Genomic DNA, 141,532 nt, shown 5'->3' with positions numbered 1-141,532 from the left:
GATGGAACAAATAGAAAACAGCTAGCAAAATGGTAGGCTTACAATAATTACATTAAATATAAGTGATCTAACCATACCAATTAAAAAACAGAGATTCTTCAATTAAATTTTTTAAAAAGCTCCACTATATGCTGACTACAAAATAGCAACTTTGAGTACACAGATAAAGATAGGTTAGAAGAAAAAGGATGGGAAAAGATATAACATGCAAACAGTAATCAGAAGAAATCTGGAGTATTTGTATTCATAGCAAACAAAAGAGACATCACAAGAAGGAATAGTACCAGGGATAAAGAGGGACATTACATAATAAGGGGGCTAATTCACCACGAAGACATAAAAATCCTAATTGTGTTTGCATCCACACAAAGGAACTTCAAAATTCATAAAGCAAATCTGGTAGAACTGAAAGAAGTAAAATATAAATCCAGGATTATAGTCAGAGACTTTAACACTATTCCTTCAGTAATTAAAAAAAAAAAAAAACTAATAGGAAAAAAGCCCAGTAAATATATAGAAGATCAAAACTTTCATCTAAGTGGCATTTACAGAAGACCCCTGTCCAACAAACAGGAGACCCATTCTTTTCAAATACATATGGAACATTCACCAAAAGAGACCATACTGTGGGCCATTAAGCAAGCCTCAGCAAATTCCAGATCAATGAAATTACACAAAATATGTTCTGTAACCACAATGGAATTAAATTAGAATGCCTTAACAGAGAAATATCTGGAAAATCCTCAGGTATATCAAAATTGAACAAAGCACTTATAAATAACCTGTGGGTCAAAGAAGAAATTATAAGAGGAAAATAGAAAATGTCTTTAGTTGAATGAGAATAAAAATACACTTAAACAAGTTATAATTTGTGGAATCAGTTAAAAGAGATCTTAGAAAGAAATTAATCATATTAAGTGCTTGTATTAGAGAAGAAGTCTCAAATCAATGATGTAAGCTTCTACCTGAAGAAACCAGACAACAATGAGCAAATTTACCCCAAGCAGAAGGAAGGAAATAGTAATGATAAGAGCAGAAATCAATGAAACTGAATATAGAAAAACAATAGAGAATAGCAATTAAACTAAAGATCAACTTTAGTTGATCAAACTAAAAAATCAACAACATTGTAAATCTCCAGCCAGACTGATCAAGAAGAAAAATGAATAAACATGAATTACACTGGGAATGAAACGGAACATCACTGCAGGTCCTAGAAATATCTGATGGCTCATAAAGTTTTATTATGCATTACTTTATGGCTATGAATATGACAACTTAGGTAAAAATGGACAAATTCATTGAAACAATATGAAAGCCCATTCAGGAATAACCTGAGTTGTCTTATACCTTAGAGAGTTAGAGTTGTAGTGTAAAACAACTCAGCAAAAAATTCCAGACCCAGATGGCCTCATTGGCTAATTCTTTAAAAAAAAAAAAAAAAAAAAAAAAAAATCAACAAAGGTATGCAAATTTGAGTGCTGGCTAAATCCTCAACAACAGCAGGGGACTATGGAAGGAAGGTATAACTTCTTGCTAACACAGAAGTCCATGCTGCACAAAACTGTCATTTAAGAAAGACAGTGAAATAAAGACTCAAAGGAAGAGAAAATAACAGGTGATGGCATTGAAGTATCTCTAAGGTTCTTGTATAGCTGGGGAGAAGGCTGTAGATATCCATCCCCTTTTCCATGTTATTAAGGACACACGTTAAAAAGGTCTGACCACTATCCAGAGACAGGCTGTTTAACATGGGATGGTAGCAACTCTAAAGATTTTTTTTTTTTTTAATTTGAGAGAGAGACAGTGAGAGAGAGCATGAGCGAGGAGAAGGTCAGACAGAGGGAGAAGCAGACTCCCCATGGAGCTGGGAGTCCGTTGCGGGACTCGATCCCAGGACTCCGGGATCATGACCTGAGCCGAAGGTAGTCGTCCAACCAACTGAGCCACCCAGGCGTCCCCGGATGGTAGCAATTCTAAAACACAGTCTCGAACTATATGAGTCAAAGCACTGGGTGTGGTGCATAAACAGTGAATCCTGGAACACTGAAAAAAATTAAATTTTTAAAAAAGAAAATAAAGTAAAAATTAAATTAAATTTTTTTAATTTAAAAATAAAAAAATTAAATAAATAAAATAAAAAATAAAAGAATTATATTTGAGGACAAAAAAAGAAACAAAGGAAAGTATGTGAAAGTGTTAACATCATACAGGGAATATCAAGAAAGACATAGAAATTATTTTGAAAAAGAAAAAATGGGGGCGCTGGGTGGCTCAGTGGGTTAAGCCGCTGCCTTCGGCTCAGGTCATGATCTCAGGGTCCTGGGATCGAGTCCCGCATCAGGCTCTCTGCTCAGCGAGGAGCCTGCTTCCCTCTCTCTCTCTGCCTGCCTCTCCATCTACTTGTGATTTCTCTCTGTCAAATAAATAAATAAAATCTTTAAAAAAAAAAAAAAGAAAAGAAAAAGAAAAAATGGTCAGAACTATTATATATAATATATATTAGCAAGTATACAATCATGATGGAAAATTTTAACATACCTCTAAGTATTTGATGGCTCAAATGTGAAAATAAATCAGTAAAAATATAAAAGTGAAAACAATTAACAGGCTTATCAAATTGTTTAAGAAGTGAATAACACAGATTCTTTTCCAACACACAGAGAACATTTAAAAAAAGACTATGTGTTTCCCAGGCCATAAAATCAGCCTTAATACATTTCAAATGATAGTTATCATATAGATCAACTTCTCTGACCACAAGGAATACAAGTCAGAAAAAAAAATTTTTTTGACTTGGACAAAACAACACAAAAGCACCAAACACCATCATCTGGAAACTTAGAGCCATAAGTGCCTACATTAGAAAATAAGGAAAGCTTCACATTATGAGGTAAGCATCCTATAAAGCAGAATAGGGGTAGTGCCTGGGTCAGTCAAGTGTCTGCCTTTGGCTCAGGTCATGATCCCAGAGTCCTTTATTTGAGTCCTGCACTGGGCTCCCTGCTCCACAGGGAGTCTGCTTCTCCCTCTGCCTCTGGCCCTTCCCCCCGCCCCACAACTCAGGTTATCTCTCTCTCTCTCTCTCTCTCTCTCTGTCAAATAAATAAATAAAATATATATTTTTTTAAAGCAGACTAGGTCCAAAAGAAGTAGAAGGAGAAAAAAAAATAAGGATAAAAGCAGATATAAATAATACTGAAAAAGATGTACATTAGAGAGATGGCAAGAAATCCAAAAGTTGGATTTTGAAAAATCTACTAAAATGAATAAACCTCTAGCAGAATTAATTGAGAATAAGAGAGAACGCATAAACAAACAAAATTAGGCATGTAAAAGAGGTCATAAATACAACATTTAAAATACTTTCATGCTAAAAAGTTTGCAGTATAGATGACAAATCCTTATCTTTTTTTTTTTTTTTTTTTTTTTTTTGACAAATCCTTATTTGAAAACAATTTACTGAGATGCCTGGGTGGCTAAGTGTCCAACTCGTGATTTCCACTCATCATGATGAAGCCTGCATTGGGCTCCAGGCCCAGCATGGAGCCTACTTAAGGTTCTCTCTCCTTCTCCCTCTGCCCCTCCCCCTCTAAAAACAAACAAACAAACAATCAAACAAAAAACAATTTAGCAAAACTAACTCAAGAAGAAATAGGATAGATTCCTGAAGATTCCCTTTCAAAACATGAACAAGGCAAAGTTTCACAGGATAACCCCTCCTCTTCAACCTTATACAAGAAGTCCCAACCAATATAGTAAGACAAGAAAAACAAACATTGTACAGATTGGAAGAGAACTTTTCAAGCTCATTATTTTCAGACATATGATTGTTATTCCATTATAATAATTTGCATATAAATTAGTAATGATTGAGCTAGATCACTGAATTAAAAGTCAATATTCAAGAATCAATATTCTTTCTGCGCACAGGCAAAAAGCATTTTGATAATACATATTTCTAAAAGATGACATTTACAAAGCACACCTTCCTGCCCCAAATTAATTATCGAGGAATAAATCAACAAAAGATACATCACTCCCTTATACAGAAAATCATAAAACTTTTTGAAAGAAACCTAAATAAGTAGAAAGAGAAGCAAAAAGAAATCCACTCCAAGAACCACTGTGATGAATCTGCAGAGCATCAAAACATAGATCTTAAGTATCTTGAGAGAAAAGACAAATTGGTAAAAAATTGCTAACAAAGAAACAATAATTTGGCTTTTTAGTAAAACATCAACACTAAAAGCTTCAAAGCATCAAAGTTCTGAGGACAAAAACCATCTGCATAGAGTTGTATACCCAGAGAAACATTTATTCCTAACAGTAGGCTGAAGTAGGATTCAGGGAAGGTGTAGAGTAGGAAGTATGAGGAATCTGTTTACTGTCCTGGACAATAGTTGCACTGGCAAAATCTGTCTGATAGAACTATTTTGGAACTCTGGGGTATACTGAAAGCTTGCAACTTCCAGGGGAGACTTGGAAGGTGAACAATGGTCAGTTTCAGCTCTAAGGAGCTGCCACCCATCTGCCACCACCAGCTACATGACAGGCAGCTGTGTGTGTGTTCCTGGAGCAGCCTGCACACAGCTTGCAGGAGCCAGGGTAGGGCAAAAGGGAACCTGTCCTATAAATACCAGGGATCTGTGCTGTGACTGCTGATTGGTGCTTCTGAGCACAGACTTGCTGCCAAAGAGGTGGAAAACCATTGTTCTGCACCTCTCTCTGTTGTTGCAAGCCCCTCCCAAACCAGTTGATATGACTTCCAGGGGAATTTAGAGAGCCAGCATCCTTTTCCCTCACCACTTCTTTTTCCTATTCCTTCCTTTTGGGAGCCAGACATTAAAGACTAAGACATTCATAAACAACTACATATTCAGGGAACATTAGAAAGTGAGCATACAAGCTCAGAGGAAATATTTAGAAAGGATGTGAGAAGACCTTAAGATCACATCTCAGGATGACCCCTGGCAAAATCACAGCCTGCAACAGTCGAAAGAATAAACAAATAAATAACAGCAAACCATGCGATATGGGCAAAACTGGAGAAAGTCAAAGAAAATGTATGAACAAAATGGAAATATTAATAAAGAGAGGGAAAACCTATAAAGAAACCAAAAATAAATTCTGGAGCTGAAAAATACAATAACTCAAATAACAAGTTCATAGAGAGATACAAAGGCAGATTTGAACAGTTAGAAAAAAGAATTAACTAATTTGAAGACAAACCACAGAAATGATCAAGTCTGAGAAACAGAAAGAAAAAAATTGAAAAAAGGTAAACAGAGCCCGAGGGGCCTGTGGAACACCATCAAGAAACCCACATTGTGTGAGTCTTAAAAGAAGTAAGAGAGAAAGAAGCAGAGAGAATATTTGAAGAAATAAAGGTTGTAAATTTCCCAAATTTGATGAAAGACGTGAATATAAACCTCCAGGAAACTCAAGTAACTTCAAGCAAGATGAACTCAGAGAGCTTCACCGAGACACAATAGAACCCAACTTTCAAAAGCCAGAGCCAAAGAGAAAATCTTGAAAGCAGCAAGCGAGAAGGAAATTCTCGTTTACAAGGGTTTCCCCAATAAGATAATCAGTATATTTCTCATCAAAAACTTTAGAGGCTAGGAGGCAGTAGGCCAATATATTCACAATACTAAAAGAAAAGAACTGCCAACTAAGAATCCTGTATCCAGAAAAACTGTCCTTCAAAAGTCAGAGAGAAATTAAGACATTATAGATCAGCAAAAGCTGAGGGAGTTCACTACCACTGAACCCAACCTTCAGTATATGTTCGGAGTCCTCCAAGGCAAAACAAAAGGACACTGGACATACCTTGAAGCTGTGTGGAGAAACAAATATCTCAATAAAGGTAAATTCATGGACAATTACTGAAGCTGGTATTACTGAACAATAGTTTGTAACTGTACTTTTTGTTTTCTACATGATTTAAGAGACTAATATATTTAAATAAAAAAAAAAACTCATGTAAAAGGTAACATTAGTGTAACTTTGGTTTAAAACTCCAAATCTTGTTTTCTGCATAATTTAAGAGACTAATGCATTTTGAAGAATTATTAGCTTATGTCTTAGGGCACCCAATGTATAAAGATGTGATTTTGTGACACTAACAATAGTGATAGAGCTATAAAAGAGCAGAGTTTTTATGTCATTGAAGTTAAGTTGGTGTGAATGCAAATTAGAGTGTGATAACTTTAGGATGTTAAGTGTAATCCCCATGGTACCCACAAATAAAATAGCTATAGAATAGACATAAAAGAAATTAAGAAACTTAAACATTTCATGACATCAAATAGGCTAAACATTAAAAAAGACAGTAATGCAGAAAATGAGGGGCAAAAAAGCTATAAGGCACAGAGAAAACAAAGAACAAATGACAGAAGTCAGTCCCTCCTTATTGGTATTACTTTAAATGTAAATGGATTAAACTTTTTAATGGAAATGGAGATTGGCAAAACACCCTTACACATACACATGATCTGATTATATATTGTCTGTAAGAGACAAACTTAAGATCCTAAGACACAAATAGATTAAAAGTAAAAAGATGTAAAAAGATATTCTATGAAAATAGTAATCAAAAGAGAGTAAGGATGGCTGTACTAACTAATACCAGGCAAAATAGACTTTAAATCAAAAAAGTTTAGACACAAAAAAGGACATTATATATTAATAAAAAGTTCGAGATAGCAAGAAGATAAGTAATTATGTATCTAATAAAAGACCACCAAAATATACATTCTTTTCAACCCACATAGGACATTTTGCAGGATGGATCATATATTAGGCCACAAATTAAGTCTCAATAGATTTTAAAAGACAGATATCATACAAAGTATCTAATCTGATCATAGCAGGACAAAGTAAGAAATCAGTAACAGAAAGAAAACTAGAAAACTTGTGAAAATTAGGCAACACACTTTTTTTTAAAGATTTTATTTATTTATTTATTTGTTAGAGAGAGAGAGAGAGAGCGAGCACAGGCAGACAGAGTGGCAGGCAGAGAGAGGGAGAGAAGCAAGCTCCCTGCCAAGCAAGGAGCCCAATGTGGGACTCAATCCCAGGACGCTGGGATCATGACGTGAGCCGAAGGCAGCCGCTTAACCAACTGAGCCACCCAGGTGACCCAGACAACACACTTTTAAACAACCAAAGATCAAAGAAGAAATCATAGGGAAATTAGAAAATACTTAGAGATGAATGAAAATGAAAACATGCATACCAAAACTTATGGGACATAGTGAAAATGGAGCTAAGGGAGAAATTTATAGCTATTCATGCTTACATTAAAAAGTAAGAAAGATCTAAAGTCAACAGCTTAACTTGATACCTCAGAGCACTAGAAAAAGAACAAATGAAACCCAAAGTAAGCAAAAGGAAGGAAATAACAAAGACTCGAGCAGAGATAAATGAACTAGAGAACAGAAATACAAGAAAATCAATAAAACCAAAAGTTGGTTCTTCAAAAAGATAAAACCAAAAGTTGGTTCTTCAAAAAGATCAACCAAAATGACTAACTTTTAGCTAGATGAACTAAGAAAAAAAGAGAGATAATTTATATTATGCAATCGGAAATGAAAGTGTAGACATTACTACCAATTCTATATAACTGAAAAGGATTATAAGAGAGTACTATGGATAATTTTGTACAAATAATTGGACAACCTAGATGAAACAGACAAATCCCTAGAGAAACAAAACCTACCAGAAGGTAGAAAAAAATTAAAGAGAGAACATTTCCTAACTTAGCCTGAGGCCAGCATTACCCTGATAACAAGGCCAGATAAGGAAACTGTAAGAACAGAACATTACAGACAGAATATTGATGTAAAAATCCTTAACAAAATACTAGCAAACTGAATTCAACAACATTTTTAAAAGATCATACACCATGAACAAGTGGGATTTATTCCGGGAATGCAAAGATGGTTCAACATATGAAAACTGATCTGTGTAATATACCCCATTAACAGCATGAAGGGGGGAAAACACATGAGCATCTCAACTGATACAGAAAAAGCATCTGACAAAAGTTCAACAACCTTTCATGATTAGAGAAAAATACTCAAAATACTAGGAATAGAAGGAAACGTCATTAACATAATAAAAGTCATACATTAAAAAACAGTGAACATGACATTCAGTGGTGAAAGACTGAAAACTTTTCCTCTAAGATCAGGAACAAGGCAAGGATGTCTGCTTTCACCATGTGTACTCAACATAGCACTGAAATTTCTAGCATAGCAGGTAGGCAAGGAAAAGAAATAAAGAGCACCCAAATCAGAAAGGAAGAAGTAAAATCACCTCTGTTTGCAGATGGTACAATCTTTAAAATTCCACAAAAAAAAAAAACTGTTAGAATTAATGAATGAATTCAGAAAAGTAGCAGGACACAAAGTCAACCTACAAAAATCAGATGCATTTCTATATAACTACAGTGAATAATCTAAAAGAAGATTACAAAAACAATTCCATTTTCGATAGCATCAAAAAAATTAAAATACTTAGGAATACACTTAACCAAGGACCTGAAAGACCTGTACAGTAAAAACTAACAATCACTGCAGACAGAAATGAAAGAAGACACAAATCAATGGAAACACATCCCATGGTCACGGATTGAAAGATTTAATGTTATTAAAATGTCAATACTACCCAAAGTGGTCTACAGATTGAATGCAATTCTTACCGAAATCCCAATGATGTCTTTTACCAAAATAGAAAAGCCCATCCTAAAATTCATATGGAATCACAAGAACCCCAAATAGTCAAAACAATTTTGAAAAACAATACTGGAGGACTCACACACATGGATTTCAAAATTTACTACAAAGCAATAGTAATCACAACAGTGTGGTATGAGCATTAAGAAAGACATACAAATGAATGAAATAGAATAGAAAGCCCCCAAATAATCCACAACGTGTATGACAAAATGATTTTTGACAAGGGTGTCAAGAAGATTCAATCAGGAAAGGACAGTCTTTTGAACAAACAGTGCTGGGGAAGCTGGACATCCACATGCAAAACAATGAGGTTGGTGGGACACCTGGGTGGCTCAGTGGGTTAAAGCCTCTGCCTTCGGCTCAGGTCCTGATCCCAGGGTCCTGGGATGGAGCCCCGCATCGGGCTCTCTGCTCCACGGGAAGCCTGCTTCCCCTACCCCCTGCCTGCATCTCTGCCTACTTGTGATCCCTGTCAAATAAATAGATAAAATCTTTAAAAAAAAAGAAAAATAATGAGGTTGGTACCTTACATAATACCATATAAAAAAATTAACAAAAATCAATAAATGATGGAAATATAAGACCTAAAATAAATAAAACTCTTAGAAGAAAACATAGGACTAAAGCTTCATGACATTGGTTTTGCAACGGTTACCTGGATATGACACCAAAGGCACAGGAAACAGGAAAAAAGCAGACACATTGGACTTCATGAAAATTTTTAAATTTCGTGCACCAGAAGACCCTATTCAGAGAGTAAAATCAAGCCACAGAATGGGAGAAAACATCGGCAAGTCATATATCTGATAAAAGATTAAGGATCATATAAGATATATCTTAAGTCATATATCTGATAAAGGATTAACATCCAGAATGTAGGGAAAACCCCTAACACTCAACAAGAAAAACCAAACACCCCAATTCAAAAATGGGCAAAGAGCTTCTTATATCCCCAAAGATATAAAAATGGAGCTAGGTACATGAAAAGATTCTAATCACTAGGGGGATGCAGGTCAAAACTGCCGTGAGATACATGTACCCATTAAGATGACGACTGTCAACAACAAAAACAAGAGGATGTAGAGAAAAGGAGCCTTTGTGGGAGCCTTTGTGGGAGTGCAACCTGGTGCAGCCACTGTGGAAAACAGTATGACAATTCCTCAAAAAGTTAAAAACAGAATTACCCTATGATCCAGCAATTCCACCTTGGGTATACACCCAAACAATTTAAAAGTAGGGTCTCAGGGAGGTATTTGTACATCCATGTTAATAGCAGCCTTATTCACAACAGCTAAAACATGTTATCAAGCCAAGTACCCATCAACAAATGAATGGTGAATAACCAAAATATGATATATACATAACAATGGAATATTACTCAGCTTTTAAAAGAGAGGAAATTATGTAATACCTGTGGTATATATGAATTGCGCTAAGGACAATATTCTGAAGTGAAATAATCAGGTACAAAAAAGACAAATATAGTTTCATGCCAGATGTCTTTGCAATCCTCCCCAAAATGGACTGGTCTTGGAAGTAACTGTATGTGTGGTGATTGGGGTGAAGTAAGGGTTCTTAGATTGTCCCTCCCTTCCAAAGTTTCAGAATAACCCATGGTAGGGGCCAAGGCTGAGAGCTTGACTCTGTGATCTCACAAGTTCCTCCAGACCCAAGACAATGATGCTGTCAGCATCGAAGAGCAAACTCGGCATAAGGAAGGAAAGGGGTAGGTAAGGAAAAACCAGTGAAATACACTCCTACCAGCTAAATCCAGTCTTTGCCTAGCCTTCCCCTCTGGGGACTTCTTGTCTCTCGTGTCCTCTGGCATCACTGATCTGTGGCTGAATGGAGACTGTCCGGTCACCAATGATGTAATATTACCTGAGAGGTCCAAAGGTCTATGGTCGATCCAGACTTCCTCAGGAGGAAGGAACATTTTATCATAGAGCAGAGTCTAGTATTTTTACGGGACTATGTGCTCCGGTCTCCTGTTAAATATTACTAGAGTGGAGTGTATTATGATCATTCCTCCCTGTTCCACCCCACCCTCCAGCTCTAAGTATTTTCCCATCTATGTTAACATAGAGCAAAGCATCAAAGACACAAATTTAAGATTTTTGGCTGCATGGAGCCAAACCCATGGTACTACCAAACTAAACACATGCCTGTACACGCATGTGCACGGTGGATGGGTACTTTTTTAAGATGGAGGTGGGGGAATTGGGTCAGGACTAGATATTCAGGAGAGCACATCAGGAGCAACCTGTAAAAGAAATCTTCATTGATGGTATCGATACCAACGAAAGGTATGAACAAGCAGTGATTCAAGAGAAGCTTTAAATCCACACTAGAAAGTAACTTGATGTGATGCTGGGAGACTCCGCACCTGTGAATGCCAGATATTTTATATGGGGGCACAGGTCACGCTTCCCGCAGCATCACCAGCACGTGGAACTGGTTAGAAATGCAGATTCTCAGGCCCAGCCCCAGACCTATTGACTCAGGAGCTCTGGGAGGGGGTTCCAGCCCTCTGGGTTTTAACAAACCCTCCAGGTGGTTCTACTATACGCTCACATTTGGGAATCGCTGACATAGAGGGCCCAAGTCGAAGATAAAGGCAGTAAGGAGCAGAGTGGATGTAGCAGAACAAGGACTCAAACATGGCCATGAGGAACTCACACACCAAACCAAAGCCGCAGTCAGAATACCGAATGTGGCAAGAGCGCAAACCCTACTGTAGACCCTGGAAATGGAAGGAGGAACACGAAACAGCGTGACTAGGGGACAAGGCAAGAGGGAAAGTCAGCACTTTGGAAATCCCAAGTAGGGAAATAGTTCAAGAACGTTTTCCTGACTAAACTGTAATCTTGGCTTGAGTTGTCCAAGGCTCTTAGAGTTTCCTTCAAGAGCAATCCTCGGAACCCGGGTGGCTCAGTCGGTTAGGCATCTGCCTTCAGCTCAGCTCAGCTCAGCAGGGAGCCTGCTTCTCCCTCTCCCTCTGCCTGCAGCTCCCCTTGCTGGTGCCTCTCCCTCTCTCTCTTACTCTCTTTCTCTTTCTCTCTGTCAAATAAATAATTAAAATTTTTTTAAAAGAGCAGTCCTCAAAGGACCAAAGCACCATTCACCAAGTGGTTTTTGTTTAGTTACTTACTTTGCTTATTTTTTTAACTTATTTATTCTGATGCAACCTCAAACTTAGAATAAAACCACAAAAACAGAAGAGACCTCTTAATACCCTTGACCCAGATTCACCGCCTGTTTACACATTGCCCAAGTGCTTTAACATCCCCATCTCTAACCACAGATACTTACTACACATGTGCCTTTTCTTCTACAGCATTTGAAGGTAAGTTGGAGACGTTATGCCCCTTTACGCCTAAACCCACAGTATATATTTCCTAAGAATACGTTCTCTAGCATAACTTCCTAAAAACACAACACTCTCACGTAATCACAGAACAATTATCAAAATTCAGAAAATTTAATTTTGACACAATATTATTATCTAACACTCCGGCCATAGTCAGATATTGTCCGTTGTCCCCAAAATGCCCTTGCTCACCATTTTCTTCCTAATTCTGGATCTAATCCAGGGCAACATGGGGCATTTCAATGCCATGTCATGTCTCTTTAGTCTCTCTCAGTCTGGAATAGAGCCTCTGCCTTTCCTTATCTTTCTTTTTTCTTTTTCTCTTTCTTTCTTTTTCTTTCTTTCTTGAGAGAGTGAGCCTGCATGCCCGTGAGGGGGGTAGGGGAGGGTCAGAGGGACAGGGAGAGAGAAAATCCCAAGCAGGCTCCACACCCAGCATGGAGCCTGACATGGGGCTTAGTCCTGCAACCCTGAGATCATGACCCAGATGAAATCAAGAGTCAGACACTTGGGGTGTCTGGGTGGCTCAGTCAGTTAAGTGTCTGACTCTTGGTTTCAGCTCAGGTCATGATCTCAGGTCCTGAGATTAAGCCCCAGGTCCAGCTCTATGCTCAGTGAGGAGTCGGCTTATCCCTCTCCCACTGTTCCTCCCCCAACCTTCTCGAACTTCTCTCCTCTTTCCCTCTCCCTCTCTCATAAATCAGTAAAATCTTTAAAAAAAAAAAAAAAAGAGCCAGACATAACTGATGCAGCCACCCAGGCGCCCTGCCTTATCTTTCTTGATCTTGAATACAGGCTGTTTTTCAGAATGTCCCTCAATTTAGGTTCATCTAGTGTTTCCTCATGATTAGATTCCGATTTTGGATCTGGGGGAGAAATACCACAGGTGTGATGTTGTGTCCTCCTCAGTGAATCGTATCAGGAGGCACGTGAGATTAACTTGTCCCAAGATCACTGGTTGTACCACAGGTTAACTGGACACCATGCAGGGAAGGGGATTCAGGAAATGTGTGTCCAGCTTAGCTAAACTGATCTAGTGCAGTCTGCCACCTGTATAAACATCTGTCCCTTATCAACTTCAGTCTGCTCATTCTAGCTTCCATTGTTTCTTCTCTTACTCCGTCATTCCTTCTATATTAATTAGCTTTATACTGTAAGCGAGCTGTAAGGAGAGCTTTCTCTTCTCCCCTGCTTACTTACTTATTCATTTACTTATTTATATTAGTATAGACTTACGGAATTTTGTTTTATTTTGTTCCATAATCTGTTAGTCTCTTTATTTGCTTTGATACTCAAATGGTCCCAGATGTGGCCAGTGAGAGCCAGTTCAGACGTCCCACTATATCCTTCTGATGATGTTGCCATCTTCCTTTGACTATTTCCTTACTTTCCGGTACAACAAGATATTTAGGCTCATCTTTTGATCTTTTAAAAGATCAAAATGCGGGGTCCCTGGGTGGCTCAATCAGTTAAGCGTCTGGCTCTTGATTTAAGCTCAGGTCATGATCTCAGGGCCATGAGATTGAGCCCCAGGTCAGGCTCTATGCTGGGCGTGAGACCTGCTTAAGATTCTCTCTCTCTATCTCCTTTTGCTCCTCCCCATGTGCGGTCTCTCTCTCAGTAAATACAATCTTTAAAAATAAAGAAAGAAATTAAAAAAATATTGGGCACCTGAGTGGCTCAGTTGGTTGGGCAACTAACAGCCTTTGGCTCAGGTCATGATCTTGGAGTCCTGGGATCGAGTCCCTTATTAGGCTCCCTGCTCGGCAGGGAGTCTGCTTCTCCCTCTGACCCTCCCCCCCACATGCTTTCTCTCTCAATCTCTCTCTCTCTCTCTCTCTTAAATAAATAAATAAAATCCTTTTAAAAAAGAAATTTTAAAAGATAAATAATAAAATTATTAAAAATTATTTTAAAAATAAAAGAGTAAAAACTGTTTTCCCCATCCTATCCCTGGAATCAGCCTTTTTTCCAAGTAGTCATGCTTTCTTTCAGCGAAGACCAAGATCTGGGCACCAAGTATGCTCACGGTTAATGTGTCATTGCTTCTAGGTATCATTAGAGGACGGAGGAGCTAGAGCACGCACACAGTCACACACAGACACACACACACACTTGCATGTCACATTGCCACGTACAGACATATGTATACACACACGAACACACACAGATGATCACATACGGATATCTCCGACCCGCTCTCTTCTAGCACCACAGGGTACATTGTACTCATCCTTTCCCGGTTCCATAGTCACAACTTCTTCCTCCGATGGCGAGAAACCTGGACTGAATTCGTCTTTCTCATTGATGACAACTGATTCCTACAGATTATCAAGAAGAAGGGAAGCGTTGACAGTGACTTTGGACCTTTGCCCTCAGATTTAACAGCAGAAATGGACTTCGTTGGAGAATCTGCAGTAGCATTAAGCTTGTCACTGTTTACTGAGTATCTGTCCCAGCTTGCTTTTCCTTCTAAAACAGTGGTTCCTAACTGTGCAGACAGCATGCCTCCTGTGAACCCTTTCCTGTTTGGTGTGTCACCTTCACTGTCACAAACGTGAATACACCTGCAGGGACACAGTGTTTGGCGGGGTGGGGGCGGTGTTGGGCTGAGAGGGATACTATGTGCTGTGAATCTGAGCCGGGGAGTAAGTCACGCTACCACAGAGAAGGCTACAGAGTCACTGGAACGTGCAAGAACTCTGAGTTCTCATGTACTCAGCAGACTGTCCCCCACACACAGCCACAAGCTCCAAAGGACGGCCTCACGAGTCACACATTAGCATGGCTGCCTTCTGTGGTAGCCATGATTCTTTATAACTCTGGCTGACACAGGTGCCGTGTCAGACCTCCTGAGTGACAGGTCACAAGTGTTTTAACTCAAAGTGTGCCACAAATGCTGAAAGCTGAAAACCACCATTCTAAATGGAGGAGAGTGTTTTCAAGACTTAGAAGAGGTAGAAGAATTTGCTGATGAAAATCCCAAATCCAGAAACAACACAGAAAACAGCAGAGACTGGGGGCAGGTGGGGGGGGGGTGTCAGAAAGAGAAGATAAATAGATTCAGAACATTATTTGAAATTAAAATGGAGCTCGAGCACTACCTGGTGAATGAAAATGTTTTGGAAGGGATTCGGGCAAACAGGACACAACCCCAAGACCAGGCCGATGGGAGAGAGAGAGGCAGAGACGGTGAAGGGCGTAAGTCTCAGCAGATCGATTTCTTCTGTCTTCTATTGACTCTGCTTCTAGAAATAGTAAGAAAATAATGCTTCCAGAAAACTGGTAAGTGAGAATGAAGATTCTCTTATGACCTCACTGAAGAGGAAATGTCCGTGTCCGCTCTCGAGGCCACGTGAGTGAGGAGAGAACACTGACTATTAGAACAGCACAGTGGTATACTGTATCGTGCAAAATGGAAGATTCTATGCTGATGGGATTTGAAAAGAAAAAAGTCACTGACTGGATTAAGAACAAAAAAATCAAACAATCCCTTTCCCTTTCTTGAGACCAGGAAGATGAAAGTAAGGCCTGGGCTTTCCTCACCCAAGGGGCTGTCATAGCTCAGTGGGCTCAGGTGAGAGACATGGTGGGACCTCAGCCAGGAGAGCCCACAGGGAGGCCTTCCTGAAGGAGGAGGGGACAGTCTGGCCGCTGACCCGCCGGTGGGCTGGTCATCTCTAGGCTGCCAGGTCCTTCCAGGAGATTGTTCGGACCACATTCTGAATTTGCAGGGGGATCCCTCTGATTCTAGTATCTGAGGAAGCCCACCTGGCCAGGGGGACATTGCATTAGGGGTCCAGGGGGTGAGTATGTGTCCTGGCCAATTCCAGTAGCTGTTCTTGGACATCCAAACCTAAGCCAGCGGCTGGGCCGTGTGACAATCCAGGGGCTGCTCTCCGGAGGAAAAGATGGGCAAGACCTGGGCGGTCAGGGCCCGAGTCCCGAAAGCCAGGGTTTCTAGGCAGAGACAGGCCAACCCACAGGGAGCCGGTAAGAAGGAAGGAGAAAGCTGCCATTTGGGGGCCCATGGCCAGTCAGGGCGGACCCCAGATCCTGCCCAACCCAAAGAAGGCTCAACTTGCTGGAAAGCAGTCACAGGGACGATTTGAGTAAATCAGACAAGAGTGGCTCACTTGGGGAAGACAGAAGGAAACCAGCCCCACTTAGAACACCCAGCTTAAGATCAGAAACATCACATTTGCCAGGACGGGTGGGGATTCATGTTCTGGAAGCCAGAATCCTCACTGGGACATGTGGAGCTGTACAAGTCACGTCTTCCAGAATCCGTCCCCCGGAGACCTAGCACCAAGGTCGAATCCAGGTAGTGACTGAGCTCACCTCAACCACTTGGGGTCCGGACACTATACAGCCCACGCAGGTAGCTCGGTCGTCTGTTCAGACTAGAACTCTCTGCTCCTGGTACATTCCAAAACCCAGACGTGAGGATAGAGAACTTCACCAGGTGTCAAGCCCCCAAGCCACGAGACCAGCTTATCCTGCAGATCTACCGAGCACCTGTCTGAAGAAACGCCACCAAAATGAGATGAATGTGCACGAGCAGGCACGTCCCAGGACGCTGCCTGCAGCCAGGGAGTTTCATAGTGAGGAAAGTCGTGGGGTCTAAATTTGCTCAAATCTTTCAGATTCTAAATATAAGAGGGACATTTTTCACACAGCTGTACAAGTTAGAGAAAATGCGAATCGTTCTAGCTCTGGCTCTTACCTTCCTTTGGTGACATTCGCCTGAGAAAGGGTATCACTTGACATGCACTTTGTCAGGCCCACTGGGAGTGACTGGGGTGGGGGGCGGGGGGGCGGGCTGTCTCCCAAAGCGGTCCAGAATCCTCCCAGATGACCTTGCCTTCAAGGTCTTCTCGCCTCAGTTTTTCCCCAAGCTGCCTTCACTTGCTCAGAGAAAGGCAAAAATTCCTAATTCCAGAATCTCCTGCATTTCTCACATGCATGTAGCAGGCAACGTGGTATGGCCAAGGCACTGAACACCCCCACTCGGCAGGACTTTTCCCTCTCCTGTCCTGGCTCACCCAAGATTTCAGAGTTCCTGTGGCGGCATCCTTTAAAATCTCCCATCCTGGGGCGCCTGGGGGGCTCAGTGGGTTAAAGCCTCTGCCTTCGGCTCAGGTCATGATCTCAGGGTCCTGGGATCGAGTCCCGCATCGGGCTCTCTGCTCAGCAGGGAGCCTGCTTCCCCCTCTCTCTCTGCCTGCCTCTCTGCCTACTTGTGATCTCTGTCTGTCAAATAAATAAAATCTTAAAAAAAAAAAAAATCTCCCATCCCCTGCCTTTCTATGATGCAGTATTTCGTGTATTTAAAAGTGTATAACATACAGGCACAACTAATATTCTGCCAGCCTCCTCCGTGTGATCTTTCATCTGGGGCCAGTGGTCATCCCCCCCCACCCCCGTCCCAATTATCACCCGCAACTGTTCTGACCGGTCAGCATCTGATTGTTAAATAGGAGAGAGAGCACAAGCAGGGAAGGGAGGAGAGGCAGAGGGAGAAGCAGGCTCCCCGCTGAGCCGAGAGCCCAATGTGGGGCTCGATCCCAGGACCCTGGGATCATGACCTGAGCCAAAGGCAGACGTTAACCAACTGAGCCACCCAGGTGCCCTTCGAAAGCATTTTTAACAGGTAAAACCTCTGCACCATGCAAAATTCAGGAAGTACGAAAAGGCCTTCAGTAACAAGTTTTTCGCAGTGTATTCCCAGCTCCCTCATCTCCTGTGTTAACGGTCTCTTGCGTCCTTCCAGAGATGTTATGTATAGACAAACACTGTGTACAGGAACCATTTCTTCTTTCTTCACTGAGTGTACCATGTAAAACCTAGGGTTCTGCCCCTTTTCTTCCTAACTTAAGCACGCATCTTGGAGGTCTTTCCACTCCGGCGCACAGAGAGGTTTCTTCCTCTATGTGAAGAGCTGGTGGTACTTCTTTACAGGGGTAGCTGTATTGTAATTTATGAGTTAGTCTCCACTGACCACGTACAAGGCCATTTACAGGTACTGGCTATTGTGATTGTCCTGGCTATTACTTTGTACTTTCTCCATAAATCCACCAGTGTATCCGTAAGCTAAATTCCTAGAGATGAAATTGCTGAGGCAAAGGGCACATGCAAAACAAGCATCATTGTCTGAACAACTCTTTCTCGAACACCTTCGCTTGCCAGCTATTGTACAAGGCTCAGAGAATCCAGTGTTGGGCGAGACAGATGTGGTCCCCGCCCTCCACCGCTCAAAGGGCCAATGAGGGGACACAGCCACCGCAGCATCTTGTTGTCTTCAAACGCAACCACGAGAGTGGCTGACTGCGCAGGGAGAGAACGCAGAGCTGTGGGACCTGGCTGACTGGGTGGGGAGGGGAGGGGAGGGAAGGCTTTCCTGAGCAAGTCATGTTCACGTTCGGAAGGATGACAGGAGATGGGCTGGGGAGAGCAGTGGGCGTGGTGAGCGGCACGGGTGGCGGGGAGGGGGGCACTGAAGACCAGAGTGACCAGGGGAAGAGCAGCTGGGGGCCGGGGGCAGGTCCAGCAGAGCCTTGAAGACTTCTTGAGCATTTTAGCTTTTATGCTAAGAGCAGCAGGCAACCAGGAAGGAGTGAGTCATCCAGTGCCCATTTCTGAAGATGACTGGCTGTATTAAGGACGTAAATCAAAGGCTTTGGGGAGAACAGGCCCGGAGACCAATTCAAAGGCTACTGCTGCTTTCAGGCAAGAGAGCGCAGAAGCCGGGCTGGAGGGCGCCAAAGAGATAGAGATGGTGAGAGACTGGGGGGGGGGGGGGGTTCCATGGATGGCTGCACAGCCCCTAGCTGTGTTGGATGGTGAGCGCTTAAGATAAGGCTCCTGGAAGGCTTCTAAATGATGAGAGCCCATACTGAACATTTTCTACATGCTTAGAATCTGGGGTGTATCCTAAGGGGCACCTAACAAAGCCAGACCCTGGCTGCAAAGGCACCGAGTGCCACCCAGGTTGCCCTGGAGAGCGCCTTCTGAACGAGCTGAGATGTGCTCATCCCCCGTCTTATCGGCACCCTTGCAGGCGTCACGTGCCCTCCTCCCAAGTCGGTCGAACATGCAGACATCCGGGTCAGGAGTTACAGCCCGAAATCCAGGGAGCGGTACACGTGTAACTCCGGCTTCAAGCGTAAAGCAGGAACATCCAGCCTGACAGAATGCGTGTTAAACGAGACCACGAACATTGCCCACTGGACAATTCCCAATCTCAAGTGCATCAGTAAGTAGCTATCCCTGAAAGTCTCTCCATGCCCCTTCCCAAAGCCACATAGAGCCCAACTGTAGTGTGGGAAGCCCGGTAAGCCCATCTCTGGGGGACAAGATATCTGTGTTAAGGTCTGAAACTAAACAGACCTCTAAACAACTCGAAATACTGTGTAGCCTCTAAACAACATCCCAAGGAGCTGGACATACATAGGCTTTAGGGTCACACCGTTTTGGCTTCCTTGAGCAAGGGTCTTACCATCTTGGATGTCTCTGTCCCTCATCTAGAAAATGAACCCAACATGAACACTGTGTAAAGTGAAACCCGGTCAATATTAAGTCCGGCCATTCCTCATTTTGTTGCATTTTGCTTTATTGTACTTTACAGATAATTGTGTTTTTTATGAATTGAAGGTCGGTGGCAATCCTGCCTCATGCAAGTCTACATACGCCATTTTCCCAATAGTATTTGCTCACTTTGTGTCTCTGTGTCACATTTTAGTAATTCTCACAGCATTTAAAACTTTCTCATATTTGTTGTGGAAGCTGGGATCAGTGACCTTTGATGTTACTGCTGTCATTCCCTTAGGGTACCACAAACCCACATAAGACTGTTAATTGAATCAATGGATGTTTTATGGCTGTCCCCCTGTCTCTCTCTCTCCCTCCTCGGACCTCCCTATCCCCTGAGACAGAACAGTATTGAAATTAGGCTAATTCATAGCCTTACGATGACTTCTAAAGGTTCGTGTGAAAGGAAGAATCCCATCTTCCTCTTCAAATCAAAACTAGGAATGATGAGGTTAGTGAAAAAAAGCATGTCAAGCCAAGATAGGCCAAAAAATGGGCCTCTTATGCCAAGTTATGACTGCAAAGGAAAAGTCCTTGAAGAAAATTGAAGGTGCTACTCTAGAGACAACACAAAAGGTAAGTAAGCAAAACAGACTTGCTGGTGATATGGAGAAAGTTTGAGAGGTCGGATGGAAGATCAAACCAGCCACGACACTCCCACAGGCCAATGCCTCATCCAAAAGCAAGGCCCTCTCCTCAATACCACGAAGGCTGAGAGGAGATGCAGAAGAAGCTCTTGAAGCTCATGGCAGTTGGCTCATGCACTGCAAGGAAAGAAGCCATCTCCATAACATGAGTGCAAAGTGAAATAGTCAGTTGTCCAGAAGATCTGGCTAAGGTAATTGGTAAAAGTTGCTACACTAAACAACAGATCCTCAATGTAGACAAAACAGCCTTAGTGTGGAAGAAGAGCCCATCTAGGACTTTCCCAGATGGAGAAGAGAAGTCAGTGCCTGACTCAGAGGACTCAAAAAAAGGGCTGACTGTCTTGTTAGGGGCTAATGCAGCTGTTGACTTTAAGCTGAAGCCAGGGCTCACTGACCATTCAGAAAATCCCAGGAACCTTAAGAATGATGCCAAGTCTACTCCGCCTGTGCCCTATGAAGGGAGCAACAAAGCCTGGATGACAGCACATCTGTTTACAACATGGTTTACTGAATATTTTAAGGCCATTGTTGAGAACCACTGCTCAGAAAAAAAGGGTTCGTTTCAAAATATGACTGCTCACTGACAATGCACCTGGTCACCCAAGAGCTCTGATGGAGATGAAAACGAAATTAATATTGTTCTCATGCCCGCTAAAAGATTATCCCTTCTGCAGTGGATCAAGGAGTCATTCCAACTTTCAAGTCTTCGTATTTAAGAAATACATCCCATAAGTCTATGGTTGCCAGAGAGAGTGATTCTTCTGATGGATCTGGGCAAAGTAAATTAAGAACCTTCTGGAAAGGAGTCACCATTCCAGATGCCATTAAGAACATTCATGATTCATGGGAAGAGGTCAAAATACACACCTTCACAGGAGTTTTGGAGAAGTTGATTCCAGCCCTCATGGGTGACCTTGAGGGGCTCAAGGCTTCCGTGGAGCAAGTCACTGCAGAGGAGGTGGAAACAGCCAGAGACCCAGAATTAGAAGTGGAGCCGGAGGATGGGACTGAACCGCTGTGATCTCATGATCAAACTCAAGCAGATGAGGAGTTGCTTCTTACGGACAAGCAAAGAAATTGGGTTCTTGAGATGGAGTCTACTCCTGGTTAAGTTAACAACAAAGGATTTAGAATATCACATGAGCTCAGGTGATAAAGCAGAGACAGGGTCTGAGAGGACCGACTCCAGCCCCGAGAGAAGTCCTGCTGTGGGTGAAACGCTATCAAAAAGCACCACCTCCTACAGAGAACTCCTTTGTGAAAGGGATGCAGTCACTGCAACAAACTTCATCAGTGTCTTATTTTTTTTTTCATCAGTGTCTTCTTTTAAGGAATTGTCCCAACCACCCCCAGTTTCAGTGGCCACTCCCCTCATCAGTCAGCGGCCATCAATATCAAGGCAAGACCCTCCACCAGCAAAGATTATGATTCACTGAAAGCTCAAATGATGGTTCGCATTTTTTAGCAGTATTTTTAAATTAAGGTGTATATATATTAATTTTTTTTAGACACTAGGCTATTGCCCACTTCATAGACTACAGTATGGTGCAAACATAACTTTTCTATGCACTGAGAAATAAAAATATTCATTCGACTTGCTTTATTGCCACGTTACTTTATTGTGGTGGTCTAGAACTGAACGCACAATATCTCTGAAGTATGCCTTTAAGATTATAGTAGCAAGAATTTGGCTACAAAGGGTGTGTGCTCACAGCATGCTTGCTTCCCAGAGAGCTTCCCAGTTTCTCCCTAGAAGACTGTACGGAAATTATTAGTGTTCTTTGTTGTTATCTACCCAGGGGTATGGGGGCTACCTAACTTGGTCACCCATGTCTGGTGTCCAGCCAGCCCTCCAGAGCCCATGTGAGGGATGGTTTTCAGAATCTATTTTTTCTTTGAACCATCCACAACTGGATGACTATGTCAGAAGCCAGCAATCTTGGAGTGGAAGTCAATAGTTATTTCCAAGAATACTAAGCCCCTTAGTCTAGTAAAATAAAGATTAACTCATGGTTTATTGTATATTTGGTTCGGTCCAACTGCAAGCTAGATACTTTCTCATATATGTGAAAATTCTCAACTCCTCACTGGGGAAGTGGACGAAAGGGGTTGTTCTAGAGCAAACTCACTCTGCTGTAAGATTCCTCGAAGAGCCAGACTTTCTCATTGATTTTGTGCACCTGTCTCCCGCCCCTGGATGACTTCATGCAGACATCAGAGGCAGGGCAAGGAAGAAGCCTTCTTTTTGTTGCAAAGGAATCGCTCAGCTGGGGAACATCTAGCCACATGACATCAAGTGGGATCGAAGTGATGAGCTAGCCAGGTGAGGACAGGTATGAGCAAGAACACTCTGGCAAAGACACACAGTGGACATCTTATTCTGTCCAGTCTGGACACCCACTGGTACCTGTAATCCAGGGACAAAAATAAGGACTTTCCAGCAGCAGCAAAGTGACTGTTTCTTCAAAGTCCCAATTCCTTTGGGTGAATGAATCCAAAATAAAGAAGAGTTGGGGGCTCTGAACAAGTTGGGTGTGGGGGGGGGGGAGCAAGGGGGAGAGACCTTGGGTCATAGACTTTTAGAACCTAAAGACTGGAGATCTTTAGGTTTTGTGTAGCCCAAAGATTCTTTACCTTCTACCATTTATAACTCCCTCCATTACTTTTCCTAACCTCCTGTGCTTGGAATGCGTTTTTTTCCCCCTTATGAAACAACGGAATGTACTGAGTAATCATTTATTTTCCCATGTAAAAGACAGTATCCTAAAACTGAGTTCATCTCATTGATATCATTCTAACCGAAAATAACAAGACATTTGATATGTGTCTTTTCGACAGTCTTTTCAAAAGGCTAGAAAAAGTTTGCTGCGTGTTTCCATTTGCATGGGAATTGCAGATTGGGAAACACTGTTTCTTACTTCTTGTGCTTCTGACCTATCCTGGGAAGCCAGATAGCTCTGTTTTAAATTTACATATTTTCTTTTTATTTACATATGGCTTTGAGGCACTCCAGGTTCCACGCCCAGGCTCATTTGTGCCATGTGGTTATCCTCTCTCTAGGAGACCCCTCCCTGACTCACCTAAGGCCGTCCTCCACAGAAGTGCCGGCAGGGGTGACCCCAGAGCCAGAGAGCACCTCCCTTTCTGGAAAAGGTAGGGATGTTGGAAACTTTTTAAGGACTCCCATTCCCTGTGATCACACGGGTCCCTCTGAGTCCCTCAGATTCTTGGACCACTGCTGGAGTTCCACGGCCAACTTAAGCAACAGAACCCACTTTTTATTAGCATCAACATTAAATTTTACGTTAGCTTAATTTTCTCTTTTAAATCAAAGTTGCTTGATAGCTAGGTTTCAGTTGCATACAATTAATGATGACTCAAAATCCACTCCAAATATGCCGGATCAGCCTCAGACACACTTCCTCATCAACACTGGGTTGGATCTGTAGATTCGCCTGCCCTGCACGTTAGCCTGCCGACATTCATGGGAGCCAGTGGAAAACAGGGCATTCCTCCTCCAGAGACCAAGGATGTTCTTACTTGCTTGCTTACTGACTTAATCGGCATGTTTGCCTCAATTCCCTCATCTCTGTGCCCCACAGGGGCAATGGGGTAGGTCCCCAAGATGCCCACACATCCAACGGGCTGCTTCATAGCAGAGGAAGGCTGAGTTCAAGGAACTCGTGTCTTTTTCTTTTTAAAGAATTATTTACTTATTTATTTATTTGAGAGAGAAAAGGCTCCTGAGTGGGGGAGAGGCAGTGGGAGAGAGAGAATCTCAAGCAGACTCCATGCTGAGCAAAGAGCCCAGTGATGGGCTCCATCCCAGGTCACCACCTACGCCAAAATCCTGATCCTGAGGTCATCACCTGGGCCAAAAATCAAGAGCCAGACACTTAAACCACCTGAGCCACCCAGCTGCCCCAAGACACTGGAGTCTTTTATAACTAACTGACCACATCTGCCCTTTGCTCCAAGGAGAGGCGCTGTCTCCACGTTCCAAGGCTATAGGAGCATCTTTGAAAAGATAGTCCCAGGAAGGGCTGCCAGTGCCTCTGCTAACAAGGTGTACAGAAGCATGAGAGACCCACACAGAACTGTTCCCCGAAAGGTCCCAACTGTGATCGCTCTGGTACAGAAGCATTGGGCAACGCTGCCAACATTACCCATTTCCAGGGTCTTAGCAAATCTTCAATCCCCACTTCCTCAGCACTGACCTCATGTTAAGAAAATTTGAAATCGTAGATGCTAATATCTTGGGACAGTGTGCCCTACATCCTAGAAAACCCTTACTTCACACTGACCTCCTGATCTTTTGTGTCCCATTATCCAGTGTGGCGCTTCCGCGCCCTGTCTTCCCCTTCCTGTGCGGTCACAGTCACCTTGCAGCCACGGGCTGCACTGCTCCCACTCACCTTCCCTATGGCATGGCTTCCGAACCGTGGACGCACACGGGGATCTCCCTGGAACTCTGGCGATCTGGGGAGCAGTCTGGGAATTAGGGTTCTAGAAGCTCCCCAGTAACTCTTAGGGAGCCAAAGCTGAGAACCAATACTGAAGGGGAGATGGCGAGGCCTGAAGGAGATTTCCTCCTGCTTAGTTCGGTAGTTCGTTGACTACAGACAGGAAGATGTGGTCAAGCGCTGGCTACATTTAAGTTTGGGGTAATTCCAAAACCCCTTTGACCCAAGTCACGGCTCGTTCACCAACTGACGAGAAGTTCACCAACTGATGAGAATGACCAAGTGGTCTCTCCAGCCTTGCCTTCGTGCATCGAACACTTGATCAGGTGAAAGGGTGCGGTCAGGATCTCAGGCGTGGGAGTGTCGTCTCCGACATGGGGTGACATGGCCAGGGGCACGTGGGTAGAAATGCTCTGGAGGACCCTTCCTTCAAGTGTGCTAAGATTCGGTCAGGCTGCGCACCTCAGGCTTCCCCTTATTCCAGAAGTCGGGTGCAAACATGCAAAAAAATAAAGAAAATCAGCACCCCGGATGTCTTTGGCAAATAGTTACACTCGGGTTTTGAGAACAGCCTCTCACGGCGCCTCCGGAGCCTTCTCTACAACACAAGCCCAGATCTACTCAAACCCATGGCATCTTTAACTCAGGTGCACCATGATAAACAGCTGTAGAGCCTCTAGCATTCTGGAAAGTCCTGTGGCCATTCCAGGAGGATGAGTAGGTTTTACCCACATAAGGGATTTTTCCCAAAAAGCCACGGAAGAGTGCGCTGGGGGAGGGCTGGCCCATGAAGGACTTCACTAGAGCAAGTATTAAGCCCGCTCTCTTCTGGAGCTGAGCAGAGACACGATTCTAAACATTTATGTTCTCCGTATCTTGCACTTTCCTACAGAGCCCGCTTTCACTTCCAAGTCAGACACCACAGTGGCCACAAAGTCCACTATGGTGCCGGGCTCCAGGCTGACGCCATCAAAGCCTCCTGCTGCAGGAACCACAGGGCCGATCAGTCAGGAGCCCTCCCAAGCCCCACCTCAGACAACAGCAAAGGCCTTGGAGCACACTCCTTCTGCCTCCCCGGAGACGCCAGGTTAGCACTGGCTTTGCGTGCACTAGGAGAAGTCAGCCGGCCACGGGCTGCTTCTGAGAGGCGGGTGGAGACCTGGAGGGCGCGGATTGCATGGCATTATACCATCGGATCCAAAGTCTGGATGACTCCGTTAACCCTCTGCCTGCTGCTCTGCTCTCTAACCTCTGTGCTCTGCCCTGGCTCCGCCCAGCTGGAAAAGAAAGTCCATCTCCCGGATGGGACAAGTCTCACCGTCTTGACCTACATGGCAGAGGCTTTGCCAATCTGAGTAGTACCTGCTTCCTCCCAGTATGGGGGGGGGGGGGGGGGACAGCGGAAGCCTTCTGCAATCTGGAGTCACAATCTGTGGGATGGAGAAGCTCTCGGTAATCCGCATCTTCCCGCAAGGCCTATCGGATTCTTTGTGGCGTGTTTTTCTCTACTGTGATACCACTGATCTGTCGCCCAAGCTGTACCTTTCATCCCCGCGCCTGGATCATTCCGTCCCTGGAAGCCTGCCCCCCCCCCCCCCCCCGTTCTGCCCATCCCCCCACTGCCCGCCCCTCTCGGGCTGTCTCACTTTGTTCTCCGCGTTTCTGGGTCTGTTTCTGCTTTTGTCTGTCCATCGATTTCATATTTTAGATGCCACCTCGAAGTGAAATCATGTGGCATTTGTCTTTCTCTGTCGGACTCATTTCACTCCACATAATACACTCTGTGTCCGTCCATTGTTATCTCAAGGGGCGAGACTTCACTCTTTCTTGTGGCCGAGTAATGCTGTGTGCAGACTCACCGCATCTTTCCCCGTTCACCTCCTGATGTTCACCTGGGCTGCTTCCATGTCTTGCCTACTGTAAATAATGCTGCCGTAAACAGAGAGGGCATGTCTCTGTTCAGATTCGTGTTTTTGTTTTCTTTTGGGTAAGTACCCAGAGGAATGACTGAATCTATAGCTATTTCCATTTTTAGTATATCGAGGAGCCCCCACACTGCTCTCCTCAGCGGCCGCACGAGCGCGCACTCCCACCAATAGCGCACGAGGCTCCCTTTTCTTCACATCCTCCCTAACAATTGTTGTTTCTTGTCTTTTTGATTCTAGACATTCTCACAGGTGTAGGGTAATAAGTATCTCGTTGTGGTTTGACATTTCCCTTCCCCTGATGTTTCGTGTGCCTGTTGGCCATCTGTGTGTCTTCTTTGGAAAAATGTCTCTCTGGTCCTCTGCCCATTTTTCATTGGATTTTTTGCTTGTGTGTGTGTGTGTTGAGCTGTATAAGTTCTTTATACATTTTGGATATTAACCCCTTATCAGATATGTCACTTGCAAATATCTTCTCCCATTTAGTAGGTCGCCTTTGTGTTTTGTTGATGGTTTCCTTCGCTGTGCAAAGAAAGGGCCTATTTGCTTCTTAAGCATGACCCAGCATCTAAATAAATTACCTTTGTTCTCTGCTAAAGGGAATTTGGTTTTGCCAACCACGAATCTCTCAAGGCTTTAGGATGGAAGCCAAACTGCCCAAAATTCTTCCTGCTTAATGAGAAATTAATGCCTTTAGGACTACAGCAATAACTGAGCTGTAATCTCTTTTTTGCAGGTACATATTCATACCATTCTGAAGCTATGACTGGTAAGTATGCTTGTTTGTTTTCTTGTCCTAGCAGTGTTTATGCCCAGAGGACCTCCACTGCAGGGAGTGGGACCATCCTGGTTTATGTGCTGCCCCAGCCCGGCTGCCAGCAGCATCCCCTTCCACTTTAAAGGGTGTCTTGGTTTAGGTAGTAAGTTATAGGATCCCCCTACATACGGGATTCTAACATGACTGCTTATCTCACTGTTGGGAGCTCTTCACGGTCAGGCTGCTGATGTGGGAACCAGACAGCTGGCGCATCACAAAAGGGCCTCCTTCCACAAAGCCGGGCTAGACTTGCATCCCACACTTACCAGAAAGCCACGAGCACATACTGCTGTAATTGCAAGGATGCTGTCATTCTGTCATAAATTGCATTCAGCTTTCACATGGTGTTAGCACGACACGCTTCAAGCAAGACTGTCCAAGCTCTCAGTTGAACATGCTTTTTACAGAAGATGCACACAACACTAAGGCTTGGAGAGAGGGCGAATGACCAGGGAGTGTGAGGAGGATTCGCAAGAATTAGAGAAAGAGAGGAAGAGAGGGGAGGAGAGAGGAAGGAAAGAGAAAGAAGGGGAAGAGAAATGCAATCATAAGAAAGAATCTAAGACTTTGGTCTGATAAGTTTTCAATAAGCAAACAAAACAAAACAGAACAAAAAAACCACCATAACTTTGTACAGACAAAAGTCATTTCTATTGTCTATTTACTAGTTTTCCTATGGGAGAATAACTCATTTTGTGGCTATATTTTATCTGCATCATGTGTCATCTAGGGGCACCTGGGTGGCTCAGTCGGTTAAGCATCCGACTGTTTCAGCTCAAGTCATGATCTCAGGGCCACAGGAAGGAGCCCCGCTTTAGGCTTTGTGCAGAGCATGGAGCCTGCTCAACATTCTCTCCCTCTTCCTCTGCACCGCGCCCTCCCCCCGCATGTGCAGGTTCATGCTCTCACGCACTCTCGCTCTCTCTCTCTCTCTAAAAAAAAAAAAAAAGTCAACCAAGTGGGTTCGGTCATTTCAGCAGCTAGTTGATTAGAATGGTTTTAAAATGATCAAAATGTATATGCAAAGGCAAGACATTTTAAAAAAAAAAGCCCCTCTGGTGAGTATTTTCATGGAGAAACTGTGCGATTTAATGACAAGGACACTGAAACTCTAATATGTTTATCACTTGAGAGGCAACCAGCAAATACGGTAGCTGACCTAATTTTTCTCCTTATGTCGCATATTACATTCAGCTTTCTACAAAGCTTTGCATTTTTTATTCATTTTTTTGAATTGGTAGTATTTGCACAGGGTTTAAAAAATTACAAATTACAAAAAGATACAGAGCGAAAAGCCCCATCTCAGACTGAAAATCGGCTTGCAGGCAGAAAGCAACTTCTGCTACCGGATTTCTGTGTATCCTTTCAGAGAGTCAAGCAGCAAACAGCTCACAGAGGACACATGACGCTAGAGGGATTATGTGTTCACTGTTTTGTACCTTGTTCATTTTCACCTAGTGGTAGCTCTTGGAAATCCTTCCTTATTGATACATTAAAACAACCTCGTTCTTTAAAACAGCTACAAAATATCCTACCAGATGGATTTGCCACAATTTATGTAACCCCCTCTTTGGACATGTGACTCTTTACATTCTGTGTAAACATACAGACATACAGACTATGTTCCAGTGATTAACTGGAAAACCCATCATTTTGCTGTGTGCAAGTATATCTGTAGGATAAAATTCTCCACCTAAAATCTGGAGGGCCACATTTTCTAAATAGATTTATTTTATTTTATTTTTAAAGATTTTATTTATTTATTTGACAAAGAGAGATCACGAGTAGGCAGAGAGGCAGGCAGAGAGAGAGAGGAGGAAGCAGGCTCCTGTCGAGCAGAGAGCCCAATGCGGGGCTCGATCCCAGGACCCCGAAATCATAACCTGAGCCGAAGGCAGCGGCTTAACCCACTGAGCCACCCAGGCGCCCTCTAAATAGATTTAAACAACGACTTTATTACAGGATATCATCTTATCATGTTTCTCCAGTTCATGACTTTCACTAGATTAAAATATCAGAAACTCCTGGGGCACCTGGGTGGCTCAGTGGTTAAGCCTCTGCCTTCGGCTCAGGTCATGATCCCAGGGTCCTGGGATCGAGCCCCGCATCGGGCTCTCTGCTCAGCGGGGAGCCTGCTTCCTCCTCTCTCTCTGCCTGCCTCTCTGCCTACTTGTGGTCTCTGTCTGTCAAATAAATAAATAAAATCTTTTAAAAAAAATATCAGAAACTCCCAAATTCTGAAGTATGATGTCATAAACATTAACTCAACACCTGCAGTAGGCAAAGATAGTTCTGTGCAAGAAACTAGAAATACGAAGATTAAAAAACAGATGAAAAACTTTAAATCTTTCCTGTTACATAAATAAGATTTCCTTCCTCCACGGTGCTTCAAGGTAAACATGTTAGCACCCGCCTTAAAAGACCAATCAAGTCATTATTAGCAAAGAAATAAAAAATAAATCTGAGTTATATTTCATTAGGTGTTATTTTAAGTTTTATCAGCGAGGAAGGTGTAAACTGAAATTAAAATCATGCTCGTTGTCTACAAACACTTAGTGATGGTGTCTGCCAACGATGTCACAACAGTCCTGGCTACCTGAGACCCAAGAGTTTGCCCCTGTTGGGTACAAGCAGCAGAGACACTGGCTGACTCCTCGGCCATCTGCAGGTGCTGCCGTTTCTGCGTAAATAAGCAATCAGCAGACCATGTTTGTAAGCAAATATAGATACTTTACCATAGTGATCACTCAGCAAATGTTAATTAACTTAATATTTTCATCAGCCCATTGATAACTACTGATGTAATTTCTTAAAATGAGTCACATGAATGATTATCGCAACTTCTAAAAGTTGGGGGGTTTTTTTGGTTCAACAGAAAATGGTATATAGTAGATGCTCAATAAATAGTAAACGAGCATGCAAATGAATACATCAATTTGGGGACTTCAACATTTTGATAAAGGTTTAGGAACTGTGATTCATCATTTCGGTGTCTTCAGTATCTACAGGCTCGCTTGGCAGGCTTTTTTTTCTTGAAGATTTTATTTATTTATTTGAGAGAGCGAGAGCGGGAGCGGGGGCGGGGGGGGGGGACAGAGAGGGAGGGAGCGGGAAAGAATCGGAAGCAGACTCCCACAGAGTGCATAGCCCCACACAGGGCTCGAACTCATGACCCTGAGATCATGACCTGAGCCAAAACCAAGAGTCAGATGCCTAACCAACCAAGCCACCCAGTGCCCCTGGCAGCCCCTTTAATCAATAATTTCATTCCGTGATTCCAATATCCACTCTCTGATCTTTGACTAGGCTAGGCTACTCCTGAGGACTCCTGGCTGTAAAGTAAAAGGCCAGAAGGTCACCTATGACAGGGTTTGCACTGCCATGTTCATTTAAGACACTAGGAAAGGAAAGTTGATTCTTCAAACTGTGTTATACTTCCCATCTTTCATATCTGAAATGAATTCGCTGCAGTTGATATGCTCAGTCTTTAATAGGAGCTAGCTCTATGTTCTATCATTCATCTGTTTATTCAATAGATTGAGTTCTCACTGTGGGCCAGGTTGGTTCTAAATTGCAACAAAATGAAAATTTCTCATTGAGAAGCAAACAGCACATCAAATGTACTTTAACTTATGGACTGTGAATGGTTTTGTTCAGTCAGTTAGGTATTTACCAAGTACCTCCTCAGAACCCAGCACTTAAACGATGTGCTTAGTGCTGTAAGAGACGGACGAGAAACACTGCCCGGGAACAGCAATACTCTTACTTCAAAACCGATTTCTTTCTTTTTTTTTTTTTTTTAAAGATTTTATTTATTTATTTGACAGAGAGAGATTACAAGTAGACAGAGAGGCAGGCAGAGAGAGAGGAAGGGAAGCAGGCTCCCTGCTAAGCAGAGAGCCCGATGCGGGACTCGATCCCAGGACCCTGAGATCATGACCTGAGCCGAAGGCAGCGGCTTAACACACTGAGCCACCCAGGCGCCCCAAAACCGATTTCATCAGAGGCAGGCACTCCAGCACTCAGAAACAGCACTCCCTGGCTGACCTAGTTTACAGGTACTGCTAAGAAATGATCACCAACCCCCACCCAACTCCACCCCCGCCGCCATGTTCTCAGAGGTCCTTTTCATCTTTCACACTGAACAGTGGCCACTGGCTGACTTGGCCACTTTCTTTGCTTTAGACCCAACACATACGGCGGGTTGAAGTCAAGGTGGGGAGCTACTGGCCTTTCTCGCCCTCCTGAGCAATAATCCATTTTTTCTCCTTTCTCCGCCCAGACTCGAATCCTCCTCTGTTTTCCTCTGGCTCACCAAACCTCTCTGTCTTCCTCCTTCTCCAACCCACACCTCCCCTGGGAAACACAAAGCGGTGGGGAACTTGCCAGTTGATTTGTTCAGCTGGCATCTTAGTGATTTTGGTTTCAGTGTCTTTAACTCAGTTTGCCTGGAGGTAATGGAGGAAGAGGCCAAGGTGTGAGTTCGTCCCTGGGTTCAAAGTGCTCCGTCACATCATTGGCTCAGGAACCCTCCTCTCTCTGGAGTCCGGAGCCTGCAGGCTTGGTTCTCATTCAGGAGAAACAGGAAGAGGCATTATGAAAGCAAAACTATAGTTGACACGAACCGTCCTTTTCCAATAAATCCCTCCAAGGACAGTAAACGCATGCCAAGCTGATTAGTCAATGGAAGAGACTGTTTACCCAAGGGTACACCATTCCTAGGAAGTGTTTCTGGTTTTTAGTCATAATGATCACTAATGTTAAGTCGGAAAACTCAAAAACTTTCTTCACTAATTTGCCATGCTTCCTTGTTATTTCCTTTGGGACTTTTCTATTCGTGTTTATATTTTCTTAGGCACAGGTAGTTTCGTCTTGCAACTCTACTCTTTCCTCTGGTGACAGGACCACGTCAAAAATATCAGGGCAAAAGCAAACGTTCTAAAAGAGAAAATAAGGATTATCTACAAGCCCACCATTATTTAATACCTTGGTATCTATTCTTCAAGGCTGCCCTGTGCTACAGGCACACGCATGGCTTACTGGAGATTATTTTTTGGTTCATGTTTATCTCAGTCAGTTTTTTTTTTTTCCACTTAAGATATTGGAGACATCTGTCTGTGGTAATATAGATTCATTTTATAATTTTAAAAAGTTGGATGATAGTCCAATGTATGGGCAGACTACAGTTTAATTAATTTTCTATTAATAAGAGATTGAGATTAATATTTTAAGAATTGTTTGAAACAATACTTCCGTGAAAACGCCTGGTGTATTTGCCCATTTCCTTGGAATCAATCCCTAGAAGTTGGGACTAGAGAGTCAATGGGTGTGGCTTCTCGGAAGCGGAGAAAAACTGTACCACAGTCCGACCGGAGCCCCCAGATGTTCAGGGTCCTCATCTCTCCTGTAGAGCAGGTGGCTGTTTATCGGCAAGGAGATTTCACAATAGGGAGGCAAATTGGCCAACTCTGCCGGGAGCTCATTAGGATGCAAATGTTTTCGAAATAGGTTCGCCCTGCCTGCAGGCTAGCCCTCTGGCTTCCACACAGAGCTCGCAGGCTTCCTGTCCTGTCTAATCTCAAATGCCCTGCAGCTGCTGGCCTCCTACATGCAAGTACTCCCTCCAGGCTGTTCCTTTCTTCCTTTTTTTTTTTTAAGATTTTATTTATTTGACACAGAGAGAGAGATCATAAATAGGCAGAGAGAGGGGGAAGCGGCTCCCTGCTGAGCAGAGAGCCGAATGCAGGGCTCCATCCCAGGACCCTGAGAGGATGACCTCAGCTGAAGGCAGAGGCTTAACCCACTGAGCCACCCAGGCACCCCCAGGCTGTTCCTTTCAACTGAACCCAGACAGAATCTTTCCCCTCTCCTACGCCACCCTGCCTTACTCTGATCCCTAACACCTTTTACCTCCTCTCTCTTCTTACCACTCTTCCTCTGCCATAAAAAGTTGCCAGTAAAAAAACCAATCATGATGGGGATGCCTGGGTGGCTCAGTCGGGTTAGGCGTCCTACCCTTGATCTCAGCTAAGGTCTTGATCTCAGAGTCATGAGTTCAAGCCCTGCATATGGGACTCCATGCTGGGCATGAAGCCTACTTAAAAAAAAAAAACAAAAAAACAAAAAAACAAAAAAGATGAAATTGGAAGAAACATGGCACCGAATGCTATTGTTTCTCAATCGAGATTCTGTGAAGTTGAAGGAAACGGGAGAGGCTGACCCACGGACAACTATTTTCTGACTTGGGACTTAGCGGCGGACCTGGTTTCCCATCCACATACTCCCAACCCCAGCCTGTGAACTCCGAGGCCTTTGCTTTCCCCTCCTGTCCGGTCCCCGGGTCACCCTGGCCAGGAAGGATGGATTAGGAGGGGGTGTGTGAAAGGGGACGGTTTGACCTGGCGGGAGCGGTGGGAGAAGAACGAGCTTTCTGCCCAGCAGTAGTGAGTGGGGCTGTGCGGACGTCCAGAAATGTCAGTAACAGTCCGCTGGCTGCGAGGGCCTGCGGATCGCTGGGCAAGACTGTCGGCGGTGAAGAGTTTTCAGACTCTTAGACATTCTCACTCCGGCTGCTGGGACTCTCCACGTGACAGCTCAGTTCTGTTCTCTTGCAGCGGTGATGGGGAGCGTACTCCCTGTGGTCTGTGTGGTGCTGGTGGGAATTCTGGTCTGGTACCGAAAATCGAGGTGAGTAGCGCGAGAAGCACATTGCATGGGAGTCTTCCTTCCTTCCCAGAAAAGAGCATCATCATGATTCCGCTGTCCCATCGAAGCAAGACGCTCTTCCCTGGCTTCTGAGGCTGGCTGTCAGGCTCGCCCACTCCTGTACTGACCAAAGGGAGAGCCGGCCCTGGGAGGCCCTCCAAGGCCACCCCCTGGAGACAGGGCAGCCAGAACCTAACTGGTGACAAGGGGCTGCTCTACTCCAGGAAAGAAAAGAATGAACCAAATTGTCTTTCCTTTTCAGAAGGAAAGAACCTACCCAAATAACCAATCTGATGGATATGCAATTGCTACAGTACAACCATGAATATATTTTCTTGAACGTACTCATTAAAGATAGGGATACTTTATCTTATTTATGCACTCGTTAAATGTCAGCCTGACTTTTGTATTTCTAATCGTGGAAATTCTTCCTTCACCATTGGTGATGAGAAGACCGTTTCCACCACTTGCTAAAATTTCAGTTTTTGTTATTTTTCTAATCTTGAGGCATTTTTATCATTTTCATTAAAGCCTTAAATGACATATTAGCCTTAATTTCATGCTTGTACCAATTAGAAACCAGTAACCAGCATTCTATGTTCATATGGCTGTTCCGGATCCGTTCTCAGCTTCGCACAATGAACAGCAGAAATCCGATTTGCTGAAACAAAACTTTTAGTTGCTAGTTATAAAGAAGTTTTTTCTAAATATACCAGTATAAGGATGATACCCTTCTTCAAGCCTCGCTTTGGCAAAACGAATGTTCCATGAAATGCCACTGTGAAGCTGAAATGAAAGTCATCTAAAAATCACATCCATCTTTGGGAAAGCTGTTAATACCATCCCAACTGAAAGACACGCTATAAACCTCATAGATCATTTAGAAACAAACACACTAAGGTTGATGTGTGACTTGGAAATCTGTCAAAAGGGTCCCCCAAAGGCTAAAATGTTGGCAAAATTTAAAAAATGGCTTTTATAAGAACTTTCAAAGTGTCCTTTTAACTAAATTTCCACATGAGATGTTGTATTTGGAGTTAAGTTCTTAAGAGATTACAGTGACTATATTCATCGATGTTAAAAAAACGCACACCATCTTTCTTAAGCATGAGATGTTAAAAGTAGAATCTTGCAAGACTTTGTAAATTTGGTATGTTTGGCCAATAAATATGATGATAAGATGAAAATAACAATATTCACTGATTATAGTAAAGAAATATTGATAAATATATCTTTTAAGAATTCATACACCTGAAAAGCAGTACTTGGTCATTTCGTGAATCGATTCTTTGCTGTAAACTTCTTTTTTACAGATGGGTTATTAGGTAGGTTGGTCATTCAACAGACTGGCTTTCAGCGAATCATTTTCAGTACACTGGCCTAGAGTCCTGACTATAGCTTAGCTCTCCCTCCACAGAGCTCAACGCGTTTACGTACTTGGTAACTGAAGGGGGCTGACACCAAGGAGCCTATTAGTTTCAGGTGTAAATCCCACTGATTCAGCATTTTCATGCATCACGAAATGATCCCCATGAGAAGGCTAATTACTGCCAGATGCCACACAAAGTTAATACACCATGACCGACTCTATTCCCTGTGCCGTACGTGACAGCCCCGTGACTTAGTTATTTTGCAACCAGAAGTTTGTGCCTCTGAATCCCCTCCCCCATTTCACCTGCCCCCCAGCCCCGCCCCTCTAGCAATCACCAGTTTGTTCTCTGTATGGCTTGTTTTCTTTCCACAAATGAGTGAGATCATATGCTATCTGTCTTTCTCTGTCTGACTTATTTAACTTCGCACTCTACCCTCTAGGTCAATTCATGTTGTTGCAAGTGGCAAGATCGCATTATTTTTTATGGCTGAGTAATATTCTATCTTGTATATATACATCTTTTCTTAATCCATTTCTCTATCGATGGACACTTAGTTTGCTTCCACATCTCGGCTGGGACAAATAACTCTGCACTGAACATGGGGAGCAGCTCTCTCTTCCAACTGGTGTTTTTGTTTTCTTTGGCTTCAAAGTATTTACTTTGAAATGTCTTAAAGAGTTGTCTGTCCTCAAGAGGTAGATGACAAAACCCATGGAAGAAACTGCCGACCCAGATACTTGGGGTCTAAAAGCACGAGTCCTTCAGTGACAGAGAGACACGTGGGATTAAGATGTTCTGCCTTCACCATCTTGGTTGCTCAGGGACTGGTTTCTTTAAACACATACCAGGTACCAAGAACTGTTTAAAAAGCTTTGTGCCCATTGCATCATTTTCAGCAAGATGATCGTGTCTGGCTTTGCCGGGCTCCAGGTTACTCTCTCCTTTTTGTTGCTGCCGTCTGAACTACTGCTTTTTAGCCGAGGACTGGAAAAGAGGGGGTATGCTGCTCCGACAGCACGGGGAATCTCTGACGGATGAGTGGCTTAAAATACCAAAGTCAGATTTCAATGCCAGCCCTGAATGGAGGTGAGCTAGGCTTTCCCCATCTGAGTGTTCAACAGGAACCGTCTGTTCACTCGTGTTGAGGGCGACCCTCTCTTTTCAAAACCTGTGAATGATCTGCTTTACAGGCACACTGCGCAGACACCCGGTGTTGAAATGGAAAGCATGGAAGAGATGCCAATGAACAGGGGAACCAGTGGCAGAGCGGAGGACGCAGAAAACTACCCACACGACCTAGGACACTCCAGGGAGAGACTGAGGGCAGCAGAGGCTCGAGCGAAGGCACCGACCCTGCCCTAGCCGAAGAGGACCTGGAAATGACTCAAGATCTTGGGTGCCAGCAGAGAGCCCATCGGGATGATAAGGCAGACGTCTCGGCGTCATTGTATCGATGGCTCCCAGGTAAGACACCTCCTCTGCTGTCCAGTCTCAGGATGGATGCTCAGGACCCTCCTGGCCCAGCCTCGGGTGCAGGGCTGACTTCCCCAGATCCCAGCAGCTGAAGCTCTCCTGGCACTGGCTGAAAGCCTCGGCTTTCCTTTTATTTCATGTGACATTTATGCAGGATAGCTTAGCAGCCTGACCATTCTGCCCCTCGTCCGGACTTGAAGTTTACAAAGAAAAGAAAAATGCCTGAGACGCTAAGACAGTTAGGTCCCTTCTGCTGGCTTAAGGGATGTCTACAAGGATGACAAGAGCGTTGGCAGCTCCAAATCGCTATCCCCCTATGGAGGCGCGAGCATGAACTGGAAGGAAGCAGGGAGGTATCATGCTGCGTGAATCCGCTCGACGTAAGGATCCAGAAGGAAGGACATGGAACTCGGGGACATTTCTCATGTATATGCGGGGACATTTCCCATGTATATGCGGGGACATTTCTCATGTATATGCGGGGACATTTCCCATGTATATGCGGGGACATTTCTCATGTATATGCATTTCTATTTATACTCCCTATGCATTATATCTACATATTTTATGTAACTGTTATTTTGAAACTCTGCCTTGTATAAACAAAATATCTATTTTCAATACAAAAAAAAAAAAAATCACTGAGAAGAAATGTGCCACAAATAAAAGAGAAGAAAGAGTGGGAATGCAGAGTCTCAAATGGTTGAGTTTGGCTTTTTTTTTTCCTAAAAGAAAAATAATTAAAAAATAAAATAAAATAAAATAAAATAAAATAAAATAAAAACCTTCCCTAAAACTGGATCCGATCACAGGTTTGGAGAATCTCTCAAAAGATTTCCCCGTGAGAAGCAACAAGTGGCAGGGTATGGCCCACGGGTGCCTCGCACACACACTGTCTCTTTCCCTGCACTGTTCTTTCTTTTTTTAATTAACATTTATTTACAAAATCGGGGCCTCATGCCACCTCCTCATTTTATAGATGAGGAAGCTGAGGTCTCTGGAGGTTGACTTGCCCAAGGTCACACGGCTCAGTTAGTGCGGGGCTGGGCAACACTTAGGAAGGGCGATGGGGCAGGAGAGGCGCAGCCCCAGCCAGAACCCAGCCGGGGGCGGCGGCATGGTCAGGCCACCTTCACGGGCCTATGGAAAGTGGGACCCCGGCTCGGCGACCATCCACGGGCCGCCAGCAGGCTCAGCTCGCCAAGGGCCATTCCCTACTAACTTCTTCACATCACCAATCTCTACGGTTTCATCAAAATTGAAGGAAGGGTACGAATTTCACGCGGCCGGTGTTGGGCGTTTAGAACGACGCCCACTTTCCCAGCCTGCAAATTCTTGCCCAACGAGAGGAAACTCATTGCTGACACATGAGCGGAGCCGCTGTATTTGTGGGTTTAATCACTCCGCTATCCTGAACCTGCCTGATGAGCTAAATGTTTTGCTTCTCTCTTCAGCTGTTTGCTCCTACGTTTCTTGAGTTTACCATTAACTGGATCCATTTTGTTCTTTGTACGTTTTAAAAGTTTGACCCTTGTGATTTCCAAAACTAATTTCACAGAAGACACAACTTGGCACACACACACACACACACAAATGCATCCAGTAAAACCAGAAGTTTGCAAGGCTTCTCCTGGGGGTCAAAGTGTTAAGTCATAGGCGTACTTCACGGACTCAGGCTTCTGGTTCACCATCATCTTTGGAAAACTAATATGACGACCTCGGGGAGGGGGGCGGCCCCTTTCGGGGCTGCCTTGACAAGTCCAAGCACTACCTCGCATTCGGTCCCCATTTTACCTGAAAATAGTACTTGCTGATGCCAGAGGGTCTTGTTGGTGGGGGGTGGGGGGGGGACACAGGGACCAGAAGTGAGGAGGAGGGCGCGGAGAGCAGGGACAAGCCCCAGGAGGAAGGTGGGTGTGAGTTCCACGGGCAGCGAGCAGCAGGCAGGGGGGAGGGGGAGGCACCCGGCTCCTGCTGCACCCCGGCCCCTTCCTAGTCCCTCCCGTCTCCCCGCTCTCAGGAGGCTGCACGCCAGAGCTTTCCGAATCACCACCTTCCCCTCTCCTACCTGAAAGCCTCTGATTCTTCAGCCTGGGGCAGGGTCCTGCCGACTGAGCCGGAACGACGCTCCTTGCTCTAGTTACCTGCTGCTGCAGACCCCACCAAAAAGACAGCAAAAAGACAAAGAGCAATCCCCAAAATGGGAGAAGGAGGATGCAAAATGGGGGAAGAAGCTGGAAACCCCACTGTTGAGGGTCTCGGCGGGCCAGCGGGGCTCAGCCAGGCGGCTGTGTCTTATCTGGCAGCAAACAGGCGCTGGGCTGAGCCGGAAGGTCTGAGGTTTCCCCGGCTCTTCCCACGGTTCAGCAGCCTCTGAGCGAGCCGGGGCTTCCCGACAGCATGGCGGCTCGGACGCATCCGAAGAAACTGCCAGGCCCCTTGAAGGCTAGGGGAGGGACCGCCACATGTCACTTCTGTTGCATTTGCTTGGTCAGCGCAAGTCCCCAGGCAGCCAGATAAGGGGAGGGGGAGCAACAAAAGGCATCAGTGGAATCTATCTTTGGAGACTCTCTCCCGCAATACTTTCTGGGGCCATCAGAGACACGGAATCTGGGTTCCGATCTTTGGCACTCGGTACATGCCAATAAAGTCCCGACAGCTGAATGATCCAGGGGTGCCTGCGGGGGGGACTGGGTCCATCTTTTTATTTTTTTGGTGGAAGAGGATTTGAAAGTTCTTCAACGGACACACCTTTAGCCCGCATCTGTCAACTGGCTGAGAGCGCCGTAATTCAGTTTTCTCCACTTTCGTTTCCCGCCGTCCGCAACATCTGCCACAGAGAAAACGGATCGCTCTCTGTCTTTTTGGTCTGCTTTTTTCCTTGCCTCATAAGTAACAATTATCGTCTTCTTTTTCAATCTTTCGGACATTAGGAAAGGAGCAGACACCAAAGAGACGCATTTAAGGGTCTCTCCGTGTTTCTAACCATCCAATCCATTTTCGTCCTCAAGGAAGGACCTTTTACTATTAGCCTCAGCATGTCGAGAATGTAACAGAGAATCCCGAGTTTGTTTTCCCACAAACCTATGCTCCTTGAAGACCAGGCCAGATTCAAACCGTACAGGAATTCAACGGGCAGCTCTTTTCCTAGAATTTATAAAGTTACAACACTCCCTTTATAGGGAATTCTGGCTCCTTTCTCCCCCGAGAGCCGGTCTGTAAATCCAGCCATTCTGCTCGCTCGTACTGTGGCGCTGGATTGCCTCAGTGCCCCCTCACCTAGAAAGGCAGATATCCCCTCTCCTGCTCCCAGCCGAGTCTGGGGCCCTGACCGGGGCCCGTCGGATACCCTCACCCAGTTAGAACTCAGAAGCTATGCGGACCTGCTACGGCGGCAGCCAGCAATGCTTCAAGACCATCAGAAGCTCGCCGTACTGTTTCTTGGCTCTGGTTTGTCTCCGTCATCCACACCGAATCCTCCAACTTCCCACGATTCTGTGAGCTCCCAACATTCTTTCAGAATAGTTTCTTTTTTCCTTAGAACAGACCCAGTTTCCATTACTTGTCGCTGAAAAGTTCCCAACTGGCAGGGACTCTGGAAGCGAGAGCATATTGCAATGAGAGAAGGAGAGAAATGGGGACGAGCCGTGACAGGCTGAGGGAGAGGGTAGGAAGCAGTGACAGTCCCCCTAATACTCCGAGATGCGAACCCAGCAGCCCACGGCAGGCAGGGAATTAGTTCCCGAAAGTCACCGGGAACGGCACGCCCACTGTGAGGGCCCAGCTCTGGGGGACAGCACTGCGCCATCCTGAAAGACCACGGGGTCAGGAAAGTCCAGGCCGTAGATGGTGGCTGCTGTTAGCGGCAGGGAACAATTGAGAAAACAGAGTAACAAGCTCAAATCCTGAAGGTCTCCATTCGAGCCACAGATGGAAGCCTAGAGACTTCTAAGCCCAGGCTGGAGCTCATCCTTCGGAGAGCAGAGCCAGGAGGGCTGCAAACCCAGACTGAGAGTCTGCGTCCTCCTGCTGTTGAGTCACGTTAGCGAGTTCACAGCCTGCCAGGTTTCGTAGCTGACGTGGACCGGGCAATATTGGAATGAAGGTCCGGGGGAAGTGTGCAGGGCTCCCAAGGACCCCCTCTCCCGCATTTACCCCACCTGGTCCTCAGAATCAGCCCCCAGTTTTGTCTGGCAACGCAGCTCCTCACTTCGAGGTAATACTATTTCCTGGGCTCAGGAGTAATCTCGCAAGAGGAAGCCTGTTCTCCTGGTGACCCACCTCCGGACTCGGGGTCCGCAAGGGAAGAAAGAGACTCGGCTCCCACAGAGGCCGTCCGGAGCCTCGCTCCGTGCTGCCACCCTCACTGCGCTTGCCTTTGCCTCCCGGGAACTGTCCTGTTGTCTTCTGCGGGCCAGGCACGTTGCTCCTGATCAGCTCATGGTCATTCCTGGGCCATCCTCTCCACACCCAGTCTACTCTCCAAGAGGCAGCCTGGTTTCTACCTTCTCCGGGCGGCCTTCAGTAACTATTCCAAAGTACAAAATCCCCTGGCTCTGAGCTCCCGGAACATTCGCTGTGCGCCCTGGAACTGTGGCATTTGCTTGCGACTACTTTTGTGCAGCGGAAGGAGCGCAGGACTTAGAAGACCTGGGAAAGCTTAGAAGCTTTCCTTCTGGCCTCGTCAGCTTGGAAGAATCCCTGAAGTCACACACCCTGGTATTCCGTCTTTAAAGAGGAAGTGACAGATGGACGGTCCCTCCCACCGAGGTGAGGAACAAGAGGGATACTTGAAAGTGCTCCGTGACTGGCATGTGTCTCTCCTCTCTCTCTAGGCACTGGAGATGCGGAAACTGAAGACCTGCGACTTATCCTTGAGGTGCTTACAGCCCGGCCAAAAAAAGAACCTTCAAAACAAAGAGCTCTTAAGACCAGTCTAGTCAATACCAATGCCACCGGCGTCATGAACAAAGGAATGTCGCAGAAGTGCGGGAAAGGAGGAAAGAAACCGCTAAACGGCCCAGATACGTGGGGAGTCCTTTCTGATGTGGTGGGACTTATGAAGAAGCATGGCTGAGATCGAAGCAAACAGAAACAGGCAGGGGGGGGTTCTCCAAGGGCCAATGATAGAGGTGGGGACACAGAGAGAAGAGTAAGGCAGATGGCACCTGTGAACCGGGGCCCCAGCATGACTGCTGGGTAACCGCATGTCGAACAGATCAAAATGAGCGAGACTTCAAGAGCAAAGGTCTCACAGGAACTGGTCCTAGGGTCTTCCCTGGCTCCAACCAACAGCCCGGTAGATGCCATCACCACGAACCGAGATGGTCACCTTTCCAGGGCTCTTTCTTCAGTCCTTGGGCAGAGGACCAAAAGCACGAAGTACAAAAGAAGCATGTCATTCTTCAAAATCCCCTTTGAGAGAAAGGGGATCTAGAAGGCACGCAAGTGGCTCTGCACCCAGTGGTCCGGGGCCGCCTGGCTGTACGTGGCGGTCCATGTTGCCAGCGTGTTGCGAGAAGCCTTCGCTCCCAGAAGCGCCTTGGGTGCTATCCAGGGTGGGGAGCTGAGAAGGATCTCTAGTTGCTGCCCTGAGTCCTGACTAATTAGAGCTGCCTCGCTCTTGTATTAGGAGTCATGTCTGAAGAATGTCATGGCTAAGAACATCTGAAAGCCTTGTATGCACTCAGTTCCTAAAAAATGCTGTTGTTTTTTGTTTATTTGCAGAGTCGTTGTTCCAAGGGTTTCCATGGGGGCAGTGCAAATACCGTGGGTTTGGAGATGGCATGGGAGGTGGAGTCCGAGCTCTGATCTATGTGCTGCTGAGCACAGTGGCCTGGGCCCACCACTCTAGAGCCTTCTACTACCTGCTTTTCCAGCTTTGTTGGGGGAACCACATGGAGTAAGGGACATGAAGTCCTAAGTGTGTCTACTGTGTAGGAGGATTTTCCAAAATGAGATCTGTTTATATGCTGGAGAATCAGCCACCGGCGGCTACCTAACCCTCCCCTTCCTTCTCAAACAAGTCCCAACATTTGGGTGTTTCTTCTCTTCCACACAGCCATGCACATCAGAGAAGTGGACAACCCAAGCTCCAGGAAAGGAGACCCTGAGTAACTGAACCCATGCCCTCACCAGCGCCTGGCTTAGGAATGGACAGACGACCATCACCAGGAGATGACATCTCATCTCATGACCATAGATGATGACAGATGATTGTCACCATGGAGGTGGGGAAGCTTCTAGGAAAGTGTCCTGGCCACAGAAGACGGGCTTCTCACTGCCACTGCGCGTCTGGATGCCCTGCCCCAAACCTCTGCAAACAGCCTGTACCAGGGAAGTCAGCCCAGGCAAACGGCAGAGGCAAAAGAACCCAGCTTCTCCACAGCTGAGCGGCTTCTGTCACGGCCCTACACTCTGTCCCCCTCTGCACTCCTAGGGGAAATCATAGCGTTTATCGTTCAATGCCCTTTGGAGTTTTTGTTTTGGGTTATGGCCAAAAAAGTGATACAAAATCTGATGCTGAATTTGTTAAGAGAAAATGGGAGACATCCTAACAGACCCTAAAATGGGGAACTGGCTGCACAGAGGCAGTAGAACAGAGGGCAGGGCAAGGTCCCTACTACTTTTGGCTAAGAAGCCAGGGCCCCTCTATTATGTGGTCATAAAGCAACGGATTAAAATGTCACCTGTTTTACTGGGGGCCCAGATTAGGAAAACATACTGTGAGGAAAGTGATGACTTAAAAAGATCCAGAACCGCTGAGCTGGACATTTAGGAAGGGAACCACGAAACTGGGGTGCTGATATTGTGTTGGGTACTTCTCGGGCCTTCAGTGAGGCCCTTAAAACATGAGCTTCAGTTGAAGGTAGACCAGACGTCTCTTCTGCCCGAGGTGCAAGTTTGAAAGAAGCCCCGGGGGGTTTTAAGCAGGAGGCTGACGAAACTTCACCTTCATTGCAAGAAGACCCGGTGTGCTTCCTTCGTGGACAGCAGAAGATGAATCGGCAAAAGCACAGAGCGGCCACAGGCCGGGCCCGACGGGAGCACCGGTTCAAGAGCGCAGGTGATGGAGAGAAATGCAGGGACTTGAGATTCATGGGAGGTCAGGTCAAAAGGATTTGCGCGTTGGTTCTTTCCTGACGTGGGGAAGGGCCCAGGGAGGAGCCAGCCGGGCGGGGGAGGAAATCAAGAGCTGCCTTTGGATGTTTGAGACAGAACCAAACCGTCCCATGGAGTCCGCAGGCCGAGGCAGTTAGGGTTGAAACTCCTCTCTCCACCTCTCAGTCCAAACCGCTAGGAACGGGAAACACATGGAATCACGGGTGGTGGGGAATGTGGGGCCAACACCACCGGGCTCACTCGGAGAATCTGCAATTAAGCAGCCCAGGGAGGAAGGCAGCTCCCTCCAGAGGCTCCGAAGGCCCTCGCAGCCTAAGGGGAAGGCCTTTATGGAAAGACCTCAGGTGAGGTCTTCATCTGTCGGGGGCAGGGTCTGGAGGGACTCCAGCCACCTCATTTGGGGTTGGTTCTACCGCACCCATTCGCTGGCAATGCAAAGCAGTCGGCTCGCAGCCCCCTCCCCTCAGTGTACCCCGCATTCCTCAAGCCCAGCGGGGCAGGGGGGTTGGGAAGAATGGGTGGCAAAGACCCGGCTGGAGGAAAAGCATCAGACAGCAAGGGGTCTCGAGGGCCGTCCAAGCCCCTTCCCATGCAGGCGGCCGGCCCAGAGGCAGACTGGTCCCACCACAGGACAGCAGGGCCGGCCACACAGGCTGCGGACGGGGCTTTCGCACAGGGGGAGCCCGCCCACCCCCACCACCCCCACCACCCCCGCCCCAGGCCCTGGTACTGGTGTGTTCAGGGCCTAGTAACTGCGTGTGGGCCTAACCCTTGGCCTTCTCTGCGGTCGCGCGGGCAGCTGGGGAAGGGTACGCAGCCACTAGAAGCGTGGTGTTGAGGTCGAGCCGGGCAGTCCACCTCCGCGTGTCACCCCCACATCAGCCTCCAACCTTCCACACTCTCTGGGGGACCCGCATGGCGACTTCAGGACAAACATGCTAAGATGACTGAGTGACAGCACCTGAAACTTCCTCCTTAGCCATTAGAGGGGCTTTCCTGTCTCCCTCCAACCCCGCCCTCGCCGCCCCCCCAGCCGCCCCCCGCCGGGGTCCTCCGTCCACCGGCCCCTCTGCGATCTCCCACCCAACACGGAGGCGCGCTCACGAGTTTCGCACTTTCGAGACGACCTGCCCTGATGCCACGTCACCCTCATCCACCGTCCTCCGGTTCCCAGCCTCCCTGGAGCCCCGTCTATGTGCACAGGGACGCCCTACTCTAACGGTCGGTCATACGGGCAGAGTCCACGCCAATCGCGACATGAGAGACCTTTCGGGAAAGGCACCCCCCGCGGGGAGGACGCTGTTTGAGAATCTCTGAGCTGATGTCTGCTGTGTGTCCTGCATCTCTAGATAAGCCCTGAGTGACATCTACTTCCATTTCTCGGTTCCAGGCACGGCAGCCAACGTCCTACAGCGGAAGCTGAAGGTCAAACACACCCCCCTCTGAACCCCGGCTCCCCACCTTGGACCCCCGCAGAGGCGAAGCAGCCTATGCAAACACACCCGTGTGCTAGTGCGCCAGGCAGTGAACGACCTGCCTTCCTTATTCCCGTCTACACAGCCTGCTGCTTTAATTATTAGAGTTAATCGTGTCCTTGTTCCTCTGCCCCACAGGCTTAGTTTTCTGTCCCTTTCTGTGAAGTACTTCCCAAGGTTCCAGAACAGGAGGGGTGCCCTCCGCTCCCTTTCGCCTCCGATGGCTTGTTTCCTGGAGGGGAGCCCTCCTCCTGCTTGGTTTGCTCTTGACGTTGTACAATTCAATCTTCTAGAAGCTTCTTGGTAGACAAAATGTCTGTGCCAACGTGCCTCTATGCTGCTGCTCATTTGGCTCGGTTCAGAATTCTGTGCTGGAAATGGTTTCTCCTCAGTTGTGCGGGGTGAGCTCCGTGTGCTGCTGGCCGTGCAATCGGAAGACATTGGATTTGCAGATGACTTTTTTCTTTCTGGGAGCTTGGAGGATCTTTGCCTCTGCTGTTCCTAAAATCTCACTATAACAAACTCACTGTAGGTCTGTTTTTCATCCATTTTGGCGACCATTTACTGAGCACGTGAATCTGGAAACTCGTGTATTTGGCTGTGGGCAATTTTGATGATTTTTTTAAAAATTTCCCAACCTCTGTCTCTTTCTTCCTGAAACTTCTATTATTCACACGCTCAACTGCTTCAACTGGTTCTGACTACGTATTTCCTGTTTTTTTCAGTTTGTTTTTGCTCTGCTTTCTGGATATTTTCTCTATCTTTCCAACAATTCTATTGGGGTTTTTTACACTTTCAATGATGTTCAAATATTCACAGATGTCTGTGTATGTGTGTGTGTGTATATATATATATATCTTGAGCCTATTATTTCATGGTTGCACTGTCTTCTTTTATTCTCTAAATACACTTACGAAATTTAGCTGGTTCCTTTTCCCTGCATGGGCTGTTTTCTCCAAGCTGATTCAGCTTGTTGTGATATGAAAGTTGGATATCAAAACAAACTAAATGCAACCTTCACCTTAGAAATTTTCAGATGTTTGGCAAGTCTTGGTTTATTACTATATGAGTGAGACACTAAAAAATGTGTTTGAAGATCTGAGGACTTGGGTGGTTCGAAGACCATATGCTCTTGGCACTGGGTAATCTGGCTGGCCAATGTCCTTAGGGAGCCCTGATGTCACCGTCAGCATCTCTGCTCAAGCGGGTTACACGCCCCAGCGAAGGAACCGGCCCCCTCCCACGGAGCCTAGGTGTGCCCGCACGTGTGTGTGTAAACTTCCTATGTTGAGATTCTAACCCCAAAGGGGATGGTATTAGGAGCTGGGAGGTCATTAGGTCATGATGGCGGGGCCCTCGCGAACGGGGTTAGTATTTATAAGAGACCCCGGAGAGTGCCCTTGCCCCTCCCACCAGATGAGGGCACAGCAAAAAGATGGTCGTCTGTGAACCAAGAAGCAGGAGGTCACCAGACCTGGGATCTGCTGACACCTTGATCTCGGACCTCCAGCCTCCAGAACCCTGAGGAATACGCGTCTGTTCATGAGCCTCCCACGAGGGCCTCCTGCTATCGGAGCCCCAGCACAGTCAGGCAACGGCCTTGTCTTCACTCTGGCCCTGCCCTCAGCTACTCCGAGTCTCTTACGTGACAACTGTCCACCCAGAGGTGAAGCCTCTGCCCTTCTGCTACGGTCGAGCATGAAAAGCTGCCCAGAAATCTGAGGCCCTAAACTATTTTTATTTCTTTTCCTTTTCTTCTTCTTTTTTTAAAAAATGAGGCTCCATTCCCAGAGTAGAGCCCTACACAGGGCTCTAACCTATGACCCTGAGATCAAGACCTGAGCTGAGATCAAGAGTTGGACACTTAACCAACTGAGCCACCCAGGTGCCCCTTAGCTGGCTTTTAGAAATTCTTTTTTAAAAGACTTTTTATTATTTGAGAGACAGCACGAGTGGGGGGAGGAGGAGAAGGAGAGGGAGAAGCAGACTCCGTGCTGAGCAGGGAGCCCCACACAGGGCTCGGTCCCAGGACCCTGGGATCATGATCTGAGCCGAAGGCAGATGCTTAACCGCCTGAGCCACCCAGGTGAACCTAAATAAACTTTCCTACCAGTCTTCCTGGTTTTCGCTCCACCTTTATCCTCTCCTTCCAGAAACACCCAGCGTCATCAGTGCCCATCAGTACCCATCAGTGCCCACAACTTCTGAGAGTTCTTGGGCTTAGGACTCCGTTTACTCGATGAGCTAATAAGTCAGTCACCACTCACTTACCTCTTTCCAACTGCCAAAATTTTATAACTTTTATAAAATGTTATAATTTTACCTCCTTTTTGTTTTCTTTGCCCTTACAGGTTTATGCCTTAAAAAAAATATATATCCTTTTACTGCCACTTTGGTGTGGTTTCAGAAGACATGTCTTGTCCACCCAGTCCCCTGGAGTCCCCCGCACCCCCGACCGCCCGGTGGCTTCTGGCCTCACTGAACCAGCGCACGCTAAGCGGCCGCGGACTTCACTCAACCTTCGCTTGACCTTCACTTGACCGCGCACTGCCGTTTAAGTGCTGTCCTGGCCTCCTCGTGGTAACTCGGTCTCCGGGAACCAGGTGTCACTCGCTTCACGAGTCCTCCCCCTTACCTCACCCCAAGTCTGGGCTTCCGGCGCCATTCTGCTGGAATAAGCACAAGACCCTTAAACTGAACGACCTTCACCGCCACTTACAAACTCGCAACCCTAAGACCTCTATTTCCAGCCCGAAGCGGCGTGCTCAAGTATGGATCCGTTTCCCGAATAGCCTCCGGGACAAATCTACTTGGAATTAAGTGCCCCAAATTCAACACGCCACACTGACACCCCACATTCAACATGCTAAACACTGAGGTCATCCCTGCGTTCACAAGTCTATGAAATCTCCCCTGGTCTGCCTCCGTGGAGGGTGTCCTCACCCACCCTGCAGGAAGCCAGACGACAGAGGCCCCATGCAGACCCTGTAGCCGATAAGCCACACGACCGGGGGTCCCGCTGAGACCCTGCCACTGTCCACCCTCATCTCAGCACTTTCACGGTCCCGTTGGTTCCACCTTCTTAACATCAAGAACAGGAGTTCTCAAAATTTTTGCGTGCCACGGGATCGCTTGTGGGGCTTGTCAAACACCAACGGCTGGGCCTAAATGTCAGTGTGCGACCCAGGCTGAGAATCTGCATTTCTGACAAGTTCCCAGGTGACGTCGGTGCTGCTCATCTGGGGACCACACTCCGAGAACCACTTGTCTAGTCACCAGCGCTCCTAACAGTCCACTGCAGTTTCCCTGGTCCAGCAACACACCCTCTGTGCAGAGCTACACCCCCTGCATAGTTGGAAGGACGTGACTGCCATGCTCTCTTTCCCAAAAGACAATCTGAGGTCTTAAAATCTTCAGTGATTCCTCAGAGTTTTTCCAAATCACATTCAGATCCCTGGCCTGCTGTTCGAGGCCCTAGAAGGCCGGCCTGGCCCCCTGCGAGCCCGCGGCTACTGTGCGCGCACTGGACCCCAGCCACACACCCCAGCCACACACGTCCCACGGCCTCACACCTTCAGTGGGCACATCCAGCTGTTGGTATGATGTGATATTTGAAAACACCTATCAAGAGGTGTTATAGGTTGCCCCAATACCATCACCTCATTATCTTCTTAGAAATTTAAAATCTGATTTATGTCTTGAGAGTAATTACAAGAAGGAACAAATTAACGCCCAGTCTACGATACACTGAGGTATCTCGACACTTACACTGCAAGAATAATTTTTATTTTATTTCAAATACCTTCCACACATGACAGCATTCGTGTTTATATCGGCAACTGCATCAGAATCTCTACACACACACACACACGGTCAACACAGAGAAGGTGGAGATCAATCGGAAGCTTTCTTTGAAATGAAAAGCCAGAGCTGGCTAGCAATAGACTGAAAATTCCTGAAGAACCAAAAAGATCTCCCCGAGTATCAAATAAAAGAAATTAATAAAAAGTAATGAGCCAAAATAAAAATTCAGAACTAGCTTTTAACTATTTTCTTACTCTTCCCCCAGTTATTGTGGGTCAACAATTAAAAAAAAAAAAGACTACCGAAAACCTTGCACAAAAAACCATTCACAACTCAATAAAATCATGAAAGCCTCTTATTTTAAAGACTCACTTTTAAAGAGACTGAATATATTTTCATTTTCATGTGGTGTTTATGTTTTTGAGTAATGCATTTATTTTTCTCATCCAATCGCTCCTATTAAAATGATGATGGATATTTAACTTATTTTTTAAACTTATATTTTTACTGCCATGTAAAAATTCTTTTTCTATTTGAAACACACCAAATATTTAGCTTCACTCCTTTTTAAAAAATTCTTAACACTTGAGAAGCGCCTGGGTGGCACAGTCACTTGAGCGTCTGACTCTTGATTTCGGCTCAGGTCATGATCTCAAGGTCATGAGATCGAGGCCCGTAATGGGGCTCCACACTCAGCAGGCAGCCTGCTTAGGATCCTCTCTCCCCTTCCCACTGCCCCTCCCCACTCCACGCTCAGGCACTCTCTCAAAACAAACAAACAAACAACACTTGAAAAATGAAATCATCAGTATTAATATTCCTAGATTCTGTTATTTTTTGAAACTAGTGCCAAAATGCTAGTCCTGACACAGTGTCCCGGCCGCGCCGTCCGTCTGTCCTTCCTGCTGTCCCTTCCTCCTAGAAAAGCTTCCCAGTCTCGAACAGCCAGCTAGCTGCCTGTCCTGTTGTTAAACGCAGCTCCAGCATCACTCGGGTCGGCAGCCCTCCGACCTGCCCTGTGGCTTGCACGCCGGCCGGTGCAGCCCTCCCCCCGCAGCCGGTTCATCTCCGCTACCATTGCACTTGCGTCTCTGGGAGCGGCGCCACACGCAGCGCGTGCCCCGCCGCCGGCGCTCCGGGACGGTTCGGAGACTTGATGATTCTCCAACAAAGGCACGGCTAACCCTCTGGCAGGCACAACTTCATTTCCAGAAAACACGTGGGTGAACTCTTGCTGACTGTCCCTCCCCCCACGCCCGCTCTGGAAGGACAGTGAAAACTGTGACCGACCCAGATCCACAGTCCTCCCACGCGCTCTCTTACTCTGGGTCACCCGCCGAGCATTACGTAAGGCGAGGCCGGGAATCCGGGCCGAGCGGACGCAACAGCCCCGTCCCACGGCCATTCAAGTCTCCCACGTCTGCCTTCGGATTCCCATTGTGTGAACGCTCCTCACTCCTCGATGTGCGGGCCTGAACTTGGCCTTCGCCCTTGAGAGCACCCCTGGGCCCCCCCGACAGCGCCGCTCTACTCACCGGCCGGCACTGAGCTCCACCAGCTGGAGGCGGCTAAAGGGAGGCTGTGACCATGGCAGCTACGAGGCCCGCTCCAGACGCCGCGTGGTGGGCTCAGGGCCTAGGTGTGCCGAGCTCTTTGGGCAAGGCCGCGCCAACTCCCCCACCTGCCATCTGCGTCCCTGACGTGCCATGTGGCAAAAACGTACAAATACCAGATCCATGTACATCTGGACGATGGCAGTTCTGTCACCAGTTTCTGTAAGAACCGTCTTACTACCTGCGCCCAGCGTCCCCAGGCAGCGAACCAGGTACAAAGCCCCCGTGTCTCCCTAGGCCCCACCCACCCCCACAGGGGCCAGACAGCTCCACTTCTCTGTCAAGCATTTCTGACCCCCAGTTCTACGGCTGGGAAACACAGAAGTCTGGCTCCTGTCACTCTGCACTTGTCATCTCGTGTACTATGCTGCTGTGCTCCCCGTGTAACGAGGAAGGCACACGCTATGTCTCTTCATGTGTGATTCCCCACGGCACAAAACCCCCTTGTGTTTCCAGCCGTCGCTCATGGCCCGGCCGTGAAGTCTCACACTCTGCTTGGTGCGCCACGTGAGCAGGGACCCAGGTGTGGGAGAGTGAGCAGGAAAGACAGAAAGTCGGAGAAGGTTCAAAAACCACAGGGCTGCGGCCAGGGGTCACACAGAGGTACGCCAGTGCTACAGTGCCTGTTTAATTGAAACCTTGTAATAAAAGTTTAAATACATAAAATGTTTTTTTTATCAAAAGAACATCCCCCGTGCCCCAGCCTGATGTGCAGAGAGCAGGGGCAGCAGAAACTGGCTACCTACAGGGAATGGAGAAACGGCACGTCCAGCTCTTGTTGGCTTCGTCCTCCTCTGAAGATGCCCTGTGCGTGAATTCAGAGTCCCGGGTGAGTGACGACCCTACCCTGCACGGGCTTTCTTCAGGCAACTCGAGTCCACACAAGGCATTCGGTACCAGGGAGAAAGCGCCTCTCGGCTGTCAGAAGACCAGGAAGAGCAGGGCTTCGTGTCTGGGAAGCACTATGTTCTCGACGGTGCGTTCCATGGCGTGCACCTGCTCGGGGGAGGCCGTCAGGAAGGCCAAGGGCCCGACGCGCTGCTCCGCACACGAGTGGCAGAGGTAGCCTCCCTTGTTTTCCTTCCTGTTGCTCTGCAGGGGGGAAGAGAAAGAGGTCAGGTGGACGATCAGACAGCGGAACTCTCGAGACCCCAAGAGACGAAGCGTTAGCGTTCTGATGTTTGCAGACATGCAACACGGCCATGCAGGGTCAACTCGACTCTATCAGATTCCCGGGGGGGGGGGGGGGGGGGGCGCGGGACGGGGGGGGGGGGGGGGGGGGGGGGGGGGGGGCAGCAAGCTGAACTGATCGAGGCACGGGGAGGAGGACCGAGGCGAACCGGAGCGGGCCCTCCAGGGAAACTGTGGTCCTGTAAGCGCCGGGCCACAGCCCAACCCGCCAGGCCATGCTCGCGCCTAAGACGCCACCCACGACCAAATGGAACGCGACAGAAAGCCCAGGCTGCCGAGGCCACGTACGTAAGTGATGGGGAGCTTCCTCATGGTGAGCACGGTGTCCACGGGGATGGCGTTGTTGCACTGGCCCACGCAGCAGCGCACCACTCCGGTCTTCAAAACGGCGCTGGTCAGCTCCGCCTGCAGGAAGTACTCCTGCGCACAAACGGAGAGCGGGGGAAGAGGGTCACCGCGGACCCTGCGCTCCGAGGGGGACGAGGGTCCCCGCCACGTCTCCACTGCGCTCAGCTTGGAAACTCCGCCGGTGCCGGAGCAGAAAACGCTCTTTGGACATGGCAGAGTCCTCACGGGAGACAAGCACCGACTGTCCGAGTGCCCTCGGCTCTTTGGCGGCCCCCCGCCAGTCAGGCCGTCAGCAAGACAGGATGCTTAGAGCGGCTCGGCCAGAGTCTTGACAGAATGGGCAGTTTGAAAAAAAGGGCTTAGGGGCGCCTGGGTGGCTCAGTGGGTTAAGCCGCTGCCTTCGGCTCAGGTCATGATCTCAGAGTCCTGGGATCGAGTCCCGCATCGGGCTCTCTGCTCAGCGGGGAGCCTGCTTCCCTCTCTCTCTCTCTCTGCCTGCCTCTCCATCTACTTGTGATTTCTCTCTGTCAAATAAATAAATAAAATCTTTAAAAAAAAAAAAAAAAAAAAAAAAAAAAAAAAAAAAGAAAAAAAGGGCTTAATGGGCAAACAGGAAATAATGATATTTCAGGACTGCGTCTGGATTTTTATCTCACGCCCACCTGTCCCAGAACCATTAAAAATCATCCGCATGCTGCCTTTTCAAGCCAGGTGAGCTGAACCGGCGGCCTTGAAAGATGTGCCCACATGGACCAGCCTGTCCCCTCCTCCCGGGCTTGTGGCTAAGCGAGTGAGCAAACGCTTGGGCTATTCGAGCCTCAGTCTCTTCACCCGTCAGATGCGACAGCAGCGCCTGGTTGGTCTGACTGTTGGGAAGAGGAGACACTGACACACGCTAAGTGCTCAGAGCCCGGCACGCAGGGAACACCAAGCCAAACGCTAACAACCTCCCAGACTAGAAAAGTCAGAGGCACAGGGACCAGTGTCTGGTCTGCTGTGCCCGGAATTTAACACAGCTGTGGCAGACGAGTAAAATCACAAATACCTGCTGACCAAGGAATTATGATTTCCTGTTTTCTGGATCACAACGGGCTATGGATCTAATTGTGGCAAAACCTGTATCTAGTATCTGGACTGATCTGGCTTTCTCTCTTACAGGATCTGTCTGCCTACAGCAGAACAGAACAGAAAATACAAAATACATAAGCACTCGTGTTCCCACCAATAACTGAGGGACAATGAAACCAGGAAATCCTTCCAAAATAGGACGGGGTCTTGCTGCAATCCCCTTCGTCTGTCGTCTCTACTCCCCTCCCCGGGGGAGCCAGTGCACCGTTTCTGATCCGTCCTAAAAGGGCTTTAAGTTTACACATACGACCCAGAAGGCTAGGTATACTTTTACAGGTATTTGTTGGCATAAATGTTGTACTTTGGGCTGCTTCCCATCTAGTTCACGGAAGTGCCACACCGGGTAGGACCGCATTGCTCTTCTCACGTCTGATTCAAGCCGTTCCCTCCAAGCGGACACTCAGGTTGTTTCCAAATTACTGTCCACAAAGCAGCGACAAACCTGCTTGTACACAGCTTCCCACCCACACATGCAAGGGTTTCTGCGTTTACAAACTTTCTGAGCGCAATGCACACCAAGAAACTCACTTCGCGTTACAATTCGAGACGCACGTACGTGCGTACATCAAAGGCTCAAAGAACGGTTTCATAAAACAGTATTTAACCGTAAGTGCAGTGTCGTCTTTCTCTTTCAGATTTTATTTCTACCTTGCTTTTTAACAAAAACTTGTCATAGCCCACTAAATTCGTTTCATTAATCACGAATGGCTTGAGACTGACACTTAGAAAAGCACAGCTCCAAAGCAGCGGTTCTCAAACACGTTGGTCTTGGAACCCCTTGACACTACTAAACATGACAGGTTCCAAAGGAGGTTTGTTTACGTGAGTCTTATCTGTTACTATTTACTACATAAGAAAGGGGCACCTGGGTGGCTCAGTGGGTTAAAACCTCTGCCTTCGGCTCAGGTCATGATCTCAGGGTCATGGGATCGAGTCCCGCATCAGGCTCTCTGTTCAGCGGCGAGCCTGCTTCCTCCTCTCTCTCTGCCTACCTGTGATCTCTGTCAAATAAGTAAATAAAATCTTTTAAAAAAAAAAGAAATTTAAGCCAAGAAATTCTAGAATGCTTCTCTTTTTTTTATTGTCATGTTAGTCAACATACAGTAGCAGACCACTAGTTTCTGATGTAGTGTTCTATGATTCATTGTGTGTATATAACATCCAGTAGTCATTACTACATGTGCCCTACTTAATACCCATTACCAGGTACCTCATCCCCCCTCCCCCTCCCCTCTGAAACCCTCAGATTCTTTCCCGGAGTCCGTAGTCTCTCGTGGTTCATCTCCCCCTCCAATTTCCCCTTCAGTTCTCCCCAACTTCTCCCAGTGTCCTCCGTGCTATTCCTCATGCTCCACATATGACCGAAACCATATAATAATTGCCACTCTCTACTTGACTTCTTTCACTCAGCACAATCCCCTCCAGTTCCATCCATGTTGACGCAAATGGTAGGTATTCATCTTTTCTGATGGTTGCGTAATATTCCATTGTATATATGGACCATATCTTCTTTAGCCATTTGTCTGTTGAAGGGCATCTTAGCTACTTCCAGTTTGGCTACTGGGGACACTGCTGCTCTGAACATTGGGATGCACTTGACCCCTCTTTTCACTACATCTGTATCTTTGGGGTAAATACCCAGCAGTGCAATTATAGGGTCATAGGGAAGCTCTATTTTTAATTTCTTAAGGAATCTCCACACTGTTTTCCAAAGTGGCTGCACCAACTTGGATTCCCACCAACAGTGTGAGAGGGTTCCCTTTCTCCACATCCTCCCTAAACATGTTGTTTACTGTCTTGTTGATTTTGGCCATTCTGCCTGGTGTAAGTTGGTATCTCAATGTGGTTTTGATTTGAATCTTCCTGATGGCTAGTGATGATGAACATATTTTCATGTGTCTGTTAGCCATTTGTATGTGTTCTTTGGAGAAGTGTCTGTTCATATCATCTGCCCATTTTTTGACTTATTTGTTTTTTGGGTGTTGAGTTTGAGAAGTTCTTTACAAATCTTGGGTATCAGCCTTTTATCCATAGTGTCATTTGCAACTATCTTCTCCCTATAAAACAGGTGCATCTTGCTTGGGTCGTGGTTAATACTTTGGCATCTGTACATTCCCTTAACCACCCCTCAATAGATTGACTAAGAGGAAGAACCCCCAACAAAGGGAACAATCCGAGACAAGGCCTCTGACACAGACCTAAGGGGATATGGATATAAGCAGGATGTAAGAGGTAGACTTTAGAATAGCAATTATGAAGCTGATCTCTAGACTTGAGAAAAATATTAGTGACAATAAAGAGTCTCTAAGGGCAGAAATGAGATCAAATCAGGCCGAACTTAAAAATGGTATCAACGAAATGCAGTCTAAACTAGATACTGCCAGGGTAAAGGAGGCAGGAGAACAAATTAGTGAGACAGAAGACAACAGAAAAGAAGGAAACCGAGGAGGCATGGGAAAAACAGCTTACAGCCCAAGAGCTCAGACTGAGAGAGAGAAATGATTCCATGAAATATTCCAATGTCTGAATTATTGGGATCCCTGAGGGGGTGGGGGGCGTCTAGAAGATATAGTTGAGCAATTCATGGCTGAGAACTTCCCTATCTGGGAAAGGAAACGCATTCGTGTCCAAGAGGCAGAGAGGACCCCTCCCAAGATCAATGACAACAGACTGATGCCCTGACATATAATAGGACAACTCAACAAATCTTAGAACTAAAACACTTACTCTTCTTAATAACAATTAAACCTATCACATGTTAATGTTTTTATCAAAAACAACTGTATTTTCAGAAAAAAAAAAAAAAAAAAACTTGGAAGAGTAACATTGCTTTCATGTCTGGCTTAATGGAAGACAACCGATTCTGCGTTCAGTCTGTGGTGAGAACACATGTCCCGTGGCCTCTGGAAAACTCCCCTGTGCGCTTGTCAGAGCACTGAGTGAGAAGGGCGGACGACACCCTGATGTCCTACACAGACAGCGCACGGCAGCCAAGGTCTTACCAGGACTCATAAACACAGCTGCAACTCTTTACCCAGGCTTTTTTCATGTACCCTTCAATTGGTCTGACTCTCCTCCTTCCGGGAGGTGGATCTGAGGCTTGCCCCCAACAAACCCTTTCCTTGTAGCATAAACTTGATCATACTTGATGTCTTGGTCTTCGCTGCGCACTGGGCAGACGAGCTCGGTTCGGCTTCAGATCTGGTGAGCCAGCCAGGGGTTCCTTCCTGAGGGCTTGTCGTCAGTCCCAACCAGCGGCCCCATGAGTCCAAACAGCCGCCTGGGCTCTCTGTCCTAGGGTCTGTCCCTGGAGCCCCTTTCTGCTTGGGTGCGGCCAACCTTCGGGGCTTAATTTTACTCCGGTGGCAGGAAACAGTTTTAGGGTTCGATTGGGGCAGAACGTCTCTTGGGGAGTACCTAGCTGATGGCACAAGAGCTCGTTTCTTCCTCCCATTTGGTTTGGCTCTTAGATTTCTTCCTCCTGTTCAGCTGCCTCTTAGCCTCTTTTCCTGCTTCAGAAAAGGCTGGCAAGGAAGCAGTTTGGTTCAGTCAGTGGGGCTCTGACTTACGGAGGAACTAGAAACAAGGAAGCTGTTTGGTTCAGTCGTGAAGCAACCCCACCCCCACCCCCACAACTCCCCGCCCTGACTTCCAGGGAGGAACCAATGGTCACAGAGTCACTCTTGGCTTAGTTTGGTTTGTCTGTTGTTATAGCTTTTGATATCTTTGAATAAAACCAGACATGTTCTACTTGGAAACTGGGAAATGACACTTTGATTCTCCCACATGCAACCTTCTGGGCCATTCTCCAAACCTGGGCAATCACTTTTGGCAACACGGCTTGGCCACAACAGTCAACAGACTCTGGACAGAAATGACCAACTAACAAATCCATAAATTAGACAATACCATCTTGCAATTGGGTTTTGTAAAAGGGGGAATCTTTGGAAGTTGGGCATTTAAGATTTTGTCTGCATCTTGTTTGTGTGGTATTGCTAAAGTTAATTTATAAAAGAGCTCTAGTTTAAAGGCAAGAACTTGTAAAAACTGGGCATTCTAAAACTCAGAAAGATAGGGTGCCTGGGTGGCTCAGTTGGTTAAGCGTCTTCTTTGGCTCAGGTCATGATCCCAGGGTCCTGGGATCGAGCCCCTCTACCCACCCACCACTTGTGATCTCTCACTCATGCTGTCTCACAAATACATAAAATCTTTTACAAAGGTAAAATTCAGAAAGATAGGAATCCAAATGTTTAAGTTCCTGTGACCTTGGAAAATACTTGGAATTAAAAGCTAATTTAGGCTGTTGGTTTACTAGAAATAAGGGAACCGAGTCTGTAAAGCTGTAGAAGTTTTGTGAGAAGGGAATCTTCAGAAAGGAGTTTTGTGCGTGGTCAGGACTAAGATTACGAAGACATACTATATAAAGAGTCTTACTATATAGAGTGCGCAGGATCAGACACGAGTTGAACAGTGACTCAGTATCAACAGGAACCTCAGCTGGTTCTCTAAGGAGTTCCAAAAGTTGGATTACTCTTCAGGGCATGCATGCTACACGGGGGCAAGAGTCCTGGTTTGGGGCCATGAGCGTCGAGGGCATGCCCCTGGCAAGGCAGCTGTCTTTGGTCAAGGCAATCCCTGATGGTTGCAGGACCATGGGCAGTGCTCCTGCCGCTGGGAGTCCCTCATTCCTGATGAAGACTTTCAACGAAGGCGAAGCGTGCATTCCAACAGATTCTTGCTTGAACCATCCCTGGTTCTCTGTTTGCTCTTCCAGATTTAAGGCTATGACTTAGAGAAATTTGGTAAAATATTCCTTTGGAAACAAATATGGAACACGTACGTACCTTCTTCTCCCAATCTGATCCCTCCAGAATTCAGAAACTCTGACTATTCTTATTTTTATAAAAATGTATGTATTTGTGTAAGTTTGATGAGAATCTGGTCTTCTACAGAACACAACTGGAAACAGTGGTTATGTTACCAAGGCTTCGAGAGGATCAGACACGAGTCTGTCCTATTCGAGGGGCGCGCGTAGGCTCAGATATGACCAGGCCGTTTTAAGGAACTAAGGGTGACTTTATGGATCCGACGAAACCCCTTGCAAAAATCGGTCTGGTCCCTTGCTTGTAGGGTTCCCAGCAGCCTTACCAGAGGAGGAAAGAGGATCACCTCCCAGCACATGCAGGAACCTCAAGATATTTGGGGGACTTCGAAGATAGGAATTCACCGAAATCTATAGTATTGTAGGTAATGTCTGCTGCCAAGTGTTTGGTTTGTCTTCTTAGCCTTAAGAGGCTGTTAGAAGTTGAATGTGAAATTCCTTATGAAAAGTTCCAGCAGAGCAAATTCATCCAAAAAAAGGCAGTGGGGGTGGAGGGGGCAATTACTACTCCTGCCATGCTTATGCGAACAAGTAGGCCAACTTTGTTAAAACTGGCCTTATTTTACAAACAAAGGAGTCTTCATTTGGCTACCTTTGAAAATGATTTTAGAAAAACTGTTCCAGTAACACACCTTCCTGGGTGTTAGATTCTAGTTCTGAATGAACAGTCTTTGAGCGGATCAGTTGCCTGTTCAGCCGGACTGAAGCCGTGCCAGCCGCTCTGCCTCCAGTAAGAGTGGCCCTTGGAGGGGCTCTGCGTAAGGCCCCGTGCTATAACTAGGATCTTTAAGATGCGGACGGATTCCCACTGGGCAAATGAATCATTTCACGGTCTAACAGTTTCTGAAAGCTAAAAACAAACCAACTAACCACACCTTTAAAACCCCAAACATCGTGGGAAAAATAAGTTTTCCTTTACAATTAGCTTGAAGACAATCAGGCACTGTACAGTGAGAGAACAGTGCCCCGGCCATCAAGACGACCAGCCCCCTGGCCCAAGGCACAGTTATACAGCACGTGTCAAAGTGGCAGACTCTCCCCATCCCCAAAACCCTACCGGTGGATCCAAAACTGCCTAACAGCTTCTCCCCTAGACTCTAAATTCCACAAGGCCATGGAGTGTGTTACTTGTCTAGTCACCTGTACTCCCTAGTGCGAACTACAGTGCTAGGCACGGCATAGGGGCTGCCAACGGAGGGAACAGTCAATTAATCAAGCCACCTCCACTCTTCCCTGACATCCTGGGGGTCTGCTAGTGCCGCAGGTGTGAAGACAGGAGCCGCTGGGAAACACCATCGTCCAGGGAACTGCCAAGGGGCTCATGTCATAGTCAAGTGCGAGCAGGAGGACCCGCATAGCCGCAGCAAATGCTATCCAAAGGAAGGAAAACAAAACCTACCCCAAAGCTTCGCTTGAACCCTCAGGCTTCAGGAACCCAAAGGCACCTGATACCACTACCTCTGCATCCCTTCCTTAAATCTTTCCAGGCTGCTTTGGTCCTCACTAGCCATTGGGTCACCAGCTCCTAAGTCCTCACCCACTACCTCCTGGGGGCGATTCTGTCCTCGTCCCCGTTGTAGAGAGGAGGGCACAAGAGTTGAGAAAGGAGGTCACTTATGCAAACGTTGGAGAGATGGGACCACAGGAGATACGGGGCTCCAACCTGGGTCTAAGTCCAGAACCTGTGCTCTCTCACCGCCAAGCAACAGTGAGGCTCCCTCTCTCCCGCGATCTGCAGACACAAAGCTCCAGGACAAGGAGGCACATGACGACAGAGCTTCGCCACCAGAGCTGCTGAATGAATGAGTGCATGCGAGCCAACACCTCCACATCTTCCTCGGATGCCAGTCCCCCTCCCCCATACCTTCCTTCTGGAGCCAAACGTCTCGACGACCAGTAACCTCGAGATCAGTAACCACCTCAGAGGACCCCCAGCCCGCACTCTCCCGAAGCACCGACAGTTACCCCGTCAAGCCACCCGGACCCTTCCCTAACACCCTCCTCTCGGTGCAGGTGCAGCCCTGGGCCAGCTTCACAGATGAGGACACAGGCGCACAGAGTGATGAGTGACCTGTCCACAGACTGTCCGGCCAGGAGAACTGAGCTGAGAATCGGGCCTGGCCCAGCCCCAGGCTGGAACAGGGGCTGCCCTCATCCAGGGACAAACCCCTTCCGAGCGCCCACAGTGTGCCAGGCGCCATGCTGAGGATACACCTGTGCCAAGTGGATTAAGACTCGCGGATTCTGGGAGGCCGAGAAGCTATCTCTGAGAAACCACATGACTTCCCCACGCTGCATTCAACAATGTGGTGATTCTCCTCACTTCCTCAAAACTTAAGGAAACAAAGGAACCAAAGGGCTTCTGGGGATTCGCTAGATGTTCTAAGGGGGTGAGAGAGAAGGAGGCTGCCTGACCTGCTCCTGGTCACAGACACCACGGTGGCTTCTCACTCTGGGTCGCAGGAACAATGGCTTCCTTTTGTTCAAAAGCCTCGCATGCAGGGCTGCCCCGTTCACGTGTTTTCATGTTCTCCACTTCATTATCCTAGTCCCCTGCCCGGAGCCTTCAACACCCCACAGCCTTCCTCTCCGAGCGGAGCGGGGGCTTGGCCACTTCCAAAGAGGATGTCTCCAAACAGAGGCCTCGGCCGTGACAAAAAGCAGAAGTATTTCCTCTCACGCAAGGGCGTTCGGACCCAAACTTCAGCTCACAGGGACGGGCCACGTTTCCGGGGCTCCCTCAGGGCCTTCTGGGAGCAACAGATGTTTTCCAACCCAGCCTCAGCAAGGCGGAAGTATTTCTCTTGATTCCATAACCCTTTCTACATGAGGGAAAATTCACGTTCCCCATAAAATGTAGGTGATCACCAACTGACGAGCTTCCGACTAGCTTTAAAAAGCCTTTCAGACGCTTCTGTGTAACTGGTGGGCTGTGACTCTCAGGTAGACAATCTCTGTGGAAAACCTGGCAGCATCTAGAAAGATCACGCACCCATTTATCCTCTACCTAGGAACTAAGATTCGCACTGGCAAACCAGAAAATGATTTGTGCCTTGTGATGCCTCGTGGCATTACTCCTCAAGGCAAGAGACTGGAGAGAACCCAGTGGCCATCAGCGAGGGGCTACACCAGCCATGATACACAGACCCAGTGACGACTCCACAGCGGTCCCAAGGGATGAGAAAGAGCTGCACGCGAGACTAACAGTGAGTGATCTCCACACACATTTCCCAGCGACAAAGCGAGGTTCAGAACGCTAGCTCGGGGAATGTCACCTTTCACGAAAAAGGAAAATAGGAAAATTTATATGTATCTGCTGATACTTGCAAAAAGAAATACCAAAGGATACACTGAACACAAATTTTTAAAAAATAGTTATCAATGGTGCAGGGAGAGAGTCTGAAGGGGACAATGACAGAATGAGATACAAAGTTCTGATGTTGAGAACATAAATGTCTTATACATTCAAAAAAGATAATTAAGTCACAAAAAAGCAAAGCAATCCCTGTAGAGACAGCAAACAAACAGATCTATCTTCTTGTAATTACACTAACCCCAGAGGAAAAAGAACTGACTTCAAGAGCCCTCAGAACATGGTACTCGTACAACACGGCCGAGTGGAATATGGAGAAACGGGGCTGTCAGGAAATCTCAAATTGCACTCAGTACTCTGCTGACAGGAATACTGGTACTGTTTTGTAACTGCTTCTTCAGTAGGAGAGTGTAAATAAGTGAGCAATAAGCACCGTTAGGAACCGAGATCTACACACCCACGTAAGAAAGCAGATCTAGCGTGGCGCATTCTGTAGCACACTCACTCCACCACGAGCCGCATTCGAGGGAAGGGGGGGGTGTCTTACACTGCTCTCTATTAAGAAACTTACAAGACTTCACAACTCCAAATTCTGTTTGGACCCTGACTTAAACAAAACAACTCAAAAAAGGCATTTTTGAGACAATCACAAAAGTACGAATATGGACTGGGTAGCAGAGGCCACATGGAACTATCATAAATTTTACAATGTAATGGCACTATAACTATGGGGGGGGTCCACTTTTTTTTTAGAGATATATATTCCAACTGTATATAGGTATGATTTGTATATAGTAATTCAATTTATTATTTTCTTGACTTTTAAATATCTCAGAATTTTCCTAAGTTAGAAAAAATCCCCTTGAGCCGGCGTCGTGAAGTGGAATGCTGCTTCGCAATACCCCGGCTACAAGTCACCAACGTGGCAGCTCGGTTCTGTGATGAATCCAGCCTCCAGAGCACCACCAAGTCTCCAGAGCACCACCACACTCCAGCTTCTAAAAAGATATTGGCGGTCCAAGTTTATACAAAACTCATGTAATCTCTACCTAGAGATTGTTCGTATATAAAAATTATAGTTGACCCTCAAATAACTTTGAAATGCACGGGTCTACTTAAACACGGATTTTTTATTTTTTAATAGTGCAATGATGTAAGTGTATTTTCTCTTACTTATGATTTTCCCTTTCTAGCTTACTTTATCATAAGAATACCGTATAGAGTATATCCAACATACGGAACACGTGTTAATCGACTGTTTATGTTATCGGTGAGGCTTCTGGTCAACAGTCAGCTACTACTTAAGTTTTAGGGGAGTCAAGAGCTACCAGCTGTCAATGGTGAGGGGTACGGGTGGAGGGGAGTGTGGTTCTGTGCCCCTCACCCCCTGAAGTTCAACGGTCAACTGTATTTCTACTTCCCCCACCCCGGGGTCCTAGCTCAGAGGTTAAGAACAGATGCTCTTATCTCTAAACCCCGGGGCCAAGTTCAGACCAGCCCCTGCCGCTGTCAGTAATGTTTTATAGGGACACCGCCACACTGACGCATTAACGACTTGCCTGCCGCTGCTGCTCTCGCACTCGTGGGGCAGAGTTAAGCCAATGCACCAGGGGCCATACGGCCTGCAACAGAGACCTGACACATTTACTGTCTGGCCCTTTCAAGAAAAAGTGTGCAAAGCTCTGCTCTAAGTCCTCTCTGGAAACTGCTGGTGACCCAGGTGCCAGTAAGGACACAACCCAAAGAAGGGCTCTGGCTCTGGGATCTGACACACAAGCCATCGCCCACGGTGAGGCCCCAGCAAAGCAAAGAATCCTGGCGAAACATGCAGCTGATTTCAAATTCCAGAAACAATCTATGGCCAGATGGGCCCGTCTAAGAGAAGCACAGAAGAAAAAAGTGCTACCAACACGTAAGGGAGTCAGTCTCATGCAAGAAGCTTTTGCTTTGGGACGGGTCCTGGAGTACTGGTCTGCAAAGCTTCCTCCTGGGAGGCTCTCACACCATCTTCCTCAAACACGGGAAGAGAAATCCTGTGTGTTGTCTTGGTCATTGTCCAGCTCTGTGCCTGGAATGCAGGCTGGGGGAGGGCAGGTGTTCTCTGGCCACCAGGTCACCTCTGGGGCCTAGGAACAGGCGCTGTTCTGTTCTGAGCATCAGGGTTCTGTGTCACCACCACTGACAACGCTAGGACTTCCAGACCATGTACGAAAAACCGATTACTGCCCCACACCACCGGCCCGCCCCGAGGTGCAAGGCTGTTGGCGTTCACGGCTCAGACTCCACAGCTCCCAATAGTCCCAGCTCCTTGAGAGAGCATGAAATATGGCGCTTCGGCTGCACAGTCTTTTCTGTGCTCGAGACAACAAAGAAAGTAAGAGTATTTACAGTAACTTTTCCACTGACGTTTTTGGTTTTTGGCTTAAGTATTTTTGGTTCAGGGAAAGATGGACCAAGTAGCCACTGTGAGCTCAGACTTCTGTTCTCGTTTTCAACAAAACTGAAAAGACTAACCGGCTTACACCCCGACCTGTGAAGGGGGGAGCAGGTTGGTTTGTAGGGGATGAAGCGTGAGCACCGACACTTCCCTATATCTTAGCTCTTGACCAGAGGCCTGGTGCCTGAATATTCCTTCTCCCCTCCCCAAGGACATTTTCCTTGGAAGAAGTCTGTTGGCGGTAGCAGCAGCTGCCGGTTCAAATGACCTGGGGAAAGGGAGGGAGGAAAGCAGACGCAGGACACATTCCGGCTGGTGTCTCCCCCAGACTGCTCAGCACAAAGTGAGCAATTAAGAAACACATCAACAGTGGAGATTTCTAAAAGAACTTATAAAACTGAATCAGGAAAGAATTAAGAGAACCCGCATTTTTGTCTCTCTGATTACAGCACTTCTTGCAGCAGCCATAAGCCCCAAAAGAAGCCCTTCTCTGCCAGCCGGGGATCCTGAACCAAAGGCCTTCCCAGGTCGCAGACTGATCCCTTACTCAAACCCAGCAAACTCTGAATGTTGCTGAAGTAACTTGTGCTACTGATTCCTCTTACCCCAGCTAAAGTCAGAATGTTCTCCAAGGATTTGGTCATGATGAGACGCTTCTTGGCACGGGTTACTGCAACATACAGTAAATTCCATTCATCCTCAGAAAACGACTCTAAAGAAAGTGAAGGGAAGAAAGGTGTCAGCTCAGAGCCTGCTGATGACATGTGTGTTCGCCTCTACACGCTCACTACCCCTCCCGCCCCCCCTCCCCCACCAAGACCTGCTGGCTGCACACACAAACTCTTCCTCCAAACACCAACTCCAAAAACATATGAAACCCAACAGACTAGTGGCATGAAATACTGAGTTTTAACCTTTGCTGTGACTGGTACATCCCGGAAGCCCGTTCACAGGTTGTCTGACACCTGGGAGGGTCTCGTTCATCCCCCAGACCTCCTCATGACAGCTGTGGGGGACTGACAGGGACACTGAGGCTCACAGAGGCCAAGTCACAAGGACACATGGGCCGAGGCTGAGCAAGGGTCTGTGAGCAGAAGCCAAGGCTACTTGCCTCCAAAGCCACGTTCTTCCCTTTCCCTGACACTGTCTCTGTCTCTCTCTCTGGAAATGTCTTGGGCTGTCATATGACAAGCAGAGAAAACAAACACGTCCCTCTACTGTGTCCTGGAAGCCTGGCCCCGACAGTCACCACACCCAGCATGGCCGGGAGAACATGGCCCTGAGCCACTCATCGGTGACCACGGTAAAAGCCACCAGACTGTGCACTTTAAATGGACAGATTTTATGGTATGTGAATCAGACCCTGATAAAACGGTTATAAAACAAAATATAAAAATATGTAAACATGCAATGGCGAGCAAGGAAAAAAAAAGGGTAGTAATATATTAAATAAACCTTTCTTCTCCAATATGGAGCCGCTGTTGCCTTGGGCCACTCCGCTGCCCCACTCGGCTCTAACCTACCTTCAGCACCACGTCTCTCTCTGTTAGGAATACATTCATCAGAGACCAGGAGTTTGTACCATTTCTACTCACAGCCTGCCAATGTAGGCTACACCCCAAATTCTGAGTCCATAGTCAGCAGAATGTTTGTTTGTTTGCAGAAAAACTTTACATGGTTTAATTCTAAGATTCAAAACCAAAATGACTACACAGATGCTCAGAACATAACAACTTGCCTTGAGTATAAACTTACATAAAAGCAAACAAATGACACAAAGTGCTTACTTTTTTATGAATTTCTGGCCTCTTTAAGTAAAAAGGAGATTTAATTTTAAAAAACTACACTTTGAGGGGGGCACCTGGGCGGCTCAGTGGGTTAAAGCCTCTGCCTTCGGCTCAGGTCATGATCTCAGGGTCCTGAGATCGAGCCTCGCACCGGGCTCTCTGCTCAGCGGGGGGCCTGCTTCCCCGCCGCCCCCCCCCCCCAGTTATGATCTCTGTCAAATAAATAAAATCTTTTAAAAATTAATTAATTAATTTAAAACTACACTTTGGGGATGCCTGGGTAGCTCAGTCGGTTAAACGTCTGATTCTTAATTTCAGTTCAGGTCACAATCTCAGGGTCCTGGGGTCGAGTCCCGAGTCAGGGGCTGTGCTCAGCGGGGAGTCTGCTCGAGCTTCTGTCCCTGCACTCCTACCCGTCCCCACATGTGCCGGCACACTCCCTATCTGTCTCTCTCTCAGATAAATAAAGTCTGAACAGCAACACCTGTGGGGAGCAGGTGAATTGTTTCAAAGCTCCGTGAGGCTGGGCAGCCAGCATCTGTGGTGAAAAACCCGAAGCTGAAACAGGACCGCCGCACCCGCACCCTGGGAGCTAGGAGGTGTCTTTGCTTTCCTTCTAGAAGGGTCATGCCAAGAGGCCTCCACACCCAGCAGAAAGCAGACGACAAGGGAGCCCCGCGGGCAGGCAGCGCACGGACGTGTCTCACCGACTCGGAAGTGGGGCAGCTGCGCGAGGTTGTGCCTGGCACACGGCACTTTCACAAAATCATCCAACACGTGCACGGTGTCAAACTCCAAGCCTTTGGCCTTGTGCACAGTGCCCAAAATGTACTCTGGGTTCAAAAGAGAGCGCATGGTTAGGTGGGGGCGTGGCAGGGGAGGGAAGGAGAGGGGGAGCTCCTAAAAGCAACGGTGCTGCCAGGACCCTTCCTTGCCCACGTGTTGCTCAGGGGACAGCGGTGGGGGTAGGGAGACAGGAAACGACAGGAGACCAGAAAAAGAGAGGGAGAGGAACATGAAAAGACGGGGAAGGAGCAACTTGGGCGTAGACAGGCCACTACCTGGGAATCATGTTCCAGAGCTGGCGGGGACTGGCCCAGCCCTGCAGTCTGCAGGCAAAGGGACAGAGCCACGGGAGCCCTGAGCCACTTGCCCGCAGTCCCACCCGGAGCAGACCCCACGACAGAACGGAAGGCGCGTAAGGAAGAGCACCAGCTCTGCTCCCCGTCCCCCAGGCTCTGAGGCGGGGGTGCCACAGAGCCCCGCTGGGCCCCCCGGAGACCCAGGAAGAGGACCGTCGGACCGCCCTCCCGCCGGGAGGTGAGGAACCCCTGTCCTCCTCACCTGCGAAGTCCAGGTCTTCTATGTGGCACCTCTCGATCCTTCGCACGAGGTCTGGGATCCTGGTGTTGTATTTCTCCACGACCGCAATCTTGGCCTCCAGCTCCTTGTCCTCGGCCGCCGTCACATACCTCTTGAAACCACTAAAGCCTTCTTTGTGCACCCATCTTCTAATGAATCTGTCCTTAATAACGAGGTTCTCTGAGGAGAACACACACTCGGGTTAACACAACAGGCCACACTAGGCTACGCGGCAGCAGCTCCACATTCCTAGCCAACAGCAGCACAAACCCGGGGGGGATCCAGGTTCTAGTCCCGACTGCATCACTAACCTGCTGTGTGACCCTGGGCAAGTCAGAAAGGACCTGTGCTTTAGCCTCTCCGTCTCCAAACAGGATCGAGGGCCCAATACTCGACAGCCTCCCCTACTTCACAGGGATGTGAAACAGCGCAGTGCGGAAAAGAACTATGCTACAGGATGTTAGGAATGACCGTCTGAGCCCATGCGGAGGTTTCGGCGGGTAAAGGTGCCCAGGCAGACAGAAAGATGGTGAGGGAAGACAGCCTAAGGGACCGACAATAGGAAGAAGCGCAGACTCCTGAGAGAAGCGTCTGGAAAGTGCTCTCAGGATCTCTGTGAGAGGCAGCCTCGGGCATCCCACTCTTGATGGGAAGAGAGCCGCCCTGGCCCCCTCCTCCAGAAGGAAAGTAAGATCGCTGACGCAGGGCGAGCCCGAGCCTTCTCCCGTCCCTGTCACCAGCGCTTCTGCCCACTGCATTGGCCAGGAGGCTACTCACGTTTCTTCCGCTCTTCCTCCGGCTGAAGAAGGATCCAGATATCAATGATTCTGTCCAATCCAAATGATTTAATCCCCTGAAAAAGTTTTTTGGTGGGATTTTTGTTTTTTTTTTTTTGTTTTTTGTTTTCCATTTTGTTTTGTTACTGTTGTTTTAACAAAACAAAGTAAAGCAAGCGTAGAGATGGAATTCTGAAATGAGGTGTTTTCGTGGAAACGGACCTCAATCGCACCCAAAGCACACAGCGGGCGACCTCCTCGAGCACGAAAGCACTAGCCACCACGTGGCCTGAGCACTCAGGAACCTCAGACGCTAAGTCTTGGCTGCTACCTCAAACTCTTCTTCCATTTAAACGTTTCTTTTCTTTTCTTTTTAATTTATTTGACACACAGAGAGCACAAATGGGCAGAGAGACAGGCAGAGAGAGGGGGGAAGCAGGTTCCCCACTGAGCAGAGAGCCCAATGTGGGGCTCGATCCCAGAACCCTGAGATCATGACCTGAGCCGAACGCAGAGGTTTAACCCACTGAGCCACCCACGCACCCCCTTCCTCTATTTAAAAGAAAGGGGAGGGCAAGAACCCGCTGCACGCTGCTTTCTTGCCCGAAAGGGGCAACTGAAACCACCCACCTTCCAGAGACAGAAAGATGGCCACGATGGAGGCCATGGGGACACCTGAACACAACATGCGGCACGTGACACTTACCGCTGTGTCCCTGGAGGAAAGGACTGCGCTAGAAAATGTCTACAGGTCCAGACTGTTGTCTGTTCTGGAAGGTTAACTCCTGCAGGAGGGGGCCCGCCTGGGTCACAGTGTAGCCCTTTCTACCCAGAAGCACACGTGAACACGGCCCGGGGCCACGGTGCCACACTCCAAGGATTTGTCCTCATTTGGGCAAGAGACACGTAAACCGTTAACATGAAACAGAGACCAAAATGAGCCCACACGTGTTAGTGCTGGAAAGCAGAAGTGATCCTGAGTGTGGACACATGCTTCAGATGACACGTGGGCGTGACGGAGGGACAACTGCCTACTGTGCCATGCCTGGCGCAGGCCATACCCAAGAGTGCTATCTTCTTACAATGACAAAGGTCCCCGCATTACACTACGGTCACTACATGAAATACTGCAGTCATTAATGCAGCGAAAGGGAAGACGCTTACATGTTGAGTAAAAATTGCACAAGTGTGTGTGTGCCCTGTTACTGCGATGATGCAGAAATGTGTGTCTGTAAGAACACAGATATAAATAGCAAAAGGGAAAATTATTATCTGAAATCCTGAGATTAAGGGTGATTTTTTTTTCCTTTTAATTTCCAGAACTTCGGGAACTCGGCTGTAGAATCTCTATCGGTAAGAAAAAGAAAACCCCGACTGCCTTCTGATTCCAGTTCACTGGCTGTGCTCACTGGGTGCCCACACAGAGTGAGCCCCCAGAGCCCACTGTTTTTCATAAAAGGAGTGATTGTCTTTTGGTCGTGTCGCTTTGCTCTGAAGAGTTAGAAGTGTCATACACATGTCACTTCCTCCTAACTTCCCCGTGAACCAGGTAAAGGAAAGGCATTATTTTTGTCTTAGAGATGGAGAGAATGAGGCACACGGAAGCTGTGACTTGCCGCAAGCCACACAAAGTTAGTGACAGAACCAGATCTAGAACCCAGGTGTGCACACCCTGCATGCGAGCAGCTCCCTCGTCCCTACACTAACGAGCACCGCACACCACCACACTCGCAGGCAGCCAGCCGGCAGCCTCGCGGGGAGAGCCAAAGAGGAGAAGGGCGCTAGTGCTTTTGAAGAGTGGAAGAAGATCCTCAGTCCTCGCTGGGTCTTTGTAGGGACGTTGGGCTAACGTCAACAGAACGGCCGGGACAATGCCTTCAGCCACGGAGCAGATGGCGCCCAAGACCCCAAACGCTTGCTTGCGTCACAACCCGAATGCAGCCGACTATGGTCACCGGCTAGGTCTGTGTCTGTGCGGGAAGCAGCCGACAGAAATGTGCTCTTACCCCGATCAGATGGATCCTCGCTGGGACTTCCCCTTCCGTCACCCGCACAGCCTCATCAAACACGTTGGCATTGGTCCGGGACAACAGGGCCACCTGACCCTTGGCATCACCTCTAATGCCACCTTTTGGGAGAGAGCGCACACTCTGAGGCCAATCCCAATAAACAGGAGAACTAATTTTGGAACAAATAAATGAAGAGGAACCGAAAGCCTTACTCTGATGGTTTCCTCCAACCAAAGTCTTTTTCCTCACTCGCTTACAGACATCCAAGATGGTAGCTCCCACGTACGCTATTTCCACGCCAAATCGGAAACTCTGTGGGAAAACGACAAAACAAATGGAGTCAGCAACCCCTCCCTGAAGCAGGTTAGCACGTTTCTGCCCCCACGAGGTCCCAGCCTTGCCAAACCCCACTGCTGATCCCTGACTCACCCTACCTGGAGAGGGGGTTTGCAAAGTCCCCACTGTAAACCTGCTCACAATCCAATGACCACTGGCTTGACTCCTAAGCTTTCGAAACTGCAGCTGCCTTCCCGGAACCTTCGGGATACCTACCTTTACCCCTTACCCCAGATCCCAACCTGGGCAATTCTCCCACCGCGGGACCTAGACTGGTTTTCTCACCGCTGCTACCAGCCCAGCTCAGCAACCCGAACTCCACGCCTCACCCACTCAGTCTCCCCCTCCCACTGCCAGATGCGTCTCTGCGCCTCTGTCCGACTCTTTCCCACAAAACTTTCATGGGGCCGCACCCTTGCTACAAGACAGGAAGAGCAGCACAGGGGAAAAAGGTGACACATGCCCTCCAAACAGGCCTCACAGCCCGGACAGCTTTGTTTCCTCTCCTGCCCCAAGACCAACGGAAGACTTCTGTTTTAAGCAAAGCTACCCTTCCTTCTCAATCAAACCTAATGAAAAAGTGTAAATTATACAAGGGGGAGGCGCGCCTGGGGTTTTCTCCCCTCACCTCAGAGACCTCCCTCAACATTAATTTAAAACCGCTGCCCACACGGCCAGCCCCAAGCATCCTTCCTGAACATTCCCCGCCCTCCCCTGCCTCGGCACACGGCCAGTCTCCTACCCTTCACAGCATGGCCCCACACCCTACTTCTTTGATCAGTGCAGCTGGAAAGACACCATTTGTCTCCAAACTCATGGTACTTACTGCCCTTTCCATGCATTTACGACTTAAAGTAATAAACTACCATGTGCTTTGGTGAACATCAATAAAACTCAGGAAAACACAAGACTTTGGATGAACAGTACTGTGAGGTTATAGCATCACTCCGAGTGAGCCGTAACCCAAACATAAAATAAAATATCCATGAGTCCACACTGACATAAACAAATGGTTGAGTAAGTAAGTAAGTGGGAGAGAAGATACAAATCTTCTTTGCAGAGGATTTCTCCATAATTTATGCAGCTACCCCGGCAGCCTCCCACAGACAGGTACTGGGAAAGGGAGGACCGTGACAGCTTTCTCAGACAGCCGAGGACGCCCCGAGCTGTCACGCTCCTAGTGGCAGACACAAGTTTTCCAAATTCTCGTTTCACTTGAAAGCAAGAATTTTATCTTTGGCAACAAACATTTGTCGGTTGTTTTCCTTGAAGTCACAGCTCACTCCCTTCATTTTTGAGAAAATGCCAAAGACCGGAGCCTGTCAGCTGTTCCTTCACGTACCAACAGGAATGACACACAAGCGCAGCGGGCTGAGCTCCCAGCTCAAACCCAAGAGCGCCCGGGGTCCGGGAGCCCACACGCTTCCATGCGCAGCCGGGTTCCGCCACTCTGGCCGCTTGCTCACAAGGATCCCAGAGACGCACCCAAGGGCCAGCAGTCCATGCTGTCCGAATGCTGTCACCGCAGGACGTCCCGGAGCGAACCGCCCTTGTCTGTCTATCTGACCCCGCGTGGGTCGCAGGAAGAGCACGATGACGGCCACACCACGTGGTGCCACGGCCCCCACCCCTGGGAAGGCGTCAGCGGTGCAAAGGCGAGCACAGGGAGGACGGCACACGCAGGCGTGGTGAACACAGAGGTGACTCTGCAGACCCCGAGAACCACAGAGAACCAGTGCTTAGAAGCAAGGATCTGCTCCGCACTGGGCGCCTGGCACAGGGGACCCGCGGGAAAGCGAGGGCGGGGAAGCGCAAAGCTTGCTTCTACGGTTCTGGGGACTCGGAAGCAGAGGGAGCTCTTACCTGTGTGAGATAGAAGACGTGCGTGTGAGGGACTGTAAACAGAGCATTGACTGCACCACGGAAGGTATAGATCTGCTGATGTGGGTCCCCTACAAAGATTTTCCCACATGGCTGAGACAGAACTATGTTCATGATAGCTGCAACCAATAAGAGGGACAGTGAAAGAGCTGAAGGAACGCCGACTCAGAGCACAAAGATCCCATATTTACGACCGAAAAAGATGAAAATGCTTCATGAAACGAAGCCAGGGCACGCTGGACAACGCGCTTGTCCTTCCCTGCGGCATACGCAGGCAACGCAAAGACACAACTGTATAAGGGACAAGAGAAACCACTTGTGAGCCTAGGAATGCAGATCATTTTTAGTCCCAGATAAATGATGGAGTCTTTAAAAAAAAACCACATAAGCAAATAAAAAATGAGGCGAATTGTCTTCTCTAACATTGTAACTCAAAGCTGAAAAGGGACCCCCGAGAGGCACGCTAGTTTCTAACAGCCACTTCGAAAACACGCACACACTGTCCGCTCTAAGTTGACTAGCTTTTCCCACTCAGCCTGAGTCCAGGGCCCAGTCGCCGGATGGACTGTGCTTAGTCAACATTTTAAGAGTAACCGAAGCAAAACACTAACAGAAAAATAAATCTGCTTTGAGTTGAGGGGCGGGGTGAGGACAACTGCTGAAATCCACAGTCGAGTAACAACGGATTTCTGTGTGACTAAATTATCATCTGTGCCTCTTCCTTACGACCAGTAAGAGTCATCAGCTCATGTCACATGTGTGTCCTCTTCCATAATCATGGTGCTGCTTCTACGTGTCTGAGACTACGGATGTCCGGAAGAGTTTATCACCTGGGGTACAGTCTTGGGCCTCGTCCACAAAGATGGCGTCAAAAGAGGCAAGCAGAGGCTTGCTCAGCTGCCAGAGTTTCAAGTAGCCTAAAAGAGGGGAGCGGCAAGTCAGAACTCGCAGGCAGAGCAGCCACACTGAACGGGAGTCAAGCAGGGGCACGGGCATACCATCGTGAGTCATTTGGTAAGCCTCTTCTTTGCATTCCCCCAACTTCCGCATGTTGTCCCAGAGTCGGCTGGCTTCAAGGACACCGTTCTAGAAAGCAAGTGATACGGCAAGTCACAGTTTAAGACCCTGGATAAGACCCCTCCTCAAATCATGTTCATTCTCACATACAGACGTCCGAACAAAGGCACCATCACAACACGGTGAGGCGCAGTCACCTCCCTAACCTTCCTCCGGCTCCACGACAGCCTTAGCACAATGTCAAGTGCAGAGATGAGTAAGAAGCTGGGGCCATACCAAGCCCAGGGACAGACCATCGCTCAAAGAGTACAAGATCTGGGGCGGGGGTGGGGAGGGCGGGGAGGAGAGGGGGGAAAAGCACAAGATATGATGAGCCAGAAAAGCTGGATTAGCTCTCTAGACTTGCGACTGACGACTAAGCCATACAAAGAATGGCCAATGACTGAAAAGACAAGAAAAATCCACAAAGAGATTCCTTATTTTTAGATTCGAACCCAATGACAAGCTCCGATAAGCCTTGGGTAGGAGGAGCCTCATCTGTTGAATTAGGAGGACCAGCGTGCAAATTAAGTAGAAGGTCTCTGAGTCCGCTTCACAGAAAACACGCCAGCTCACAGCCAGCACGACGGGCCTGCGGTCCGGGAGTCCGACGTGCCGGCAGTTTGGAGGAAGGCAAGGCGAGCAGGACAGAGGATCACGCCAGCTCTCCTCCAGCCTCCATCCCTGGCCGTGAGGAGACTTAGATACTCACCAGCTTTTCACTCTGTTCAACCATGACTCTCTGTCCTTGGCTGTTCCTGCACCAGATCGGCACGTGATCGATAGTGAGCTCTTCGTCGGCCGAGGCGAAGAAGTTCTCTAAGGTCTTACAGACGAGCTTGGCCCGTATGAATCCGCCTTTCCCTTCAGCAAGGACAGAATTGACCATGAAGGGGGTCAACTTGAAGAGATTCAGTTTCTTCTTTAATTGGTACCTGTAACACGCAGCCCAAACGAACGGTATTTGACTGTCAGCACGCGGTATTTCGGTCTCCCCTTCCCTACAGTGACACCACCTGGCCACGTTAAATGTCACAACAGGTTAGGGGAAAACAAAAGCCAGACAGGTTGAGCAAGGTCCATGCAGGATGTAAAACGGCTTCATCCGGCTTTCAGGGACTCTCAGACAACAGCCCAGAAGAGGAAGTGGCTCACGGCAGATGCCACTGCTCCACGGTGTGGACTAGACCCCAAGAGGTCCCTGAGGGGACACTCGAGTTCCCTGAAGCCCTCCCATCCCAGGGACCTCCCATCCCAGGCAAGTGCACGACCGCCGAGTCTCCCCCACCTCGTCCCAGGGAAGCCCATCCGTCAGACTGCGGAGAGCCTGTGCGCCAGACCAGTCCTTCGGACTCTCTGCGCCTCAGTTCCGGAGAAATGAGAACGCCCCCTCAGTACGACACTACCATCTGCAAACAGCGCATCTTTACAGTGTGGAAGTGCAAATCACTACGCATCTTTCCGTTCCCTGCCTGTAAGCGGAGCGGGAAGCACTCCACATTCCCAGCGTTGCTGTGTCTGAGTTCCTATGGAATCGTGACGCTCACGACGGGAAAACCAGGAACTGGACAAAGACGGTGGCAGCACAATGCTCACTTCCGCCCGACGTGCCCATAGGCCATGGAATGGAAGGTCTTGCAGATGACGTTGGCGGGAAAGACGAGCTCGGCCTGCTTTGCGATGCTCTTGTTGAACGTCACGTACAGAAACCTGCTCTGGGACCACTTTTCAGCATACTTGACCAGCGTAGAGGTCTTCCCGGTGCCTGGGGAAGCCAAGAGGAAAGGAGGTGACCCTCTGCCCGGGAAAAGCTGTTCCAAAGGATGCCCTAATGAGGTCTTACCCGTGTTTATCTTATCTTCCGCTAGAGACCAGACCAGTGACAGGTTTCTCAATGCTGATAAGGGGCTGTGAAAAGAGCAGGAGATTCTAAGCCCGAATAACCTGGGCTTGGCTCTCGGCTCTAGCCAGCTCCGGCTGAGCAGGGAAGGACGGGCCTCGGGACCTCACTGACCATGGGTGTGCCCCTCAGCCATGCCTGGGTAACGCTGACCTTGCAGGTCTGGCAGGATAAAGCAATCATCGAGGCACCCTGCAGGGGAACTCAGTAAGAGCAGCTGCCGCTGTCCTACGCATCAGTCGCGATCCAAACGCAAGAGCGTGCAGGTGAGATTCAAGAATGCTTCTGGTCCATTCTGAGCTCTCCGGCACGCCCTGCCTCTCCACCGTTCATTTCCTCAGTTACCATTCACTGAACAAATACTCACGAGCACCTACTCCACGCTCAGCTGGATGCTAACTAAGCACTGGGAGTATGCTAAAAACAAACAAAAAAATAAAAACAAAACAAAAAACCCCATAAAGCAAGATTCCTTTACTACAATCTCCTCGGGAATACAATACCAACACAGCTGAAACAATGAGAGCACAACGAGAGTATAATGAAAACGCAGAAAACCAAAAAAAGAATATGAAGTTTGGAAACAAAAAAATCACCTGTAAAAGTAGAAAAATGGTACCTCTTTCCCTCCCTAACAGGGCTACTGTGAAGTCTAATGACACAGTGCGGAAGTGTTTATGAAATGTGTGTGTTGTCTATACTTATTAAATAATCAGATGCCAAAGAGTTTGTATAGACGATCAGTTACAGCGAGAGTTCAGAGGTCATATAGGGCTCTAAGGGCTCAAGAAGCCTCCACTAGGAAAAAGCCACAGCGATGCGAGTCGGGGACAGCATGGCGAGGAGGGGGATGGGGTTGGGGGGCTGCTCTTGGAGAGACAGACCCAGCTGTGAATTCTACCTCCTCCACTTCTCCTCCTCCACTTCTGTGCTTATCTAACCTGGGCAAGTCATCGCAACTTCTCTGAGCGTCAAATCCTTATCCATAAAACAGAGATAACCAACCAACCTTCCAGAATGTCCTTAGGACTCAGCACCGCACCGGTACTGAACAAATCCTTGTTGTTGTTTATAGCAGGATATTTAGGCAGAAAAGAAACAGGAAGGAATTCCAGGTAGGAAAGAGTATGAGCAAAGGCTCAGACAAAAGGATAACCAAGTGCTTTGGGAGGCTCCAAGTGCAATGAGCTGACTGAGGCAGGAGAACTACAGCTGGCCTCATGGAGGAATGTAGGTTAGAACCCAGTGCTGGGAGAGACTCCCAGACTTTACGCAACAGAAATCAGAGAGCTACGGAAACCTGGCCCGCCCCTCTGTAAGCGATCCGTGCCTGAGCATTTACAATGATAAATGACCGGCTGGGTCAGTCCTGGTATCATCCCACAAATAAATGCCTAAGAACCATCTGTCCAACCAGGAACGCCATGTGGATGCTCCCTGGAGTGGCAAAAAACAAACAAGCAAACAAACAAAAAAACAAGCATTCCTTAACTGCTTTTAAAATCATTTAACTGGAATGCCTGGGTAGCTCAGTCGGTTAAGTATCTGCCGCCTTCCGCCCAGGTCATGATCCCAGGTCCAGGGATCACGTCCCGCATGGGGCTCCCTGCTCAGCGGGGATCTGGTTTCCCTCTGCTGCTCCCCCTCCTTGTGCTCTCTCTCTCTGACCAATAAATAAAAATAAAATCTTTAAAAAAAAATAAAAATAAATTATTTAACTGCAGTAGTTGGACAATAGACCAAGGTAAAGAAATTCTGGCAGGGAGCAGGGGAAAGGGAAGCAGGGGTGAGAGGCACGAACCCGGCGCCCCAGTGCAGGAACGGTGAGCTCCCTCACCTGCAAACGCCATGATCTTTACCACCTGGAGAGGTTCCATCTTGTGGCTCAGAATCAGCTGCTGTTCATGTGTAAGCTGGATGGTTTTCTTGCTGTAATCATTATAGAAGAGAAATCAGAAAAAACAAAGGAATTCCAAAGACCAGGTGACGGACTGTCACAAAGCAAACAGGCAGACTGGAGGAAATTAACCCAACAAAAGGCCTCGCCTTGGGGTGATAAACATATTCCAAAGCTAGTTTATGACGTTGGTTGCACACGCAATAAATGTACCAAAAATCACTGGACTGTACAATTAAAATGGGTGAATTTTATGTCATGTAAATTATACCTCAATGAACTGTTAAGACAAAACACCCCTCCTCTGTAAGTATAAGGAGGAACTGAGAATAGAAGACAAAACACACACACACACACACACACACACACACACACAAGTCCCTATACACATACCCTGGCCAAACCGATGGTTCCTCTTTAACTTCTCTGGCCTGAGGACAGGAATTCTCCTGAAGATACAGGCAATAGAAAATGTTGTAGTGAATCCTAATAGGGAAAAAGCAGATTTAGAGATTTTCAAATTAATTAACAATCTCTATCCTGTTTTCTCTCAGATGTATTTGGACTCCTTACCATTTCTAAAAAGAAAATAGCTACCACCATTTTATAGGGGAAAAAGAAAAAAAGAAAGAAAGAAAAGATGTTAAATACACCTAGAGCTGACCAAAGCCCTCTCGGAAAGCCCAGCTCTGGGAAGGTGCCTGGCTCCAGTGTGTAACGGCGAAGGAGAGAGACCAGGACATGCTGTCTGGCGACCAAAGCACTAACTGTAACCCTAAGAGACAAACAATCACAAAAGCAGCAAGACCGGCTGAAAACAACTGCAAATTCTACTCAGAGCAGTGCGATCCTTGTTCGAAATCACCTTAATGTCACCGTGTCTTTCTCAGACTTCTTTGCCCTGCTCTCTGCTTCCTGTAAGGTGATGACTGGAGTAGATGCATGAAGAACGTTCAGTCTTTAAAGGTCCCAAAGGAAGGATGTTACACAGAGAGCAAGATGCGATTACCAAGGACTGGAAACAGAATGGCCTCCAAGCCACCGAGAGGGGCCCATGACGACACGAAGCACTCAGCAGCGGCCCCGGAAATGGGCAAGCAGCCCGCTACATGCCACTTCGAAGCTCTCTGTGTTCACACTGACCCCAAACTCTTCCCCCTCCATCACCAATCACCATCACCCTCCATCACCAACCGCCCAAATTTAGCGCACCGCTTCCCATCCCCAGAGGGAAAGTGATCTCTGAGCACCATCAAATACCTTTAATGACACAACACTTCTGTCTCTGGTCATATTACCTCCCAGGTAAAGCAGGAAGAAATTCATAAACACAATAAAACCCAATAGATCGTGCCCTCCACTCCTCTTCTCTGGATGGAGAGAATCTGCAGGTTCTGAATCTGCACGTAAGAACGTTATTCACCACGTGTGTACTGTGTTGTACCAGTTAATCCTAAATCTCCTTGTCCTGTGCCTCAATGCCACAGTAGGGATACAACGTGACTGGCATTTAATAAACTGAAATGTAACTCAGAAACACAGCAAATACTCTGACATTTCTGGAGCACGTGTGTTCCACCCTTGAACTCCAGCAAGGATGCCTCGGCCACAGCTCATGGGGTCTCCCCAGCCATGCATCCCCCTCCAGGGCTTACGGATTCCAGAGAAAGGAAATCTCCCCGGGACTTCTGCTTCCCAGGACCGGCTGCAGTAGCACACCGCCCATCTCCAGGCGGGGGATTAGGGCGCCCTGACAGCTGCCCTCCACAGCCTGGACTTCATGCTGACCTCTCCCCAAGGTCCACGTCAGCTTTCCTCGTCTGGCCGCTGCCGGCCTCACCTAACTGTGGATCGTCTCCCTCTTCTTCACCAGTCTCGCCACAACAGACCGCTTCTCCTCCTTGGATATATTACATTCATCCCCGTCTTTGGACCCTGAAATTATCTACTCCTTCTGCTAAAATGCTCTCCCCTCAAATCTTAAAATGTCATTTTATTCATCTTTTTAAGATTTTATTTATTTGAGAGAGAGCGACAGACAGCACAAGTGAGCACGAGGGAGGAGCCAAGCAGGGAGCCCGACGTGGGATCACAACCTGAGCCACCCAGGTGCCCTTCCTCCCCCAATCTAACGCCGTGCTCCCCACCTCCCTTGCCCACTTCCCCCTTCTTTCTCTCTGAACCACTTGTCACTCACTACAATGTTCTTTTGAATTTTTTTTTAAGATTTTATTCATTTATTTGACAGAGAAAGATCACAAGTAGACAGAGAGGCAGGCAGAGAGAGAGGAGGAAACAGGCTCCCCGCTGAGCAGAAAGCCCGATGCGGGGCTCAATCCCAGGACCCTGAGATCATAACCTGACCTGAAGGCAGAGGCTTAACCCACTGAGCCACCCAGGCGCCCCACTCACTAGAATGTTCTTATTCAGCGTGCTCACTCTCGCAGTCCCTGTCTGCTCTCTCTGGAACACAGTGCCCGAGGCCTGGACCAGCGGCTGACACGCAGCCTCAGATCTGACCCTCCGCCAGCTGCCCTGTGCACGCGAGTGAAACCACGACGGTCACTCTGAATGAACCACCTCCGTCTTAGAGACGGTGAGGCAGGCGAGACTCAGCCATAGTGCTTAGCTCCCCCCCAAAACAGAAATGGAGGAACCGAATCTTAACGCTTCCCTAGGAAACTGAGGCCACACAGCAAGGCAGAAGGCTCCTTTTAGCCAGGGGACTTCACGTCAGGCTTCAATAGCCTCGAGCGTCCACGGGCCGCAGCGCTATTTCCCAGCGGGGTGGCACTTCGTATCCGCAGAGCATGTCCGACCCTCCCAGCACCTGCCGTTCACCGTGTGGACTTGGGGTGGGGGACCCTGGGAGAGCCACGGCGTGCCCGGGGCTAGAGCTGGGCGGCGCAGACAGCGCGGGCCGTGGCCGCGCCCGGGCCTGGCTCTTCCTCCCCCCGCTTTACCGGTTGCTGATGTTGATCCCCTTCTCCCTCATGGCGTAGAGGAGCACGGCGAGGCAGTACAGCGTCTCCGTGATGTCCGGCACCGTCACGGTGGAGCTGGGTCTCCGGAGGCAGAAGAGCAGCTGCCGGATGTCGTTCACGCTGCTGGACAGGAGGACGATGGCCGCCACCAGAGCCCACACGTTGACACCCTATGGAGGGCGGCAGACCGGGCAGGGAGAAAAGAACACGGTGAATGAAAACCCATCGGACAACCAGCGAGAAAGCCCAGGCTCGGGCGGCCTGGGCCGAGTGCCAACTGCCCGCGCGACCTTCAGAAACGTCAGCCTTTCCCTTCACCCTGGATTCCTTTCTTTCATCGCTTCTGGAGTCCTTTGTGTCTTCAGTTAAAAAATATCAATGAAGGATCTAACAGAGCACCGGCCTAGAGGAACACCTAGCTCCCAACGTTCGTCTCCGAGTCGGGGTGAGCTTTCCTGTCCAAAGCGACTCGACGGGGTCCGAGAAGCTCACTGCGCAACTGTGCCGGCCCGGGAGGCCAACAGAGGGGCGACACAAAAGACGACAGTGGTCTTTCAGGGACAAAACCAAGACTGACAATTCCCTGGCATTAAGACATTAATCTACTACTTACTTCGTGTTATTATTTGTTAATTATGTTTTAATTAATACAAATTCGATGTTTTAACTAACATTATGTAAATGACTGAAAATGTCTTATTATGGATCTGTTTAGCATACTCCGTTTAGCAGTATCTAAGAAAATGTTCAGGAGCACAGAAATAGTCCAATACTGGAAAAGTATCTTTCTCATTCTTCACTTTACTACAAGCATCCCGGTTATAATTTCAGGGTCCTCTCACTCCAACCATCCTGTGAAAGAAATGACTCCCCACCACCACCAGCAATCACGTCACTAAAGGCAGAAAGAGCAGAACACACGGCTGGATTGCCAGCTTTCTGCAGGCTGCAGCCGGGCAGAGGGTGTACGGAGCTTCCGAGACAAAACGGAAGAATCCCTGATCTAGATAAGAAGCCACAAGTCCCAGTGAGGTACAACTGACGAGTCACTGAACCTTACCTCTGAAGCTATTATCACACTGTTTGTTAATTAATTGAATCTAAATAAAATAAAATTTAATTTAAAATAAATAAATAAAACTTTAAAGAATAAAAGGTCATCTGTCATATCAACACCCAAAGATACAGAAATGGTGAGCATTTCAGCATCTTTTCATCCTATTATATATAAGTGGTATATTTTGTAAAAAAAAAAAAAAAAAAAGAGGCTGAGTCAGGAAACTGGAAACTATTTCTAGCTTCCCAATGACTCATGAGTGTCTGCAGGAGAACCTTCATTTCTCTGATTCTTTCCAATAACCCACCTATTGACAATGGAATGGGCTCCCGTATAAAGAAATCCTTATTAATCAAAGCTTTTAGAGACCAGACAACCATTCTCTGTTGAAGATTCCTCCACAGAATGGGAAACTGGATTAAATGCTTTTTAAAATCCCTTGCACACTGAAGAATCTATAACAACATGGCCTGTTATTTCCATAACGGGACCAATGACGAGATTAAGGCTTCAAAGCAGAGATTAAAGGAAGACTTTGAGGAGAGCCTGATGGCACAGTCCGTTAAGCCTCCAGACTTTTGATTTTGGCTCAGGTCGGGACTTCAGGGCGGGGAGATGGAGGCTGGCGTCCAGCTCTCTGCTGGGCATGGAGCCTGGTTAAGATTCTCTCCCTCTCAAAAAAAAGGGAAAGAATTTGAAAATAGATCTAAAATGACCTTCAGCCAGACTTCATCTCCACTAGTCTTTCTGGAAGAGAAAGAGAGTGGCGTTGGCCTGCAGTCACTCACCGTGGCCGCCACGTAGAGATCCGGGAGGTGCTGACGCACGCAGGCCTCTGCCTCAGGAAGGAGGAGGTGATCCCTCAGACTCCACAGGGCCCGTCCAGGGTCCACACTGGGGGAGCATTTACTGGTGGCTGCATAGCTGTACGACAGTCACAGCAGAGTCCGTGAGAAAGCTGACCCCGAGGGCTAACAGGCGGGAAGGGACTGGAAACTCCGTCTTCCGCCCCGGAGAAAAGCCACTCACCGAATGAGGTTCAGCACACACAAGTCGGACTCTTTCTCTATCCCGTAGCTCAGCAGGATGCCGTCCACTTTGCTCACAGCTTGTTCCTCATTCATCAGGTAGCGATGATACAGCTTTTTCCAAGGAATGAACTGAAGGGGTTTAAAAAAAAAAAAACCAGAATAACATGCAGGCAGCGGCTGTGAGAGCAGATTAAGCCACTACTTATGGACGACCTTCTGACACTTGAAACGCACTTACAGCTCACAATTCCAAAGCTGAGCAAGGAGGGTAGAAACATTACACACGTTTTGGCTGGAAATGAGGAGAACTGGGTCTTGGTTTTGGTTCCAACACTAACTTGACACAGAATCTGGGAAAAACTAGTGCGATTTCCCTGGTCAGGACACTGACAGCTCAGCATTTCAATGAAGATCAAATAATAGGAGAACCGTAGCTGGGACACCTGGGGGGCTCAGTCAGTTAATTGTCTGCCTTCGGCTCAGGTCACGATCTTGGGGTCCTGGGATCAAGCCCCACATCAGGCTCTCTGCTCAGCGGGGAGTCTGCTTCTCCCTCTCCCTCTGCCCCTCCCCGCTGGTTTAGGCTCTCTTCTCGCTTTCAAAAAAAAAAAAACAACCCTGTGGCTATACTAGCATCAGACAAAAAAAGGCTCTACTTTGAAAACTATTCCAAGAGAAAGAAGATTATATAATAATAAACGGGCCAACGCACCAAGAAGGTCTAATAATCATAAGTATAAATGTACCAAGTATCAGAGCTCCTCAATGAGGGAAGCAGACACGAAACCAAACAGAGGAACAGACAGAAACATGAAGTCCCAGGAGATTTCAGCGCTCCACTTTGAAGAATGAACAGAGCCGTCAGACAGAAGATCAATAAGGAAGCAGAGGATATAAACAACAGTGGACCAAGCGGACCTAACAGACAGATCCGGAACATTTCACTGCACAGCAGCAGCATATACAGCCTTCTCCAGTAAACATGGAACACCCTCCAGGACAGATAACATGCTAGGCCACAAAAACAAGATGAAATCAGAGGGAGACAAACCGTAAGAGACTCTTGACTCTAGGAAACAAACTGAGGGCGGCTGGAGGGGAAGTCGTTGGGGAGACGGGATAACTGGGGGAGGCGCATGTGCTGGAGTGAGCACTGGCTAGTACGTAAGACTGAGGAGTCACTGACCTCCACCTCTGAGACCAATAATGCATCATATGTCAACTGAATTTAAGTAAAATTTTTTTAAAAGAAAAAAACAAATTTTAAGACATTAAAATTGTAGAAAGTATCCTTTTTGATCACTATCCCACAAGTATGTGGAAATTAAATAATGCTCTTAAAACCAGTGGGTCAAAAACGAAATTAGAAAAGACCATGAAACAAACGAAAACAAAACACACAGCATACCAAGACTTAAGGGGATGAAGTGAAAGCCATGCTCAGAGACAAGTTTATAGTTGTAAACACCTACATTAAAGAAGAAGAAAGACCACAAATCAACAGCCTAACTTTGTGAGGTCCCTAGGTCTTAACTAGGTCCCTAACTAGTTAGGGACTAGAAAAAAAAGCTAGCAGAAGGAAAGAAATAATAAAGACCAGAGCAGAGATAAATGAAATCAAGAAGAGAGAAGCAGAAAGAAAAAACCAAAAAAACAATGAAACTAAGAGTTGGTTTTCTTAAAAGATCAACGAAACTGACAACCCTTTTGGTAGACTAAGAAAAAAACAAGGAGATTCAAATAACTGAAATCAGAAATGAAAGGTGGGACATTACAACTGATATCAGAAATAAAAGGACATGAACCAATTGGACAACCTAGAAGAAAAGACAACCTACCAAGGCTGACTCACGAAGAAACAGAAAATCTGAACACACCAATAATAAGTGACTTGAGTTGGTAACCAAAGGCCTCCCAACCAAGGAAAGTCCAGGACCAGACGGCTTCACTGGAGAATTCCACTGAGCATTAATTCTTTCAGAAGAATGAATATCATTCCTTCTTAAACACTCCAAAAAAAACTGAAGAGGATGGAGGACCTCCAAACTGATTCTAGGAAGCCAGCATAACCTTAGACCAAAGTTCGAGAAAGATACTAGAGCAACCAAAGGGAAAGGAGAGCTACAACAGATCACCGGAAATACGTACGAAGCATCCTTGTTAAGCGACGATGAAAAACAGCCTCAGTCTAACATTTCAGGAGGTAAATATGAGCTGGAAAAACTTGCCCCAGATCTTCTCAAGCAGAATGGAGAAAACTCACTATCCCCATCTGTGACTACTCAGGTCACACAGGATGCATCTCAGTTCGGTGGGTAGAAATACTATGACACAAAACAGAGGTCACACCCAAAGGCAGAAAGGCAGTTCTCAGAAAGTACAAAACAAGACCTCAAGCAAAGAATGAAGCAAGAGTGATATGAAATTTCATCCAAAACCCTTCATTTTTGTAAGAAAAATGTATTGTCTTCATATGTCCATCTTGCCCTCCATCCCTAAATTTTTTTAAAAGATTTTATTTATTTGAGAAAGAAAGAGCATGTAAGAGAGGAGCAGAGCGGGAAGGAGCAAGAGAGAGAAGACTCTGTGCTGAGTGCAGAGCCCAGTGTGCGGCTAGATCCCATGACTTCGAAACCACAATCTGAGCCAGAACCAGGAGTCTCAGACACCCAACCAACCAAGCCACCTAGGCGCCCGTCCATCCCTAAATTTCTAAACTTCACCATATCTGAAGGGAGAGTTTATCTTCATTTCTAGGGTTTATCCCCAGTGGCTAGTTTAAGGGATATCGTAAGCCAAGCAGAACATGCTCCCAGCCCATGGGTTTACCCTTGAGCCCACAGCTGGGAGGGAAGATATGTAATCGAAGACCAGCAGAAGGGCAGGGTGCCAGAGCAGTGAGGGAATGGACTCAGCACCAGGAAGTCTCTCTCTCTCTCTCTCTCTCTTTTTTTTTTTTTGGAAGATTTTGTTTTTTTAATGGACAGAGGGAAAGAAACAGTGAGAGAAGGAACACAAGCAAAGGGAGTGGGAGAAGGAGAAACAGTGCTAAGCAGGGAGCCCAATGCAGGGCTTGATCCCAGGACCCTGAGATCATGACCTGAGCCAAAGACAGATGCTTAATGACTGGGCCACCCAGGCACCCCAGGAAGTCTCTTCCAAGAGCATTGGCTGCCCACTGTATCAACGGCCAAGAGGGACACTTAGGGTGATTCCATGCAAGACTCATTTATGCATCACCTACTGTATATAAAAGATCATGAGGCACAATGGAGAGCTCGAAAACAAATAGGATCGGCAGCCTTCTGTCCATGAGCCAGTAATTTCAAAGGAGAAGGAAGGTGGGCACCTGGATGGCTCAGTCAGCTAAGGGTCCAACTCTCGGTTTCAGCTCAGGTCATGATCTCAGGGCCATGAAATCAAGATCCTGCTCGAGATTCTTTCCTCTTCCCTCCAACACACACTGTCTCCCTTTCTCTCTCTCAAATAAATAAAACCTTTAAAAGGAGGCGGAAGGTTCTCCAAACTGTAATACGGAATGGGATAAGCTTCAAACAGAGGGAGAAATTGCTACAAAAGCACAAGGAAGAGAAAGGGAGAGATTCTACTTCACTGCCCGAGGAACAGAGCGAAGCCTTGAAGACATGAGATGTCAAGAGAGATACGGAGGGCCCGTATGGGGTGGGCCGGGGAGCGGGCTAGGCCAGCCTAGACAAGGGGTATGCGGCCTACGGTCGGGACACAGAAAATCCCTTGTGGTGGGCAGAGTACAGGGATATGCTGGGGAGTGGGCAGTGAGGCTCTCAGCAAATCCTCAGGCAAACACGGAAAGCCGTAAGGGCCTCCAGGGAACTCAGGTATTATTCCCGAGGCGAACGGAAACTACCATTTCTGGAGGAACGTTAAGGCCTGTTGTGAGCAAAGCTAACCTGTGTGCTTTCCGAGAAAGCACCGCGGAGCCACGAGCGGTCTACGTACCAGTGGGTCACTGATGATATCTCTCCAAAGGTGGCACACGAGGCTCACGTTCCAGTAGAGATCCTCCACGGGGAGGAAGGCGAAGATGTGCCGGAGGACCTCATTGGGCAGCCTCCAAATGTGGCTCTGGGCTTCCTGGCCAGGCAAGGTCCCCAGAAGCCCATAGTAAGAGTCAGGAATGGGATCAGGCCCAACGTCCTCCACTTCCTGGCTGGGTTCTCCGGACTCCGCAGAGCGCCATGACAGAGAGTCCTTGGTTTCTTGCCTGGCTTCCCTGGGTCTTGCGCCCGACGGGGACAAACGATGCCGTGCAGTCTTTCTAGAAACCCCGTCCCACTGACTGGCCCCTGTAGCTTGATTCCTGTCGTCCTCAAAGGACCGAGACCGCTTCCTTGCAGGCAGAGCGGACCCCGCCACGCCCAGTCTTGCTTCTCCATCTTCCTCCTGAGGCAGGGCACAGTGGTTCTCTGCAGCAAAGATCATGTCCCCCTCCGAGTCCTTAGAGGTGTCCTGGCCCACAGAACTGCTTTTGGCCATGTCATTGATGCACCGCTGCCGGGCGGCTGGGAAGAACTCAGTGTTGTACCCTTGACATCCTTGGCCTGCACGGAGAACCCAAACACAGTGAACAAGATAGGAAGGACCGCGGACCCACCGCTGAGCCACAGGAGGGACGCTGATTTTAATTATGTACATTAACAGAGAACAGAGACAAGGACATAGCTACCAGTCAACTAATTTCATATACAGATCTTAATCCAAAAAGTATTTATATCTGGCTCTATCACGTACTCAGACACGTGCATGAAGAGACAGACACCAGTCTCCAGATGGCCCGAGGAGCACGGTCTACTTTGCAGTATGTACAAACTGAACACCCGGACGGACAGACAGAAGGTCAACAACTCCTCACACAGACACACCCACTTACAAGAACTCACTTCTCCTGCCTCACTCGTACAACACAAAATCTAAACCCGACAATGCTTCAGGTTCTCAGGATTCAGGAAAACCTACTCTTTGCCTCAGTTAAAACCCTTATGACTTATTTTTATCTCCTCCTGTGAAGCTGACACAGTCACTGATTTTAAAATAAGAAGAAGGGAGTCAGAATTCTCTTCATAGGATGCAGGTGGTACCTAACCTGTCCACACGTTGCTTCAATGGGCCTTCCTTCGGCACCCGGGATTCTGAGACAAACAAAGTGAAACGGCCTGTGCGGTCCCTGATCTCAGACTTCCAAGCACTTAAGGGAGTTCAAGTGGTGATTTCACACAACACCACTGTATTCTTACACCCTATTGTACAATGCCAGTCAAGTGTTTAAGCGCCTTATCAATATATAACAAAAGACACGGCTCCTGCCCGAAGTGGCTACAGCTGGAATTCTTACTGTGGAAAATAAGAGAGGGGAACAAGACTAGGATTAGCCTCTAATAGAATTCATAGGATTCAGGATTTTTTCTATGTTAGAGGGAAAAACTGTAACTGGTTCTAGGGCAATTTGATAGAAGCCCAGGGCTTGGAGGCAGGAGGCGGGGTGAGATCCTGATACTCTCTAACTGTGGCACTCGATGGCCCCGACACCCAGGGAGCCTGCATGTCCTCCGGGCCGGGACTCCACACGGAAACGTGCACACACTGACCAAGTCCTTGTCAACGAACTCACAACACAGAGAAGCTGCCTTCTACACACAGAACAAACAAAACACTACCACGGAGTTTAAAACTGCCTCATACATGGGTTACAGTAGTTCCAAAAAGTGACAAACACATATTACGATAATTACAGATGACTAGGTAAGATCTGAGTTGGATTCTGCAATTAAATATATTGAAGGGAACGAAGGCAATCGGGACTCTCCCGATGGGTATTACTAACAAAAGGAGGAATTCGTTTGGCACCTAAATGGGTAATAAGAAAAACCAAAGTCCCAGAAGTAGAATTTGCATGTAATTAATAATAAATACCACGTGACAGCAAGTCCAAGCTTGCGTCCCTAACGTAACAGGGAAACTTTTCACGGCACGTGCCTGAGTGATGGGTCAGAAAACGGAACTCAAGGATAGTAACGTGACGCTGGATGTTCCAGCTGGTTTGGAAGAAGTCACACCTAAAGGCAAGGAGAAGGGTTCCTGCAACAGGTGGGCACGAGGTGACACAGGGCACAGTCGGCCGTGAAAGCACGGCATGGGGGCATTCTGGAGAAAACTAACGGCACGGAAAACGAATGGGCTCAGTGACAGACCACTGGAGTAGGGGCATCACACAGCTCTAGGGCGGACCATGACACTGGTGCGGGTCTCCCAGCGCACTGTGGTAAAGCCAGCCAATGCAACTCGTTCTGCCACGTTTCCCTGGGGCTTTGGCCAACCGCGATCAGGGATGCCATTTTCACGGAAACTCACACGTCATGAAAAACGTGTCCAACTATGGCAAGAGGACTAAAAATCACAGCAGCAATATTTACAAATACCAGGAGAGAGTCAAAGGTCACACACACTACAGATTCAGAAATGCAAGGTATTTTTGGAAGACATACCCCTAGTCCCTCTTTTTGCTCTGGGTCTAGGATAGAGACCATGGTTCGGGTCTCTGTTGGTCCATCTTTGACAGAAGGGCTGGGTCACAGCCAAGTGACTCCGAGCCAAATGCTGGCAGTCGATGGCTGTAAGGTGCTTCCGCTTAAACCGTCTCACTGTTTGGTACCAACGGGCAGAAGAAATGGGACACTCGTTAGTCATGACCAACTCTCCAAGGGAGCCAACAGCTTATACTTCATTTTCAGGAACCTACTGACCGTGGACCACCCCAGCCTGCCCTTGCCTTCTTCCCTAAATTCCTACCCACTTTTAGTCATTTCCTAGTCTCTTAGCATCTCCTTAGAATTTAAAAATCCTAAAATAAGATTCCAAAATGATTGTTTTTCTTTACTAAACCTCCTAGAAGCCCTGATCATGAATGTTTATTCAAAAAGGGTTACCACTAATGCTTAAGTTGGGATCCAAGATCTTTTCTCTGACTTTATCCAGGCCATTTATGTTCCCACAATAACCGTAAGTATTTCAGGGTTGGCTTAGCTTTGCAAAAATAAACTCATTCATCATCCCCGGTATATACTAGCTTCTCCAGGTCTCAGAAGCACAACGCAGTGACTAATGAACAGTCCCTATAAAATCCCAGAGGGCCCCCCCATGTACGCATCTCAGATCCCAGGGCATCTCTGTACTGGCACTGATGTAAGCGGACAGGACTGATGCCCCCAAGTAGAAGAGAATCAAATCCACTCTCGAGGATCTTCAAGAGGAGGAATTTTCATACCCTCCCTTGGCAACGCATTAGAGCAGCAACTGTACCTAGAATTCTGTCTCAAGAGTACCGACATATGTAGTTTTATATTCATCATTTTCTATCAGGTAATTCCTTTTCATATTTAACCAAGACTTCATGTTTCTGTATCTGGGAACACATGTACGATCTAGCTACCTCCTTATGGCATTAAACAGAACGGTTACACTACATGTTCAACATTCTGAACAGTCACACTTAAAAAAGAAAGCAAAAGTAAAGAAAGGACAAGAACAGCTATAACAGAATCCGAGTCATCCTTTACAGAAGGCGGTCAAGAAAGAATAAAATCCATTCCTGTCAGTACGACGTTTTCGCAAGTCCTAAAAATACCGGAGCCAACGCCAGTGTCAGATGCCGGAATCTCACGCAACATTTCAGCACGAAAATGTCTAAAACCAAGTCATGGATGAGCATAACCAGCACAATTTACTTTTTTTTCTTTTTTAAACCATGAACCCCCTCGGCCCTTAGTTTCTTCAGAAATGCTCCTTCCAAATTTCAGCTCATTCTTTCAAGGTTTAAACAGAAGTTGTAGAGAAAAAAAAAGTCTTCATGATATTTTAAGACTTTAAAATAATGATGCCTACATGCAAAAATAATTGTACAAGCCCCTCTAAAAGAATGCTAGAGACCCTTCTACTACGTGAATTCAGAAACTAGAGGCAGAGACAGAACCGTGCAGGGCCAGAGCTGTTTCTACAAACACGGCCAGAGGGATCAAGGCAGCAAGCGGAGCGAGAGGAAGGGGCCCTGGTGTGAGCCCTTCACCCGCCACACGGCACCTGCTGTACCCACCAGCTCACTCACTTCTCCAAGACTCAGCGGCACTACAACGCTTAAGTGAGAAAATACACCCAACAGTCCCTGAACTATAGAACCCCACCCAAATACACCCCTCTGCTCACTCTGCTTAACAAAGTTTAGATATGACCAGTTTACGGAAAACACTAAAATAACTTTCAAATTATAAAGATGCCACCTAATGGGAAGACATGAAATGCGTCAGCAATCCAATCTCACAGTCACGTCTGTATTCCCGGGAACGTCTTTAAAAAAAAAAAAAAAAAAGTAATATATCTTAATTACTTACTATGAACTGAAAATATCCCCTCCAGTGTAATGGTTGGTAACTGATTTTTCTGTTGCTGTTGAACACATTCCTTGACCCTAAAAACGAAGTCTTATTCACACTTAAAGGGCAAAAAATGAATGTGCACTCTGTCTACACTAGAAAAATAAAATGTATTTGAAATTTTCTACATTGAAGAAAATAAGCTTAAACTCTATATAAAAGACACAACTTTACCACTTCTGCTCCAAACCCCTCGTATTACAAAGTCAACAACCTATTTTGCCTGAATGGGGACCGGCGGTCAGAATGGCAAAAAGTTGTAAGGTAGAGCTACAGTGACCCTTCCAGAATACCGACAAATCCTGGCCCCTAATTCGGGTGCTCCAAGTGCACGCGGTTCAGCTTACAGCAGCAGCTGCAGGATTCCAACCAATAAACCCACTAACACTGTAGATCCCAAATACGTGCCTGGTCTTTGCTTCTATGGCTCTTCAAATATCCGCAACTATTTCAGAACTGGCAAACAGAACATCTAGAATTAGAACAGGAGATAGGAGCAAAAAGCTACTAATAGGCACTTATTTAAGGAAGGTGAAGATCTAGAGACGCCGAGGTGGGACTCAGGTCATGACCCAGGCTCCTGAGATTGAGTTCCTGGTTGGGTTCCCTGCTCAGTGGGGAGCCTACTTCTCCCTCTCCCGCTCCCCCTGCTTATGCTTTCTTTGTCAAATAAATAAATAAACTCTTAAAAAAAGAAAAGAAAAGAAAAGAAAAGAAAAAAGGTGAAGGTCTATTGCCAAACTGGCCTGGAGAGGAAATCCCATCCTGGATAAAAATCACAAAGGAATAGGATTAACATCAAACCACTCAAATTCATACTTTTTGATCCCAGGGCCTTGGGGCCAGGGCAGACCTGCTTAGCTTACTGGGATGAGTCAGGTAACACAAGACGTCTAAAAGGCAACAGAGACATAGAACCAATGGGAACACTGGGGTCAGTCAAGGTTTTAGATGCCCACCCAAATCTACAATATAGCTCTAAGTTTGGCTGTGGCAAACTGTTAAACAGGACAGTGGCTGACAGCAGATGTGTACAAAAGAAGTACTTCTTCATAGAGTTGCCACGCACCCTAGAACTTTTTCTGTGAAAAGTACATAAGAATGGCTTTATCCCACCCAATCCCAGCCCTCCTCAGCCAACCATCCGTCAGGGCGATGCGTAATGCAAACGTGGGCGGCCCTGATAACGACCACCAACTGGGTGGGAATGTCTTGACCCCGCGCCCGGCAGTCAGCCAGCCCATGTCCTCCAAGCAGATAAGGTACTCTTCTGTCTTTCTGACTGGACCCTGTGAACACAGCACAGTACTGGACACACGGCACCTGCGGAGCCAACACTAAGTGGAGAAGAGAGCAGGAGTGTGGCAAGGCTGGGTGGCATGGGACCCCGAGCTCCAGACTGCTAGGAATTTGCTGTAGAACTCCTTTCAAGGGCAGACCACACGAGAGAGAACATCAAAAACACCCAAAGGAATTATTTTTGGAAAAGTAATTATATGGACAAGGTAGACTCTTAACTTACATATTTATTTTGCAAAATACATCAGAATCTTAAATCTCTGTTGAGAAGATGCAACGTTTGCAGAAATCTTACAAAGAAAAAGGCATTACGGGAGTGAGCAGAACTCAGAACTCGGCTTCCAGAGAGTTCGAGTAAATTCCCACGGGTTCTAGCATGCAGCCATCCCGGAAGGAGCTAAGGGTAAGAGCGGAAGGAGGAGGGCCCCCAGGCTGAGCGATCTGGCTTCTGGGTATTGTCGCCTGAAGCGATGTCACCTCAGCCACCTGTGACTGCTGACCTGGGAGGCAAAGTTACCATTTTCAATGGATTTCCATATCAAAAATTACTCTTCCGACTTCAGCAAGAGATCAGAAAAACTAGACTGCATTTTATCTGACTCTCAGACCTGAGAGATGAAGTGCTTCGTTCACTCAACTGGGAGCCAGAGCCCTGTGTCCGTCTGCCTCCGGAGTCACACAAACCACGGAACTGTGGTTCGATTCGTTCTCTGCTCGGCAGGTGTATTCAACCCTTAAAGCCTTGATTCCCTTATCATTAAAGATGGGGACGACCATAACCCTCCACACTGAACTCACAGGACAGCCGAGGCTCAAATGAGACGATACAGAAGAAGATACTCTGTGACATCCGTATCGAGGCTGACAGAATCGCCCAGCTACGCTGTCAGAACGACACGTCCGCCCCACTAGGCTCGGTGTCTCCTTGAAGGCATATGAGTTTTATCTTTTTTTTTTTTTTTAAGATTTTATTTATTTATTTTTCAGAGGGAGAGCAAGCACAGGCAGACAGAGTGGCAGGCAGAGTCAGAGGGAGAAGCAGGCTCCCCGTGGAGCAAGGAGCCCGATGTGGGACTCGATCCCAGGATGCTGGGATCATGACCTGAGCTGAAGGCAGCTGCTTAACCAACTGAGCCACCCAGGCGTCCCATGAGTTTTATCTTAACAGCATGAATGTTCCGGTAAAATTTTTAAAAAATAGTACAGCAAAATGCTAACCACCCTTCTATTCTCATGAACATACTTTTAAACCAACAGTTCAAGTGTAATGTCATCGAAACAAAGATGCACAAATGCGAGGTCCTCCTCCCCAGTCACCCGGACCACGGACCACGCAGCATCCCTCCTTCCCCTAAATGCCAAGTGCACGGAGTCTCACGGGCACATCTGTCGCCGCTGGAAGCTCTCGGGATCCCTTCGGGGACAAAGCGGGCTCCGTGGTCAGCGTGCGGTTAAAGGGACGGCGAGAGAGCAGGGTCCCTCGTGTGCTGAGCCGCGCGAGGCCCGGAGGTGTGGATGTCCTCTGTACCCTCTAAGAGACTGTCCCACGGTGACTAACAGAAATGTGTCATCCCCCTCATGTGTCAGGACTGGAAAAAACTGAGGACACATGAAAGCCATTTGGCCAAGCAGAACTGTGCCCGTTATCACACTGCTTTCCCCGTGCCGGCTTTCTCACAGCAGGATGTCCCTGCGACCCCCGCTCTGCTGGGCCCCCTTTCAAAAACCCATAGCTCGGCAGCCCAGCACAGCCTCGGGTTCCCGCCCTGTCTGACTTCAAATGGTGACCGCCTGCAGTGATCATTACCTGGGACGCATCATCGAGTCTTCCCCTCGAAGACCAGCCGATGAGCGGCCATCCCATGCGGCCCCGCCTCCAGGCCACCCTGCCTTGGCAGGCCCTCGGGCCCAGGACTCCCCTGAGCCACAGCTATTCTCAAGCGCTCCTGGACCAGAAGGCCCTAGAAGGCTGGGAATGTGTCTCACCACATTATCCCCCAAAGCTCTTAAGATAACACTTTGCAAGTCACAGAGCCTGAGGCACCTGTTGAGTGGGAAGCACAGTCAGGATTCCTGGACTCTGTTCTCACCAGTCAGCTTCATTCCAGAATCGTTACTGCAAAACAACTTACAAAACAAGTCACAGAAAGTGAAACGGAGCGCTCTAGGTTTTGTGGCAAAGACACACAGCAGGCCTACATGTCTCTGGCCTGACGAGTTAGGAGGTCACTGACAGAGCTCGAGCCAGCGGCATGCGAACAAACAGACTGCTGCCGCTTGCAGGCCTGGCCCACACGTCCTCTCGGGCTTGTTCCTCCATCCTCTGACCCCCTTCCAGTTAACAGGAACTTGACCCCCCCGGGCATCCTTAGAGGCCCCACATTCAAAAAGGAAGCACCTCCAGCTGCCTGGGTCCTTGGATTACTGCTTCAAAGAGGGTCACTCCCCCCCACCCACACACACACAACCTGGAGCCACCTTAGATTGTCCTGACCTGGAGACATGAACTTTGATGGTCGTTACATGTTTGACTCTATCTGCTACTGTAGCCAAGCCTTCTCCAAGCATTCCAGGATCACTGGAAATTGGTACCAAGTTAATGTCTTTCTTCCCCTCTCATTGCTAATCAGAATTTCTAACGAAACGTCCTCTAAAACTTACAGGTTACAGACCTAAACAGACAGGATGAAGACAGTAAGAACAAACAGTTCCTAGACAGAAAGACTGTTAAGTAACTGCTTAAAAAAAAAAGAAATCGGGGAGCCTGGGGGGCTCAGTCCATTAAGCATCTTCCTTTGGCTCAGGTCATGATCCCAGGGTCCCGGGATGAGCCCCCCAGCAGGTTCCCTGCTCAGCTGGGGGTCTGCCTCTCCCCCCCCCCGCCTGCCATTCCGCCTGCTTGTGCTAGCTCTCTCGCTCTCTCTGTGTCAAATAAATAAATCTTAAAAGGAAAGAAAGCAAGAAGGAAGAAATCAAGGTTAACTGTCTAGGACAAAGTACCTGACCAGACAGACTGCTCCTAATAAGAACCTCAAAAGGCAGTTTTGCTAACTCCCTTCCTGAGTCACCTAACCTCATCTTGTTAGTTCTCCACAAGCCTCCCGCTGTTCTCGGAGGGGCTCTGCGAAGACAGATGGTGGGCACTTTCCCTCTAGGGTTTCCTATGGAGACAGCAGTGCGGGGCAATGTAGTCCAACACCGCAAGGATCCAGGTGCTTCACAGGCCGTAAGACCTAAGGGCCCAGTTTAACCAGTTAATGTGTTATTTCCCAACTTTAGCCCTGCAGAAAGTACTCATCAATCCGGGAAGCCCTCTGCGGTAATAAAACACCCTGCCTGGCTCTGAGATGCTTGTAAACAATTACCTGCAAAACTGTGTATTTAATATGCGTCGTATGCAAATTATATTCCTAGAGTGTATTTTGCTGTTATTATATTATCATCAACTGTCTGTGTGGGTATTCACATGTCTTCCGCTCTGGACTGAAAGCTCTGTCATCCGGCAGGAGTGAAGGACTCACTCAGCCCAGCACCCAACACACCCGGTCACTGGTGTTCAGACGGACAAGCGAGCGCCACACTGCTCCCCTGCTTCCCTCCACAGAAGCTGGGTTCTTCCATGGGTTCTTCAAAACCCTATACAACCTGACAGCTCCTTAGTGCCTCATGGCTCCCGGAGCTCCTGTACACATCTTCCCCGGAACCTACTAGATCCCACGACTGGGCCATGTTAGAACCACGGCTCATCGGAGGTTTGCTTGGGGGTGATGGCACTCAGAGTTTCTGACTCCCCACAGGCAGAGTTCTTTCTCCTGGAACATTCCGCCTTCCATATCCAGAAGCTTTAACGCAGCCTCTGAAAACGTCAGGCTTCATTTCTAGGTCACTTTTTCTCATTGCTGTGAAATGTCATAACCGAAGACTTAATAACAAGCCAGTATTTAGAAACTGTCACCGCAAGGAAAATCATCACTAACTCCAATAAGCTCAAAATGGAAAAACTTCAAAATATCGCGTCCCCATGAGCACTGCAAGAAATAAACGCAGAACAAAGATGCTGTGGTTCCAGCTCCCTTGATGGAGATGCCTCCCACGGCCACATCCTGCTTGTCTAAAAACCCCAAAGGCCTGGCCTCGCAGGCCTGATCTTCCTCAGATCGTCTAACCGCTGCAAACGCCCGCTCCTCCTGAAGACACAGCATTCGCTTAGAGCACACAAGGACGGAGGTGCGGGCTTCTCACAAGGATAAGAATGGTGAAAAGAAAGGAAAAACAAGAAAATGTTACTTACAACCTAGAGTATACTTTTATATATTTGAAAGGCTTGTCCTTCTGTCAATTCCACATTCCACTTTTAAGTTGTTACGATATCGCAGATTCATTATAAACACCATGAGGGCTTCCTCTCTTGGTATCTCTGATGTCATATGCTGAACACTCACTAGCACACCAAACGGCAAAGATTTTGCCTGCCCATGAGGCGGCAAGCAAAACATTCACAAATCACCAAAGATCAGGCAATCTATATGCTACACAGATACGCACAGAAAGTGCTGAGAGTAAACACAACAGATTAGGGACGTTGAAAAAGACTTCATGAGGAGTTTAGCCTCAGAAGACGAGTAGGGTTCAGTAAGGCAAAAGAAACACTTAAGTACAAAATACAGAACTAGCACAGCACTGGTGCACTGGAAAGTCGAATTTCATTAGAACAAGAGGTTCACAGATTGGGGACAAGGCTGGAAAAGGGATCTGAAGGCACAGATTGTAAAGGTCCTTAAACAGAGCAATACAGACACCGTGGGCTTTACCATGTAGGCGACTCGGGGCATCATCTAGCTTACCAGCAGTGCTGACACAGGAGTCAGACTCACTCCGCAGCGGTCTTCCTGGGAGCTGGGTAGGGGATGGGTAGACGCAGAGACCGCGAGGAAAATCAGACAGAAAGTCACTTCCCAGACCAAAACGAGAGTTGGGAAAGGTCTGAGAGCCGCAGCAGCAGCAGAAATAGAGAGAAGGGAACAGGAAGATCAACACATCTTCTTCGACAAGACTGAAAAGGACGATGAAGAACAGTGACAAAGGTAAGTGACATTTCTTGCGGGAACCCAGAGGTCACGTCATTAACCACATGAAGGAGTCAAAGACAGACAGCGTTTTTGTTTTACTTGCTCTTTCCTGGAAGGGGAAAATGAACACTTCCGTGTTTTGAAAGCAGTTGTTTGTTTTGCTTCATTTTAAATTTATCTGTGGGATGCCGAGTTAAGCTCCAAGAAGAACTCTGAAATAGGAGACTGGTCCTCAAAAAGCACATGAGTGACAGGTGAAGCTGTAAGATGCTGGGAGAATAAATTTCTAGGAGTCAGTGATTTCCATGCCAGAAGGGCCAAGACAGACTCCAATTCCGTTTTCAAATAAAATCCACCTATGAAGGGTAGAGGGATATGATAAGCAGAGAAAAGAGGACAGCAGCAAAACTGAACTCACAGTCCTATGACCGATACCAACAGTGTTCACACACTCCCAGACCACAAAACACACCAACAATCAGGACACCGACAACCGTAGCTGAATGCTACAGGAACACAAAATACAGTGTATGAGAAAGGAGAGAACACAGCCACGTAGCAAATCTCAATGCCAATACTGACTACCCGAGCCATGAGACACTAAACGGCAGACCACAAATTCCAAAAGCCTGCAGAAAAGAAAGAGGCAGCCCAACTGGGAAATCAGCAAGACCCAAGCACAGCTCCATCTGTCAGCTCACTGTACAGATTCCTCCCCTCCACACCAAGCTTTTGATCTAGAAAAACCACAAGGGCCGTGGTCAGACGCGTATATGTTACCATCTAGTTATCTCAAAGGGGATACAGAAGCTACGTTCCTAAAGAACTCGGGAGAGGATTTTCACGGAGGGTACCAGGTAAGTAACCAAGCACCTGGATTTGAAGTATCCTTATCGTGCACCCATGTGTCCCCGTTTTCTTTTTAAAAACAGGGAACTTGAGACATAAGGCAAAAAAAAAAAAAAAAAAAAAAAAAAAAAAAAGGCGGGTTCTTTTGTAATTAGGATGGGGCTGGGGGCATGAGCCGTAAAAAAAAAAAAAAGAAAAAAATTACAAGATGCTCAGCTTCCACTGGCACCAAACGAACAGCCACAGTAAGAGCAACGTTGGGCATGTTCTAAAACTCCACACATTTCGAAATACCTTTATGCCTACCCTTCGCTGAAGTGGCAAGATATAATGGAACAGTAACTCGGGCAAAGCTGATACTGGACCCAGTTCGGTCTCCAGTGCCTACCTATATTACTCAGTAAATTGGCCAAATCCAGTCCGCTCATTAGTGAAATGAGCTTGTTTGCATGGGTCCACACCAGAGGCCCCAGCAGGCACACACTGGGTGCCACCGTCCTTTGTTCCAGAGGACTCTATTACCTCTAGCTCCACGGGAAAATCCCTAACTTCTGGAGGCATCCATTTCCCTGCCGGTAATGATGCCTCGCAGGGCTGTTTGCAGATTAATGAACGACTCTGTAAACCGTACGGCGCAACACAAAACGTACAGCCCAACTGCTTCCCGGCCTGGTCAACTGTAGCAACTTCGGGACTGAAACCACCAGGGGGTCGGAACGACTCGCACCCGGTGAGACCCGGCTAAGAATTCAGCCCCTGCCCTGGTCCCTCCCGTCACCCCGTTCAGCTTGCTGAGATCTCAACGTTCTCTGCACAAGCCAAGCTCCAGGCCTTCCCACGTCGCCCTGATTTTCTGAATAGTCCGAGAAGGGGGGACTCCGATGAGGGAGTCGGGAGAGGACACGATCGAATGACTCGCCCAAGGTCAAGACACCGGGGCAGAGAAGGAAATGCCGGCTTGTCAGCCACCGGAGGCCACGTCCCCCGCGCCTCCTTCTGCAACCGACGGGGAACGAGCCGCTCGCCGCTTCCCCGGCCGCAGGACCCCCGTGCGGGGGCGCCCCCCGCCCGCCTCCGTGCACGCCCCGCCGAGCCCCTCCCGCCCGGCCGCCCGCGGCGGACCCGAGCCCCCGCACCGCGGCGCTCGCCCCGGGCCCTCACGCCCCCCGCGGACCTGCTCCCGCCGCGCGAGCCGGACCCCCGCTCAGGCCCCCGAGAGCCTAAGTGTCCACACGGCAGCGCCCCGCCCGCGCGCTCCCTGCCACGTCCGCGGCCTCACGCACTACGGCGCTCCGAACCGGGCCTCCCGCCGCCGCCGCCGCCGTCTCCGCCACCGCCGCCGCCGCCGCAGGGCCCCGGCCGCCCGGCCTCCCAGTCCCAGCGTCCCCAGGGCAGCGCCCGCCCGAGCAGGCCGCGGACTTCCTCCGCCAGCTCCGCCCTCGCCGCAGCCCCGGGAAGAGCCCGCCGCCAGGGCCGACGGACAGCTCGCACGTCCAATCGGAACGGCACGCGCAGGGGGCGTGCTGACGGACTGCCTCAGCGACCAATAGGAGCGCGCGCGCCCAGGGGGCGCGGCTACCGCCCGCGGACCGCGCCCCGCCCGTGCTTCCGCTGGGGCCGAGGGGGCGAGTGGAAACTTTCCCAGAGTTCCTCCGAGCTCCCGCGGACCCGAGGAGGGGTCGCGGCCGGGCGGAGGGGCCGGCGGAGGTTGGGCGGGGGAGGGGCGGGGGGTGGGGACGCGCGGGGCCCCTCCCCCTCCCTGGGAGCCGGCGGCTGCCCGGAGACTTGACCCTCGGGTGCCGCCCGGCGCCGGCTCCCCTCCTCCTCGTCCTCCCCGCGGCGGGCGTCTGTCGGGGCCGGGCGGATCGTGCCGCCGCGCGGAGCGGACGCGGCCCGGGGCAGGCCGGGCGGCAGCACCCCTCCCCCCTGGTGTGGCGCCCGCAGACGCAGCCCGGGCCGGCGGCCGCCTGCGGACGAGCCTGGGGCGCGTGAGCACGGCCCGGCCCGGCCCGCGAGGCGAGTGGTCCGCCGGAGGGCCGCCCCCGCACGGGGCCGCGGGGGTCGGGGCGTCCCGGGGGCCGCGGGGGGCAGGGCTGGCGGCCCGCACGCCCGCGCCCGCGCCCATGGCTGCGCGCGGGGCCCCGCGGCGGCTGCACCGGCTGGCGCAGGAGGGCCGGCTGTGCGCCCTGCGGGAGGAGCTGCGGGGAGCCGGGCGCGCGGGCTGCGCGGGGCCGGCCGGGGACACCCTGCTGCACTGCGCCGCCCGCCACGGGCACCGGGACGTGCTGGCCTATCTGGTCGAGACCTGGGACATGGACGTCGAGGCCGCCGACCGAGACTACAAGCGGCCGCTGCACGAGGCCGCCGCGCAGGGCCACCGGGACTGCGTGCTCTACCTGCTGGGCAGAGGAGCCGCGGTGGACTGCCTCAAGAAAGCCGACTGGTAGGTGGCCGGGTTCCCCAAAGACACCCCCCCCCGTTCCCCGCAGAGTCACGGATCCCCGTGGGCTTTTCCGCCTTGACACCGGAGCGTCTGAACCTGGCCCTGGAGGACAGATCAGCCTCTGCGAACAGCGGGGTACCCTTGGGGGGTTAACTGTTCCCAGACCTGTCCAAACCCTTTCTTTCCCTTTAGGGAACACTCTGGAACGCGATCGCACCGCGAATCGTCTGTGCTGCCTGCAGCAGGGCGACACCGGGCTGGGTCATGACTCTGCCAGTAACGTTGTTCTCACTTGTCTCTGGAGCAGAGCCTCACAGAAGGTCGTGAAGAAATGTTCAGGGAAGCCCCGTGTGCCCCTTCCTCAGTCTCCCCCAAAGTTATGGTCTCACACTGCTGCAGTGCAGTACCAAGACGAAGGAATCGACATCACCACGACCCGTGTATTTTACGCTTCCTGGATGTGTATGGTTTTAGCTCACAGATAGCCTTGCGTGAGCAGGTCCACAGACCAGACGTTCCGCGGTTACCATCACGCACACCAACTGCTCTTTGTTAGACAGACATAGTTTCCAGTACCACTGTGGGGGGCTCCTGGAAGTTGATGACATCCTAAGAGTCGTAACCTAATGAAGTTCCTGCCTGCAGGTGATTTCTGATCTGATGTCACTATGAACCCCAGTGGCTACACGGATAGTTAAGTAATGTGCTGTCTTGCCTGCTGGGAATGGTGGGTCAGCCCGCTTGATTGAGCACAAGACTAGTTTTCTTCTGCTGCTGGCCAACTGGTCTAAAGACCATTCCAACAGATGTAAGACCTCATACATGGCTCAGAACAACTCTGTGGCTAGGGGACTGGCCTCTCTGCAAAAAACCATTAAAGAGGCAACGTTCATTGGAGTATGTATGTGTGAGGTGTAATTGCAGTGAGTTTTTTTTTTTTTTAAGATTTTATTTATTTATTTGACAGATCACAAGTAGGTGGGGGGGGGAGCAGGCTCCCTGCTGAGCAGAGAGCCAGATGTGGGGCTCGATCCCAGGACCCTGAGATCATGACCTGAGCCGAAGGCAGCGGCTTAACCCACTGAGCCACCCCGCGGTGAGATATTTTTGCCCGTTCTCACCTTTCTGGCTTTGCAATACCTTCCCTGCTTTTTTAACCATCCTGCCTTGCTCAGGATTTATTCCCTCTGTGAAGTCCTTCTGGAAGATTCCAGCCTTCATTTATCTGGGTTCCTCCCTCTTAATTTCGTATTCACTCTCCTTACTACATCCTCCTGCCAAAAATATTGGTAATTAGTTAATATCATAGAAATCTTAGAAGACAGATCCTAGATGCAGCCTGTGAGGTATCCTACGTATAGTGAGTTCCTGCTGTGTGCCTGACACAGGTCCTAACCCCAGGAATCAGGAGGTAAATAAGACCTGCCCTTGCTTTCTGGGAGTTATGTCTCCCATGTTTTGCATATGAGAAACCAGAAGCTCATGGTATAGAAATGTCTTACCCAAGATCATTTATGAAAAAAGGAAGGCTAGAGCCACTTTCCTTCTTATTAGTGTAGTTTATTCCCATAATTGTGGACACAAGACAGTTCAGAAACTTATAATCACACTGTTCCATTTGTGTCTCCAAAGTATGCTCCTCGTGGGTAGGCACTGTATCAAATGTTCTTTTTTAGCCTTTTTTCAGCACACTTTAACTAATAAACAATTACTGATTAAAGTGAATGGAGTAAGTGCAGCAGAGTACCTTTAACACAAATATTATTCAAGATGGGGCGCCTGGGGGCTCAGCCGGTGAAGCGTCTGCCTTCCACTCAGGTCATGTTCCCAGGGTCCTTGAATAGAGCCCCACCTCGGGCTCCCTGCTCAGCGGGGAGCCTGCTTCTCCCTCTACCTCTCCTTCTGCTTGTGCCTGCTTTCTCTTTCTCCCAAATAAATAAATAAAATCTTTAAAAAATATATTATTCTATACAAACTGTCCATGGTTTTCATTAACTCAGTTTGTCACTGTCTCAGTTTGGTCCCACAGTTTAAACTGGCCCGGAAGCAGGTTTGCCTCCTCAGTAATCCCCTCCTGCAGGCACACCTACATCCTAATTTCTTTCCCTTTCTATTTCTCCCAGAGCCTCACAGTGGCCAGAAAAGTTGCCGCTCCACACAGATTTGCTGCTTCTCAGACCCCTCTAGGTTTTCCACCTCTGCCAAGGGCGTGTGCCTTTCAGAACACCCAGCCGCGCCCTTGTAATGTCTCAGCTGCCCTTCCGTCTGACAGTTTCTCCTGATTGGCCTTAGGACTCCTTTGATGATGGCCTGCACAAGGAAGAATCTGGAGGTGATCCAGGACCTCGTGGAACATGGCGCCAACCCACTGCTGAAGAACAAAGATGGCTGGAACAGTCTCCACATTGCCAGCCGAGAGGGCGACCCTCTGATCCTCCAGTACCTGCTCTCCGTGTGCCCCACCGCTTGGGAGACGGAGAGCAAAATCGGGAGAACGCCTCTGCACACGGCAGGTATGGCCAGGAGCTCTGCAGGGGCGCAGGCACAGGGGCGCAGGCTGCTCCCCTGAGCCCGCAGAACGCCTTCTAGTTAGGGGCCCCCACAGAGCTACAGGGGTCTGTGAACTCGCGGGCCAGGAATAAGAGCAGCTTTGGGGTATTTCGGCACAGAGTTTGTTCCTGTGGCTGATGGAACGTGGCCCATAACATGCTCTTTCTCGTATTCGTGTGTATCTGTCCTGTCCACCCCAGTTTGTTGGAAAGCTCATTCTGTTCTTCACTGTCTTTGACCTTGGGCAGGGGACTGAGTCTCTGAAGCAAATTTCCTCATCCCCAAAATAATGATGATAATGATGCCCACGTCGCAGGGTTGCTGTAGAGGTTAAGGAACACGATGTATCTAAGTCCCTTGACACACACTGAGCGCAGAACACACAGGCATGGCTATTTTCAGGATTCTGTTTACGTTGTCACTGTTACCCGCAGGAGGAAAAGAGACAGTATTTCCCTATACCTTCATTGATACCTACCACAGTGCTAATCTGTTTAAATAAATCTAGGAACTTGTAATTGAGTGCCTGCCTGAGTGTCTTTGACTTATCTAGTGATGATGTCAATAAAGATGTGGGATACAACTAATTATCCTTAAATCTGAATTATCTAGTCATAGATCATTTTAAATTACTGGAAAGCAGAAAGTGCTGTGATGGAAGACCCCATAGATAAAGACCTCAGGAGTCCAGGTCAAGAAATATAAAAAATGATCTGTAGCCTTCTGGATAGTACGTTGAATTAGAGTACAGGGCCTTGGTTTCTCAAAGCATCACTACCTGTGACATGATATAGTTTAGGAAATATTGTAGCTTCAGGGAGCAGTTAGGGACCAAGGAATTCTTTTTAAATCTTGATGGGTCAGTAGAAGAACTTTTCTCTGCTACGAATTGTTTGACTAGTTCCCCAAGAAACGATCAGCCCCTAGCCATTCACGGAAGAGAGTGGAGAACAGATAGTTGAAATCTTTGTTACTGAGTGTCATTCTCTTTAGTAGGAGAATTACATTCCTCCTTATTTTCTCATGGATCATTATTAATATGTTTTACATTCCCTGGGCAAAAACTGACCGGCCCTAAGGATTTGCAGCACAACACTGGAGGAAAGTTTAGGACTGAGAATTCGCCATGGACGTGCTCACAAAGAGTGAGTGTTGGCTAAGTGCCTGTTAAGTGAAAACATCGTCGTTACCAGTTACCTAGCTAAATTTTTCTTTTTCTAGGATGGTAACAGTGTCCTTGATTTAATTACTGTTTCCCATCAGTCCTAGCTAAAAGGCTGGGGCAGAGAGAGACGGAAGGAGGAGTTTATACCTGCTCTGAACGCTCTGACTCTCCGCTCTCTTCTCCCAGCGATGCATGGCTGTTTAGACGCGGTGAAGGTGCTTCTCCAGAGGTAAGAATAAAACAGCAAGTGGAGGAAAGGATTCACTAATTGTAACAGTTAATGTCGATGCTACAGGAAAAGCTCAGAAAAATAGCTCAGAAAGAAACTCAAGCACCCAAAGAGAGATGAACAAAGGACATAACTCAAAGAATTTACAACAAAAATCGCTGAGTAACATGAGACAAGAAAAAATCACCCGTGTATCTGCTCTTTCGGCCAGTTTTCATAGGCTCAATGCCTCAGCACCCTCTAAGCACTGTGCCAGATGCACGGGCCGCAGGAGAGGCTGGCCGGCACAGGTCCCCTCGTGGAGCTCGCACGCTGGCAGACGGGAGTCCCCGTTCACACCCCGCGAGCCCGAGGAGAACAAGGAGTCACGGGCTCCCTCCAGGAACATATGCCAGGATGACCTAACTGGACTGGGAGGGAGGAATCTTGGCCCCAGGGATAGTCAAGCTATGATCTGAAGGAGGCTGAGAGGGGGAGGCAGGGCCCCTTTCCAGACAGAGGTGACAGTCCCCGTGAATGCTCGGAGCCAAGGGAAAGCCTGGTGCTGTAGCAAACTGAAGGTCCACGTGTGCGGGCGCGTCCGGAGCAATGGGGCGAACAGGGCGCCGTGAGCAAAGGCCGGCGGAGGGCGGACCCGGACGATGCGAGGACTTGAGATTTTGTTGAGAGTACGCCGGGCCACGGAAGGGCTTTAAGCAGAGTGGAGAGCGGACAGTAATAAGTTTGCATTCTTCAGAGATCCTCGCGTTGGAAAAGAGGGAGTGGGTTGGGGGGGAGCGGGAGTGGGTGTCGCGAACGTCGGGAGGCCGCTGCAGTTCCCCGGGAGAGAGAGGGCGGCAGCTGGGCTAAGACACCAACTGCAGGGGTGAAGAGAAGGACGCGGAGGTCCTTAGGAAACGGAATCAGTGGATTCAGGTGAATCATTGATCACGGGAATGAGGGAAGAGACGTCCAGGATGACGGGCTTCTCGTTGAGCCACTAGGGATGCCATTTGCTGGGACAGAGAGCACTGGAGGAGCAGCAGGTTTGCTGGGGGGATGATCATTTCCCTTCTGGATGCGATGAGTTGCGTGTCCCTGCGAGGCACCCACGTAGAGATGTCGAGTGCCCAGCTGCCGACAAGATCCAGAGCCCACGGGAGGGGTATGAGCTGAGAAGCAGATGCGGGCATCATCGACCTAGAAATGACGACTGAACTCACGAGAGCGGAAGAGGTTATCTGAGCAGTTACTGAGTAGTAAGAAGAGAACAGGACTTCACTGTGAGGTAGCAAAGGTCCTACTGTGGGTGGAGAGCAGACAGGCCTCCATGAGGGCATATCAAAGCTGTAATTGAAGTGAAGAAGGGAGAACCAGGGGCGCCTGGGTGGCTCAGTAGGTTAAAGCCTCTACCTTTGGCTGAGGTCATGATCTCTGGGTCCTGGGATGGAGCCCCGCATCGGGCTCTCTGCTCAGTGGAGAGCCTGCTTCCTCCTCTCTCTCTGTCTGCTCTCTGCTTACTTGTGATCTCTCTCTGTGTCCAATATAAAAAAAAAAAAAAGGGAACCAGTGCTCCAAGCAAAGAGGACCAGCACATGCAAAGGCAGCAAAAAGCTGGGAAGCTGGAGGAGATGATAATGAGCAAAAAGAGGGTAGGAGACGTAGGATCATAACAAAGGTAGAACAGGTGGTAAGAGGGGCCCAGAAGGTTTGACGGACAGGACCCTGAAGGAAAGGACAGAAGAAGAGAGGAGAGGTAGGAGAGGCAGAAGATAGGTCAGGTAGGAGGCAGGACCAAGAAGGAAGTCGGACAGATAGGCCCGCAGAGGAGGTCGGAGCGGAAGACAGTAGGTCCACGCGGAGCTGGGACTGAGAGCAGGACCAGGGAGGCGGCCGGAGGCGGCAGGACGGGCGACTGTGCAGAGGGCGGGGACGGAGGGTGGTCCCACGGGAGACTGAAGTAGGAAAAGGACAGGGAGGAACAGGAAGGCCAGGACAGGGGAGCAGTAGGGAAAGAGAAAGGCAGGATGCAGGGGAAGGTGGGCGGTGGGACTGAGAAGGTGGGAAAAGCAGCCCTGGGAAGGCGGTGGGAGCAGGAGGACCGGGAAGGAGGCAGGTGGCCCAGAGGAGCGTGGGGAGACGGGTAGATGCTGCCTTATCCTGACCCCGGGTGGCGAGCGTTTAGATTTTCCTCTGTGATCGGGAGATAAAGGTTTCGGGGAGGACTGGCCATGCCCACGGTGGTCCGGTGGCTGTGAGAAGGGTTAGCAAGGCAGGAGCCACAGCGGGAGAAGGGGACCCAGACCTGAGTTTTGGTGACCGGTCACGAGGGGGAGAGGATGCGCACAAGCAGGGTGAGGAAGTCCGAGGAGGGGCTGAGTTTGGGAGCCGGGGACCGCGCTCCGGTCTCTGTGGCCTGCGTGTGCGGCGGGGACCCGTCTGACCTGCTGCTTTGGGTTCGTGTGGCAGGTGCGCGTACGAAGCCGACCGTGCGGACAGGTGCGGGTGCACACCCTTCATGGACGCGATTCAGTGCGGCCACACGGCCGTGGCCAGGCTGCTGCTCGAACAGCACAAGGTACAGAAACGGTCCTTCCCGTGGGTCTCAGATCAGGGGTCAGTGTCACCGTGGGCGAGGAGGAGGCAGACGTCCTTGTCTGGGGCCCCTGCGAGGGTCCCGTGTCGGGTGTGCGGGGAGCAGTTAGGAGGAGGAGGGCCCAGCACGCTGCTGGTGCGCAGGAGTGACCGCCGGCCGCCCGCCAAGGGTGCCGTGGCCGGAGCGTGGTATCCCCCATGATCGGCCAGAGAGGCCGCGGGGCTCGCTGGAAGGTCCCCGCTCCTCACATACGGCCCCCTCTCTCCGGCCCCCCAGGCTTGCTGGGCCACGCGGGATGCCCTGGGGATGCAGGCCATCCACAGGGCAGCCGTCACCGGGCAGAACGAGGCCCTCCGCTTCCTGGTGTCCGAGCTGGGCGCCGATGTGGATGCCAGGGCCGTACCCAGCCGCCTGACACCGCTGCATTTCGCCGCTAAGGTTTGTCTCTCCAGGAAGACCTTCCCTCCGCGTGACGCGCCAGCTTTAGTTTGCACACGCCCTTGTTCCGTGTTCAGGAATAACGTTGTTTGCAGCCCTACGAATCCCCCCACGTAAAGTCCTGCTGCTCTGTCCTTACAGTAGATTCCAGAAGGGAGCATTGCAGCCGCGGACGCTCGCTGCTTACAGCCCAGCTTGGAGCGTTAGGAGAGTTTGGTGGGTCATCTTCAGCCGCACTGGCTGGCTGCCCCGACTGGCTTTCCCAGCAGCAGGAATAGTTATTTCCCGTGAGTGGCACTCTCCTGTCCCCCAGAAAGGCAGTGGAGAGATGAGGGGACCCACACCTGGCCAAGGCCATTGGGGGGATGGATGGGCCTCGGAGCCGTGATTCCGTGTCTCTCCGGTCCTCGCAGCCTGGCCGGTTGGACGGGAATCCTGTCAGGTGACACGTGCTGGGATGTGTGCTGTGACGGGCGTCCAGGAGGGGTCACGGTCTCCCTGTTTATCTTCGCTTTGAAATTCCAGCAAAGAGCGTGTTTGCTGGGAGAGATTCTAGAGCACGTGTTCGGATGTCTGCTGCCGACTGTGGTCATGTAATTTGGCCTATGGAGTAGATCCTTTGTGTTTTCATAACCAAATGTTCCCAAAATCTAGATTTAACAGTTTACACTGGAACCTGAGAGCCATGCAGGTCTTTCTGTAGTTGTGAAAATTCCATTGTAGCAGCTGAGTATTTTAGAAAAAGTACGTGACCCGCATTAGTTGGTGTTGAAGGGCTCGTCGGGGCCCTCGTCCCAGGATAACAAGTGCACCTCACCCTCAGGAAGGACACGTGAGCACAGTCCAGCAGCTCCTGTCCTTGGGTGCCGACATCAACTCCAGAGACGAAAGGAAGCGATCAGGTACGGCTTCGTGTCCCGTGCGGCTGGGGAGTGACTAGTGGTGGATGTAAATGACGCAGGACCCTGGCTGTGGAACACGCTGGCTTCAGACCATCCCTCCAGCGGCTCGGCAGCCCGTCTTTGAAACAACGCGTTTGCGAAGCTCTGGAAATGTCGCTGTTGCCATGGCAGTGGTGGGGCCTGTGCTGGTCACACCATGACCACGTGTGCGCCTGGAAGCACTGGCTGGTGGATTCAGTGGCCCCCAGTTCAGATTCTCCCGAGGCCATATCTCTTTGGAGTGCGTTTGAAAACTAGAATCACTATAATTTCTTTTCAGGATTTATTTATGTATTTTAGGTGGTGGGAGTGTGCAGAGGGAGAGAGAACCCCGAACAGGTTCCCCACTGAGCAGTGAGCCCAACGGGGGGCTCCATCCCAGGACTCTGAGATCATGACCGGGGCAGAAGGCAGACGCTTAACCAACTCAGCCGCCCAGCTGCCCCCCACAATAACCTTTTTTTTTTTTTTAAAGATTTTATTTATTTACTTGACAGACAGAGATCACAAGTAGGCCAAGAGGCAGGCAGAGAGAGAGGAGGAAGCAGGCTCCCCGCTGAGCAAAGAGCCCAATGCGGGGCTCGATCCCAAGACCCTGGGATCATGACCTGAGCTGAAGGCAGAGGCTTTAACCCACTGAGCCACCCAGGTGCTCCCCACAATAACCTTTTAAACGTGAGGCTCAGAAAGCTTTTCAGAGCTAATTCTTTAGACTCGGGTTAGAATAAGCCTCTGCAAACGTTGGGTGCACCACGGCATCTGGCAAGTGTCTGTGATGCTCAGGAGCCGTGTCCAAGGCTACGAGGACGGTCCCTACGTGCAGGGACACGAGTCTGTCTGCAGGACACAGGATCCTAGGCCTCACAGCGCCAGGAACCTGGAGCCCTGATTCCCGAAGGGAAGCAAGTGTCCGTTTGTTCATCACGTCATTCTCATTCATGGCAGTGTTTTTCCTGACGCAGAGAATTCACAGAACCTTTAAAATGGCTTCTGGGCCATTTAAAGTTGCCTGTTCGTGAACCTGCTTCATTGCTTGAGACAAAAATCTCTTACGTTCTCTCACTGGGTGATTCTTATAAAGCCATTTCCAACCCAGTCAGGTTAAGAAGGAAAATGCTCTGATCCCGAAGAGGCAGGGGCACCGGGAGGAGTCGCAGAAACGTGGGAGAAGGATTGGTTTGGGGATGTAGCCGCTCGCCGGGTGGGCACCGCTGCGGGGTCCTGCTCCAAGTCCGTGTGGCTTCTGTGTCCCCGCAGCCCTGCACCTGGCCTGCGCTGGCCAGCACGCAGCCTGTGTCAGGCTCCTGCTGCAGTCCGGGCTGAGCGACTCTCCGGATGCCTCGGGTGCCCTGGCTCGGCAGCTGGCTCGCCGCGCGGACGTCCTCCAGTGCTTCGAGCGCTGCCCTGAGACCTGACAGTGCTTCTGAGCGAGGACGACAGGCGTGGTGACCACGTCCTGCTGCTGCGGTCGTCAGGATCCCCAGCCAGCGGGCCGTGAGGACGCCGGCTGCGGAGCCCGTGACCCGCACGCAGAGACTTTTCGTGACCCGGATTCGGCTTTTTCTGCCCTTTGAGGGGAGGTAGGGGATGTTCTTGGAGTCGGTGTCTGGAGCCCTCAGGGAAGCAGGTGGCCCGTGTGACTGTAACACAGTATGAGTTCACGTAACTATGTCACGTGTTTTGTGGGTAATGTCGTGGGGGGAGGCCAGGGCGAGGATGTTGACGGTGCGGGGGCCGGAAGCACAGCTGGCCGCTGCTTCCTTCCCGCCTCGCTTCTTGGTTCATTACGGTGGTTTCGCTCTGGTTTGTAGCCTGAAAGGGACGCCTGCCCAGACATATGCAAGGAAATAATGGAAATATTTGTACTTTCTAAGCGCTGCTGGTTAAGCTATGTTTATTGTTTTGTGTTTTTAACGATTTTATTTATTTGACAGAGGTCACAAGGAGGCAGAGGCAGTCAGAGAGGAGGAAGCAGGCTCCCTGCTGAGCAGAGAGTCCAAATGGGGCTCGATCCCAGGACCCTGAGATCATGACCAGAGCCGAAGGCAGAGGCAGAGCCCATGGAGCTATACCCAGGCGCCCCGAGCTATGTTTTAATCTCGAGGTTACTTTTATTTAGTGGTTCTGCGTGGGCTGTCTTCAGATAACAAACACACCTAAAAGACGCAGCTGCGAGAGTCCCACTGGAAGAATGGCCTTTGTTCTGCAAGTGCTGGCCGCACTTCCTATCCGGAGCCCCTGCCCCCTGCAGCCTGGGGGCATTGAGGACACTTGACTCTGTAACCAAAAGTTCTGGAGCAGTTTAAACAGATCGAAGGGAGGCTGCATGCTCAGACCTTCGGATTCTTTTCCTTTTTCCTTTTGGGGGAAAGTGATAAAAATCATCTTCTCTGGGTCACAAAGAATAGTTAATCCAGGTTGGTCTTTGGAAATGACACGTGTCGGGCACAGGCCAGACTCGATCCTCTCTGCTGGTCGCGAGCCGGTCAGGACTGACTGCACGCTGGCCCGGCCTGATTGTCGTGCTGGCGGGGGAAGGAGTGAGACTTTCCAGTTCTCTGTCATCGCAGACAGCACAGGTTGGTTCCCAGTGTGACAGCCAGCATTTGCTGGCGTCATCTGTCTCATGACCTCTGAGTGGCCTCCGGTGCGACCCACGCCAGTCTGAGCTTTGGTTTCTGCTGCTTTGGAGATAACCCATGTCGCTGCCCTTTGGGTCTGAAGATGGTCCTGCTACCCGCAGGGGGATCAGAGGGGCATTGGGGGCGCCGGCCGCCCTCCCCGCTCACACGCACGCAGCTTCCCATCGTGGCGGCTCGAGCGGGGTCCCCACACACCTCCAGCTGTGTGTCTGCCCCACGAACCAGCATGAGGCCGCGTTTTCGCTCCCCACACGTTCCCGACTCCATTCTGTGGTGTAGACCGTGGCTGCTGAAGCTTCTGGAGCACCAGAGACCACAGTGCCGACGCCAGTGGTGTTGATTGTGGCGAAGGGGCCAGGGACGGTCCAGGAACCGCCTGCCCCTCGGGTCACCTCGCCAGGAGTGAGTTGCACCCTCACTTCCGAACCGTGGGAGCTTGAGTCCACCTCCAGGGAGGCCCCACCAGGCCACCCGATCTGAAACCCTGACCCCCCGTCCCCCGTCCCTGCTTGTTTGCTCCTTGTTAGTCCTGACTGGCCACACGTGTGGGTCCTGCTCTTCCGTTCCTCCGTCTCCGTGACGCGACAGGAGCGTGAGCCCCGGGGCAGGACTTTGTCTGCCTTGTTCACTCGCTGTCTACACGGCCCGGACGGTGCCGGACACGGAGCGGGGTTTAAGTTATTATGTGGCCGATGTGTGAGTGGGGGTTCGTACTTCTGGAACACGTGCTGAGTGCCGGACCCACATGCCTGCTCTGTGCCCCCCCACCCCGTTTCGACTCCACCTCGGGCACCCTTTCTCCGCCAGACTTGGGCACCAGCCCCCAACTCACACACACTGCCCCTCCGCGGGGTGACCGGGCCTCGCTACCCGACAGGTGGGTCAGTAGCCCTCGGTCACAGGCCTCTCACTTCAGGGGTCTGAGTCCTTCCTGTCCTCTAGAAGCCCGGCCCCCACCACGGCTGATGACACACGCCTGGGTTTTTCTGGCTTTTCCTGAAGCTGGGGTCCCCCTGCTTGTGTGGCCCCTGGCCGTCTGGTCTGTTCTGGGGCCCACCTCTGCGGGGACACTCCACCCCTGTGACCCCAGCCCGTTCTAGACCTTGCCACACCCAGTTTATCCCAAACCGACTTTTCTCTCTAGGCTGCTTGCACATGAACCCGACTGGCCACCACGTCGATGTCCCTGCAGTTCACTGTCTCTCTGTGACTCCCAGGTTCAAGCCCTCCGGCCATCATGCAGACCGTGGCGGTGTCGGCCTGCTGACGGTGCCCCCTACCCCCTGGGCCCGCCCTCCTCGACCCCATCCCCCACACGACGGTCCCAGAGCTCTCACCAAGGTGATCTGGGCAGCTGACCACTGACGTGTTTTCCCACCCATCTCCTCAAGGGCTGTTGACTGGTCCTGCACGCCCCCCAACCCAGCGTGAGGGTTTGTTCCTAAGACCAATAGGGGCAGAAGCCTCTGGAAGGAGATAGAAATCAGTAAAAATTGTAATCCCTTGAAAATAGCCACAGCCTGACGTATATTACTGTGAAAAAATGTGTAAGAAAATATTCACAAGACAAAATAAAAAGGAGATCTCAAAACAGAAAAGAAAGTACACACGTCAGGCCAAAAATGGAGAAATCCATGCAGGGACCTCAGGTGCCCCCGGCTTGTGATTCCCACTCTGCCCCGCACTGCTGGAGGCCGCCAGCAGGGGGCAGACCTGAGAGCAGGCCGTGGGGTCCCTCCGGCTGGCAAGGCTCCCCAAAGGTTCCAGTGGTGACAGAGAAACAGAGATCACCTATTTCCCACCGCCCAGAAACAACCCTTACTTCCTCCTGCCTGTACTGTATGTTGGAGGTGAGGCTGTGCACAGTCTCCCTTAGCTTTAGGGCTAACCCTGCAAAACTCTGCACACCTTTTATTTTAATCACTAACGCTTCTCGGTGTTGCTGCCGTATCTATTCTGACACTGTCATCTTGTTTTGCTTTGGTAAGAGCGGAACTGGGACATCCGTGCAGCCCTGGGGCTCGGCAGGAGCAGAGACAGGGGTGTCAGAACTGACAATGGCTCAGGTCTGATCCCGGGTCAGGGCCGTGTGGGGCCGGTAGTTGGAGGGGCCGGTGGGGACAGGGGACTGCTGGGTCCAAGCAGGCCTCACTCTTGGAGCTGCTGAGTGGTGACAAGACAGGAAAGGTAGAAAGACCGTTGAACAGCACAGGTTTTCTCAGAAAGGGTGAGACCCCAGTGTTTCAGGCTCAGATAAGGGCTGAGTTCGTTGGGTCCAGGCTCTGCGGGATGTGGGGAAGGAAGGGGAAGAGAGCCTGAAAGCCCCAGGGCTTGGGATGCCAGGGTCAGGGTCAGGGTCAGGATCGGGTGCACACGAGAAAGAAGAGGGATGGCGAGGGGGAAGTTTCCAGGGCAACTGCGTGCGCGGCTCGTGTAGCATCGGTATTGGCGGGTGTGGGGTTGGCGGAGCACGTGTGTCGGTGGGAACTTACAGTCGGGGTATTTATGGACTTTTCAAAACTGCTTCCTGGAGCCAGCAAGGGTGTGGAAGGCGTCACTGCCTGGAGGCGAATGGGGTCCTTACGCAGAGGGGACAAGGTGGAAGTGAGGGCCCAGTGGTGGCGGGAAGGACTTGCTGGGTGTGCGGGATGGAAGCCGGTCACAGCCCGTCCAGAGTCTCGGTTCCAGGGACCGGCCCTGAGAAGAGCCCTGGAGAGAGATCACGTGCCTCTGCTGCTCGCTGGGCCTCTGCCCCATCTCTGAAGGGCCCCGTGGACTCTGGTGTGAGGGGCTCCCGGGCCCCTGAAGCCACATCTGGGGATACATCTGTCCCACCCCGTCCTGCCCCGTTCCGGGCGTTGTCACAGGGCGGGGAGACAGCGGAGCGTGGTTTGCGGGACGGGCCAGAACCAGGCTGCCGGGATTCAGATGCAGTCTGGTACCACCGTGTGACCTTGGGAAACTCATCTGGAATTTTGAGGCCTGCTGTAGCAGGGGAGACAGACTGGACCCTGGCAACTAGTTACGGATGTAAAACGTCAGGGAGTGGGAGTTCTGGGAAGGAAAGTAGAGCAGAGAAGGGCCAGGAAACGGCAGGGGCCGTGCGGGGGTCGCGGGGGGGGGGGGTCGCAGGGGGGGCCCTGAACAAAGTGTGTGGCCCTCTGGGGTGGACGCTCCGGGGGCAGCGAGACCAGCGTGCGAGACCGGCCCCTCCGCGTGCAGGGAGAGCGGGATGCCACCAGCTGTGGCCAACAGGAAGCCGGGCAACCAGGCCATTCGGGGCCATTCTACCGTGGGAGGCCACAGGAGGGTGTGAGCCGCGGAGGGAGGAAACCCGCCTGAGCTGGACCGGGACCGTTCAGAATGCCAGCTGGGGGCAAGAGCCTGGCCAGAGGACATCACGCGAGCTCAGGGGAGGTGCGGCGGTGACAAGCGCCGGCCCACGGCCCTGTGTCCAGGGAGATCAGCAGCACTTACCCGTGACCCGGACGAGGAACGTGAGAGAAACAGGAGAGGTGCAGACCGGGCCTGAGCGAACCGAGAGTGGAATCACCACACATCGGGCCGAGGAAGATGGACAGCGGGCGGGCAGGGGAGGAGTGTGGGAGTGCGCCTGGACGCTTGTTGGGCACGAGCTGCACGGTCCAGCGGGGCGTTAGACGGGAGCCGTGAGGTGTGGGTTTGCACCCCGGACAGGCTGCAGTGCTGGCATGGAGGCTGCCGGTCTGGCCAGCGGCGTGAGAGCCCCCGGCCCGGGAAATGCAGAAGGACATCAGCTAAGGCCCCTCGTCCTGCTCTCTGCAGCCACGTCAGCTGCTCGGCTGCGGGTGCAGAGAAGGCACAACATTGGGTTTTCTCAAGGTGGGCTAAGGGGGGACGCCGGGGGGGGGGCTCATGGGTTAAGTGTCTGCCTTCGGCTCGGGTCATGATCCCAAGGTCCTAGCATCGAGGCCCACATTGGGCTCTGCCCGATGGGGAATCTGCTTCTCCCTCTGCCTCTGCTCCCCCTGCTTGTTCTCCCTCTCTCTCTCTCTGACAAATAAAATCTTTTAAAAGGGGGGGTAGTAAGTAGAGCAAAGGGTGATTCCGCGCAGTATCCAGTTCATGGGGTACACCTCCAGCCTGCCGGTGCCTGCAGCTGCCGGCGTCGGATGCCCCCCGCCCTCAGGGAGAGGCCCCTCCCTGCCCTGCACACAGTGGTGAGGGCCCACGCCCCTGCCATGGCCTTGACCTCACTTCTTAGCTTCTCCAGACTCATTCCTTCTGCAAAATGAAGCAATAACATGCCAACTTCATGGAGTCGTCGGAAACTTTAACCGAGTCTCTGCGTGTAACACTCCGCGCTCGCCAAGCCCAGGACGAACAGGAGACGTCCGAGGTCCTTGAAGGCCAGGGGAGGCCACGGGAGCTCCCAGAGTGATGGGTCCTTCCAGGCTCCGGACTCCCATCTCTCCTCCACGTCTCTGCTGCACACTTGGTAGCTACGATTGCGTGGTTTGCCGCGTGTGGGGCTGCGTGAGCTCTGCTCGGGCCTGCTGAAGTCGACCCTGGTGCCTATCTCACTCCTGCAGCCCAGGAGCACCGTGCCCCGTGCCTGACCCGTGTCACACCTTCAGGGAATTCTTTGTGGATTTGAAATAAGCTTACCCGATGTAACTCTCATGCACCTGATTTAATGAGTTTTTCTGATAAGAGTAATAAGCCTCTTCCTGGTGAAAAAGAATCCAGACAACAAGTAAAAATCCCCCCTCCAGCCTGTTCACTGACCTGAAGGAACCGCTATTGGGGGCTTCCCAACTGGCGGCGGACTGGCGCGTTCTGATTACCTACCAGACCCTGTGCTTACTGCCGTGCCACTTCCGTGACGTACCAGCGCACCCTGGACGGGGCTTCTCACTCGTCCCCGCAGACCTGCCGCCTCTCTCTCCCCCCGTGTCATTCACAGTGCTCCGTAATCTGCCCATAGACATTCAGGAGGCACCCAGGGTTTTTGAGAATCGCCGTTGTCAACAGCAGCACGGTGATCGCGGATCTCTGTGTCCTTCTGTGTAGAAGTGGAGGAGAAATTCCTAGACGCGGGTCAAGGACATGTTGTAAATGTGTGTGGCGGGGTGCAGCAGGCCTGAGAGCAGCACGCGTTCCAGCCGGTGTGAGGAACCAGAGGTTTACTGCACTTGTGGGCTGCTGTGCAGAAACGTAGCAAGGTTCAAAGACAGGTTTTGGTCGAACATGAGGAATGACTTTCCAGAGCCATCCTGCAGACCTGGGCCTCGAGAAGTCCTACCTTCCTCGTCAGGCAAATCCCTGCTGGCTGGGCGGCTGCCCCTCGCCTGCCAGCTGCAGCAGCGTGCCGTCTAGGCTGAAGCGGAAGCGGTCAGGAAGTCTCCTGGAAACAAATCACTGATGACCGTCTGCCCCCAGGAGCGCCGGTTCCTCCCCAAACTCAAGCAGCAGAATCCAGCTCACATCCAGAAGTCCGGCTCTACCGGAGCCTAGGGGCCGTAGTTTATAACTCTCCTGCTTCTGTGATGTATGAGGTCACATGAGAAGGAGGTTGGGGTGCGCCTGGAGTGCCACACACCCACCACGCTGGGTTTTGCCAAAATCCCTTCCAGAATCCCTCCGCACGTGAAGGTGCCTGAGTCTAACATGCCACCAGCAAAGCTGGGTCACCACACCTGATTTCTACTAACCTGGCTTAATAGCTCATTCTTTCAAGTTTGTGTTTAATTATGGGTCAGATCAAAGATTTTTAGATCTGCTTATTGACTTTTTGTGTTTTTTATCTGTATTAGTTAGCTATTACCTGGTAACAAACTACCTCAAGGACCTGACTCTTGATCTCAGCTCAGGTCATCATCTCAGGGTTCTGAGTTCAAGCCCCACATTGGGCTCCGTGGCTTAAAGCAACAGCTGTTAATTATTTCTCAAGAGTCTGTAGGTGGGGTGCCTGGGTGCCTCAGTCAGTTCAGCTTCCCACTCTTGGTTTCTGCGCACGTAGTGATCTCAGGGTCACGAGATCCAGCCCCATGTGGGCTCTGCGCTGCGCTCAGTGGGGGTGTGCTTGGAATTCTCTCTGCCTCCCCTCCCCTCATCTCCAGCTGGCTCACCTGTGTTCTATTTCTCTCTCTCTCTCTAGTACCAAAAAAAAAAAAAAGAAAGAAAGAAAGAAAGAAAACAAACTCCACGGGTCATTGGGTGGTTTTGCTGACTCTGGCGGAACTCCACTGCGAGCTGGGCTCACTCGTGTGTCTCGGGTCAGCGGCCGGGCCGCGCCGGCTGGGACTCGCTGGCCTGATGGTCCTGACAGTGGCAGGGATCCAAGAGAGGAGGGAGGATGACTCAGTGCGTTCCCCGCATCTGCTGTGTGCGTGCAGACACCCCTGCCATGTCAGCCAAAGCTGGCCCCGCGGCCAGGCAGCCAAGGGCAGCCTGAGTGCGTGAGGCCACCAGCCCACGCGCGCGGCAGACCGGCTTTGAGGGGGCCGTTTATGGAAATCAGTCTTTTGCGTTATCTTTTGTCTCTTGTTTCGTGTCTTGCTGATTTGTAAGAGTCTTTTTATGTGCAGTAGCTTCACACAAAACGCAGAGAGTGACGATAAAATGTGGGCTGGGTGTTTGGAAGTCAAGACAAATGATGGGATGTCTAAAACCAACCATTCTCGTGGTGTGGACCCACGGACCCTCGCTGGGTGGTGGCGGAGGGGGCCCAGCTGGGACACGAGGTGTTGTGCTTCCTCAGCCACATGCGGCCGCAGGGGAGCAACGCCCAGAGTTCTAGAGCTTCCCTCTGCGCGGCCCACGGCAGGCCCACGTTTCCCGAAAATCCACACCCAGCTAAGGTTCGGATGGACACCGAAGGCCTTGGTGCCAATTCCAGCCTGGGGGCTGCTCCCTCCTGGGCTCAGAGCCCCGGGCCTCGTGCCCTTCCCTCCCCAGTGACCCTGTGGACGGAAATCTCCCTGCAAGCAGAGAAACACGCTCCACACGCCAAGAAAGCAAGCTCATTTCTCTCCCAGGTAGAGCTTGGGCCAGACCAAGCTCCGACGAGTCAGCTCAGCTCAGACTCTGGGTGTCGGTGACCCGGAGCCCCCTCCTGGGGCTGCTGCCATCCCGAGCACGCGGCCTGTGTGGGGTCCAGGCCGGCTTACCCGCCTATGACGGGGACAAGGACGAAGGGAGGTCACGCCCCTTTTTTAAGGTGGCGCGTGTGTCATTTCCACTCACACCCACAATCTGCCTCCACCCTCAGGAGTCTAAAATCTGAAAGCAGAACGACCCTTGGGGCATCTGGTGGTGCATCTGGGGAACCATCCGACTCTTGATTCGGGTCAGGGCAGGATCTCGGGCTGGTGGGCCCCGAGTCTGGCTCTACATTCAGCTGGGAGCTGGCCTGTGATTCTCTCTCTCTCTCCCTCTGCCCTCTCCCCAGTCACGCTCGGGCGCACTCTCTCTTCCTCTCTCACTCTCAAAATACATAAACAAATCTTTAATTAAAAAAAAAAAAAAGGGGGGGACGCCTGGGTGGCTCAGTTGGTTAAGCAGCTGCCTTCGGCTCAGGTCATGATCCCAGCGTCCTGGGATCGAGTCCCACATCGGGCTCCTTGCTCGGCAGGGAGCCTGCTTCCCCCTCTGACTCTGCCTGCCATTCTGTCTGCCTGTGCTCGGTCTCGCTCGCTCTCTGACAAATAAATAAATAAATCTTAAAAAAAAAAAAAAAAAAGCAAGCCTTGTTAGAAATCTGCATGGCGGGCGCATGGGTGGCAGGGGCCACTCGGGAGCTGTGGGGACAGAGTGCGGGAGGCTGTCTCCAGGAAGCAGCGGCATCCGGGCCGGGACCGGATGTGGGGGTAATGTTGGCTCGTGGAGGTGACGGGAAGGCCTTTCCGAGCAGGGTCCACAGCAAGGGAATGAGATCCGGGGCGCCAGATGCGGTGCAGTACATTGGAATTTCAGGTAAATGAATTACTGTTGCGTGTTAGCGCGTCCCAAGTGTTGCACGGAGCACACTCACTAAAAATGGTATTTGTCGTGTGTTTGAAATTCAGACTGAACTGAGCATCTGCGTTTTCGTGTGCAGGGTTTGGCCACCCTGAATAAAATGCTAATTCATGTATCAACTTGGCCTCTTTCTATAAAGGGGGAAAACAACGTGTCCTTTAATCCGTTTTGTTGAACTTGACTTGTTAGCTGAACACGCAAAAAAAAACCGAGGTGAGCTGAATTTGGAGCCCAGCGTCTCCGCCACTGCTGGACGATCCACCTCAAAATCTCAGAAGCTTGACAGAAGAAAGGTGTGCTTCTCGCTGACAGACCGTCTGTGTGTTCTTGACAGGTGCCCCCCCAACCCCGGGCAGTTTTCGCCGAAGCGGTGGCGCCACCTCCTGGAATCCTTTGTGGTCTCACAAACCGGGAAGGGGCAGCCCAACAAGCCACGTGGCTCCCCCGTGGGTAGGTCTGCAAATGGCACACATCAACGCTGGCATCTTCCCAGTTGCAAAACCAGACGGGTGGCTCCACCCAGATCCAAGCGGGGCCAGGAAACGTCCTCTTCCCGTCGGCCCCGAGCTCGCTGCTGCCAAGACAAGTGCCCATAATGGAAGGGATGTGGTTCTGTTCAAATCACGGCCCTGCCTTTCTGTGTGCACGAGACTCGGGATCAAGTTCCAGAATTTTCTCACTGGTGGAAAGGCCACACAGAACCTCCCTTGCGGCAGTGGTGTCCAGGCCTGAGGCCCGGGTGCAGAAGCTCTGAGGGTAGAGTCGGTATATAGCATCGGCACTTTGTTTGCCCCCTGGTAAGTTATCTGCCCGGCTTGTTGCCGGGTGCTGGTTTCCCGAGAGCAACGCAGAACAGTCGTATCCAAGTGTTTCCTGTCTTAAACTTTTAAATCTGAGAAACCATCCAATCGAGTCAAGCCGAGGTTCAGTCACGTTGGTAACTCGGCCGAGTTCACACCGCCGAGCGTCTCAAACTCCAGCCGGCGCCACGCGCTCTCAGTAACCAGGGCGCGGCGCTCACCCGCGTCCACACGGTCACCTGCGGGCATAACCGTGTGCAGGAGTCCAGCTGCATTCGCTCCTTTCCTCCGGCAGTCGGGAGAGCTGGGTGCCTTCCCTTTCAGGTATCAGAGCTGGGTGCCGGCTGGAACCTGCTGGAAGGCCAGGTCCCTGCTCCGTGCGTCCGCGTTGCCTGTGTGGAATCTGGCGGAGAGCCTGGGAAACGCTCCGACCTCCTCTCGCTGGCTTCAGCCCCGCACCTGACGGCTGTGCGGGCCAGAGTCCCCCTCCGCACGCCGCACCCGCCCAGCCCAGCCCAGCCCAGCCGTTCAGACGTTAGTCTCTGCGGAAAGTGAGTTGCTAATGACAACAGACCATGAAACAGCCCGACCACAGTTCCTCCCGCTTTCCTTTTTGGTTTTCAACCTGGTTTCATTTTGCCAGTGCAAGGGAACGTAGGAGACGGAACTTTCAGTGACCCAGCAGCAGAGCCTGAGATCTGCTCTTCCGAGCGCCACGCCTGGGCCACTTGGGCGGCCCAAAGTTCATCTTTGCTGAAGTTTTCCCAGAGACAAGGCAGCGTGAGCGAGAGAGGATCATGACTGCATGAGTTTCCCAGAAATCCCAGCTCTGTGACCTGTTGCCACGGCCTTGACCTGTTTGCTGGCCTGACCCTTCCATCTGCCAGTGTCCGAAGATGGGACAGCGGCGGAAACCAGACGTTCTCCCAGCTCGCAGGGATGCCCAGTAACTGCCCCCGTGCTCTTAACCCAAAGAGGAGGAGGTTTGCTTCACAGGCCGATCACGTCCTTCAACATGGGTCGCCCACAAAACGTCTCAGACCCGGTCTTCTTCACAGGTTCCCTCCAGCAAGTAGCAAGATCCCCTTCTCTGGTCTGGACATTTTCACAGAGCAGACGCGGTAGGGGTGGTTCCCCTGGAAGACTGGCAAGTAGTACGCTCAAGGCTATGTGATGAATGAAATGCCTCGTTTCATAGAAAGGCTCAAAAAACACCTTTGACCCAAAAGTACGATGAGGTTTATGATTCAGAGCAAATATTTGACCGGGTGCTCCCTGAGAAATGACCAGCGCATCCTGTGTGCTCTGTCTCCCAGGAGGGAGGAACAGGCCCCCCCAAAGTGCGTGGTACCCTCTGGGGGACCCACCTGGGTCAGACAACTCCCAGGCCTCAAAACTGAGGGTTTCTTAGAGTGACCCGACTCACTATAGTTGACTTTTAATAAATAAACAAATAAATACACATTGAGAGAAGCTCCCGTAATAACTCTTTTTTTTTTTAATTTTTAAAAGATTTTATTTATTTATTTGACAGACAGAGATCACAAGTAGGCAGAGAGGCAGGCAGAGAGAGAGAGAAGAGGAAGCAGGCTCCCCGCTGAGCAGAGACCCCCCCCGATTCGGGGCTCCATCCCAGGACCCTGGGATCAGGACCTGAGCCAAAGGCAGAGGCTTAACCCACTGAGCCACCCAGGCGCCCCTGTGATATCTCTTAATAGGTCAGCAACTAAGTCCAGCCCCCTCATGTGATCGTCCCCTCTGGACAGTATGCATCACTTCCCCCAATAAACAGGAGAAACAGAAGACGGAGGAGGCAGGTTACAGGACGGACGTCGGGAGAGCAGCTGAAAATAGCTGGGTGATTGCACTGGTCACCGAGGGAGGCAGGAGGAGGGTTTGACCGAAGAGTGGCTCTTTGCATCGTGTGAAAGAAGGTCTGGAAAACTAACTGCGGTGCTGGTTTGAAATCGGGTGTGTGCAAGCCTCAGCTTGAGCCCCAGTTGCAAAAATCAGTTACAAAAAAAATTGAGTGCAGCTTCAAGAATGATTCACGAAGTTAATATATGATCAAGTGAAGAAACGCCTAAAAATAGGTTTCAAAGGTTTATTAAAATAGAAATCTATACATGTAAATACGGCAAGTGATATAAAAACATGAACACAGAAGCCAAAGTTCCTGTTAGCCTTCTTCCCAGAAACAACCAGAGTTAATGGCTTAGTGGACAGCTTTCTAGACTTTTATCTGTATGCAAACAAATACATGGGGGGGGGCACTGAAAAAAAAAAAAAGTTGTTCTTTAATACTTTATTTTATGAATTTATTAATACTTTCTCTTTAGCGTTCACTTTCTTTTCCCCCCACAGTATCTGGGACATCCCTCCGAGCCAGTCCTGTATAGACATGCTTTGTACTTTTTAACTGTTTTTTTTTTTTTTTCTTTTTAACTGCTATGGAGAATTCTTGCAGGTGAATATTTTCACCCACTCTTTACTCAACAACATCATAATCCTACCGAAAGGCAGTTTTAGGGGATTCACTCTAATCGTGCTCTCATTCTACAAATTCATGACTTTCACTTTTTCGTGTAGTCTCCCTGCCTGTGCCCATCTGCACACACACTTTTTTTTTTTAATTGCTGAAACTAATTTTTTAAAAAGATTGTATTTATTTATTTGACAGAGAGAGATCACAAGTAGGCAGAGAGGTGGGCAGAGAGAGAGGGAAGCAGGTTCCCAGCTGAGCAGAGAGCCTGATGCGGGGCTCGATCCCAGGACCCTGGGATCATGACCTGAGCCGAAGGCAGAGGCTTTAACCCACTGAGCCACCCTGGCGCCCCGCTGAAACTGATTTTGTTTATTTATTTTTCTAAGTAGGCTCCACGCCCTTTGTGGGGCTCAAACTCACGACCCTGAGATCAAGACAATGTTCTACCGACTGAGCCAGCCAGGCCCTGCACACACGTTTGATCTGTGAATCGGGAACTCTTCTGGGAATTGCTCCTGCCAAGAGCTAGGGCCTGCCAGGTGCTAGGAGCAGGCACGGCTGGTCTTGTGCGAGAATGACAAGATAAGCCAGGGCCAGGCCAAGATGTCCCCTGCGAGCCTCCAGCTGCTTGGTCATCTACCGCTGAATTTGAATAGATGTCTTTGTAGAAGGCGTAAATACCTTGCTAAAACTCAAAAACTCTCATTTTTGTCAGATGCTTTCTTCAAGGGTAGCATCTTTTATGCCCCTCCTGGGTCTGACTTGGTTCACGTGGGTTTAGGGCGGCACTGACCGGTGATCTAACCCCGCTGTTCTCTCCGTTTCTCTGAGGCCAGGCAGGAAGCGAACTGTGACCTACAGACTCTCCGAGCCACTACTGCCGCCACACAAAAGGGGCCCCAAACACGTCCTTCCTCCTTGGCACTGACGCTACAGGTGCAGTTGGGACCTGGGCTGTGATGGGGACAGAGCGGAGGCGTTACATTCCCCGTAGAGGAGAGTACCGTGTGCCTTATGTGAAGAAATTAATAGCATTTAAAAAAAAAAAAACAAAGAAAGAAATTAGGTAGTTTATGCATTTAGAAACCTCGAAAACAGGGCGCCTGGGTGGCTCAGTGGGTTAAGCCTCTGCCTTCGGCTCAGGTCGTGATCTCAGGGTCCTGGGATCGAGTCCCGCATCAGGCTCTCTGCTCAGCGGGGAGCCTGCTTCCTCCTCTCTCTCTGCCTGCCTCTCTGCCTACTTGTGTTCTCTCTCTGTCAAATAAATAAATAAAATCTTAAAAAAAACACAAAACTCGAAAACAGATATGAAATACTATGTTAGTCTGTCAAATAAAATAAATAAAATCTTGAAATACAATGTTAGTATTTATTAAAATGCTTACAAGGAGTTTAAAAATCTGTGTCAGGGGACCCCTGGGTGGCTCAGTTGGTTAAGCAGCTGCCTTCGGCTCAGGTCATGATCCCAGCGTCCTGGGATCGAGTCCCGCATCAGGCTCCTTGCTCAGCAGGGAGCCTGCTTCTCCCTCTGCCTCTGCCTGCCATTCTGTCTGCCTGTGCTCGCTCTCTCCCCCCCCTCTGATAAATAAATAAAACCTTTAAAAAAAAAATCTGTGTCATATTTAAAAAACAAAACTCAAGTCATTAAGTTTAATATGAACCAAGAGGAGCTACAGGAAGGGACACGGTGCCTTCTGGAAACTGAGGAACAGAACAGTTCATGGATAACTCACATGCCGTACGGGGAACGCGTGCAGTTCAGCAGCTTCTAGAATATTCATGGCAACGGGCCGCCACCACCACCACCGTCCATTCCGAAGCATCTTCATCATCGCAGGGGAACCCCGTGCCCCCCTCCGGCTCCCCCGACAGCCCCTGCGGATCCACAGACACCACGGAATCTTTGGGCTTCTGGCACTTGGCACAACATGCTCACGGTTCATCTGTGTGTAGCACGTGTCAGAATTCCATCCCTTCCCGTGGCCAGACGACACCACCACGCGCAGAGGCCACGCTCTGTGCCTGTGTCAGGATAGGCATCTGATGGGGTTGTTTTCGCCTGTGACTCGGCTTCATGCTGCCGTGAACATTCTTTTCCAGCTTTTTGTGCATCGAGTAGTTCCCATTCCTCTCGGGTACGGAACGGGAGTGGAATTTCTGGGGCATAGGGCAAGCCCCTGTGTACGTCTGATTGTTTGAGGAGCTGTTGGAGGGTTTCCCAAAAGGGCCGCTCCATGTCACGCTTCCACCCACGCTGTCTGAGGGCTCGGATCTCTCCCCACGCTTGCCAACACTTGGGACTGTCTGTCTTCAGTTGCGGCCATCCTAGGGGGGTGTGAAGTGGCATCTCATGGTTTGGGTTCGCGTTTCCCAGATGACTCCTGACGCCGGGTGCCCTCTCACGCGCTTGTTGGCCTTCCGTACGTCTTGCTTCGAGCAATGTCTGTTCGAGTCCCTGGACCATCTTCGAACTGGCTTGTCTTTCTACATCGAGTCGTAAAGCTGGAGGCTTGTATTTCTTCCCTCCCTCTTCCTGGTTGTCGCCCTCTCCCTCACTAAAAGGGCAGTAGACCTGACGACTGCTCCCATAGACCCTGCTCGATAGGTCGCCGTCTACGGAGGGAATAGCACAGAAGGGGCAGCTCCTGGGGGGGGGGGTGGGGTCTGGGAGCTTCCGAGGACAGAGACTAGAGGCGAGTGCTGAAGAGCATTGCAGCTGGCCTGTGACCTCCGGAGAGTCTTGCTCTCGCTTCCGTGCCGCAACGTGTACCCCCTCGGGGAAGGAGGCATTGCCCGGTCAGAGTCACCTGTGTGCCAGCTCAAGGTGGGATCCCGCGACTGCACGAGAGTTCAGTGACAGTGATCGACAGCGGCCCTGGGAAATGTAGACAAAGCAGTCACGTGGTGTGGTTTGGGGGTTCCAGAAAGACCCCCCTAAAATATATATCCAACGACCTCCCATCTCGCTACAGATACGCCAGGACTACCTGGAAAACCTTATTTTTAGTCTGTTGAGACATGATGTCACGTGGGAGACAGAATGCCCCCAAGAACTAGTTTATGAGGGAGCGATGGGTTTATAGAACAGGGATCTTAGGGTTTGAATCCTCTCCCCGCATAGATAACAAATCCCAGTCTTCCTGGAATCTGTCTCCTTACGTGCACAGTGGACTTAGTAACCCACTTCGTGGGGCGATCGCAGGACTAAGGAACCAGCATCTGATAAACACGTCCTAGGGCCTGGCCAGAACAGGACCTCCAAACGGTAGTTTGGGGTTTTTTTTCTTTAAGATTTTATTAATTTATTTGTCGGAGAGAGAAAGCACACAAGTGGGGGGTGGAGAGAGGCAGAGGGAGAAGGAGGGAGCCCGACGGGGGGCTTGATCCCAGGACCCCGGGATCGTGACCTGAGCCAAAGGCAGATGCTTCACTGACGGAGCCCCCCAGGCACCCCTCCAAACAGTAGCTTGAAATTGTGTCAGGTCTCGGAGAGAACGGAACACAGAACAGGAGGGATGGTGTTAGGGAAGCCGGGAGAGGTCTGGGTGGGGCATTGCAGTGGGGCCCCCAAACCCTGGGAGGGGGATGGGCACTGCCTCCTGTCCCACCGAGCCGGGGCGGCGGCAGCAGCGTGACACCTTCCAGGGGAGGCACGCCCTGCACAGAATCGCAGGCTCTGCACATTCCATCAGCTTCTGTCTGATTCTGTCAGTCACCAGGGATTTCCAGGGAGGCTGGGGATGAGGCCTCTGGGCCCGAACCCTTGGTAAACCTGACAGTGAGACCCAGAGCCACCCATGCCCCCTTGACCCCCGTTCTCCGACTCTGCAGGGCACGGCCCAGAGCTGAGCGGACACTCGCTCATGACCCCTCGGCACGGAACAAGGCGCTCTGTGAAATGGCAAGAGATGCTCCCCTGGCAGCTCTGCAGTCCTCCCCGCAGGAAAATGAACTGTGTAACAGCTTCGCCCGCACCACAAGGCCGCCTTTGTTGCTGGCCTCCAGGGATGCTGTGCGGGCCGCGGTGACCGCGCAGGGAACACGCAGGCCTTTGATAATAATAGTCCTTTGTCCCGGCCTCCCCCAAGAAGAGCAAACAAGAACGGCTCCGGCGAACACAGCCGAGACCCTGACGTGGAGACCCGACGTGAGGGTGAGGAGCTCCAGGCTCCATGCGACGGAGGAGGAAACGGGAACTCGGGGCCCCGGTGCACAGCCACTCGGGGGAAACCGGCCCCCAGAGAAAGCCCCTTCCCGGGAGAGGCTGTCCTGCGCCGCCCTGAGCTCGGCCACTCCCCCACCCCCTGCCAGGCAGCCTGGTCACATGCTCTCTGTAGCAGATGCACAGCATCAGAGGCTGCTGGGGTTTGGACGGGGGCGACCCTCACGTTGCAAAAGTCACCATTTCACAGCGAAGGACGCAGGAGCATTCCGGGCAGTCCCATCGTCATGCAGACACCACCTCTCCCCGGCTCCGAAACCGGTTCCTCGTCCTGGAACAAAACCGGTTTGAGCACGTGCTCCTCGTTCCCCTCCCCCCCGTGCCTGCAACCACCCACCTGCTTTCTGGTTTCGTGGATTTACTTCTTCTGGAGACTTCGTACTAACAGGATCACACAGGACGCGGCCTTCTGTGTACGGCATCTTTCACTTGCCATAAAGCCCCGGAGCGCGAACCAGTCCTTTCCTTTTCCGGCTGAGTGTCTCGCTGGACATGCAGACCGGGCTTTGTTTATGCGCTCACCTCCTGAGGGACATCGGGGTGGTTTTGCCTCAGGCCACCGTGAGTAATGCTGCCAGCAGCAGTGGTGCGCCCATGTCCAGTACAGTCCCCGCTCGCAGTGCAGGCGACGTGGCCGGGAGTGGACTTGCTGGGTCAGAGGGTGATTCCGGGTAACTCGGGGAGGAGCCCTCGAGCTGTCTTTCCACGGTGCCCGCACCATCTCACCATCTCACATTCCTGCCAGGGATGGACGAGGCCTCCAAGGTCTCCAGCCCTCACGAACACCTGTTCTTACTGTTAACTACGATAGCCCTCTAGGGGGTGAGAGGTGGGATCCGGTGGTTCTGCCCTGCATTCCCTCCTGACCAAGGACTCAGAATGTCTCTCCACTTCTGTCTTTTTTTTTTTTTTTTTAAAGATTTATTTATTTGACAGAGAGAAATCACAAGTAGACAGAGAGGCAGCCAGAGAGAGAGAGAGAGGGAAGCAGGCTCCCCGCTGAGCAGAGAGCCCGATGCGGGACTCGATCCCAGGACCCTGAGACCATGACCTGAGCCGAAGGCAGCGGCTTAATCCACTGAGCCACCCAGGCGCCCCTCCACTTCTGTCTTCACAGGAGTGTCCATTCAAGTTCCTTGCCCACTTCTTACCTGGTTGTCTTTTCATCACTGAGTTGTAAACATCCTTCACATATCCTGGATGAATTCATCTGCTTTTTTTCCCCTAAGGAGTTTATTTTTACATCTTAAGTAATCCCTGCATCCAGTGTGGGGCTTGGACTCACAACCCTGAAATCAAGAGTCCCACACCGTACCGACCAAGCCGGCCAGGCGCCCCAAGTCCAAGGGCTCTATCATTGCTGTTAACACACTGCTGTCCTGTACCTGTCTGTCCCCAGTGGGGGGCTCTTTAAGGGCAGCCCCTGTGCCTTCAAAAACAAAACCAAAGCACCTAGAGTCCCCGAGCCTGGAACGGGGCCCGGCCCAGAGGAGCGATCAGGGTGGGCCAAACCGTGTGTGGAATGAGCCCGTCGTGAGGTGGTCCCAGGAGAAAACCATGACTCGTCCCTACAGGTCACGCGATTCTCTTTCATGTGCACCGAGCCTTGGCGCTCTGGGCTCCCGGCTGCGGTGGGCAAGGGCCCGGCGTACGGCACGTGGGGAAGAGCCATGGCGGCGGGCATAGGTTTTCCCTGATCAGCAGCCCTTCCCTCTCCTCAGCCAACAGAAGAAGCCCTCCTTCCCATGGGAGCCGACTCCACGTGCTTCCTCTGGGACTGTGGCCCACCCAAGGGCGGTCACAGGCCAGGCCTCACCCCCACCGGATCGGTGTAATGATGAGCCTGGGACCAGAGAGCCAGGAAACCACAGAAGAAGCTCTTTCCACGGGGTGGCTGGCCCGGTCATGGAGTGTGGTGGCCATGAAGCCTGTCCAGTGTCAGGAGAGAAGGACAGACTCCCCCGCCCCCCCCCCCCACACCAGTGACCTTCTCTTAGCCTCTAGATCAGCCATGCTGAAAGCCCACGTTTAGACTTTTAACTTGTGTGACCCCAAACATTCTCTTCCTCAAGAGTCCCCGTCTCGGCTTCCCTTGCTGGTTCTGTGTCCACCTTTCTCCAGGGGTCGGGCCTGCAACCGCTGTGCCCACCACCTGCCGTCCGCACGCAGCAGCCACTCCGGATTTCCGGAACCGATGACGTCCCCGCTAACCGACCCTATGGCTTCAACACATCGCTGGCTCCCACGGCAGCCCAACCTCCGGCAGCCCCTGTCCGTAAGGCTGTCATGCTCAGTAATGGGATCTGAAGTCCAGCTCTTCTCTGGGATGGGGGCTTAGGGACCCCCAGGTAACTGATAAAACATTGTCCCTGGGGCGTGTCCCCGAGGTTTCTGGAAGAGATGAGCGTTGGACTCAGTGGCCCTCCCCGGGGCATCATCTCGCCCGCTGAGGGCCTGAAAAGAACAAAAAGGCAGAGGAAGGGTGAGTCCGCTCTGTGCCTGGGCTGGGACATCCCTGTCCCCCTGCCCTCAGACGCCGGGGCTCCTGGCTCTTGGGACTCAGACTCAGACTCCGACCGGGTGACACCAGCCGGCCACCAGCAGATCGTGGGGCTTCTCGGCCACCGTAACCGCACCAACCCCTTCCTATAATAAATCTCTCCTCTGTATCTCTGTGTATCCTGTTGGGTCTGTTCTGAGGAGAATTCTGACACACAGAATCTGCTTCCTTCTCGCATTTGGTTCTCCCGCAATCCGCCAGTTTCCTGTCCTGCAGTGGGCCCGCTTCTCCGCACTCCCTCTGGGGAGCAATGATCAGTGTCCTCTGAACTGCTGGACGACCCCTGAGCTGACTCTCCTTCCTGGCGGTCTCCTGGGGTCGCCGGCCCTCTGCCTGGCGGAGGTCCCTGCTGTCATGGCCGATCTTCCTCCGTGGAGGGCTGTCATCCATCCCGCCACCTCCCACCGTGATCGCTCAGCGCCCGGGTGCGGGCCTGGGGGCGGGTGAGAGGGAGGCTCCAGAGCAAATGTCCTGAGGTGCGAAGCACTTCAGAGCAGCCCTCCCCCTTTTAGATCACCAGTCCACGGATTCTTACACTGTTTCAGTCTGACCCCGCAAAGGGGGCATGTCCCCCGGCTTCAGTCTCGGGGAGAGTGCGTGCCCAGCTGAAGCCTGTTGCCTCTGTTTGCTAGAAGGGCTGATCGCTCTCAGAAGGCCCTCGCCCGGCCTGGGTGCTACCAGTCCACGTCCAGGCTAAGCGAAAGAAGGTTGAGAGGGGTAGCCGGCTAGTGGATAGAGCCTGCAGGGTCCTCTTGGACACTTTTCCTTTTTTTTTAATTTTTATTTTTTAGGATTTTATTTATTTGGTGGGGGGGAGACAGCACAAGCAGGGGGAGTAGCAGAGGGAGAGGGAGCAGCAGACTCACTGCTGAGCAGGGAGCCTGACGTGGGGCTTCATCCCAGGACCCTGGGATCATGACCTGAGCTGAAGGCAGACCCTTCACCCACCGAGCCCTTTTCCTTTTATCTGACAGCTTCAGCACAAAACCCCAGGAAGTGACCTCATGTCCCTCCCTCTCTCTGCAGCCTCACGTCCGGGCCTCTGCACTTTGGTGGTTAAAAGCACCTCATCGCTCACCTGGCCCCACACGGCTCCCTGCTGAGCAGCACCTAAAAGACTTGCAACACCTTTGGGTCATGACTTCGAACTAGCCAGGCGGGGAAGCCGACTGACCGCCTGGGCCAGGTCCGGATCCATCAGGTGCAGTTCTCGGAGGGATCGGGGGCAGCGGGAGGGGTGGGGCCGGGGGCACGCAGAGGCCGTGAGGGATCTACGCTCAGCAGAGCTTTGGACTTCTGACCCCGCCGCTGTGGGATGTGGGGACGGCATGAGAACGAGCTGGGCATCTCTACCTACTATTTCAGGGCTCAGGGCTTCTTGATTTGTTTTGTTCCCTTAATGTTACGTTTTTCAGAGTAGCCTCAAGGCCCGCTGTCCTGGTGGGTTAGCTGTGTTCTGAACGGCTAGAATGGTTGGAGAGCGTATCTGGCTGGGGATCAGCAGATCCGGCTAGCTCACCCGGACGGACGCACATCACACCCAGCCTGGCCTGCAAGGAATTCATCTCAGTGAAGAACAAAAGGTCAGCACCGGCAGGCAGCAAGAGGGCTCACGGGCCCCGGGGCCCGGCTCTCCACAGCTAATTTACTGCGTCCTGGGCTGGCGATGGGGAGGGGTCTGCTGGCAGCAAGCGAGGGTCCCCCAGAGCCAGCACTCATCAGTGCCCCTGCCCAGCGGCCCTCCCTGCCCCTCCTGCCGTGGGGCTGTGCTCTTTGCCCGCCCCACACACACGGTGCCGGTGGGCACCGCCGCTGTTTTCTAAAGGCGGCTTCCTCCTTCGTCTGGAGCCGGGGGCTTGACCCACGCCGGGCCAGTCAGAGCCCCTTCCTACACCAGTGCTCGGCGGGCAGAGACAGGATGCAGCCTGGTTTCTCTCTGCACGAGGCCACTAGGAGGCCGGTGTGGAGCAGGTCTCGGTGGAGCCCCCGATCCAGTGCGTTCCGGGGACTCTGGGCTGCTGCTCCGTGAATGGTTCGGTTATACAAGCCGGTAAGTTCCCTGCCCCTGCGGGGATGGCCACGGGGCGCGGCACGCAGGGGCGCCTCGGGGAGTCTCCGGGTGGCAACAGCTGCCGAAGGCTGGGGAGGGAAGCCGTGTGGGGCGAAGGGGAAGCTGCACCACCACGAGGCCACGAGGACGGACTTGGGAATCTCCCCGGGGTGCGGGAGTGCCAGGGCGGGCCTTCTGAGTCAGGGGGCAGGAGGGCGGGTCTCCGTCCCCCCCGGAGGACCCATCCCTGGATGTGGGCCTGGGAAGGGCATGGCCCTGGGCAAGGTGGCCCTCCAGTCCCCCGGGGGCCGCCAGGGGCACTCCTAGAATTTTGGGTGGTGATTTATTCACCTGTGAACGGGAACCGGGTGGCGCCTCGGAGCATCCATATGCCATATGGATGTCTGTCCATATCCGGATGTCCCCTTTTCCCTAAACGGCTTCGAATCCCATTTTGGTTACAAAAGGAGTCCTGACCCTGTGGGGGGAAGGTTGTTCCTTCCGGTGAGAGGAGTCAGTCCAGCTTTCACGGAAGAGCATCGGGTGCTCACAAGGACAGGAAGCACCCCCACGAGCGAGGAGAGAAACGCTGAGTTGTGGGAAGGGGCAGAGGCAGCCTGAGCTCACGTGATTCCAGCCTGGCTTGAACGAGGAGGCTGTCCTGCAGAGCCCGGAACGCGGTCACAGCCTGTTTCAGACCCTGTGGCCCAACCTTCTCCTTTTAAGACACGAAGAAAACCAAGACCCAGAACGAGTAGGGTTTGTGACATCTAGGTCAGCGCCGTGAATCGGTTTCCTAGGGCTGCCTTAACAAGGGACCCCAAACTAGACACGTGTTCTCTCGCAATTTGGAGGCCAGAGTCCGAAATCAAGGTGTCAGAGCCACCTCGGGGCTTCCAAAGGCTCAGGGGAGAAACTGTCCCTCCAGCCTTCCAGGGAAGCTGCCCATTCCAGCTTCCAGGGACTCCCGCATTCACAGGCGTGGGGCTGTGACCCTCCTGTCTCTGCCTCCCTGGTCACAAGGCCTCTCCCTCGGCTTTCCTCCCATAAGGACCCTCCATCCTAAATCAGGATGATCACATCTCAAAAATCCATAATTATACCTACAAAGACCTTTTTGCAAATAAGTTCACGTTCACAGGTTCCGGGGACATGGGGCTTTTGTGCGGGCACCATTTAACCCCTTGCATGTTCCTTGAGGGGAAATCCTGTGTCCTGCCACGAATCAGTACTTTGCCAAAGAGGTACAGCTTACTGCTTATTTGGTGCTTGCACGAGTGTCCCCAAACTGCTTTCCGCCTTCTGTCTTCATAAAGTTTTCTAATATTGTAATATGACCTAACAAATAATAATAATGAAGCTGAATTACAGGATGTCTTGGAACTATTCGAGATGTAGATTTATATGTACAGAAATGAAACAACTTGTAGAATCTATTGTTTTGTTTATTTTTAATTTTTTTATATGAGAGAGAGAGGGAGAAACAGCATGAGCAGGGGGCAGGGAGAGGGAGAAGCAGGCTTCCCACCGAGCAGGGAGCCCAAGGCAGGACTCGATCCCAGGACCCTGAGATCCTGACCTGACCTGTGACACTCAACCGACTGAGCCACCCAGTCGCCCCTAGAACGTGTTGTTAAGTGCAGAGAGGAAGGAGCAGAAAAGTGTGTTACCGAATGTGTGTGCACATGTGCACGTGTGCACGGACAGTTTCTGGAATGAGCATAAGAAATTTAACAGAGAGACTGGAGGCCTGTGCACGGAGCTCGTGTATTTTCCACGTTGTACCCTTAAATATCGCTTGACTACTTTGTCCCAGCTACGTGTGTCACTTTAAAATCAGACATTAAGGGGCGCCTGGGTGGCTCAGTGGGTTAAGCCGCTGCCTTCGGCTCAGGTCATGATCTCAGGGTCCTGGGATCGAGTCCCGCATCGGGCTCTCTGCTCAGCATGGGAGCCTGCTCCCTCCTCTCTCTCTCTCTCTCTCTGCCTGCCTCTCTGCCTGCTTGTGATCTCTGTCTGTCAAATAAATAAATAAAATATTAAAAAAAAAAAAGATTAAAAAAAAATAAATAAATAAAATAAAATCAGACATTAAGTAATAGAGATAGATGATCTTGGCTCCTTTTTCATGTTGGCTTTTTAAGGGCAAAATGTGCAGCGCCTGTTTGCTGACAGCGTAGAAATGTCAGGCTCAGAGGTCATGAGTCCCCATCACAGCATCTCCGTCCTGGCAAAGCCACGGTCACTCAAGGTGAGCTTCGTGGATCTCGTGACGGGAGGGAGGGCCCTGCACACTCCGGTCCTTCCCAAGGAGGAGCCAGGGCCAGGTGACCCCAACACCAGAGGGAAGTGCTGGACCAAGAGGCCAACCTTCAGGCTGTTCCCCAGAAGGAACTTCGGAGCCAGACGTCCCCACGGACCCGCATCCCGCATCCCAGGGCACTGTCACTCTGCACGTGGCCCCCGTGCACCGGGGGTGGAAACGACTGTGTCACGCCGCCTCTCCCGGCCCTGGTTTGGCGAAGTGTCAAGGTGGCACACGAGAAGAAAGATCTGAGAGAGGGAGAAGGTAGGCCCGAGAAATCGAGGAGCAGGAGAAGAGGGGGCGTGGGAAAGAGCTGACGGGAGAGAGCAGAGGAGGTTCAGAATCCAGAGCAAAGTAGGCCGCCAGCAGGCCGGTCCGAGGCCCTCACCACGGCTCCCGCCCGGGGGCTGCTGCTTCAGAGCTGGGGAGGAAGAGAGAGTCCTAGGAAAACAGGAGTGCTGTCCAGTTCTCGCCCTGAGGACCAGGTGGCTCCTGCGGGAAGCACACGGGGGTGAGCCAGGCTCGCTGTCAGCTATCAGCTTTGTGGCTCTGAAGGCAGAGGGCTGGAGCTGGAAGAAATTCTCTGGGTTTACATCTTTTTTTAAGATTTTATTTCTTGATTTGAAAAAGAGAGAGAGCACAGGCAGCGGGAGGGACAGAGGGAGAGAGAGAAGCAGTCTCCCCACTGAGCAGGGAGCCTGACGTGGGGCTCGATCCCAGGACCCTGGGATCATGACCTGAGCTGAAGGCAGAGGCTTCACCAACTGAGCCCCCCAGGAGCCCCTCTGGGTCTTCATTTAAATCTTCACAGCATAAAGCAAGGCTTAAGTAAAACACACAATTTTGGCTGGATTCCACGGAAGAGAAATTTAATTCCCTGAGAGATGACGGTTAAGGGTACAAGCTGTGTAAAGTTCCTCAGCCAGAGAGTCCCTCACCCATAAAATCCATATAACGGGGCGATGAAGGCCTCTGAGGTGTTTTCCAGTCCATCCTAGAATCCGGCAGCTCTAGAGGCTGTGAAGACGGGTGGAGGGGAACCGGCACCAGCGAGTCTCTCGACGAGAGGCTCAGGAGACCCACCACCTTCTGACAAAGGAAAATCCAAACGGGAACATGAGCATCCGTTCCCCTGAACACGGAGGGTGGCAAGAACCGATTGGCTCCAGCCTCGCTCTGATGCAGACAGGTCGCTTCCACTTCCACAGAAGAGGAGGGTCCCCTTGTTCCCAGATGCTCCTCTGAGTAGCCAGGTGTGTGCCTGTGGCCTTAAGGAGCCCGAGGTGTCCGTGAGGCGGGCCCAGAGCGCCCGAGGCACCTCAGGCGCTTTGTCCCAGGGTTCTCACCTCCTACGTGGGACGCTTTGTCCCAGGGTTCTCACCTCCGAAGTGCCGTGGGGCGTCCTTTTATTTTCTCAAAGTGAAAATGCTCCGTGTTGTTTTCTTAAAATGAGATTCTATCCCGGAACATTTCTTTAAAACTTTTAGCTGCTTTTTTGTTTGTTTGTTTGTTGAAGTAATTACTATACCCAACATGGGGCTCGAACTCACCACCCTGAAATCAAAGATCACATGCTGTACTGACGAAGCCAGCCAGGAGCCCCCTTTTGGTTGTTTTTCTTTAAATGTACCCTGTTTTTTCATTTTTTAAAAAAATATTTTAAAAATCTTTTAATCTGTTTTCTTCTTTAGAGACAGAGCATGAGGGGGGAGGGGCAGAGGGCGAGAGAAGGAATCTGTAGCCGACTCTGCTGCGTGCAGAGCCCAATGCGGGGCTCGATCTCACGACCCCGAGACCATGACCTGAGCTGAAACCAAGAGTCACGCCCTCAACCAACTGAGCCACCCAGGCGCCCCTAAAACATACTTTGTTTTTAAGAACAATTTTAGGTTCACAGCAAAATCGAGTGAAGGTACAGAGATTTCCCTATGCCCCCTGCTTCCCACACTGTCTGAATCCCACAGCGGAAGCCCGTCTGCTTGGGGATGGCGCGCTTTTTCTTCCCAGGCTCATCTGACTCCACTGTCCACAGTCAACCCCCCGCCTTTCACTGGGGGCGCGGGGGCGGTGGCAGCATGGGATCCAGGAACCCACTGCTCCTTTGTAGGCACCTTCACCCGGTGCCCTCGTCCTCACCGCACTTCCCCGCCTGGACTCCAAGGCACCTGCCCCCTTAACTCCTGTGGTCTTCTCTGGAACCTTCTAGCTGGAGTGAGCTTGCTTCTCAACGCCTTGCCTCTGTGACAGCTCAGCTTTCTCTGGGCTATTAGGTCATGGACTTGACGGTGTGCTGTCTTCCAGCAGCTGACTCCCTTTCCGCTCTCTCTGAACGCAAAGCTTCAGACCCTTTTTCTTCCTTTTGTGCCATTTCAGCAGACCCTGGGGCGGGAACAGTGCTCAGTCTGCACCATGCTGTCTCGAGTTCTGTCCTAGATTGTGGTCCCCCAGCCCCTACTCTCTGACGAATGCCGTGGCTGCTACCCTCACACTCCGGCACTCACACGAGTGTGCCTGAACAGCGTGTGACATCGTAAAAGTTTATACTAGTGGATGGGTTGGAAATCTCCTCTTGTCTCAACTAGTTTCAGCCTCCTCCCCTTCATTACCTTGAGGCTGATTCCTTCTGATCGCTGCTGGAGCTTACCTCCCACTCTTGGCTCCCCTGTATTAGAATTTGATGAACATTTTAGCGCTGCTTTTTATATCCCAGAAAACGTTTTTTCCGTGCGTCCCCAGGAATAGAGCTGAGAGACGTAGGGTTTAGCAGATTCCTCTCCATAATGACTGTGGCAGTGGAAACGTCTCAGAGACCTTGCCCCGTCTCCACTGTGACTCTCCCAAAGGAGGTCATAATGGGGAAAATTTCCCAAACTTACATGACAGATTGAAGAGAATCTGGAGGGAGATTTTGACAGACCACACAGAAACTGCAAGAGCAGCACGCAGTGTTGGGAACTGGGCAGAGAGGAAACACGGCAAACCTAGTTAATTTTTAATTAACCTAGTTAATTAAAACTTAATTTAATTTAACCTAGTTAATTTTTAACTAATTTTAAGTCCTTCTATATAACTTTCATGCACAGTGAATTCTTACTTGCCAGCTAACATAAGAACTTATTTTTCTGTTATCTGAGAAAAGACAAGATGTTCCTCCTAATGCTTTGTTATTTATTTCTGGTAGGAGTCAAGACTAACCTTGGAATTCTTTTTTTTTTTTTTTTTTTTTTTTGAGAGTCGTGGGCAACTGAGTTTCAGTGGTCAAAACCGACTGTTCTATTAACATATGGGCATGGGGGCACGAATAGCAACACTAACAATTCTGACAGGCAGATAACGCCACACTGAAATAAAGAAGACAACTGATTTAAAAACTTTAAAATGAAAAATAATAATTAGATAGGGGGCGCCTGGGTGGCTCAGTCAGTTAAGTTAGCTAGGGTCACAATCTCAAGGTGATGGGATCGAGCCCCATGTGGGGCTCCGGTTCAGCAGGGGGTCTCCTTAAAGATTCAGTCCTTCTGCCCTTCCTCCCCTTCTCTCTCTAAAAATAAATAAAAAGCGACGCCTGGGTGGCTCAGTGGGTCGGGCCTCTGCCTTTGGCCCAGGTCATGATCCCAGGGTCCTGGGATCGAGCCCCACATCGGGCTCTCTGCTCAGGGGGGAGCCTGCTTCCTCCTCTCTCGCTGCCTGCCTCTCTGCCTACTTGTGATCTCTCTCTCTCTCTCTCTCTGTGTTAAATAAATAAATAAAATCTTAAAAAAAAATAGTGATTAGATATCAAAGGTAAAAAGGCTTTGAAATGAAAAAGGGTAACCCAAAGTGGGTTAGCTATCACAACCATTAAATCACTCTGGAGGTAAAATGCGCAAACAGGACTCAATGTGCTTAGCTCACCACGGCCTAGCCCAATTCCTGGCACAGGGGAAACACAGTAAATAATTGCTTAAGAGATAAATGAAACAAGCCAGTTATTTTTATTTCAAAAGCCTTATAGTGGGAGATATGAAGCTAAAAATTTAAAGGTATGTGGATACCACAAACCTCTCCCTGAGGAAGTGTCCCCCCAAACCACACATAAATAGAGTCAGTAGAGTCAGGCTAGAGCGCCTCACTTCTAGGGTGAAGGAAATGTCACAGACACCTACCAGAGGATCTGTCCATGCCTCTTTTCCGGGATCCGGCCACCACCCCCGTGGATGTGGACTCGTGGTAACCATATTTCCACCACGCACTCTGTGCCCCCCTGCTTGAGTTAATCGGATCAAGTTAGACACAAGACCCCAAGCCCGCCCAACCCGACTCTCTGCCTGGAAATCTGACGTTGGTTATGGAAACCTGGGGAGTCCAGGCCAGGGGGTCTCACCTCATGTGATTTTTCAGCCACTGCCTTGCCACTGGGATGCTGGTGCTGTCTGGAGACATTTCGGTTGTCACAGCTGGGGCCAGGGGAGGGTGGGTATTGGCTTCTCGTGGGAGGAGGCCCGGGGATGCTGCTACACACCCCACAGTGCCCGGGACTGGCCCCCCACAGAGGAGTGCTCTGGCCTGAAGTGTTGGTGTGAGGCTGAGGAACCCTATCGAGAGCGTCTGGACAGACGGGGTGTAGCTCAGTTGAACTGGGCTGCCGGCCGTCCCCTGCCCTCCACGTCTAAGGAAAGCAGTGTCAGGTTGTAGAGAGAAAACAAAGAGGAAGCCATACAGAGAGGAGCTGGGCTAAGAGACATTTTTCCAATTCCTGACTCCAATTCCTTCCAGAAACCTGACTACACTTATGCTTCCTTTATCCTTCTCATAAATCCCCCTTTATACTTGAGATAGCCCGACATGGGTTTGGTTACTTGAAAGAAAAGTAACTTAAACTAATACAAGAAACATTCCAGTCAAATGATTTTCAAGTGACCTAAGACACATTAAGGCTTGGGCAGTTTAGTCTAGGAACAAATAAACCGTCATTTCAGTCAACTGTACTGCTTTCCCTTGACAGCCACACTCTTTTCCCACCACTTCCCGACAGTTAGAGGTTAGAGTATGCTCAAGGTTTCTGAGGGGAAGGGACCCAGAACATGCTTGCCCTACACTTACGACGCTTTTGGAAATTGGGACATCTGACTCATCGTTTGGCCACCACATCTGAAACCCCACCCAGTTCTACTAACTCGTCATTATATTAAAAGCACTCCATAGATCTGTTACTAATTGCACTTGCAACTGGTTTATATTTTGCATATGATTTTGTATTTGTAGGTACCTCATCAGTCTTCGCCACTGATTTCATTTCTCTACATACAGAAATTCAATAAAAGTTGTAATGTAGGGTAAGCCACTGAAATGGTCTTTGATACTCGGTTTCTTCCCGGAACTTATATTTTTCTTTACCCAACTCTTAGGAATATTGAGTTCATTCCTCATCCTTACATAGAATTTCTTGATCATTTAGGAGTTGCAGAGCCCTTTGAGAATCTCAGGGTGGGTTCTCTCTTTGGAAAAATATACACATGCATTGTTTTCCATACAAATCTGAGAGTTCACAGACCATTTAGAGGCCATCATAATTATCCCTAAGGTTATGAGCCCTTGCATTAAATATTTATTGAGTGCCTTGTATGACCTAGGTGGTAAAGAAAAAAGGATGAAAATGTAGAGGCACCTGGGTGGCTCAGTGGGTTAAGCCTCTGCCTTCGGCTCAGGTCATGATCTCAGGGTCCTGGGATCGAGCCCCGCATCAGGCTCTCTGCTCGGCAGGGAGCCTGCTTCCTCCTCTCTCTCTCTGCCTGCCTCTCTGCCTACTTGGGATCTCTGTCTGTGTGTCAAATAAATAAATAAAATCTTAAAAAAAAAAAAAAGGATGAATATGTAGAGTTCTACCCTTGAGAGGAACACAACTCCATAGGGCTAGCAAACAGTAAGTGCCCAGTTACAACCCAGGTGCCATGTGCTAAGAGAAGGGTCGTAGAGAGCACACACTAACCCAGAATAGAGGAATTTAATCGGGGGGGGGGGGGGGAGTAAGGATAGATTTGTGGAAAAAGTGACATCTGCACTGAGAATTCTTACAAGCAGAAGAAAGCAGGGTCCATAGACGGATAGGGGAAGAATGCTCCAGACTGAGGGAAAGGGTGTCTAGAAGGAAAAGAGCATGGCAAGTTTGTGGAACAGAAAATGTTTGGAGCAGCTCTGCTCCTCATCTGTCTGTCCATCCTCAGCTCCATCCCTGCTTTTTATGGATCACAGGGGCTGAGTCAGCAAACCACCCCTTCCACAGCCCTCTGCCAACTGGCTTCTGGTGAGTTCTGCCAATGGAAAGTGCTCGGGGAAGACAGGAGGCAGGAGAAGCCACAGTCCCCTGCTGTTGGTTGTATCAGGAGCAGCCAAGAAGGGGACTCCAGGATTCCAGCGGCCACAGAGGCAGTCACGGCTCTAGACCAGCCTGATGGGGATCGGGACGGCCAGGTGGCACCATTTTCCCTCTTGCTCCAGAGTTTCAGGCAGTTCCTAACCTCTGGGGAAACTTCTCTGTTTCGCCTCTCCAGCCCTGTCAAGCTTTGAAACCAGTTCCCTGTATTATAGTGCCTCTACTTAAAATACCTACAGTGGCTTGCATTCTTCTGGCTGGACACGGACTAATGCGGCGAGGAATGGGAAACTGGCGAGGCGTGGAGGAGGGCTGTGCTGAGGGTAATATCCACTGGGTAACTGAGGGCCAAATCACTGAAGCTCATCTTCGGAAATAATCTGTGTTTGGACTTGATCCGAAGAGCAGTGGAGGCCTAGGAAAGATTTTGAAGATGTGCTCAGCTCGGTCACTTTTGATTTTGGAAAAGATCACTTAGACTAGAATACAGAGAACAAGTTTGAAGGCCGAAGGCCAATTAAGAAAGCTTTTGCACTCATGTAGGAGAGAACTTGACGGTGGTCTATTCTACTGTAGACGAGGTGAGGTTGGAGATTCTGGAGGGATAGGCAGGATTTTTATGAGGTGGAATGGCCAGAGTGTAATGGGGTATTGTGGCAAGCTGAAGATGACTACACATTCATTGGCAAGTCTTTGCACTGATAGGTGGGCTTTATGGCACTTCCTTTTGAATCTGGGCGTGCTCTGTAACTGCTCTGACAAGTAGAATATGATAGAAGAGACCCTGTGCCAGTCTGTGGGCCCACGCCTTAAGAGCTCAGCAGCTTTCATTTCTTGTTTCTTGGAACTTATGCTCTTGGAACACATCTACCATATTTTGAGAAGCACAAGCCAAGTGGAGAGGATACACCCACACAGCTGCTCTTGTTGACAGCCCCAGCCAAGCTCCCAGCTGTCAGCCATGGAGTGCGCCATGTTGAATGTCCAGTCTAGTCTGGTCTGCAGGCTTCCTGCCCAACCGTTGACTACAACTGCATTGTAGACACAGGCAATTCCCACACAGCGGAGCCCATTCAACCCGCCGAACCATTAGAGATAATAATACATGGTTAAGTCACTACATTTTGGGGTGGTTGGTTATACAGCAAAGGAAAATAGGAATAGATGTGGAAGGAGAGAAAGAAGACAGAATCAAGGATGATACCTAGAATTCTGCTTTGGACCCAGGGTGGAGCTGTCTCTACTCAGGTGGAGACTGTGAGCAGACGAGCACTTTGTGGGGGTGGGCGGGGGGCGGAGTGTGTTGGGTGGGTGGGTAAATGAATCTATCATAAACTAGGAAATATTTATTTTGGCGATTTATTTTTTTCCTAGATATTTTAATATGTTTTATCTTCAGCATTAGATTTCCAGATGTTAGAGATTTGTATTTGATAGATTCCTATCTTTAAGACCCCCTAAATCTTAGCATCTTCTGCAGTAAGAAAAACTGCCTTCTCAAAAGTATCAAGAGGAACTGGTATCTGTTTCATCACATGTCATCCTTGTTGGTCTAGGGATCAACTTCCAGGTCATTTATTCATTCATCAAATATTTACT

General features: G+C 49.8%; 3 protein-coding genes and 3 long non-coding RNA genes across 23 annotated transcripts in view; 3 read left to right on the top strand and 3 right to left on the bottom strand.

The window, feature by feature from the left end:
• Positions 1-43,239, top strand: part of IL15RA (interleukin 15 receptor subunit alpha) — a 52,849-nt gene extending 9,610 nt beyond the window's left edge. Inside the window, exons 2-7 of one of the 3 annotated variants that reach the window (XM_059404984.1) lie at positions 19,175-19,369; positions 23,412-23,504; positions 25,707-25,901; positions 27,476-27,508; positions 34,171-34,243; positions 43,169-43,239. In XM_059404984.1, coding sequence (XP_059260967.1) covers positions 19,175-19,369; positions 23,412-23,504; positions 25,707-25,901; positions 27,476-27,508; positions 34,171-34,243; positions 43,169-43,220 — 641 coding nt within the window. In that variant the 3' untranslated portion in view covers positions 43,221-43,239. Of the gene's footprint in view, positions 1-19,174; positions 19,370-23,411; positions 23,505-25,706; positions 25,902-27,475; positions 27,509-34,170; positions 34,244-36,824; positions 37,817-43,168 lie in introns of those variants that run through there. The other 2 variants (XM_059404982.1, XM_059404983.1) reach the window with 2 other exon arrangements.
• An 8,486-nt stretch (positions 43,240-51,725) lies between these two features.
• On the bottom strand, positions 51,726-99,556 carry FBH1 (F-box DNA helicase 1). Of its 5 annotated transcripts, none has more exons than XM_059404023.1 (21): positions 99,459-99,556; positions 89,018-89,173; positions 86,475-87,076; positions 82,495-82,625; positions 82,254-82,389; positions 80,388-80,578; positions 77,818-77,910; positions 77,365-77,456; positions 75,224-75,392; positions 74,340-74,562; positions 73,570-73,657; positions 73,402-73,488; positions 72,554-72,690; positions 70,567-70,666; positions 70,352-70,473; positions 68,347-68,422; positions 67,552-67,749; positions 66,915-67,040; positions 65,026-65,132; positions 52,601-52,732; positions 51,726-52,213 (listed from the first exon to the last, which is right to left on the bottom strand). In XM_059404023.1, coding segments are annotated over exons 1-21 (3,138 nt in total). In that variant the 5' UTR covers positions 99,460-99,556; the 3' UTR covers positions 51,726-52,042. The 5 variants fall into 5 exon arrangements, with proteins under 5 accessions (XP_059260006.1, XP_059260007.1, XP_059260008.1 ...); XM_059404024.1 differs by lacking the exon at positions 99,459-99,556 and adding an exon at positions 99,350-99,448; XM_059404025.1 differs by lacking the exon at positions 89,018-89,173 and having other exon boundaries at positions 99,459-99,552.
• A 742-nt stretch (positions 99,557-100,298) lies between these two features.
• On the top strand, positions 100,299-123,566 carry ANKRD16 (ankyrin repeat domain 16). 11 transcript variants are annotated; one of them, XR_009404888.1, is made up of 8 exons: positions 100,299-100,618; positions 102,911-103,131; positions 104,520-104,562; positions 107,011-107,119; positions 107,414-107,575; positions 108,399-108,477; positions 119,494-119,956; positions 120,284-120,438. XR_009404888.1 is itself a non-coding variant. In XM_059404015.1 (7 exons), exons 1-7 carry the CDS (start codon positions 100,299-100,301, stop codon positions 119,889-119,891), a joined length of 1,332 nt encoding a protein of 443 aa, XP_059259998.1. In that variant the 3' UTR covers positions 119,892-119,997. The 11 variants fall into 11 exon arrangements, 7 of the variants coding, with proteins under 7 accessions (XP_059259998.1, XP_059260004.1, XP_059260003.1 ...); XR_009404891.1 differs by lacking the exons at positions 119,494-119,956; positions 120,284-120,438 and adding exons at positions 109,774-110,096; positions 110,451-112,668; XM_059404015.1 differs by lacking the exon at positions 120,284-120,438 and having other exon boundaries at positions 119,494-119,997.
• A 1,662-nt stretch (positions 123,567-125,228) lies between these two features.
• Positions 125,229-127,457, bottom strand: LOC132020028 (uncharacterized). The gene is made up of 3 exons (XR_009404892.1): positions 127,004-127,457; positions 126,833-126,937; positions 125,229-125,319 (listed from the first exon to the last, which is right to left on the bottom strand). It is a non-coding gene; the product is annotated as an uncharacterized LOC132020028 (long non-coding RNA).
• Positions 127,458-130,115: 2,658 nt separating this feature from the next.
• Positions 130,116-136,189, top strand: LOC132020024 (uncharacterized). 2 transcript variants are annotated; one of them, XR_009404886.1, is made up of 4 exons: positions 130,116-130,427; positions 130,642-131,276; positions 133,421-133,527; positions 133,665-136,189. It is a non-coding gene; the product is annotated as an uncharacterized LOC132020024 (long non-coding RNA). The 2 variants fall into 2 exon arrangements; XR_009404885.1 differs by having other exon boundaries at positions 130,126-130,427; positions 130,642-130,809.
• LOC132020025 (uncharacterized) lies at positions 134,434-136,451 on the bottom strand. Its single transcript, XR_009404887.1, has 2 exons — positions 136,188-136,451; positions 134,434-135,135 (listed from the first exon to the last, which is right to left on the bottom strand). It is a non-coding gene; the product is annotated as an uncharacterized LOC132020025 (long non-coding RNA).
• Positions 136,452-141,532: the final 5,081 nt, after the last annotated feature.

This window comes from Mustela nigripes, chromosome 6 (assembly GCF_022355385.1).
Source record: "Mustela nigripes isolate SB6536 chromosome 6, MUSNIG.SB6536, whole genome shotgun sequence".
Classification (NCBI taxonomy): Eukaryota; Metazoa; Chordata; class Mammalia; order Carnivora; family Mustelidae; genus Mustela; species Mustela nigripes.
The sequence above is the reverse complement of the archived record's forward strand: the minus strand, read 5'-3'. Positions and strand labels throughout refer to the sequence as shown.

What these genes read in the sequence shown, in the direction of transcription:
- FBH1 (XM_059404023.1), bottom strand. An exon ending in GAACCATCGGTTTGGCCAGG is followed by an intron (nt 77,457 to 77,817) that starts GTATGTGTATAG and finishes TAATGATTACAG; the next exon opens with CAAGAAAACCATCCAGCTTA. An exon ending in ACGTCTTCTATCTCACACAG is followed by an intron (nt 70,667 to 72,553) that starts GTAAGAGCTCCC and finishes GTTTTCCCACAG; the next exon opens with AGTTTCCGATTTGGCGTGGA.
- ANKRD16 (XM_059404015.1), top strand. Translation starts at nt 100,299, where the DNA reads ATGGCTGCGCGCGGGGCCCCGCGGCGGCTGCACCGGCTGGCGCAGGAG. An exon ending in GTGAAGGTGCTTCTCCAGAG is followed by an intron (nt 104,563 to 107,010) that starts GTAAGAATAAAA and finishes TTCGTGTGGCAG; the next exon opens with GTGCGCGTACGAAGCCGACC. An exon ending in CGCTGCATTTCGCCGCTAAG is followed by an intron (nt 107,576 to 108,398) that starts GTTTGTCTCTCC and finishes CCTCACCCTCAG; the next exon opens with GAAGGACACGTGAGCACAGT.